Source organism: Podarcis cretensis, assembly GCF_951804945.1.
Source record: "Podarcis cretensis genome assembly, chromosome: 14".
Taxonomy (NCBI): Eukaryota; Metazoa; Chordata; class Lepidosauria; order Squamata; family Lacertidae; genus Podarcis; species Podarcis cretensis.
Genome location: NC_137183.1, coordinates 9,464,037 through 9,608,215, shown reverse-complemented (window position 1 = coordinate 9,608,215; position 144,179 = coordinate 9,464,037). Strand labels below are relative to the sequence as shown.

Here is a 144,179-nt window from a genome sequence, read left to right as displayed (position 1 = left end):
GTAAAAACCCTCAATCAGAGGCATAGATCCAGGTGTGCCAAAAGAACCAGCACTCTCTCTCTCTCTTCCTCCAGGAGTCTAAAATGACATACACAACTCTTCTGTGCCCTGTTTTAACCTTGTGAGGTGGGCTTGTCTGAGAGGTCAGGGTTGTCCAGTGAGCTACATGGTAGAGTGGGGTTTTGAACTCTGGGGGTGGCGCTGTGGGTTAAACCACAGAGCCTAGGACTTGCCAATCAGAAGGTTGGCAGTTTGAATCCCCGCGACGGGGTGAGCTCCCATTGCTTGGTCCCTGCTCCTGCCAACCTAGCAGTTCGAAAGCACGTCAAAGTGCAAGTAGATAAATAGGTACCACTCCGGTGGGAAGGTAAACGGCGTTTCCATGTGCTGCTCTGGTTCGCCAGAAGCGGCTTAGTCATGCTGGCCACATGATGCAGAAGCTATATGCTGGCTCCCTCGGCCAATAAAGCGAGATGAGCGCTGCAACCCCAGAGTCGGCCACGACTGGACCTAATGGTCAAGGGTCCCTTTACCTTTACCTCCCAGTTCCTAGTCCGATACTCTAACCACCACACCACACATGAAGCCAATGTTCAAAGCTGCAGTTAGAAGCATAGAATTGTAGAGTTGGGGTCCACAGGGTCATCTAGTCGAACCCCTTGCAATGCAGGAATCTCAGCGAAAGCATCCATGACAGGTGGCCATCCAACCTCTGATTAAAAACCTCCACGGAAGGAGAGTCCATAACCTCCCGTTTCCCTGTCGAACAGCTCTTACTGCCAGAAAGTTATTCCTGATGTTTAGTCAGAATCTCCTTTCTTGTAGCTTGTGTGTGGCTTGAGCCAGTCATCTTGTGCAAGGCTGGGGGGTAGACTGGCCATGATCTTCTGCCTGATCTCTGGGGCACTTGAAGTAGAAAAGTAAAGATTTCTAACTGCCAATTGTTTAACGAGAACAAGAGCAAAACAGCTTCTTCCCCCAGCACCCAAAATTATATTGCTGAAAGGAAGAAAGCCAGAACAAGGTAACTAGGAATGCTTTTGAGTGAGGAAGGGCTTATGAGCCTCTTTCCATTCTGGTACTCAAAACAGATTCCTGGGAGCAGAATTCTTTCATCCTGGCTGTAGCTCTTTTGCACCTGTCTCTGGCTGGTGGCTCTTAGGATTCTAGTAAAAAAGCAAAAGCAATAGGGACGTGGGTGGTGCTGTGGGTTAAACCACAGAGCCTAGGACTTGCCAATCAGGTCGGCGGTTCGAATCCCCGCAATGGTGTGAGCTCCCGTTGCTCTGTCCCTGCTCCTGCCAACCTAGCAGTTCGAAAGCATGTCAAAGTGCAAGTAGATAAATAGGTACTGCTCTGGTGGGAAGGTAAACGGCGTTTCCATGTGCTGCTCTGGTTCGCCAGAAGCGGCTTCGTCATGCTGGCCACATGACCTGGAAGCTGTATGCCGGCTCCCTCGGCCAATAAAGCAAGATGAGCACCGCAACCCCAGAGTCGGCCACGACTGGACCTAATGGTCAGGGGTCCCTTTACCTTTACCTTTACTGGCTGGTGGTTCTTAGGGTTCTAGTAAAAAAGCAACAACAACATAGACCCTACAAGCTTAAATTTTGCCCATTACTGATCTAGAGGCAGATTTAGGGGAGAGGGAGTGTGACCGGTCCTGTTGCAATGGGCACCAAGTTTTGGGTGTGCTGAGGGGGACACTTGTGTGGTGTAGTGGTTAGAGCAGGAATGGCACAAGGACCACCTTAAAGATGGCCTAACCCTCTGTGGGCCACACCCTCTCTCCCATGTGCTCCCATATTCATGCACCATACATTCAACACACACAAACTCACAGGTGCAGACCAGATCGAAACACCAGCAAACACAACACTCTCTTTCTCTCTCTCTCACACACACATCTGTGTGTGCAGGCACAAACCACACCCATCCACACTTCACCATTTCAAATGGTAGTTGCTGAGAATCACGGGTGGGGAGAGTTGGGCTCCGTTCCACCTGGTGAGTTTCCCACGCTTGGCCACCATGAGAACAGGGATGCGGTGCTAGATGGGATTTGTCTGATCCGGCAGGGCTGCCGTTCATAGCGTCCCCTCTTTGCTCTTGCCGATATCCAACAGCGCACTCCAGATTTGGGTTGGCTCCCGATGCCACGGATGACGCACGGAGACGCGAGAGGTGGCAGGTCAGGGATGTAGGCTGCGGGCAAACGCAGCGTATCTGGGAGGGATTGCATAAAACATTCCGCTTGAGGCTGAGCTGACCTCAGCGGCCTGGGAAGTGTAGCAAAATGGTCCTGAAATGCAAATCCACGGTTGTTATCTTGTGCAGAAATAGAGTTCATAGAGACTTCTGCCTCCCTGCCTCCAGCAATTACACAGGCGTCGGGAGAGAGAGGTGTCTGTTTTGCCTCTGGGATGTCGCAGGAGAGGGGGACGGTATGCGCATTGAACTTTCGAACCAAGAGCAAAACCTTGTTAATTCTCACACCGCTTTCTGGGAGAGCTTTTATAAAACCACAAGTACCCTACTAAATGGGGGATGCACCAGTGGTGGGTCATTTAACTACTTTAGCTACTTACCTACATCAATGCACTCTATGTGGAGCTGTCTTCGCAGAGGGAAAACTACAGCGATGCATGAAACTATGTCCTGTGCCAGCATATGGCTCCGCTGGGCTGCTTTCAGGGCCCCCGTGAAAACTACTTGCCTGCCCTGGGCTCCCTTTGAAAGATTTCTTTCTGCTGCTTGGATCAGCACTGGGCAGCAGGATCTGGTAGCTGCCATTTTTATTTCCCCCAATGCCCCTTGTGGCATTGGGGGGCACTGTGGAAGAAGCAAAATGGCTGATCCTAGCTGATCAGAGTGTTACTGCTTCTGCCACTACCTGGGCACCAGAGACATGAGTGGGCGTGTTGGGCAGCTGGCTAAGAGACCCCTCAAACCCATGGCTGCCCCAGTGCAGAAGGCAGAGGTCCACTCCTTGAAGTGTGTGTGTGTGTTGGGGCATGTGTGGAGGAGCAGGAGTGCAGCATCGCCGCCTGGAAATCCTGTACTTTGATTTTATACCCGTCAGGATGCTGTCAGCGGCTGGTTGCCCAGGAAAGTATAAAGACAAGGGAAAATTTCTTACCCTCCTTTCTTATTTCAGTCTTTACAGAGAGAGGTTCTAGAACCCAGCCTCTTGGATAATGGTGTTGTCCCGAGTGAATCTCCCCACCCCCGTCTCTCCCACTTCCTCATTCGTCTCCTTTACGGGTGCTGCTACGTGCCCTCTGCCTTTGAGCTCTTTGCTCTCCTACTTCTAAGGCTCGCCGGATTCTGGGAGATGGAGGATCTGGGATGCTTTCTAATGACAACGTATCAACTGGGTGTTGTTCTGGCTCTCCCATGATTTCCCAACTTTCTCCCTCTGCTTCTGAGCTGCAACCTCCTTCAAAGCCCTGTTGTAAATCTGTACTGCCTTCCTCTTCCTCCTCCCTGGACGGGTCAAGATGGATCTCCACCATCCCTCCTCTGCCCAGTCCCTGACAATATCTTGCACAAGTCCAAATGATAGTGGGATTCAGATGAGATTTCAGCACTGTATTCAGGGCACACCCAGGTGGGTTACGGCCCCACCGAGCAAGTTTTTTAAAAATTGCTTTTATTAAATGTTATCTTGGTTTACAAAAGTACATCCATCGTCTCTGTTTTCAGATCATAAAGTCCTTTCTACAGGTCAGTTATATTTGATGTGAGACATTAATGTTGTAGATAATACAAGGCTGTGGCAGTAAACTTTCATTCTTTCACATAGTGTATGTGCAAGGTTTTTGTGTCAGTGTCATGTGGGAAGGTTATTTTTTTATTCATTTGTTAGTTTTCATTGGCAATGAGAGAGGTTGTGGGGGGCGGGCTCAGGGCCTGGTTGGTTGCTGTCAGCTGTCTGCAGTGAGTTTTGTTTCATGTGTGAGGGGGGTGGTTGTTGGGTCAAGTTAGTCATATTGATTTGTATGCTGTTGGTGGGTTCTTGTTGAGGTCTTGTTGGGCTGTGTGTTTAATAAAGGGTAGCCACACTGGGCACTCAGCTAAATTAGTCAAAAAACAGTGTTTTGACTGCATTATAAACATACAACACTAGATGGTGCTAGAGAGCAAAAAAATAATAATCCTAAGTGATTTTCCATAGTCCCTCCCCCCCTTTGTTATAACAATTTAATATCTGGCTTACTTATAGCGGGTTTTTTCCTGTGTGTAGATCCATCCTGGGTGAAGATGTCTTCTTTTAATTGTCTCCATGCTAGTCCCCAATCTCCACATGTGGTGGGAGTGCCCCCAAACCCAACCCTTTTGGACATCAGTCCTACAAGAAAGATGCAAAATAACTAGACAGGTCTTAGAAGTACCCTCAGAACTGGCCCTATTGAATATTTTCCAACAATGCACGCTCACACTACAAAGAACTCACAAGCCACCCACTCTCAGCAGCCATGAGCATCATAGCTAGACAGGAGGGACCTATCAGGAGTGAACATGGATCACTGGTAGCAAACCATATAGGAAACATCCCCACTGGGCATGTTCTGAGGAATTTGGTAAAGTAGGTCCCTTGGCTTGGTCTAGGGCAGGGGTGAAGAACCTCAGGCCAGATGCCCTCCATGCCTCTCTATCTGGCCCTTGGCACCATCTTCACCCCACACTCTGTCTCCATCCTTCAGGTATGAGATCTGGCCATGGAGAAAAGGCAGGCATGCTGTTCTGGTGACGTATACATCAAATCTGCCATGTGAACTGTCTTTGGGAACAGTCAGACTTCCTTGGGGGTGGGCTTCATTCTTACGCACCATTTCGCTAGCCAAGCATCATGTCATGTTTCACTGATGCTTCCCTTGACAGACAACAGCCTATGGCGTGGTTGTTCCATACATTCTCTTTAAAAACCTGCTGGTTTTGCTTTGCTGAGCCTGATTGACTGAGAAAAGCTCGTTAAAAGGCTTGATCAAATAGCAGTGCTGGTCAACTCTACACCTGGCTGTCAAAGACAAGTCTGATTTACTGTTTGTTTGTCGGATGGGAAACTGGAGGAAAGATAACAGGACAACTCAACAAAAGAGATTCAGATGCTGGTGTTTGATCTCGGCTGGTGGAGCAGTACTCTGAAATTATTTAACTTGGAGACAGCCAAACTGGTGCCCTCAACATTGCTGAACTCCGGCTTCCATCATCCCTGACCACTGGCCATGCTGGCTGAGGTCGATGGAAGTTGTGGTCCAATAACACCTGGAGGGGCTTACCTTCATTATTCCTGATTTAACTTTCCTAGCTCACCTGCCTCACCTAAAGACTCCAAGCCATCAAATGTCAATGAGGATCGAAAATTCTGAACACTGATTCACTTACTGAGCCCTCCTATCATCTAATGTGCAGTCTAGCCAAATGTTTATTAAAGGGCATTTGCAGGATCTATTGACCAAATGGGATACGGAAAACAGTGAAGGTATCTAGATTCTCCACCACCTATCCTGTCATAAAAACTGAGTTTGGAATTGAGAAATATCTGGTTGCCTTTGCATAGAGTTTGCAGCCTTGAGGTTGCAGACAATGAAAACCTACTTCCTGGAAGGGCGATATAAAAATATCCCCAGAGAACAATTGGTTTCTTTAAGTATTTAGCCCTCAGAATTTCTTATAGCTTACAGTACAACATACAGGGTGTTGTTTTTTTAAAAAATAATATTTATTAAAATTTTAAAGGTTACAGAAAGAAAAAGTAAAAATACCGCATTAAACAAAAACAAAACAACACATCACAATATGAAAAAACAGAAAAATAAAATCCATTAAACAGAAACAAAAACGCAAAGAAAAATACAGCAAATCTTCTCATTACTTATCTTTCATTAGCTTATTTCCTTGACCTCCTCACACCTCGCTTTTTTGTATTCTAGATCAAATATCCATTTCAGCAAATCCTTTCCCTCTTTTAAAATTTTAGTCCTGTAAATTATCTTAATATGATGTAACTTTACTTTTCCTCCTTTCACCAATTAACAGTCAGTTATTCCCAAATCCTTTATATCATTCCTGCTAAAATCATATAATATTATTCCAACATCCTTCTAACAGTTATTAATTTTACAATGTTTCTGTAAATAGTCTTTAAATTTCTTCGAATCTTCCTCCTCCGACTCTTCTCCCTGGTCTCGGATTCTGCCAGTCATTTCCGCCAGTTCCATGTAGTCCATCACCTTCATCTGCCATTCTTCCCGGGTGGGTAAATCTTGTGTCTTCCAGTACTTTGCAATAAGTATTCTTGCTGCTGTTGTGGCATACATAAAGAAAGTTCTGTCCTTCTTTAGCACCAATTGGCCGACCATGCCCAGGAGAAAGGCCTCTGGTTTCTTCAGAAAGGTATATTTAAATACCTTTTTCATTTCATTATAGATCATCTCCCAGAGGTGAAAGAATGTACCTTCGGTCTCTTTACGACATACAGGGTGTTTTAAAAGAGGCCCCATGGAACATGTGTACTCAGTATCCATGGGGCCTCTTTTAAAGGACTCATCCTGTATAAGGATTGGTGTCTGCAGCTGATTGACATCCATAGATACAGAGGCGCTGTTCTGTTTTTTTTTTTACAAACATTATTTTAAACATCCTTTTCAATTCATTATATATCATTTCCCAGTAAGCTTTAAGCTTACTACAAGACCACCACTTATGATAAAAAGAACCTTCTTTCTCTTTACATTTCTAACACTTATTTGTTTTAGATTTATACATTTTTGCCAATTTACTCAGTGTTAGATACCATTGATATATCATTTTCATATAATTTTCTCTTAGACCATAAAAAGGTAAAGGGTACAGGGACCCCTGACCATTAGGTCCAGTCATGACTGACTCTGGGGTTGCGGCGCTCATCTCGCTTTATTGGCCAAGGGAGCCGGCGTACAGCTTCCGGGTCATGTGGCCAGCATGACTAAGCCACTTCTGGCGAACCAGAGTAGCGCACGGAAACGTCGTTCCCCCCAGAGCAATACCTATTTATCTACTTGCACTTCATGCTTTTGAACTGCTAGGTTGGCAGGAGCAGGGACTGAGCAATAGGAGCTCACCCCGTCATGGGGCTTTGAACCGCTGACCTTCTGATCTGCAAGTCCTAGGCTTTGTGGTTTAACCAACAGCACCACCCACGTCCCCTTCTTTTTTTATATATATATAAATTTTTATTAAGAGTTTTTTTTTTAAATACAATAGAGAGAAAAAAACAGCATATGCAAATAACAAACAGAAAAGAAGAACAAACATAATATTTGGCATCGTGTAATAACCAACTTTTCTTCATTTTTGGACTTCCTCACATCTCCCGCTCCTGCATTCCATATTAACAAAACTTTAGCCAGCAATTTGTCACCTTGTTTCCATTCTTATTATACACATTTTCAATAGTTTGTCCCTAACTTTGAATATTTTATCTAAATCTTAAATACCTAATTTTAACATAGTATTTATTCAAAATTTATTATTCTCATAGAATTCACTCATTCTCATAATCTTTTCAACTAACTTTATGGTGCCCTGTTGTTTTCGAATCTCTCATCCTTCTTAACATTCATATAGTTTACAGTGTCTTTGTAAATAGTCCTTAAATTTATTCCAATCTTCCTCCACTGCTTCTTCTCCCAGGTCTCGGATTCTGCCAGTCATTTCTGCCAGCTCCATGTAGTCCATCAGTTGCATCTGCCATTCTTCCAGCGTGGGCAAATCTTGGGTTTTCCAATATTTAGCTACAAGTATCCTTGCTGCTGTTGTTGCATACATAAAAAATGTTCGATCATTCTTTAACACCCTCTGGCCAACAATGCCCAAAAGGAAGGCCTCTGGTTTCTTAGGAAAGGTATACTTAAATACCTTTTTCAACTCATTATATATCGTTTCCCAGAAGACCTTAACCCTAGGGCAAGTCCACCAGAGGTGAAAGAACGTTCCTTCAGTTTCCTTACATTTCCAACACTTATTGTCTGACAGGTGATATATTTTTGCTAGCTTGACTGGGGTCATGTACCACCTGTATATCATTTTCATAATGTTTTCTTTCAAGGCATTACATGCCGTAAACTTCATACCAGTGGTCCATAACTTTTCCCAGTCAGCAAACATGATGTTATAGCCAATGTCCTGTGCCCACTTTATCATAGCTGATTTAACCGTTTCATCCTGTGTATTCCACCTCAGCAACAAGTTATACATTCTTGAAAGTACCTTAGTCTTAGGTTCTAACAGTTCTGTTTCCAGTTTCGATTTTTCCACCTGGAATCCTAACTTTTTATCCAATTTAAAAGCCTCTTTAATCTGAGCATAATGTAACCAATCTCGCACTTTATCTTTTAGTTTCTCCATACTCTGCAATCTCCAATTGTCTCCATCTCTTTCTAATATTTCCCAGTACTTCGGCCATTTGACCTCCATATTGGGTCTTTTCACAGCTTTAGCTTCCATAGGTGAAAGCCACCTTGGGGTCTTGTTTTCTAATAAGTCTTTATATTTTGTCCAGACATTAAACACTGCTTTCCTTACAATATGGTTCTTAAAATTCTTGTGAATCTTAACCTTGTCATACCACAAATATGCATGCCATCCAAAAGCATTATTAAATCCTTCCAAATCTAAAACATCAGTGTTTTCAAGAAGCAGCCAATTTTTCAGCCAGCAAAAAGCTGCTGATTCATAGTACAACCTTAAGTCTGGCAGGGCAAACCCCCCTCTTTCTTTAGCATCAGTTAATATTTTAAACTTAATTCTGGGCTTTTTGCCCTGCCAGACAAATTTAGAGATATCTCTTTGCCACCTCCCGAAGCACTCCATTTTATCCACAATCTGTAAAGTCTGAAATAGAAACAGCATCCTTGGCAATACATTCATTTTTATAGCAGCAATTCGGCCCAACAAGGAAAGTTTCAGTCTTGACCAACTTTCTAAATCTCTCTTAATTTCTGACCAGCACTTTTCATAATTGTCCTTAAATAGATTCAAATTTTTCGCTGTTATGTTCACCCCTAGATATTTTACTTTTTTAACCACGTTTAACTCTGTCTCTTTCTGAAACCTTTCTGACTCTGAAGCTGTCAAGTTTTTTTCCAATACCTTAGTTTTTTGTTTGTTTAGTTTAAAACCCGCCACCCGACCAAAGTCTTGAATCAATTGTAATGCCCTTTTCGTGCTAGATTCTGGCTCCTGTAGAGTCAAAACTAGGTCATCTGCAAAAAGCCTTGAGTTTGTACTGTTTTGCTCCGACCTGAATTCCTTCCACCATCATATTCAAGAGCACCTCCAGGACCGAAATAAATAACAGAGGGGAAATAGGGCAACCTTGTCGTGTTCCTTTTTCAATCTTAAACTCTTCTGTCACCACATTGTTAACTATCAATTTAGCCTTTTGTTCTGAATAGATTGCATCTATCCCATTTTCAAATCCCCGTCCCACTCCCATCCCTTCCAGATTTTTCTTCATAAATTTCCAAGAAATATTATCAAAGGCCTTCTCCGCATTCTTAGACCATAACATGCTGTAAATTTTATATCCATATTCCACAATCGTTCCCAGGCTTCCATGTTTATATTATGACCAATATCTAATGCCCAATGTTTCATTTTTTACTTGCTCATCCTTTGTCTCCCGTTCCAATGACATACATTTTAGACAGCACTTTGACATTACATTCCAACATGTCTCTCTCCAGTTGTGATATTTGTACCCCAAATCAGCCCTGCCCTGATTCTAGAATGCCAGCATGGTGTGCTCAAATCTGCCTTGTCCCAGAAGCTCACCAGGCAACCTTGGGTAATTCTCTCCCTATCAGTCTAAGCCTCCTTGCTAGGTTCTTGTGAAGATAAAATGCTGGGGAAGGACAGAAAAGTGGCTGCTTCCTTGATCATGATATACATGCTGGTGGCACTGAGCTCTAAACCACTGAGCCTCTTGGGGTTGCCGATCAGAAGGTCGGTGGTTTGAATCCCTGCGACGGGGTGAACTCCTGTTGCTCTGTCCCAGCTCCTGCCAACCTAGCAGTTTGAAAGCACACCAGTGCAAGTAGATAAATAGATAGTGCTGCGGTGGGAAGGTAAACAGCATTTTCATGCACTCTGGTTTCCATCATGGTGTTCTGTTGCACCAGAAGCCATTTAGTCCTGCTGGCCACATGACCCGGAAAGCTGTCTGTGGACAAGTGCCAGCTCCTTCGGCCTGAAGCGAGATGAGTGTCACAACCCCATAGTCGCCTTTGACTGGACTGAACCATGCAGGGGTCCTTTACCTTTTTACCTTTTACATCAATGAACAAAGAAGCTTGTGTTAAAGTTAAAGGTAGGTCCAGTCGTGGCTGACTCTGGGGTTGCGGCACTCATCTCGCTTTATTGGCCGAGAGAGGCGGCATACAGCTTCCAGGTCATGTGGCCAGCATGACTAAGCCGCGAACCAGAGCAGCGCACGGAAACACCGTTTACCTTTCTGCCAGAGCAGTACCTATTTATCTACTTGCACTTTGACGTGCTTTCGAACTGCTAGGTTGGCAGGAGCAGGGACCGAGCAATGGGAACTCACCCCATTGCGGAGATTCGAACCGCCAACCTTCTGATCAGCAAGTCCTAGGCTCTGTGGTTTAACCCACAGCGCCAACCGCATCCCAGAAGCTTGTGTTAAGCGAGAATAAATTATTGTCACCTCCCCCTCCTCCCCCTCCCCTCGGCCTGGATTCATGAAGTCGTTGCAGGGTAGTTCCCTGAGCAGGAGACTGCATCTTCCTCTTCTGTTTGTGTTACCTTTCTGGAATAGAGGAGTCTTGTTGCTATGGCGGCGGGTGCTCAGGGAAAAAAAAAAGAGAAGGAAAAAAAATCCGCCCAAATCCAGGCCGGCTCTGCTGCTTGCCTTTTGCAATATCGAAATGGGAAGAGTCCCTTTTAAATTTACACTTGATGGCAATCTGGACGATTAGGTATAAGAGCACGCATATCCGAGGGAGGGAGAAATTGCACAGTGCTGTCATGTATGCCTCGCAGTTTTCCGGGGAAAAGGCCCAAGGTAATCACTCAGATTAACATCTCCTCTCTGGCTCCTTACCTGTGGAACTGTTTACTTCACCCCCTCCAGTTCCACAGTGGGTGTGAAATCAGAAATCCCGGCTTGCTGAATTATGCATGAGCCCTCGGTGAATAATGGCACCTCGGCTCAGAGTGGGCCCGCTTCACCTCCGCTTTCACCTCCTCCCTGATTTCACACAGAATGTTTGCTGCAAAACACCAGCAAGGGCCCTTGAAAGCATTGAGTGGGCTGGGAGAGGGGCTCAGGGGCTCAGCGACATTCTCCATGCAGGACAGAGGCATATATGAAGAAGCTGACAACTACCATCTAGCACAGCAGAGCCAGTGTGGTGTAGTGGTTAAGAGCGGTGGACTCGTAATCTGGGGAACCGGGTTCGCATCTCCACTCCTCCACATGCAGCTGCTGGGTGACCTTGGGCTAGTCACACTTCTCTGATGTCTCTCAGCCCCACTCACCTCACAGAGTGTTTGTTGTGGGGGAGGAAGGGAAAGGAGAATGTTAGCCACTTTGAGACTCCTTCGGGTATTGATAAAGAGGGAGATCAAATCCAAACTCTTCTTCTTCTCCTTCTTCTCCAAGGTTTCAGACAGGGCGTCTTTTTCCAGGCTTACTAGGAGATGTTGGGGATTGAACTTGAGACCTTCTGTATGCAAAGCAGATGCTCTACCACTGAGTTATAGGCTGAGTTTAGGTCCTGGGCAAAGGGGTCCTTCATTTGCATCCCCTTCCCTCTCCAAAAGCAAATGAAGGCCGTATCAAGGTCCACAGAGGCATCTGGTCAATGTTGGAGAGGGTATTTTGGAGCAGATGGAGCCACAAATAAATCTTTATGTTCCAATATGAAAAGCAAACAAGCCACAAATTTCCAAGTTGATCAGAACTTAAGGAAAAGAGCAAGCCCTCCACAGAACAACTTGTGCAGCATCCTACATCCCATGGCGATCAAACAGATCTCTCTGGGATCTGTCATAATGGAAATGGTCAGCAGGCAACAGGTCATATAGGTAATTGTCCTCTCCTTGCTACCTGACAGTTCTTGCTATTCGGAGGGAAACTGCCTTTGAACATGGATGTTCTACTCCACTACTGTGATTAATTGGCATGGCTGCAACTATCTTCTGTGAATTTGACTAATCCTCTTCTAAAGCCATATAAGCTAGAGGAGATGCAGGGGTGTAGGAAGGGGGGCGGTGGGGCAGTCTGTCTGGGGTGTCATCCCAGAGGGGTGTGTGTGACAAAATCCCCCCTGGGTGGATCGCCCCGCCCCTGGGTGCACAGTATGTGTGCTACTCCGGGTGCTGGAGTGGCTAGCTCCACCGCTGAGGAGATGCACACAAAACAGAGCACCTCCAGTTATAGACTTGGTGGCTCCAGGCAGGCCTGGCACCAGTGGTCAACCAGGCTGGGCACTATCTGATGGTCCCAATGTCTCAGAAGTGAGGCTCTCACCAGCCCATCATGGCTGTGCTGCCTTACAACTGTACTTGTCATCAGCACCACCATCCTTGCAGTATAAACATTGGGCAATGAAATGCAGAACTACGGCCCATAGATCTATAAAACCCATGGGCCAGGGCATTTTAACCTAAATTAATTCAGTTTTATATGCATTTTTGACATATTCCCTAGAGCGGAGCACTCAGAATTTAGAGAAGTTCCAAAGGCAAGGGAACTCTGACCCACGTGGCAGCCCAGGCGACCTCTTACCATTGGCTTGTGTGAAGCAGGTGCTGGAAGGCACTCGTGGCAGCCTTCTAACTAGACCTTCTAAGTTCTCCTGAAGTAGATAGGAAGCTGCCTTACACCCCATCAGACTACAGTGGTGCCCCGCAAGACGAATGCCTCGCAAGACGGAAAACCCGCTAGACGAAAGGGTTTTCCGTTTTTCGATGCGCTTCGCAAGACGAATTTCCCTATGGGCTTGCTTCGCAAGACGAAAACGTCTTGCGAGTCTTGCAATTTTTTTTGCTCCCCCCCCCCATTTTTCTAAGCCGCTAAGCTGCTAATAGCCTTTTAGCCGCTAAGCCGCTAAGCCGCTAATAGCGCTAATCCACTAAACCGCTAATAGGGTTGCTTCGCATGACGAAAAAACCGCTAGACGAAGAGACTCGCGGAACGGATTATTTTCGTCTTGCGAGGCACCACTGTATTCATCCAGCTCTGTATTTTTTTATTCTCCTTTTCTCTCTATATAATTTTTATTACCTTTTCTGTTTTACCATTTAAAATACGCATTTCACATCCTTAAGATATCAGCGACTTCCCTTCTTCTCTTTCCATGGTTCATTTTACATATCTTATATCCCTGCATATTTTATGAAAACTATACCAATCGGTTTTCCATTATTACATCCATCAAAACTTGTTTACACTATTGAATTTATCTTAATGCTGCCGGCGTTTTCAGCTGTACACAATTATTTCCCATATATTCCATAAACATTTTCCAGTCTTCTCTAAACGTATGTTCTTCTTGTTCTCTTATTCTATATGTTAAGTCTGTGAGTTGTGCATATTCTGTTAACTTAAATTGCCATTCTTCTTTGGTTGGGACCTCGCTTGTTTTCCATTTTTGGGCTAACAAAACATGGGCCACAATAGTAGCATACATAAACAAGCTTTTCTGACACCTGGGAATTTCAGTCCTTTTTTTTTTGTGGGGGAGGGGGAAAGTACTTTTAAACATTTTTTCCCAATTCATTATGGATAATTTCCCAGTACTCTTTTACCCTTTTACAAGTCTACCACATATGAAAGAACCTGTTTGAATCTCCAGCACTTATCCAGTTCAGACTTATACATCCTTGCAAGCCTACTCAGAGTTAAATACCACCTGTGAATCATTTCCAGGTAGTTCTCCTCTGTATTGTTTACCCTGGCAGAGGCTTTCCAGGGTACCAGATAGGGGTCACTCCAAGCCTTACCTGGAGAACCCATGAAGAAGAAGAAGAGTTTGGATTTGATATCCCGCTTTATCACTATCCGAAGGAGTCCCAAAGTGGCTAACATTCTCCTTTCCCTTCCTCCCCCACAACAAACACTCTGTGAGGTGAGTGGGGCTGAGAGACATCAGAGAAGTGTGACTAGCCCAAGGTCACCCAGCAGCTGCATGTGGAGGAGTGGAGATGCGAACCCGGTTCCCCAGATTACGAGTCCACCGCTCTTAACCACTACACCACACTGGCTCTGCTGTGCTAGATGGTAGTTGTCAGCTTCTTCATATATGCCTCTGTCCTGCATGGAGAATGTCGCTGAGCCCCTGAGCCCCTCTCCCAGCCCACTCAATGCTTTCAAGGGCCCTTGCTGGTGTTTTGCAGCAAACATTCCGTGTGAAATCAGGGAGGAGGTGAACGCGGAGGTGAAGCGGGCCCACTCTGAGCCGAGGTGCCATTATTCACCGAGGGCTCATGCATAAAACACTCTGTGAGGTGAGTGAGGCTAAGAGACTTCAGAGAAGTGCGACTAGCCCAAGGTCACCCAGCAGCTGCATGTGGAGGAGCGGAGACCCAGTTCCCCAGATTACAAGACTACCGCTCTTAACCACTACACCACACTGACCCTTCTACACAACAGGGCCGAGCTGTGTGTCCTATGTTGCCTGCTCAGCTTAAGCCAACTTGCCGACCTCAGATGCTAGGTCATTGGCATACATGGAAGAAATATTCATTTGGCAGTCCAGTTGGCCAGGAGCAGATTTCAGTCTTTCAAATTTCAGTGGTGACCTGTGTGAGGACAAAACTTGGCAGCTCTTGCCTTCCGTTCCACGCGTGCACCATGTCATGTGGGAACCAGCCTCTGAATTGGCTCCTGCAAGTGGAGTGGAGGAGAACAACCATCCCATCCATTGCTTCAGGCAGCAAAATGGCTTGGGCCAGCCCCGCTTAGATTTATAGCTGTGGCGCAGGGCAACCTGCCTGCCTGAAGTCTAGCAGCTGCAGGAAAGGTTACGGTTACAGCTGCCTGAGAGAAGGAGGTGCCACTTAGCTGACATCCGGACAAAGAAGCAGCTTCCTAATAGATGGCGGACTCAAAATCCTTACGTTCATAAGGTTTCATGAAATAATAATAATGATAAATAATAATTCTTTATTTATACCCCACCCTTCCCGGTTCAGAAAACCGGGCTCAGGACGGCTAACAACAAATTGAAAACACTTAATTGATGCAACAAAAAACAGCATAAAATACAGTATAAAACGTGAATAACATAAATTCAAAAATCAAAAATCAGTTTAGGGGGGAAATCCAAGCAATAAACATAAGATGATCACCAGGGCTAGTTGGCTAAATTAGTCCTATTTGGGCCAGCGAGGACACCAGGGGAGAATTAACTGTGGGATCCCAGAGCAGGTAATCTTCATAAAAAGGGGAGGGGGAGGGAAGGAAGGGGAATAAAAGTTCAGGCTAAATTCAAATTGAAAGCCAGGCGGAATAGCTCTGTCTTACAGGCCCTGCGGAAGGAAGTTGGTTCCCATTGGTTCCCCCCCCCCTCAAAAAACACAAATGACCTGTTATAAAAGTTGAATATCTGTCTATTGGTTAAAGATGAATCAACTTCTTAGCTGCCATTTTTTTTGGACAGGGAGGAAGAGAATTCAGTTTCTCCCCCTTGATATGCCTTTGAGGATTGTAGTGGCCACTGACAAGGAGGGGACATTGCCGTGATAAGCGACACTTTGTCAAAAAGCCCATTTGCCGGTAGCAGGTTAAGAGTTAACCCTAGCGTGAAGAAAAGAGAGGAAGTGTTGATGGATTTTGGAATAAACTCTTCGCCCTGTCCCTGTCACGCAGCAGGAAAAGGGCATTCTGAGTAAGCGGCTGATCAAAAGGAATTATACTGCTGCAGAGTAATCTATATTAGCACCACTTATTCACAGGCTCCAAGATCTGACAGTGGAAAATTAAAGAGAGCGCTCTAAATGGTCTTGGACTACCTCCGATCCTTTTAACTACAGATGCTGAGGGCTAAATCTTGTATCATGTATAACACATGTTCTTCCTGTGATCTTGCAGTCCCTGGCCTTACATCATCAACAGGGAGTTGGGAGAGAGCAGGCCAACTCAACAAGATGCTGCCATCTTGCTCGGGGCTGTGAGACTAGAAGAAGAGGCCTGCTGGATCAGACCCAAAGTCCATCGAGTCTAACTTCCTGTGAGTCTAACTTCCTAGCAGAGTCTTCTGGGGAACCGGCTAAAAGGGCTTGAAGGTAGGTGAAATATGCTCGGAGTTGAGAGTGGATATCATGCTCTTTATACAGCTCATAATGGTGAGGAGGGAATGAATGTCCCCTCAAAGTATCTGCTTTATATACATTAGTTACACAATGGGCTGCACGTGATTGGCTAATTCCGGAATTCTCCTGTAGGCCAATCAGGTTGTAGATTCACTTCCATTTGGAGCTGGATTGGGTGGCTCCTACAGACCAATCATACTGCTGCATTCTGAATCCTATTGTTCTGAGACCAATCAGACTGCTGCATTTTGGATCCTATTGTTTTAGGACCAATCAGACTGCTGCATTTTGGATCCTATTCAACTCAGTACATAACAGTAGGGAGGAGGGATGAATTTGATCTTGTTTGCATTTAAAGGTGCAGCTAGAATTTTGCTGGCCGAAAATTGGAAATCACAAGAAGTACCAACAGTGGAGGAATGGCAGATGAAGATGATGGATTTTTCGGAGCTAGCCGACCTGACCGGAAGAGTCCGCGACCAGAAGGAGGAGGAGTATCAAGAGGAATGGAATAAATTCAGATTGTTTAGTTAACTATGTTAAGATAAATTAAATAGAATTACTTGCGAGTATCAGATTGGCCTAGGATTTAAATATGTGATGTTGTAGAATACAGCGGTACCTCGGGTTAAGCACTTAATTCGTTCTGGAGGTTTGTTCTTAACCTGAAACTGTTCTTAACCTGAAGACCACTTTAGCTAATGGGCCCTCCTGCTGCCGCCACACCGCCAGAGCACGATTTCTGTTCTCATCCTGAAGCAAAGTTCTTAACCCGAGGTAATATTTCTGGGTTAGCGGAGTCTGTAACCTGAAGCATATGTAACCCGAGGTACCACTGTACTATGGATAAAAGTTAAAATGATAAGAAATAAAGAGGTTGGTGGATCAAGTAAATTTTATGTGAAACTAGTTTTGGAAAACTGCTACAATGATTTATATGGAAATTCAGCCAGGGGGATTCGAGGAAGTCACCCAACAATGATAAGAAAAGTGGAATTTTTACAGTTACGATATATGTTGGTTTGTTTGCTTGTTTTTTGATTTTTTTTTGTTTATGTTTGTTATAAATTTGGAAAATTTAATAAAATGTTTTGTAAAAAAAATAAAGGTGAGCTTGCCGAATTCACGTTTTCGGAAACAACCTGGGAACTGAAACACAGCCACCCTCTGCAATTTGCCCTTCTCCAAATGATGGAATGCAGTTTTCTAGCCAAGTAGCATGTACAAGAATGCATATGCCAGGGAGAAGTGTGCACCTAGTGAAAGGGACCGACAAAAATGCCTTTTCAATGCTGACAAATTTTCACAAGGACTTGGGAAGAAAATTGCAAACGAATGTGGAGAGCTGAGCTCAAGATCGGAAAGTTGAGAAATGGAGAGAAGCCAAAATTGATAATCACCCATCCCTACTTGACGGCAGTGACCCCCAGAGTTACATTCCAGGAACTGGGATTCAATGGCACACCAGTTGAAGTCTCCAGCCCCCCCACTGCCCCCCATCCCCATTTCCCCTCTGAAGCATAGTGATGGACACACCTGTGCTCCAGCCAAGTTATGTTACCTTTTAATTTTTTTCCATTGAGGCCTGTGGGCTTCCATCCTGGGAGCATAGGGCATTTTTAAAAAGCTTTTTGGCATGAGCTAAGCAATGACCTATCCAGACAATGGGAGGGTTCTGTCTACTCTTCATCATTCCTTGTCCAGTTATTTCTTTCTGTTCCTCCTCCCACCCCATTGTCAATATTTTGTCCTCAGCCTACCAACATTCAATGCCACTGAGTTATTATAGGGATTTAGGGGGGGGTATTCCCCCCCTTGAAGCTTTTTCTTAAGCTTTTTCACATCCCTGCAAATCTCAGGGTCACCCAGAGTCTTCTGACACCTCCCTCTTGTGCATGGGTGGTACAGTTTTGGCTGTATTTGCATGAGCACAGGACAACTGGAAATCAGCAGTAGAAGGAATAACATTGCCCTTTAAACTGGGGCGAATACTGGATACAACCCAATATTTTACACCTCCTCTTTTCTGGTATTTTGTAAGACTTTTTGAATAATAAAAAAATGTTTTTCAAAATGACAATTTAACAAAGAAAAACTGAAAAAACATGGTGAAGAAAAAGAAAGATATACGTCAGCTCACATTAAGATACAATAACCATCAGTACACCCATCTTAACTGAAACATACTGATGAATATAAGCCATCCAAATTTCCAGATAGGTATCTACACAAATGAACACTATCATTTAAAAGCCATGCACCTCTCAGTAATGAGGAATAAAACGGTGACTAGTCAACCTGTGTGCTTGCTTGAGGTGCTGCTGCTGGGCAACTTCAAGGTCGCCAAAGCCCTCTCATCTTATTATTCTTTATATTTAAACCACACTTGGAGTGGGCAGCCTTTCAAATGGAGGACTACTGCAAAGAGATGACTATCCTTTGTAGAGTAAGACACACGGCCATCCTAAGTCAGGCTATTTTTCCATCTTGCTATCTACTCCAGGTGGTGGAGGCTGATCAAGAAAGACAAATGGGGCTCTACCCCACCAACCTCAGCCAGCCCACCCACCCACCTTCTTAATCACAATGAGTCCAGAGGATGACATCCTCCACGAGGAGGATGATGGGGTTAAAACTGGAATCAGTTGAATCTCCCTATCATTGGCTCTGGCTCCACCTATTATTGGGTCTCCGTATCTTCTGTCCAAGGAGTCTCAAGAGGCACCAACCGCAATTGGCTCTAGCGATGGAGAACCTAAGGTCCTCCAGATGTTGTTGGACTACAACTTCCATCATCCTTACCATTGGCCTTGGTGACTGGGGCTGATGGGAGTTGGAGTCAACAACATCTGGAGGGACACAAGTTTCCAACCCTTGATTTACTTTGGAGATCAGTCTGGAGAGGTTAAGAAATGAACTGTGGGTCTTTTGCATGTTCTAAATCTGAGCCATGATGGTCTCTCCCCAAGTAAATCTGAGATGAGAGAGTAATTGTGGGAGCACATCGTGCACATTCACCATGAAATTGCACAAAGACCCTGTGAATCGAGCAAAGCACTCAGGCACATGTCTGCGCAAGCAGAGAACATGAGCACAGGAATGGTGTTAGTCTAATACCCAGTTTTTAATTGCCAGGGTCTCCAACAGCTCACTCTAATGATACCCAAGTCACCATGTCAATTGTTCTGGCCTGGACGTTTTATAAATGAAAGATTTTTTTCAAAATAAACTGCTTCAGCTCTGTCTACTGTACAGCCACCCCGAGGCCAAGTCATTAAAATCAGCTTCAATGGAAACACAATGACCTTTCATTAAAGAAACAGCGTCGTCTGACTCACCACCCACATTTGCAAGATTAATGGAAGACTTGCGCTTCCTCTTTCTCACGTCGGAGATCTGCTGTTTTCTAATTAGAAAAGAGATGAAATCATCACTGCTATTACTAATAAACTGTACCCCCCTTCCCTGTTTTGCTGAGACAATGCTTTCCTCCAGGTATGCACGGAATCCATTAGCTCGAAATCCACATTTGGAAAATTGACCCACATTTTCCAATCTGGACAACTTTCCATTTTAGCTGTTAAGAAGCGGGAGGACGCTGATTTTGTTCTGTCTTGTTTAGTGACCCTTTGGGCTGAGAGTTATTAGGAGATCTCTCTTCCTCTCCCAGAGTGGTTTAAGAAGCAACCCCTCTTCCCAAAGAACTCTGGGAATGGCACCTCTGTGTGAGGGGACTCTGGGGGTCTCCTAACTAAGGAAGCTCTCAGGATTCTTTTGGGGAAGCCATGACTGTTTAAAGTAGTACAATCCTGCTTTAAATGCATAGTGCAGATGGGGCCAAGGATTTTTGTCCGCTTCACAGGTTGTGTAGTGGCTTCTTTTTAGCTATGGCACATCCCTTTTCTTATCTGGTCTATGTGTGAGACTGGCATAGAGGAAGTTTGGATGGTTGGTAGCCTTCTACCAGGGAAGAAAGAAAGAGAGAAACAGAAACACCAGAATGATCTGTCCTGCGTCCAGATGAAACTTGCAAGAGCAGGCCAATCTTCCGTCGTCTCCCCCCTTGCACTTTCCGCTCCTTCTCCCAGCTGTTCCCTAGTTCAGAAAATCCACTGCCCTCATTTCCAATTCTGATTTAAATCCAATGAATATTTTAATATCAAACTGTTATTTCACAAGGGAAGGCAAAGCTTCTCTTCCCAGCACTTCTTTTGCTCCTTTGTAATCTTCCGGTAACTTTCTGGGGGCTTCTCCTTCTGCTGGGTTTTCGATTTTCAAGGTGGATTCGGGAAGCAAGCTAGGTTTCATGCTGAAGCAAAGCATTTTGGCCTGAAAAAGGCATATCCCCTTTGTGTCTGGTTCAAGATGTGAGAGGGCACTCAGCAAAGGACCCTCTGTTGACCCTCTCCCAGGGACGGTCAAATATGTCAATTTCAGCTTCTCATCCCACCCCACCCCAGTATTAAGTTCAGTTCTCTGCATTTCAACATCAGGTTGGCAAATTCATCATCATCATCATCATCATCATCAATACTCCTTAAAATTAGTCAGCATTTTAGTGCAACGTTCTCCTGATATACAAATTATTGCTTGCAGTTTTGCCTAATGTATACCTTTTTGCCAGAATCGTTCAAAGAAAGAGGAAGTGGGTCTTGAAATTGCCCCCGGACCACATGGACATGAGTATGAGCAGACTCTCACCTCCGTTGGTTCATGATCTTCTCCACTGTGGCGAGTTGCTTTGCATTTCTGTTTAAATGGAAATGCATTGCAATTATGCTTCTAAATTTGAGTCTATATCAGTGGCAGCTGGTATGCGTTGGAACTGGTAGAGCAGAAGGCAGGGAGGCCCAAACACAAGGTGGAGACAGTCAAGGAAAAGGCAGGGCCAACTGAGGACTCAGCTATACGCCTGCAAATAAAATAGTGTGTTTTAAGTTCAATATACAATGTGACACTAGATGGCGATGGTGAGCCTTATGGAAAATTCAATGTATTTCTTCAATCGCTGTTTTAAAAAGCACTTTCAAAGCAGTTTTTTATATGTGTCTAGATTCCACCTAAGCCTTGTATTGTCCCTATCTTCCTTTTCCCTGCTGAGTTCTATCAGGGGAACACTGTGACTCAGGAGCACAGGAGCTGTGGGGGCTTCAGTGGGGGCCACAGTGAAATATTTGAGGGGGCCGGGCTCCCACAAAGTTGATGGGCATTCACATTCAAATGGCATGTGTGACTGCATCATGTGATTGACTGTGCAGGGCGAGGCTTACCTGGGTCCCCACAACATTTTATTCAAGTTGGCACCCCTGCTCAGGAGGAGGAGGAGGAGGAGGAGGAGGAGGAAGAGGAAGAGGAAGAGGAAGAGGAAGAGGAAGAGGAAGATGCCAGCCAGGTAGGCAGGTAGATGCAAGTTGGCTAAGAACTGACTGAGGTTGGTGAAGCAATGCTCCATTCACCCTAATGCACTGGATATAAATGGGCACAATATGCAAATCTTTATCCTTTCCTAAGTGGCCACCCACCAAATTCCCATTTCCGACAGCAATCAGGAGAAGGCCTTTCATCAGTGTCATATTAAGCAGACTTCACACACCTAATGAGTCCGAGCGTTTTGTGACTGCGCTTGTGTATTCATGCATATTATGTTAATCTTTACAATATTGCTATTTTTTTTAATGCAATCAATTACATTATGGCGGAGAAGGATTCGGTGACTGGATGATTGATTACTTGGAACATGAGCTCTGCAAGGTTGCCAGAGGGGGTGGGGAACCAGGTTACTGGTGGCAATAAACAGGACTTTTGCTTATTATCAACATTCCTCGGAACTGTCATATTTCGGGACGGTTGTGTCAATTTGCATAGAGGCACCCCCATAAGGCCAGAGATGATGTCCTTTTGTCACATGGTCCTTCCAATCCCAAAGGATTAGTCTGTAATCCTGAGCAGAGAGCAATGGAGGCTGGTCTCTTAGGATAAATGGGGCAATGACCCACCAATCCCAGTCTGCTGTCAGCTAACCCCCAGCTGCTCGCCTTCTTGTTGTTTAGTCGTTCAGTCGTGTCCGACTCTTCGTGACCCCATGGACCAGAGCACGCCAGGCACTCCTGTCTTCCACTGCCTCCTGCAGTTTGGTCAAACTCATATTAGTAACTTCAAGAACACTGTCCAACCATCTCGTCCTCTGACGTCCCCTTCTTCTTATGCCCTCAACCTTTCCCAACATCAGGGTTTTTTCCAGGGAGTCTTCTCTTCTCATGAGTTGGCCAAAGTATTGGAGCCTCAGCTTCACGATCTGTCCTTCCAGTGAACGTGCAGGGCTGATTTCCTTCAGAATGGAGAGGTTTGATCTTCTTGCAGTCCATGGAACTCCCCTTCATGGATCACTGCCCCTTCATGGATCACTGCCTTGCCGTGGCGAAGGGGCCTGAATAACTCAGAGAAGCTATGAACTATGCCGAGCAGGGCACCCAAGATAGACAGGTCATAGTAGAGAATTTTGACCAAACGTGATCCACCTGGAGGAGGAACCGGCAAGCCACTCCAGTATCCCTGCCAAGAAAACTCCATGGACAAAGACAACAGGCTTGCCTTCTTATTTACATGCAATCCCAGGGGATGTCAGTTTCCTCCTTAGTCTCATCATTGCCTTTGGAGAACTCAGCAGGGAAGAAGAAGAAGAAGAAGAAGAAGAAGAAGAAGAAGAAGAAGAAGAAGAAGAAGAAGAAAATAATAATAATAATAATAATAATAATAATAATAATAATAATTTTATTTATACCCCGCCCCCCCCAGCCAAGGCGGTCTCAGGGTGGCTAACAAGCAATAATAAAAACAAGTTGAATGAATACAACTTAAAAACAAGATTAAAATATGACATTAAAATACAACATTAAAATATTAAAATGCAGCCTCATCACAGGAGGAGAAAGGAAAAAGAAAGAGGGGGAAGGAATCAAATTGATTCCAAGCCAAAGGCCAGGCGGAACAACTCTGTCTTACAGGCCCTGCGGAAAGAAATCAGATCCTGCAGGGCCCTGGTCTCATGAGGCAGAGCGTTCCACTAAGCCGGAGCCAGAGTTGAAAAGGCCCTGGCTCTGGTTGAAGCCAATCTAACTTCCTTAGGGTCCGGGACCTCTAGGGTGTTGTTATTTATGGACCTTAAAGTCCTCTGTGGGGCAAGATGTGGACAAAACGAGGCTTAGGGATCGACACTGACCTTTTAAACATTATTAGAATGATATTACACCACGTATTATACCAATTCTGGTCCAACTGCACTGGCTACCAATTAGTTTCCAGGCCCAATTCAAAGTGCTAGTTTTGACCTATAAAACTTTAAACAGCTCAGGACCGCAATACCTCAAGGACCGCCTCTTTCCATATGAACCTACCTGGACCCTGAGATCATCTTCTGAGGCCCTTTTCATGTGCCTCCTCCATGAGAGGTCCGGAGGATGGCAACACAAGAACGGAGTCTTCTCTGCAGTGGCTCCCCGTCTGTGGAATGCTCTCCCCAAAGACGTTTGCCTGGCGCCTTCATTATACACCTTCAGGCACCAGGCAAAAACATTCCTTTTTAACCAGGCCTTTGGTTGATCTGAGTGACATCCTATGCCCTTTTAAAATTTGGCTTTTTGTGGGGGCTGTTATTGGGTTGTTGTTTTTATTTTGATTATATATATTGTGGTTTTATATGTTGATCTTGTTCTGTGAACCACCCTGAGACCTCTGGGTATAGGGCAGTATATAAATTAAATTAAATTAAATTAAATTAAATTAAATTAAATTATCCTAAAACGTCACAGCGCATACTGGTAAATTAAAAAACGTTCCTCACCTTTGACTACAGTTTTCCTATTGCTCGTTACTCTGCAGCACCCTCTGTTGTCACATATTAATAACACATCATTAATAACACATTGGAAGCGGGTGGCGCTGTGGCTTAAACCACAGAGCCCAGGACTTGCCGATCAGAAGGTTGGCAGTTCGAATCCCCGTGACGGGATGAGCTCCCGTTGCTCGGTCCCTGCTTCTGCCAACCTAGCAGTTTGAAAGCACGTCAAAGTGCAAGTAGATAAATAGGTACCGCTCCAGTGGGAAGGTAAATGGCGTTTCCGTGCACTGCTCTGGTTCGCCAGAAGCGGCTTAGTCATGCTGGCCCAATGCTGGCCACATGTACACAGCTGTACGCCGGCTCCCTTGGCCAATAAAGTGAGATGAGCGCCGCTGTCAGGGACTCAGCGGGAGCGCAGGGAGGAGAGGAGATGGAAAGCGAGGGGGAGCAATCCGAGGGCAGCGTAGGAGAATATGACAGCAGCCCAATAGATTCCATGAGCCTCTCCAGCGAATCGGAAGATTCACAGAAGGGGGTGCCGATGGGCAGGGCAAGGGGCGACCCAAGGGGGACACCCCAGAAGCAAGGGGCCAGCGGGGACTCCCAGAGCAGCAGTTGGAAATCAGGAACAGCTTCCCCACCAGAGCGTAGTGGGGGGGAGGAGTCCCAGGTGTCAGAGCCCACATATGCACCACCAGCGAGAGAAGATGAGGCAGGGTTGACCACGCCTCCATCGGAGAGCGAGTTAACGGTTAAGAGGAAAGTTGCAGGCTGGGCGCGCGCGCCAAGTTCAAAGGTACAGGAGAGTGGCACAGAAGGTAGCCCGGATAGGGAACCAGGTCCTAAAGCCCGCCGGAAGGAGGGGCAAGAATCGTCAGGGTCAGCGTCAGAGGAGTCCAGGAAGGATGAGACCCTAGCGGGCAGGAGGGCCCAGAGGAGAAAGGAACTTAGGAAGAGGTGGAGCAAAGCGAGAGTCTTAAACTGGTGTGGTGGGGGAGGAGACTCAGACGGGACTTCGCCGGTCTAAGGTCGGGACGTAGAGCTGCACGCTGCGGCTTTAAAATGGAGACTGAATCTCAATGAAGACTTTTGTACATAACTACAGCCTAGCGTTGGTCCTCTGTGAGCTGGGACCTGGAGGCAGCTCTGACAGCCGCAATCCCAGAGTCGGTCACGACTGGACCTAATGGTCAGGGGTCCCTTTACCTTTAATAGCACATTATTCACAATACATTACATTGTGAAATTCATTCCTTAACCCTTCCTTAATATTATAAACCACGAGTGTAGATCTACCCTTAGTCGGCTCCTCCTTCCATTGGCTCTGCCTCCACCTACTATTGTTCTCCCTGTTTCCACCTTGCCAACGGGCACCAACCAGAACTGGTAGTCATAATAAATAACAAGATGAAAGATGAAAATTGTTATTTATTATGACTATGACAGGTCAACCCAGCTATCCGCCTGAACTGGTAGAACGTATAAAAACTTTGGAGACACAGCCATTCGGTAGCAAAGACCACCAATATAATGGCAATTATATTCCAGCAGAACATGTGCTGATGTGTTGTGTGATAAAGAGCTTTTGAATAAATGAAATTAAACCATTTTTGAAAATTAGTACATTTGCCACAACCTCCCAGGTTCCTTTTATTACATGGGCATCCACATTCTAAGAGACTTTCCTGAAATCTCCCTAAGGAACCCATATCCCAGAAAGCTCCAGCCACGGAACTACACTTCTTTTTTTAAAAAAGGAAAAAAAATAGATGCAGAGTTTGCCGTCCCTCGGTGTGCTTTTCATGTCAAGGCACTTTCTCTTCAAATGTTCTCTTTGAAGTTGCTGGCAAAAACGCTCATTGATCTGAATGCAGCAGGACTGAACCCAAAGTCTGGTTCACTCGATCCAGAATAACCAAAAGCTTGCAAAGGCCAACTTCAGATTTTCTCTGATCATATGATTCTGAAAATAGCATAGAGGCAAAATTTGCTGTTCCGCACTTGATCCCTCCTTGAGGTGATATTCTTTCAGGTGCAATGTTTTGCAGTCGTTTTTTTAAGTGTCAGAAAGAAAAAGAAGGCATTTCTCCCTCTTGAAGAGAGAGAGAGAGATCCTCACTAGCCTTGCTTTGAAGTATAGCTATAGTATAGGTGATAGCAGCCACAGTTAAAAAACAATCTGGCAGGATTTAGACAGCAAGCTCTTCCTCTGCTCAGCCTGAAGGACTTTTCCTATGAATTTTGTCTACCCTTATCATAGAACCACAAGGGACGCGGGTGGCGCTGTGGGTTAAACCACAGAGCCTAGGGCTTGCCGATCAGAAGGTTTGCAGTTCGAATCCCTGCGACGGGGTGAGCTCCCGTTGCTCGGTCCCAGCTCCTGCCAACCTAGCAGTTCGAAAGCATGTCAAAGTGCAAGTAGATAAATAGGTACCGTTCCAGTGGGAATGTAAATGGCATTTCAGTGCGCTGCTCTGGTTCGCCAGAAGCGGCTTAGTCATGCTGGCCACATGACCCGGAAGCTGTACGCCGGCTCCCCTGTCCAGTAAAGCGAGATAAGCGCCACAACCCCAGAGTCGGCCACGACTGGACCTAATGGTCAGGGGTCCCTTTACCCCATTTACTATCATAGAATCACAGAACAGTAGAGTCGGAAGGGACCTTGAGGGTCATCTAGTCCTACCCCCTGAAATGAAGTAATCTCAGCATGTGGTCCCCCATCTAATTTGAAACCATACCAAACTAGGGCTGCCATATTTCAAAAAGTAAAAGCCAGAACACTCCGAAAGTCATTGAGCTTTTTTTAAAACCATGCTTGACTTGCCTAAGATCCAGGACAGAGAGCCACATTTCGGAAATCCCCCCCGGACATCATTTCTGCCTTAGAAATGAGGAAATCCCAACGAAAGAACAGTGGCAAGAAAAATTGATGAGCTATGCGGAATTGGCTAAGTTGACATACAAACTGCGTAATAAGGACAATTGTGACTTCAAGGAAGAATGGGACCTTTTTTACAAATGATCTAAACAGACAACAAAACGATTTGGACGCCTTGGCAGGTTTTGAATAAACATCCACAAAGTTATTAGTTGAATATATGATAGATAAGGCAACAATATATATAATTTTATAATATGCAGAGGATAATATGTGCAAAGAAACCAGAGAGGGGAGCTGAGGGAAGTCCTTGGGGGAGGGAGGGAAAAAAGGGGGGAGGAATGGTGTAAATAGTTATGCTGATTGATAATTTGCTTGCTAAAATTGTTCAAAAATATATATGAAAAAAAGAAAAGAAATCCTGGTGATGTCTGGGAAAATCTGGACACATGACAGCACTATTCTGAACCCTGCTTAGCTTTGCAAATGTGCTAGCAGTTTTATTGCTGTACCTCTTCTAGGGCAAGAGTGGCTCAGTGGCAGGCCAGCTGAATGCATGGAGATTTCACATCTCATCCACTAATTTTTCCATCTCAGTCAACTTCTATGCAAAAAAGAAAAGATTTAAATGAAAATTTGTTGACGTATTAGCGTGGATTTCTCCCAACAAACACGTATTTGTAATGGAATTCTTTGAAAACACACATTTTTTCAAGCATTTTCCCCTAATATAAATGCATTTTCAAGGTTATTTTCACTTATATGCATTTTCCCGCCCCGACCTGGCCACAGTGATCCATGCAACGGTCACCTCCAGGCTTGACTACTGTAATTCGCTCTACGCGGGGCTGCCCTTGAAACTGTCCCAAAACTCCAGTGGGTGCAGAATGCTGCAGCGAGGCTCCTCATGAGGTCTCTGCCATGGGAGCATATTCACCCAGTGCTTTTCCAGCTGCACTGGCTCCCGGTGGAATATTGGGTCAGGTTTAAGGTGCTGGTTTTGACCTTTAAAGCCCTTTGTGGCTTAGGGCCCTCATATTTATGGGACTGCCTCTCTTGGTATGCCCTGCAGAGGACCTTAAGGTCTCTGATTAATCATAGTTTAGAGCTCCCGGGCCCTAAGGAAGTCAGATTATCCTCCACCAGGGCCAGGGCCTTCTAAGTGATGGCTCCAACTTGGTGGAATGCTCTGTGCCATGAGACCAGGGCCCTGCAGGATTTAACTTCATTCCCCAGGGCCTGTAAGACAGAGCTATTCTGCCTGGCTTTCAACTTGAACTTAGCATGATCTTTTATTCCCCTTCCTTCCCTCCCCCTCCCCTTTTTATGAAGATTACCCGCTCTGGGATCCCACAGCTAATTCTCCCCTGGTCTCCTCGCTGGCTCAAATAGGACTGATTTAGCCAGCTAGCCCTGGTGACCATCTAATGTTTATTGGATGGATTTCCCCCCTAAATTGATTTTTGAATTTTGAATTTATTGTTATTCACGTTTTATACTGTATTTTATGCTTTTTTGTTGTTGCATCAATTAAGTGTTTTCAATTTGTTGTTAGCCACCCTGAGTCCGGTTTTCTGAACCAGGAAGGGTGGGGTATAAATAAAAAATTATTATTATTATTTATTATATTATTATTATTATTTTATGCACAGCTTACCCTAGTATAAACAATTTTCTGCACATGACTTGGCTGGTACCTTGTCACTGCAAGGTAGCCAAGAGTAGTGTTTTCTCTCTCTCCTTCCATTAATTTTTTCCCCCAGCACTCAGCAGCCTCCGTGATTGTCTGCACTTCCTGAGCTGAAAAGCCCCATGGAAGGAGTTATTTAATGAAAATGTCCCCTGAGCTTTAATGGAAGCATGGGAAGGCATAAGCCTGGGACTGACCCCCTGAATGCTTTTATTTTGAAGGGAAGCTTTTCCTTTTTACCTGTTTAAAAACAACATCTTTCCCCACTGCTTACTCATGGACTGTAGTACCATAATAAAAATTCAGCAGCGTTCTTATTAAATTTAAGTTTAAAGTTAGCTACGTTGATACTGCTCTTGTTTTGGATACCCAAATGCTTTGTTTATACACTTCTTAAATGCAGGGCATTGATTTTCAGTCTCTTTATATGGGACTGATCCACGGGTAGGCAAACTAAAGCCCAGGGGCCGGATCTGGCCCAATCGCCTCCTAAATCTGGCCCGCAGATGGTCTGGGAATCAGCGTGTTTTTACATGAGTAGAATATGTCCTTTTATTTAAAATGCATCTCTGGGTTATTTGTGGGGCATAGAAATTCATTCATGAGGCATCTAATCATAAGCCTGCATTTTTATTAAAGCTTATAGGTTTAATCAGGGCTTGTATTTTAAAATGAGCTTAAAGATCTTCAAATGTTTCATGCCAGGCAGAAGAGCAGCTGCCTAAGAACCTTGGCAATGTTTTTACTCCTAGACAAGGGGGCCCCCTGATTTATAGCAGAAAACAATTCTCAAAGTCATAAAAAGGGAATTACAGGCTGAGAGCCAAGGTTACACTGACCCTACAAATTAAGGGTTGATAAATAGTAAAATGAGCCATATCTTCTTCCTACGGTTAAAAAGGCCAAGAGCAAATTGAAAAGCAACTGGTCTGGCTGGCAGAAAGAGAGCATTTTTGGGAAGTCTTTTCTAAAGCTGTTTCTTTCTTAAACTAAGATCCTTTTAAGATTTCTTTTCCTTTTAAAAGGTTATTTATGTATTAAATATATTAGTTTAAATATAATTATGCAAAGGATTTAAGAAATGCTAGATTCTTATTTCATATAGTTGTAAGAGTTGTAACTATCCTGAAATTAAGTCAGCCACCAGCCCAGCCTCCTGCCAGACAGGAGACGCCATCGAGCACTCCTGATATATGGTTGTCAGGCCTTTTGTTTAGAAACCTTCAAATGAAGGAGATCTCTCAATGTTGATGTGAACTCAAAATCCTTGACATATGTTTAAGATAAAAATTCAAGATTAACCATCTGTTTTGGAAGGCAATAGGGCAAGGAGGGCAAGAGGTGAGCTGGTAATTAAGATTCCTTGTTGAGACACATGTAAGATATATTACTACTTATTTGTCATTTATAGATAGAAGAATATATAGCTTTTTGATTCCCATAAAAGGGCAAGAGGAAATGGGTGTATCTTTTGTGATTGGTTCTAGCAAACAGCCAATAGGAATTTCAACCAGGCTGATTGGACAGAGGCAGCCACAGGAGGAGCAAGGGGGCTGGATTAAGGAAATATAAGTGCTGGCCAGAATGGCAAGAGGCCAGGCCAGAGCTTGGTAACCATATACCACTGTGCCTCATATTTATTTGTCTGACAAATAAATTACTATTTTAATTTCTCTATTGCTGCGTTGAATATTTCATTCCAGCTAAGCGTTAACCACAAGCAGGGTGCTACATTCATATATATTTTTTTCCCAAAATATAGTCCACCCCCCCTCAAGCTCTGAGGGACAGTGGACCGGCCCCCTGCTGAAAAAATTTGCTGACCCCTGTTCTAGTCCTTCAACCAATATACTTCTGAGTTGAGTCACATGATCAGGCAGAGGGAGAGGGTGACTTCTACTAGAGCATAAAGTGCAGTTCTTTGATGCAAAAAGAACGTTGAATGGTGGCGGTTGTGTTCTGTAGTAAAGGTAAAGGGACCCCTGACCATTAGGTCCAGTCATGACCGACTCTGGGGTTGCAGCGCTCATCTTGCTTTATTGGCCGAGGGAGCCGGCGTACAGCTTCCAGGTCATGTGGCCAGCATGACTAGGTCGCTTCTGGCGAACCAGAACAGCGCATGGAAACGCTGTTTACCTTCCCGCCGGAGTGGTACCTATTTATCTACTTGCACTTTGACGTGCTTTCGAACTGCTAGGTTGGCAGGAGCAGGGACCGAGCAACGGGAGCTCACCCCGTCGCGGGGATTCGAACCGCTGACCTTATGATTGGCAAGTCCTGGGCTCTGTGGTTTAACTCACAGCGCCACCCGCATCCCTTGTGTTCAGTAGTAGCTGGAGATTAATTCTCACAATCACCCTTCATTAATGGAAATATATTGGAAAATGCCCCTCCCCCAAACTAGAAAATGGCAACAGTGAACAGACAAATTTATATTTGGCATGTTTTTGTAGGATGGCAGCAGTCCCAAAATGCAGGATTTGGAGTTGTGCTCCCCCCCCCCTAGAAAAAGAGGTACTGGTATTCACCATGAAGTTGGTACAGTAAGTGTCACACTTTTAAAAACACACACACAGGTGCCAGTACTGTGTACCCTTGAGTAACCCCTGAAAAAAGCACTGGGTGGGAGGGAGAATGGGGAATCCATTGCAAACGGAGGTGCCATGATGTCAGGACAGGTATATCAGGCAGAACGACAGGGTCCTATTAAGCAGAACATGTAGGAGGGCCCTCAAATGCAGCAAGGCCAGCTTATCAAAATTTGCTCTTGCGCACTTGATCCCTCCTTGTAGTGATATTCTTCCAGGTGCAGCTAGTGGCATAGCAAGGTCAGGTGGTACCCGGTGCGGAAAATTTCTTGTCACACCCAGACTTCTTGGAGCACTCCTCCAAGTCCCCAGATGTGTCTCAAACACATGGGTTAGATTAGAAACGGGGATGATGAGAGTGGAGGCTAACATCTGCCTAACATCCATCTACAAATGGCTGACATTGAATCTGCTCCCCCGAGGGATAGCCCCACTGATCCTCTGCGATCAATTCTGGCAGACTGCAGTCCTGAACACCCTTCAGAAACTGGGTTTTGCCCCTCAAGCCCTTCTAAGTCTGGGGTTGGGCCAGGCAAAAGCTATAGTCAGGCAAAGAATATTAGACACCGAGAGACAACAGGACTGTGCAAGGTGCCCCAACTATAAAATTGGAGAAATCGAGAGATATATAGCCGCACCGGCAGCATATCTCTTCTTTCTTGTATCTAGAAATGCAAGAAGGGCCTTTACACTCACCAGAAGCTCAGCTCTTCCCTCGCCAGTCCTGGATGGAGCTTTTAGAAAAGTCCCCTATGCTCAGAGACTTTGCACCTGTCCATTGGGAGAGATAGGAAGCCCAGAACACTTGTTCTTTAGATGTCCCTTTTTGCAGAGCCAAAGTTGTTGAGTTTTTTTTGCACAGCCAGAGTTTTTGAGCTTTTTTGGGGGAGCCAAAGTTGTTGAGCGCCAAAGCCTCTCTCACACTGTTGCACACCTCGAAGGTGAAACCCGAGGCGGTCTGCACTCACCACACGCACTGAGCTCAACCTCTGCATGCAATGTTTTGCAGTCGTTTTTTAAGTGTCAGAAAGAAAAAGAAGGCATTTCTCCCTCTTGAAGACACCCACCCACCCACCCTTTGCTTTGAAGTATAGCTATAGTATAGGTGATAGCAGCCACAGTTTAAAAAAATTCTGGCACGATTTAGACAGCGAGCTCTTCCTCTGCTCAGCCTGAAGGACTTTTTCTTTGAATTTTGTCTACCTTACCATAGAATCCCAGAATTGAAGAGTTGGAAGCATAACCCCCTAAAGCAGGGGTGGGGGCTTGTGGTACCCCTCAGGTTGTTCAGTTGCAGCTCCCACCATCTCTGACCCATACCCTCCAACATTTCTTCGATGAAAGTAAGGTAAAGGTAAGAGGACACCTGACCATTAGGTCTAGTCGCGGACGACTCTGGGGTTGCGGCGCTCATCTCGCTTTACTGGCCGAGGGAGCCGGCGTACAGCTTCCGGGTCATGTGGCCAGAATGACTAAGCCGCTTCTGGCGAACCAGAGCAGCGCACGGAAACGCCGTTTACCTTCCCACTGGAGTGGTACCTATTTATCTACTTACACTTTGACGTGTTTTCGAACTGCTAGGTTGGCAGGAGTCGATGAAAGTAGGGACATCCTATTCCATAACAACAACAATAATTTTATTATTTATACCCCACCCACCTGGCTGGGTTGCCCCAGCCCCTCTGGGCAGCTTCCAACATATATTAAAACCTAACAAAACATTAAACATTCAAAAACTTCCCTATACAGGGCTGCCTTCAGATGTCTTCTCAAGGCCGACAGTTACTTATGTCCTTGGCTCAGGGTTTGGATAACTCTTTACCAGGCATAGGCAAACTTGGCCCTCCAGATGTTTTGGGACTACAACTCCCACCATCCCTAGCTAACAGGACCAGTGGTCAGGGATGATGGGAGCTGTAGTCCCAAAACAGCTGGAGGGCCGAGTTTGCCTATGCCTGCTCTATACCCTCCATCATCAAATCAGAAACTGGAGTGGCTTCTGTAAATCCGGGACTGTCCCTGGAAAACAGGGACACTTGGAGGGGCTGCTGGCCTATGCTGGCGGGGGCTGATGGGAGCTGCAGTCCAATGCCCTGTGGAGGGGCACAGGTTCACCACCCCTGATCTAAAGATAAGAGTAAATAAGAGCCGAGTCTAAAATTGTACAACTGCATAAGGTATCACTGCAGAGCCAATTGCGCAGGGTGTGTCTGTGCATGCATGCCCACCTTTCACTTTTGCTCTGTTCCCCACGCCTTCGAGCCCTTGCTGCTGGCAGCCGGGAAAAGCCTTTGCAAAAGCAGCTGCCAGTCGCCTTCGACAAGGCAGGCAGGGAGGCCGTGCGCATTCCTCCTGCTGCCCACACTCCGGCAGCATTTGCGACGTGTTCTGCCGCTTAATTGCCTGCAATGGTCTTGATTTACGGTACTCTGATGGCATCCAGACGAAGGGCCTTGATGGAACGCGCCTCATTAACCATTCTGCAAAGCACTTTGTATCTTATCAGTCGGCAATGAAGCTGCCCGAACACCAGGCAGATTTGCAGCGTTATAAGGACATGAATAGCTGGGATCTTACAAGATGGTTGCGGGGAGGTGGAGAACAAAAAGGGACTCTACATAGTGCTTTTTTTTTTTTTTTAAGATTCACCTTGGCTGATCCGAAGGAAGAGAAACATCGGTGTTTTTGATGAGCTCTTCTTGCTTGAAATGGATTAGCCCCAAATAACCCATCAATTCCCTGTCAAAGTCAGGAAATAGCTTGGGTTATTTCCACAGCAACTTTCCTCCCTCCTCCAAACTGCTTTCTCCTCTCTGTCCCACAACTGGCAGTTGCTAAAGCAGGGCTTATCCAGTTCCAGATGTTTCGGACTACAACTCCCATCAGCCCCAAAGAGCACAGGCTGTGGTAGAGGAACGGCAAGCAAATTAGCAGGTGGAAAGAAAGAACCGAACTCAGGGGGGTCATTCCCAGACTGTCGGAATCAGAGTCTGGGAACAACAAACTTCAGCAACATCTTAATGGACCTGGGCCTTAAGCCATGGCTTTTCCTTTGGGTTTGGGGGCAAACCGTGCTTCATCTGATTTGCAAAGTGTGGCAAGCTATGGTTACTGTGAACCAGGGAGAGCACATCAGGAAGGGAGGAGAGGTGAAGGAGCATGTGTGCAAGCTCACTGCTTGTTCTAGTTGGCCAGATGATGATTTGGATGTAACATGTCAACTGGGCCAAAGGCTGCTTCCAGGTGACCACAGATAACAACAACAACAATAATAATAATTTATTATTTATACCCCGCCCATCTGGCTGGGCCTCCCCAGCCACTCTGGGCGGCTTCCATAAAAACCAAAAATACAGTAAAATATCACACGTTAAAAACTTCCCTAAACAGGGCTGCCTTAAGATGTCTTCTGAATGTCAGGTAGTTGTTGTTCTCTTTGACATCTGGTGGGAGGGTGTTCCACAGGGCGGGCGCCACTACCAAGAAGGCCCTCTGCCTGGTTCCCTGTAGCTTTGCTTCTCGCAATGAGGGAACCGCCAGAAGGCCCTCGGCGCTGGACCTCAGCGTCCGGGCAGAATGATGGGGGTGGAGACGCTCCTTCAGGTATACTGGACCGAGGCCGTTTAGGGCTTAGATTCAATCACACACCAGCAAAATCAGGTTGTGCAATTAAAGGTGACTTGGAGCTCTTCTACAACAAGCTAATTTCCGCTCCCCCACCCAAATTGACATTTTGCAATATGGAAAGTGGTGGGGAAATGGAAAAAAGTGGGATAACACTTCCTTGATGCAAAGGTGCCTAACTTTATAGGCACATGGGAAGCTGCTTTCTACTGAGTCAGACGGTTGGTCCATATAGCTCAATTGTCTACAACTGTCAGCAGTTCTCCAGGGTTTCGGAGAGAATAATAATAATAATAATAATAATAATAATAATAATAATTTATTATTTATACCCCGCCCATCTGGCTGAGTTTCCCCAGCCACTCTGGGCGGCTCCCAATCAAATGTTAAAAACAGTACAGCATTAAAAACTTCCCTGAACAGGGCTGCCTTCAGATGCCTTTTAAAGATAGGATAGCTGCTTATTTCCTTCACATCTGAAGGGAGGGCGTTCCACAGGGTGGGCACCACTACCGAGAAGGCCCTTTGCCTGGTTCCCTGTAACCTCACTTCTCGCAATGAGGGAACCGCCAGAAGGCCCTCGGCGCTGGATCTCAGTTTCTGGGCTGAACAATGGGGGTGGAGACGCTCCTTCAGGTTTACTGGACCAAGGCCGTTTAGGGCTTTAAAGGTCAACACCAACACTTTGAATTGTGCTCGGAAATGTACTGGGAGCCAATGTAGGTCTTTCAAGACTGGTGTTATGTGGTCCCAGGGGCCAGTCCCAGTCACCAGTCTAGCTGCCGCATTCTGGATTAATTGCAGTTTCCGGGTCACCTTCAAAGGTAGCCCAACGTAGAGTGCATTGCAGTAGAGAAGACATCCTCAGTCCTACCTGGAGATACCAGGGTTTGAACTTGCGACCTTCTGCATGCAAAGAAGAAGAGAAGAAGAAGAGTTTGGATTTGATATCCCGCCTTTCACTCCCTTTAAGGAGTCTCAAAGCGGCTAACATTCTCCTTTCCCTTCCTCCCCCACAACAAACACTCTGTGAGGTGAGTGGGGCTGAGAGACTTCAGAGAAGTATGACTGGCCCAAGGTCACCCAGCAGCTGCATGTGGAGGAGCGGAGACGCGAACCCGGTTCCCCAGATTACGTGACTACCGCTCTTAACCACTACACCACACTGGCTCTCAAAGCAGTTCCCCAGATTACGTGACTACCGCTCTTAACCACTACACCACACTGGCTCTCAAAGCAGTTGTTCCACCACTGAGCTACTGCCCTTCCCTGCAAACAAATCAGAATGAATGCTCAGTCAATAGCTGATGTCGTCTAGCCTCCCTGCAAACAAATTGGAACGAGGGCTCAATTAACAGCTCATCTGGATGGAGCCGAAGTCTTGGCACTTCCTTTTCCTACTTGCAGGTTCCTGCTGGAAGGTTTGCCGATTTCATAACAATAAAAATACAGTAACATCAACAATAGACTCAGTTCTCATTGAACTGTTTTTGGAGGTCCTGTAGAGGATTCCCCAAATATTTTTTTGGGTGTTTCTGAGTATGATAGAACCTTCCTCTTGTGAGCGGGTGGTATCATTTAGGCTACATAAGGAATGACATTCAGAGATTTGAGTTTGCTTCTTAATAAATATAAATATATGACATTTTCTCCAGGGAAGTCAAGGCAGCATCTAAGATTCTCCCTCTCCTCAGTTTTATCTTCCCAGCTGGGACTGGATTTTCGTTGTTCAGGAGATGAGATTAAAGGCTCTTTGAAGGGGAACTGCAATCAGAGTCAGTCCCAGAGGCAAGTTGGCAGGATGAGCTCATGGTTTCTGTGTCCTTTGTATCCAAGGATGTTCTGCTGCAATCCTCTGACTCCGAGGACCCTATTGCAGCGGCCCTCCGTGAAGTCAGAGTCTCCCTTGCTCAGTCAGAACAAAAGATTGCCGGAACTGACTGCTTCTTACCTATCAGGTTTAATCCTGCTGGCCACATGACCCAGAAAGCTGTCTGCGGACAAACACCAGCTCCCTTGGCCTGAAACAAGATGAGCGCCACACCCCATAGTCAAATTTGACTGGTCTTACCTTTTTATCTTTACTTATCAGTAAAGGTGGAGTTTACAGTGGAAGCAGATCTGCTGCTCCGGAGACCTTCAGCCAAAGGCCACATTTACACCATACATGTAAAGTCCTGCCATACCTTCTTAAGGAGTCTTGGCTTTGCCTAAAGAATTCTGTGAGATGTAGTTTGTTAAGGGTGTTGAGAATTGTTAGGACACTCTGCTCTCCCCCTCACGGAGCTACAATTGCCAGGGTGGTTTAACAATCAACCCCTCTTCCCAGGGAACTCTGGGAACTGTAACTCCATAAGGGCAATAGGAGTCTCCTAAGAACTATCAACACCCTTAATGAACTACAGCTCCCAGGGTTCCTTTGGGGGAAGCCACGACTCCTTGAAGTGGTATCATAGCCTTTCAAATGCATGGTGTGAATGTTGCTGAACAATAGGAGAGTGCTATTTCCTTATAGCTCTTGCATGCAACCATAGCACCAAGAACCCTGTGAGGTGAGTTAGGGAGAGAGAGAGAGAGAGAGAGAGAGCCCAAGATCACCCTGTGGGCTTCAAGGATGAGCGTGGATTTGACCTGGAGTCCACTATACCACTCTGGCCTTACTACTCACAGTTGTTGCTGCTGTAGGATGACGGAGACTGCAGTCAATTCTGGCAAAGCTTTGCAAGCAAATAGTGTACGGCCGGTGTCAGGCTTCAGGGAATCCCCCTCCGTCGCGGCAGGCTGCCAGTAATGGAAAAAAACAAGAAACTCTTACTAAGGTAAAGGTAAAGGGACCCCTGACCATTAGGTCCAGTCGTGGCCGACTCTGGGGTTGCGGCACTTATCTCACTTTATTGGCCGAGGGAGCTGACGTACAGCATGTCTAAGCCGTTTCTGGTGAACCAGAGCAGCGCACGGAAACGCTGTTTACCTTCCTGCCGGAGTGGTACCTATTTATCTACTTGCACTTTGATGTGCTTTCGAACTGCTAGGTTGCCAGGAGCAGGGACCGAGCAACAGGATCTCACCCTGTCGCGGGGATTCGAACTGCCGACCCTCTGATCGGCAAGTCCTGGGCTCTGTGGTTTAACCCACAGCGCCACCCGCGTCCCTCTTACCAAGGTATTTTATTTAATATTCACAGAGATAGACGTAGGAAACAGTCTTTCAGATAATGGCGTTGCTGCGAGCAAAGTCCCACCCCCTCCGTCTCTCCTATTGTATGTCATCCCTGTGTCAATTGATCTGTGCTTTCTGCCTCTTAGCTTTCTGTTCTCTTACTTTTAATGCCCGCCAGATACTGTGGGGGTGGGGAGTCAGGAACGCTTTCTAAAGACACAGTCTGTCAGCTGTCTCTTCCCTGGTTCTTCTTTCTGCTGCTCTCCCAATATTTCCCAGATTCTCCCTTCTGCAGCCTCTGAACTATGACCTTCTGCAAATCACTGTTGTAAATCTATACTGTCCTCTCCTTGGGAAGGTTCAGGAGAAAGGGGGGCAGTCCCTGCCTTTCCTCCTTAGGCCAGTCCCTAACATCCGGACACATTTCTAAACCTTTCTTCTGCCCCTGCATGAATTTGCAATGTTCGGATTTCAGGCGCCAACAATATATTTCCCCCCTTCGACAGTCTCACACCTGTTCATATTTCAACTTTCATGCAGTTGTTACACACTGCTCAATTCTGCTTACAAGTTAGGAGAGCTGGAGGAAAAACCATTCCTATCCATTGATTTTTTTTAAAAAAAGAAAACCTCTAACACACCAGAATTTCTCTTTTCTCTCTCCTCTCTCTCTCTCTCTCTTTTTTTTTTAAAAAAAGCAAAGCAGGGCTGCTCAGACAGAATAATCTTGTTAAAAAATCTCAGCGGGGATTGAACATAATTAATATGAGCAAATTCTTTTTGGAACAATCCCTCATTCACCTGCAAAATAAATCCACAGCTGTCACACAGTTCATTTCTCAATCACAAAGGGTGAGATTGCGCCCGCCCCTTCCCACAGACTGAAAAAAAAAAACAATAAATCAGGGCCATTTCCCTCCAATGCTGCCAGGCCAGATACAATTAACACAGACAAAAACTGCAAGTACAATAAATCCTCCCTGATCCCAACAGGTCATTGTGAGGCTGTTTGCTGGGAGGAGGTGGTGGAGGTGGGAAAAAAGGATTTTCTCCCTTGTCAGAGCTATTCGTTGTTCCAAAAGAGCAGCGATGGGCAGCCATTTAAAGCCCAACCTGTCCTTTGTGATGGTTACTTCTTCCGTTGAATGAAGTTGTGCCACAGCTGCCTGACCCTCTCTGTTGCTTCACAGATGAAAAGCAGGTTAAAAATAAAGGTAAAGGTAAAGGACCCCTGGACGGTTAAGTCCAGTCAAAGGCGACTATGGGGTTGCGACACTCGTCTTGCTTTCAGGCCGAGGGAGCCAACGTTTGTCCACAGACAGCTTTCCAGGTCATGTGGCCAGCAGGACTGCTTCTGGCACAACGGGACACTGTGACAGACGCCAGAGCGCACGGAAACGCCATTTACCTTCCCGCCACAGCTGTACCTATTTATCTACTTGCACTGGCGTGCTTTTGAACTGCTAGGTTGGCAGGAGCTGAGGCAGAGCAACGGGAGCTCACCCTGTCATGGGGATTCAAACCGCTGACCTTCCAGTCAGCAAGCCCAAGAGGTTCAGTAGTTTAAACCATAGCGCCACCTGCATCCCTTTTAAAATATAAATCTGCTCATAACATGCCTCTTTTTCTCCCACGGATCATGATGTGCATTGCCTCGTCCATAATCACACATTACGTAAGGCTTCACTCCACGTCTGTTTTGCTGCACATTGGGAAGAGAACAGTGGCGGCTGGTCCATCAGAGCCCAGCAGGTGGCGCAAGCAGTCAGCTTCCTCTTCCTTAGTCTCCATGTTGTCATTATGGAGCTCAGTAGGGAGAATGATGGAGACAACACAAGAATTAGTGGGCTCCACCTATCAGTAGCTCTGGTGCCACCTATTGTTGGCCTCCCTGGGGCCCGTTGCAGCCACAGAAGAGGCTGGCAGGGCTGGCTGTGGCTGCAGGTAGGCCTAGTGAGGTCTGTCACAAGTTCTGGAATACTGAGGGGGCCTGACCCCTCCTTGAAAATTTTGGGGTGCCTCAGCCCCTTGGCCTTCCCTTCGATGGTGTGCCTGCTGCCTGCCCTGCCACCACCACTATCAACCTTGATTTCTGGCGAGATCTTGTGCAATTTTGGTGAATTGAAGCTGTTTCTCTTCCAGTGGCGATGGCAGGTTGTGTGGGTCACCCATCGGGGAGGGATTCACCACACCTAATGGCTGGGCGCCACCCGCCACTGGGTGTGGAACCTTTTTGCAACTCCTTTCTGAGCATAACTCCATAACCGCCAACACACCTGATGAAAATAGGGACGTCCTAAGGAAAAGCAGGATATTCTGGGATCAAATCAGAAACCAGGACGGCTCCTGTAAATGTGGGACTGTCCCTGGAAAATAGGGACATTTGGAGGGTCAGAAATTGCCACACTTGTCCACGTTAATTAGGCCACCCGTACAGTTAAACTGCACCTCTTGAATATTTGCATACCACGCAAAACAGAAGCCACCGAGAAGGAAAAAGGCGATTCTCAGTGCTGCAAAAGAAGACAGAAAGAAAGAAATAGTCCTGATATTGAGTAATCGCCCCAACAGGGAAAAGTAATCAATCAACCATGTGACAGATCTATTATGTACACAACACATCTTGTTATAAGTACATCTTATAATATATTGCAGGGTGATAAAACCATGATATATAAAAGACAGAGCTATGGCAGTGTAGTTATAGAGCGCATATAATTGATCTGTCACAAGGGTTATTTTAATTTATTTTTCTCCTGTTTGGGTGATTCTTCAAAATCGGAACCAGGGCCTGCTCTCCAAGATGCAGAAGACCAGCCAGAAGAATAAGGGGATAAGTATAAAAGGGCCATAAAACACAAAGCGAAAACCATATTGGTGCCAAGCGCAGAAAGTTAAGGAACCCCTTGGGGGTTCCAGCAAGGGAGTCTGCGAAGAGATCTAGGATGGTGTGATAACTAAGAGTGCCAGATCTAGGGGTAGATGTAGCTGTCCCCATCTTTTGACCTGACCTACCTCACTGGGTTGTTGGGAAGATGGAAGGGGAGACTCATGGACCTACATGTCCGGGGAGAAGGAGAAAGAGAGATTCTGACAGCCCTCTTGCCAGCAGTTTATTATTTGCAATATTGCACTACCAAAGCAGCACACAGCTTCCCTGCTGGCATCTGGTACTGATTTGTTGGCGCTGAATGCCAGGCCTTTTTTCAGGTTTCCCCCCTGAGTTCACAGGAACTCAGTTCCGGCACCTCTCAGGTGGGTTTGGGTACCTCTCAGGTGGGCACCATTGCCATTCAAAAAGAACAAGGGAGGTGTTTATAGTGGGCCCTGGCACCTCTTTTTCTAGAAAAATAGCACTGCCGAATGCCACATACAGTGGTACCTCAGGTTACATACGCTTCAGGTTACAGACTCTGCTAACCCAGAAATATTATCTTGGGTTAAGAACTTTGCTTCAGGATGAGAACAGAAATCGCGCGGTGGTGGTTCGGTGGCAGCGGGAGGCCCCATTAGCTAGAGTGGTACCTCAGGTTAAGAACAGTTTCAGGTTAAGAACAGACCTCTGGAACGAATTAAGTTCTTAACCCGAGGTACCACTGTATATTTGTGCATGTTGATGTTTCATTGTGATAGCTTTCTTGCTTTTTTCCCCTGAGCCAAGGAGATAAGTAACTATACAACCTTTAGAAGACATCTGAAGGCAGCCCTATATAGATTCCGGCCCCAGAAAAAGTCCTTATTTGGTGGGAAATCGTGGTGTGAAATCTCATGAGATCATGGCATCAAAAATGGCTGCTGTTCTTTTGTGAGAAAAAACGGGATGTCCCTTATTTTCCAGGACACCTGCAGGATATGTGAAGCCTGAGAAACCATTGCTGCAGCTCGAGAACGCACCAGTTCTGCAGAAAACCCTCTCCTGCCTGACAGAGGTAATGGCACAAAGTAGCAGTATTAGATTCCTTGAAGTCCAAAGTGTGTGTTTGGAGTAAGCATACTTGAAATGGTTGCGTGACTGATGCCGGTTTTACTCTTACTCTGGCTGTATATCGTGAAAGCAGTTATACCTATTAATTGTTGGCTGATTTTTATCATATGTGGTGGGACTGCAGTAAGATTAGAAAATTTTGGGAAATGATATACAGTATAATGAGTTGAAGAAAACGTTCCAATTAACATTTGTTAAAAAACCGGAAGCATTCTTGTTAGGGATTGTTGGGAAAGACCTGCCAAGGAAATTTAAGATTATCTTTATGTATATGACAACTGCGGCATGAGTCTTAATAGCACAAGGATGGAATAATGAAGAAACCCCGACTAAAGAACTGTGGCAAGAGAAACTGATGGATTACGTGGAACTGGCGAAATTGACACACAAACTGCGGGATGAGGACAACTCTGACTTTAAAGAAGAATGGGAACCTTTTACAAAGTACTTAAAGAAACAACAAGATGAATTGCACTCCTTGGCAGGTTTTGAATAAACACTCACAAATTTATTATTAATAATACATAGATAAGTTAAGGATCTTTACAATTTTACAATATGCAGAGAATTATAAGTATGGAAAAATCAGAGAGAGGAGCTGAGGGAAGTCCAGGGGGGGAGGGAAGGGTGGGGGTTTTTTTTGGGGGGAGGGAAAAATTAGGGGGGAACTTTTGAGTGATATGTTTTATTGTTAAAATATGTTGTTATGCTCAATAAAATTCTTTTTTAAAAAATTGTTGGCTGATAAAGGCAGCGGAACCCATGCTAGAAAACAAGGTGGTCACCCGAGTCGTTCCCTCATTCCCAGTGGCTGTGCATGGTCTTTTGCTACAAGGGCAAGAGATGGGAGTGATGGCATTGTGATGCTCAGGGGCCAGGGGAGAATGGTTTTTGTTAGGGTGAGCCCATTACTAAAGCGGTCCTGGATGCTTTGCAACAATTAATGAGCATCTGAGGAATGCTGGGATGGAGATAGACAGGGGTGAGACTGGTGTGTGCATGCAGAAATCCAAATCTATCTCTTGGATGGACCTATAGAGAATCTCCTAGCAAAGCTGTTTTTCCTTGCCAGGATTGGACTCCTTCAAAAATTCACTTTGATATATCCCTCTTGTCTATCCCACAGTGGATTTGGTGTGTGTGTGTGTGTGTGTGTGTGTGTGTGTGTGTGTGTGTGTGTTGTGGGGAGGGCAAGGGGAGGAGAGAGACAAGGAACCCCCTGTTGAGATCTTAAAGAGTTACATTCATTAAAATCTTTCTCCCATGGATGCCAAACAGCTGGAGAAGCAGGTTTTAATTACAGAAACAAAGGGTCGGACTGCACAGAGATTTCAAGTGCTTTTTTGGTTCGGGGACAGTCTGTTTGCCTGGAATTTTCCGAACAGAAAACTGCTGTGAACAAACCACCACCACTTTAAAAATATTTACATTTACTTTCTTTAGCAATTTATACTGCTACCTTTCCTAATCATTCGAGGCAGCAAACAATCAAAGGAGAGACAGACAAGATCTTTCTCTCACACACAAAAATATTCAGGAATGTGCATACAAAGTCTTAGTGGCTAAAATAGTAAAGAAAAGTGGCAGGAAACATTCACTGTCAACAGAAGGAGTGGCAGCCACTGCTAGACCTACTTGAATTTAACCCATTGAAGTTGATGAACACGACTATCTTTGGCTCATGCATTTCTATTGGTCTACTCTGAGTAGAACTAGCATTGAAGAGCACTGATGGTGAACTGCAACTCCTGTCACCCCTGGTCATTGGCCATGCTTGCTAAAGCTGATGGGAGTTGCAGTTCAGCAAAATCTGGAGGGCCAAAGTTTCCCCATACCTGTTCTAATGAGATCAAAGACCTACCTAGTCTAGTATGTTTCCCACAATGGTAACCAGCATCCTGTGGGAAACTCTTCTGAGCCCAAGGGCTGCATTCTCTTATTGCAACAAGCCACTGGTGGGTGGAGCCAGAGGCAAAACATGCAGACTTTACCTTTGTACAGTCACCTGGTTTCTGCACAGACTCACCTGGCCCTCTCTGGCCTCCACCCAAGCAAGCAAGAGGCAATTTCAGAGTTCAAGGATACAACCAAACCAGGCTAAATCACTTGAGGAGAGTGCAAAGAATGGCTTGGAAAAAGAGGGTCTACCTGGGGTGTACCATAAAGAAGGCTGATCACCGAAGAATTGATGCTTTTGAATTATGGTGCTGGAGGAGACTCTTGAGAGTCCCATGGACTGCAAAAAGATCAAACCTATCCATTCTGAAGGAAACCAGCCCTGAGTGCTCACTGGAAGGACAGATCCTGAAGCTGAGGCTCCAATACTTTGGCCACCTCATGAGAAGAGAAGACTCCCTGGAAAAGACCCCGATGTTGGGAAAGATGGAGGGCACAAGGAGAAGGGGACGACAGAGGACGAGATGGTTGGAAAGTGTTCTCAAAGCTACCAGCATGAGTTTGACCAAACTGCAGGAGGCAGTGGAAGACAGGAGTGCCTGGCATGCTCTGGTCCATGGGGTCACGAAGAGTCAGACACGGCTAAATGACTGAACAACAACAACAAATTGCTTTTGCTTATGCTTGCCTGCTTGGACACGAAGGAGAGAAGACATGTTTTCCTCTTGTCCTGATTATGCTGAATAAACTGCTTGTAAATGTGCTCAACACAGCCTCTCCCTGCCACTTCTGTTGCGAAGCGTTTACTCTGCTGATTAGAGCGTGCTCCAGCTTCTGAAGCTGGGGTCGCTGATGCTGCACCCAGGACCAGAGATCGCCTGGCACACCGACCGGTGGGCTGGAGCCAGCTGGGGGCCTGCCAATTGCCCCTGTTTCCTTGGCTACATGCCAACATGCAGTAGGAGCAGGCCGCCGCCCCGCCATGTCACCACTGAGGGGGGTGACAAAATGCCGGGCGGCACTCACTGTGGCGCCTGCAGCACACCCGAGCAGTGGCGTAGCATGGGGGGTGCAGGGGTGCGGGCCGCACCGGGCGCAACATCTGGGGGGGGGGCGCGCTCGCACTCGCAGCTCTCTGCCCCTACCTGGCTCACTCACTCTCTCTCACTGCATTGCTGGCTGTGCGAATCCGATCCAAGCCGCTGGGTCGCCGCCCACTGTGGAGGGGGGGGGGGTGCCAGGCGTGCGGTGCAGAGAGAGAGCGAGGGACTATCTGGGGGAGGGACAGTGCAGCGGCCGCCCAGCGCAGCGCTGAGCGCGGGAGAGAACCACACCAGACCAGGCAGCAGCAAGAAGAAGCTGGCAGCTTCACGGGTTAGGGGGCTCAATCCACGGGTTAGGGGGTGCAAATTACTTGCCTTGCCCCGGGTGCTGACAACCCACGCTACGCCACTGCACCCGAGCCACACATCTCTCCTGGGAGAGACGTTGTGGCTTGTGCACGTGCAGGCTCTGCACTGCCCAAACAGTCCACCCGCTGCCTCCCCCCCCCCCAGCTGTAGGGCGGCTGAGTGGGAGGAGGGAGGCAAGCTCCAGAGGCCTCCGGACTGCCAGTATTTTGTGGGAGGATTCAAGCACATGCCAGAACTTTAAGTCTGTGTATTTAAAAGTGAATTAAATCCATCAGTTGCCCTGGTGCAACAAATCCACCATGGACTGCAAGAAGATCAAACCTCTCCATTCTTAAGGAAATCAGCCTTGAGTGCTCACTGGAAGGACAGATCCTGAAGCTGAGGCTCCAATACTTTGGCCACGTCATGAGAAGAGAAGACTCCCTGGAAAAGACCCTGATATTGGGAAAGATGGAGGGCACAAGGAGAAGGGGACAACAGAGGACGAGATGGTTGGACAGTGTTCTCGAAGCTACCAGCATGAGTTTGGCCAAACTGCAGGAGGCAGTGGAAGACAGAAGTGCCTGGCGTGCTCTGGTCTATGGGGTCACGAAGAGTTGGACATGACTAAACAACAACAAACCTGGGGTGTGTTCTTGGGGGAGCACACAGGTGGCACTGTAGTCTAAACTACTGAGCCTCTTGGACTTGCCGATCAGAAGGTCATCGGTTCATTGCTCCCATTGCTCAGTCCCAGCTCCTGCCAACCTAGCAGTTTGAAAGCATTCCAGTGCAAGTAGATAAATAGGTACTGCTGAGACGGGAAGGTAAACAGCATTTCTGTGTGCTCTGGTTTCTGTCACGGTGTTCCATTGTGCCAGAAATTGTTTAGTCCTGCTGGCCACATGACCTCGAAAGCTATCTGTGGACAAATGCCAGCTCCTTCAGCCTTAAAGCGAGATGAGTGCCACAACCCCAGAGTCGCCTTTGACTGGACTTAACCGTCCAGGAGTCCTTTACCTTTTTATCCTCTTGGGCGAGAGTCTCGAGGGTCTGATGGAGAGGCTTGGAGGACTGTATTTGGCCTCCAGGTTTGAGGTCCCCCAACCTCACCCTTAAACAGAGCATGGAGACAAAAGCTACTCCTAGTTTTGCACTGCCTAATTTAATTTAAACCCCAATTAAGCATGTGGTCAGGAGGGGGAGGAGGAGAAAACAATGTTGACGGCTGCATCTTTAATTAGGGACTTTGTAAGGTAAAGGTAAAGGTACCCCTGCCCGTACGGGCCAGTCTTGACAGACTCTGGGGTTGTGCGCCCATCTCACTCAAGAGGCCAGGGGCCAGCGCTGTCCGGAGACACTTCCGGGTCACGTGGCCAGCGTGACATCGCTGCTCTGGCGAGCCAGAGCCGCACACGGAAACGCTGTTTACCTTCCCGCTGGTAAGCGGTCCCTATTTATCTACTTGCACCTGGAGGTGCTTTCGAACTGCTAGGTTGGCAGGCGCTGGGACTGAGCAGCGGGAGCGCACCCCGCCGCAGGGATTCGAACCGCCGACCTTTCGATCAGCAAGTCCTTTGTATGGCCCCTCAATTTTGTCTGAGGCCCAGATCAGTCCACATCAGAATGGAGAGTGGAGAGACTGAACTCCTGGACTCCTTAGTGAACTGGAGGTGCTTAACCACAAACCTGCTCATAACCCCATCCAACGACATGTTTGGTAACTTGCACAGCAACCCCCTCAAAAAGCCCTGTGATGCATGAAGGGCCAAAATAATGGGAACACTAATTTGCCAAAGGTAGAAGATGAAACAGATACGCTCCCTGGTAAATAGAGACATTTGGAGTATATGGTGTGGCTATCCAAGGTCTTTTGCCCAACCCTGGAGTTGAATGTGATGGATCCTCTGTCCTGGGGGAGTTTCCTGTTCCTGCCTCTTTCCCCTCTCAACTTGTATTGTCTTCTAGATGAAATGTGTCAGGCTGTATTAGCAGAGACTCCCCTGATTCCCACCCAGGGAGCTTCCGTTGCAAAACAAATAGTCCAGCATCAGCAAAATGTCCGGAATAATAAAAGCCAGTTGCCAGAAAAAGGAAGATGTAACTCTATATTAATGTTCACTGGATACCTTCATAGCTTATTAGTGGCTCTGAATATGATATTGGCAGTTTTTCTGTTCTGCCTGCCACACTGCAAGGATTTCCCTGAGAGGATTTGCGATAGCAAGAGATGGGAAAGGCAAGAGACCCTGGGAAGCTGCTGCCTCTCTGAGTAGATGGGGGAAGCCGAGATGGTGCCCTCTGGATTTTGTTGTAGTGTTTCTCTCATCAATGGTCTGACAAATATAATTGCTGTACATTGAAATGGAAAAATAGGTCTGAATGAGTATTGCTAAAGGGAACATTGGAGAAATTCCATTGAGCTAGAGAGCTCTCTGAGCACCTAAGGGGTTGATGATTAACTGTTAGAATATATCTCTGCTCTGCTCTGTCACATGGTGTTTAACTTTAGATCACATGAGTAATGTTTTCAGTTGCAAATCGCCATTGAGAGAGTCTTTGTTCTTCAGTTTCTGTAGAAGAAAGATGTGCTAATGTCTCTCCCAAAGAGAAAACAGCTCCAGGCTGTAATGGAGCCTGTGGAGAGAGACTCACCTTTGATTTCAAGTCTGTTTGGAGTTATTGTAAGAAGCTGAGTCTGTGCTTGGACATGCATATGATTTTATGCAATGATTTGGATGTATCATTTATTGTTTTAAGTCTGTTTGAAGAAAGTTCTGTTAGCAAAGCTTTGAAACCATATTTGGTTCCAAGAGGAGTCAGTTTTTATTCATCCTATTGCTTCAAGCTGCACAATATTAATATCTGCAATAGAATTGGTAGGAATGGGTATGTCAAAAGGAAGGCCTAAGGTGGCTTTGTGTTTTATGGAGGGCAGCCTCCTTTTTGAAGGGAATATTTAGCCTGGAGAAGAGAAGACTGAGAGGTGATATGATAGCCATCTTCAAATATCTGGAGGGCTGTCCATGAAAGATGGAGCAAGCTTGTTTTCTGCTGCTCCAGTGGGCAGGAACCAAAGCAATGGATTCAAGTTGCAAAAAGGAGATTTCAGCTAAACATTAGGAAGAACTTTCTGACACTAAGAGCTGCTTTGCTTACAGGCTACTTTGGAAGGTGGTGGGGCCTCTTTCATTGGAGGTTTATAAATAGAGGTTGGATGGTCAATTGTCGGGAATTCTTTAGGTGTGATTCCTGCATCGCAGGGGGTTGAACTAGATGACCCTTGGAGTTTTTTTACAACTCTGCAATTCCATGATTCTACGAAGAGGACAGTCCTCCATGTAAAGGAGTCTTCTGTTTGAAGAGCTGGCTGATCCAAGTCTGGGTTAAAGGAAAAGAACTGAGAAGAGAGTGCAGGAGGGGCCTTGGAGTTGCTCATTGACAGGGACTCTGGACTGAGCAGAGGTCATCTGGTCATGCAGTCTTCCCTCATATGAGATGGATTGTGTTTCTATTAAAATCATTGCGATTGTTTCTCATTGTACATCCGTGCACATATATGGGCTCCTTTGGGAAGAAGGGAGGGATATAGATTTAACAAGAAGAAATTTATACATACAAATTAGTATTTGTAAATTATATGCAAATCGTACAGACTTTTGCTGATGGGTAAATGGCCACCCTAGGGAAGGCTTTGACTCCCAGGAAGGAGAACAAAAAGTAGCAACGGATGTGTTGAATGGAAGGTAAGAGCAGAGGTGAACTATCTGGTAGACTCTGCCTTCGCAAGATGCAACATGGGACTCATAACACTATTCAGAGCTGGGGATTACTCTGGGTGCAGTATTTTATTTATTTAGATAAAATCTTGGACCACTTTCCCAGCTTGCTTAAGAGTTCTTAAAGTGACATGCAAAAACTTTTCCCCCTGGAAATTTTTAAAAGCATCCATTAAAACAGAAAACTCTTAAAACTGCTGAATGGCAAATTAAAATAACAGCAGTCAGCAAAGGGGAAAGAAACCGTACACAACCCCTTTTAAAAACACAGTGTTAATCAATGGAGAGAAGTGGAAGCTTTTCCTCTATTATGTACTAAGCACTCTGAGTATATTTCATCCTCCCTCCCTCCTTTAAAGAAGGGTCTTAAGGATTGCAGGAACAGAAATAGCAGCCCAGCTGAGCTCTTTGAATGGGCTTATTTCACTTACGCACTTATTTTCAGCTTGGGTACACAATGGCTACTCATCTGCTCCCCTGCCCCCCTCTTTTGGTGCCTCCTTGGGACTACTAAGTTGCTCAATGGCATAGAGGTTGGGTCAAATGTGTGAAGGATCCTGGGACTGCCTGGAATGTACCACATAGAACAGTGGTGGGTAATATGGCGCCTCTCCAATTATTGTTGGGTTCCGAATCCCATCAGCCCCAGCAAGCACAGCCAATTGTCAAAGATGATGGGAGCTGGAGTCCAAGAACATCTGAAAGGCCACAGGCTCCCCATCCTGGGTGCACACTGAACCCAGGATCTCAACTGAGATGCTTGTATGTGTACATAAGGAGCACTGGAGCATCTGGAGAAGACATGTATGCAATAGATGTGCTGAATTCACACAAGGGTCAGAAAATATGGCTGGAGATCATGAAGAAAGATAAATTAGCTCTGCTCAGTACAGCATCTCCCTTTGAAGAGCATCCCCCAGCACATGTTCAAACATCCCTCCACAACTACGAGGAAACATTTTTCAACAAACAAATGGATAAACAAGCAGTAAAGTTAAGAATCTCACCAATTAAAATTCTGTACCAGATACTCGATTCCACATGGAATTCCATGCTTGCAGAATCACGTAAGATGAACAGCTTCACTAATAGGCAATGGCACAGCCGCCAGCTGTTTGTTCATAGAGGTGGTCTTTCATGTACGATGCACCAGGATATAGGATTCAGAACACCTGCCTACATGTCTCAAAAAGTCATTTTAATTATGAAGGGGTTCCCTCTCTGCTTTACTGGTTCCAGGACTGGCCCAAGGCAATTTTCTGTCTGAGGCTAAAGACAAGATGAAACTGTTTTCCTCACCTTCCACTTACAGAAGATGACCAGAATGTCAGTTGAATCTTACTTTTTGACGCCCGCCACAGTGCTGTGTCTTCTTGAGGGGATCTGGCTTAATGTAGGTGGGGCACACAGGTCTGTTATCCAATGCGCCATTGCTACTTGACATCTGCCACCTGAGATAGTTCCTTTGTTCTGCCTAATGATAGGGCTGGCCCTGCACTTTTATAGCCAGCTGGTCAACACTTCTAGCAAGCTCCTTGGGATTGGTGCTGCTGATTGGGTACTCCATAGCACAGCCGATGCCTGCTGAAAGTGGGATTGGTGGGAAATGCCAATGTTGATTGGCTGTTATTTCAAGCCCACAGAGTTCCTCATTGAAGCCTGCTCAAAGCGTGGCTTGGGGTAAGTTGCAATGTAAGAAAGCCTTGTTTCCTGCCCTGCCCTGTATTCGTCGCATGCAGCACCACTTCCATTCTGCTGCAGTCTGCCCTCTGCCAAAAACATTATTTGTCTCAATGTCTGTGGTGGCAAAATTACAGCAACTTACATACGTAATTGGGACGTGGGTGGCACTGTGGGTTAAACCACAGAGGCTAGGACTTGCCGATCAGAAGGTCGGCGGTTCGAATCCCCACGACGGGGTGAGCTCCCATTGCTTGGTCCCTGCTCCTGCCAACCTAGCAGTTCGAAAGCATGTCAAAGTGCAAGTAGATAAATAGGTATTGCTCTGGGGGGAAGGTAAACGCCGTTTCCGTGTGCTGCTCTGGTTCTCCAGAAGCAGCTTAGTCATGCTGGCCACATGACCCGGAAGCTGTACGCCAGCTCCCTTGGCCAATAAAGCGAGATGAGCGCCACAACCCCAGAGTCGGTCAAGACTGGATCTAATGGTCAGGGGTCCCTTTACCCTTTACCTTTACATACGTAATTAATCACATAAATTATGTAAGTTACATTGTGATCACCTCCTTCGGCCCCTGGAATTTTAGTGCAAAGGGGAAATGATGCAAATTGGGGGGGGGGGGAGCCCACCACGACTCATTAAGTATCATTTGCCAATTGAAAGCAGCAACAACAGGAAATACTGATTGGATTCGCCAGATTGAATTCTGTTCTGGAGAAGGGGCGAATAAGAGAACATTGTCACTTTTCACTCCGGTTTCTTTTTTCATCAGAATTCCCCAACGTTCCTTGCTGTAAGCTGGAATTGCTGTTGGCAATCCAAAGTATCTTCAGCTACATAAAAAATAAGCTTGGGTCACATAGTGTCATGGTGAGAGCCAGTGTGGTGTAGTGGTTAAGAGCGGTGGAGTCGTATTCTGGTGAACTGGGTTTGCTTCCCCGCTTCTCCACATGTAGCTGCTGGGTGACCTTGGGCTAGTCACACTTCTCTGAAGTCTCTCAGCCTCACTCACCTCACAGAGTGTTTGTTGTGGGGGAAGAAGGGAAAGGAGATTGTTAGCTGCTTTGAGACTCCTTAGGGTAGTGATAAAGCGGGATATCAAACCCAAAAAACTCCCCAAACTCCAAAAGATGGTGGCCCAACCCACCTGCCAAAATGGCCCCCTGGCCAGAGTCTGCTTTGTATCCCTCTCCTGTAGAGCCTTAGACCACTGGGGAAGGAACTGGGTTGAGAGTGCTTGGGAGGGCAGGGACCTTCAGTCCTCGCAACTGCTTCATTAGTAGGCAAGACCTACTGGGAAGAGTTGCTGTGCTCAGTAGGCCTGTGCTGTTTTGATTTCTTTGAATAAAGTGTTAACTTCACTGACACTGGTGTTTTTTATTGACCTACTCCTGACTCCAGCTGAGATCTGTTAACCAAATAAGCCAAGGATTAAACTGGGTGTATCCTCTACATGCAAAACATGCGCTCTGTCACTGAGTAATGTCTGCTTTGCACAAAAACAGACATCAGCAGGAGTACCTTAGCTGCTGACACATCACTAAAAAACAGGGAATGCACCACCAAAGAGGAAAGAGATTTGCATAAAATTTGCACAAGTTAATTCATATGTATAGCTACAAATTTAGAAGCAATTGTTATAATTCATTTAGGAATTCAGTGTATCTCATTGTAGTGCAGAAGACTGGGCTGTGTGCCTGCCTCCTCCATTTGCTGTCCAGGTTCTAATTGTGGACTGGCAACTTCAAGGCCTCTGATCCCACCTTTTGCAGTTGCTGATTGTCAAACCAGACTTGGATCAGATAGTCCTTCAACTAGAGAGAACCCACTGCTTGACAAATGGTGGGGAACTTCCAGTCTGAGTGTCTAACTGGGCCCAGCAGGGATCCTAATTGACCTGCAAGGCCATTTTCCCCAAGCCATGTCCCCCTGCTGCACACCTGGCATCATCTATGACATCTGGCATGCAGCAGGTAAAGGTGCAGCTACAAAGGAACAACTGGGAGTTTGGAGCCTGCTCTTGATTATTCATCAGCAAGCTGGGTTCACTGACAGGGCTAATCAGCTGATTGACGATGACAGTGAACCACACTTCAAACTAAGCCTGCTGATAGCTTTGCCAGCTTGCAGATAGAAAACTCCCACTTCTAGGCATTGTGTGAATCCCAACCATGCCTGCAAAAGGACAAAGAAGGGCTCACTGTCAGCACCAATCAGCTGATTGGTGCTGGCAGTGAGCCCCTTTGAAGTTGCCACCTGATGCCATAATCATATCAGGTAATTGATAGGTGGGCAGGGCTGATCACCTGTCAAAGTGGTCCACAGGGGTTGGAGGGTATCAGGATCCACCCTGCTGACCAAATCTAATTGCTCACCTCTGAAACAGAGGGCTGTCTCCTGAAAAGCAGGATGTGTCCTCAATGTAAGAAAAGCAACAACAACAAGCAAAGCCACAGCCCATTTCTATAACCAATAATAATAATAATAATAATAATAATAATAATAATAATAATAATTTATTTATACCCCGCCCATCTGGCTGAGTTTCCCCAGCCACTCTGGGTGGCTTCCAATCAACTGTTAAAAACAATACAGTGTTACATATTAAAAACTTCCCTGAACAGGGCTGCCTTAAGATGTCTTGTGAATGTCAGGTAGTTGTTTATCTCTTTGACATCTGATGGGAGGGCGTTCCACAGGGCGGGTGCCACTACCGAGAAGGCCCTCTGTCTGGTTCCCTGTAGCCTCACTTCTCGCAATGAGGGAACCACCAGAAGGCCCTTGGCGCTGGATCTCAGTGTCCAGGCTGAACGATGAGGGTGGAGACACTCCTTCAGGTACACAGGACCGAGGCCGTTTAGGGCTTTAAAGGTAAGCACCAATACTTCGAATTGTGCTCGGAAACGTACTGGGAGCCAATGCAGATCTTTCAGAACTGGCCTTATGTGGTCTCGGCGGCCACTCCCAGTCACCAGTCTAGCTGCCGCATTCTGGATTAATTGCAGTTTCCGGGTCACCTTCAAAGGTAGCCCCACGTAGAGCACATTGCAGTAGTCCAAGCGGGAGATAACTAGAGTATGCACCACTCTGGTCAGACAGTCCGCGGGCAGGTAGGGTCTCAGCCTGCGTACCAGATGGAGCTGGTAAACAGCTGCCCTGGACACGGATTTAACCTGCACCTCCATGGACAGCTGTGAGTCCAAAATGACTCCCAGGCTGCGCACCTGGTCCTTCAGGGGCACAGTTACCCCATTCAGGACTAGGGAATCCCCCACACCCACCCGCTCCCTGTCCCCCAAAAACAGTACTTCTGTCTTGTCAGGATTCAACCACAATCCCACCAGCATCCAGCAGGACTGTTTTGAGAGAACCAATTGGGATATTTTCGATCGTTCAGACCTGGAGGAGCACACGGCGGCAGTTCTGTGCTATATCAATCACTGCACAGACACTGTCACAGTAAATAAATCCATCCGGTTTTATCCCAATCAGAAACCCTGGATGAATAGAGAGGTCCAGTGCCTGTTGCGGGAAAGGAATAGGGCTTTCAGGTCGGGCGAGGTGCAGCTTTACAGTGTGGCAAGAGCAAACTTGAAGAGGGGTATTCGACGGGCAAAACTGGTCTATAGGCAGAGGATTGAGGATAATTTAAGGAGTAACAACACAAGACAGATGTGGCAGGGGATTCAGCATATTACCAACTACAAACCTAACCTTGGTGCTGTCGATGGTGACCCTTTGCTGGCGGAGGAGCTTAACTTTTTCTTTGCTCGCTTCGAGAAGGAGCCACCTGAGACGCCGGTATTACAGCCACCAGCCCATAGGGGCCCCTCATTCACTGTAGAGGAGCATGAGGTGAGACAGGTATTGAGGATGGTGAATCCGAGGAAGGCTGCTGGACCTGATGGCATCACGGGAAAGGTGTTGAAGGGCTGTGCGGATCAGCTGGCGAAGGTCTTTACTAAGATCTTCAACAAGTCCTTACACCAGTCTATTGTCCCACCCTGCCTGAAGTCGTCAACTATTGTTCCTCTGCCTAAAAAATCTACAACCAGTAGTTTGAACGACTACAGACCAGTTGCACTGACTCCAATCATCATGAAGTGTTTTGAGAAACTGGTGCGCCGTCATATAATTTCCTGTCTTCCATCAACTTTTGACAACTACCAGTTTGCATACAGGGCAAATAGATCCACGGAAGACGCTATCACTATCACTCTCCATGCTGCTCTGTCCCATCTGGAGCAGCCGGGGAGTTATGTGAGGCTGCTGTTTGTGGATTTTAGCTCTGCTTTTAACACTATCCTCCCTCATAGACTGGTGTCCAAGCTAGAGGCGATTGGACTCTCCAACTCCACCTGTCTCTGGGTTTTGGATTTTTTGTCAGAACGTTCTCAGAGGGTTAGAGTGGGGTCACATATGTCCACAGCCCTTAGCCTTAACACCGGCTCACCACAGGGTTGTGTGTTGAGTCCCCTGCTCTATACTCTCTATACGTATGATTGTACAGCCATCTATCCCAGCAACAAAATCATCAAGTTTGCTGATGACACTACGGTGGTGGGGCTCATTTCAGGAGGGGATGAGTCCGCCTATCGGGACGAGGTGGAGCGGCTTTGTGTTTGGTGTGGAGAGAACAATCTGGCTCTTAATACGGCTAAGACCAAGGAATTGGTGGTGGATTACAGGAAAAAAAAGGCGGACATTCAGCCCTTGTATATCAAAGGGGAACGGGTGGAGAGGGTGGCGGAATTCAGGTTTTTGGGAGTGACTATCGATCAGGGCATGACTTGGAGCGCAAATACCATTGCTCTGGTGAAGAAGGCCCAGCAGAGAATTTATTTCCTCAGACTTTTAAAGAAGAACAATCTGAGTGAGAGACTGCTGGTGTCCTTCTACCGAGGCTCCATAGAGAGCATTCTCACATACTGTATTTGTGCCTGGTTCTCCAGTTGTACAGCTAGGAAGAGGAAGGTGCTCCAGAAGGTCATAACCACAGCCCAAAGGATTATTGGTCATCCTCTCCCATCTTTGGAAGAACTGTACGGTTCCCGTTGTCTTAGGAAAGCAAACAACATCCTGCAGGATGCATCTCACCCGGGATACAGTCTGTTTGCACTACTGCCTTCTGGCAGGAGATATAGAAACATCAAGTCAAGGACAAATAGACTGAAAAATAGTTTCTATCCAAGAGCTGTGGCCTTTTTAAATGCTGTAACTCGATAGTGTGACCTGGGAGTTTGATGGGTGTGGGTGTGGGTGTGGCTGGAATGTGGTTTGTTTGGTTGTTGTTGTTGTTTTGCTTTTGTTGTTTTTAAGGGATGGCATCCAATTTCGTTGCACTTGTGCAATGTTGCACTTGTGTAATGACAATAAAGAATCTATCTATCTATCTATCTATCCTAAGACACACTGAGTTACTCTAGCTCTAGAGCTGAGCAAGTCCTGGGGGGAATGTTGAGAAGGTGCCCCTCCCTTCCCTCCCGCTGCGTCTCCCTCTGTCGCATTTGATAAGTGTCAAATCAAGGTTCTACCGAGTCTGTCAAGGTCACTTTCAACATGTCACAGTTCGGCGGGCAGTCTCGCTCCACTTCGTTTGCAATTTTCTTCCTTTCGTGTTTGTTTATTTGGCTTTTAAGTAGCCAGGCGCCCACAGAAACCGATGCCTGCGCTTCCAGCTCGAGGAGAGGCTAGCAGGGCAGGAGGAACGAGCGGGCTGGGGGTGAGGAGGCCAATGGAAACATTTACTCGGCAAGGACCTGCTCCCATCTCCCTTCAAATGAAAGTGCACGTGATGGAGTCGGTTGGCGTTTCGTGCTACTTGAGAGCCGGAAAGGCTCAAAAGAAGTGCTGAAGTTTTTGTCCAGAGGACGGAAGCAGCTTGAATTGGGAAGCCACTTTTTGCCATGCTGCACCATTTTTTGGGGACAGGGGGCGGGCTGGTGTGGAGGACTCCCTGGTCCTGAATGGGGTAACTGTGCCCCTGAAGAACCAGGTGCACAGCCTGGGAGTCATTTTGGACTCACAGCTGTCCATGGAGGTGCAGGTCAAATCTGTGTCCAGGGCAGCTGTTTACCAGCTCCATCTGGTATGCTGGTTGACCCTACCTGCCTGTGGACTGTCTTGCCAGAGTGGTGCATGCTCTAGTTATCTCCCACTTGGACTAATGCAATGCGCTCTACATGGGGCTACCTTTGAAGGTGACCCGGAAACTGCAATTAATCCAGAATGCGGCAGCTAGACTGGTGATTGGGAGTGGCCGCCGGGACCACATAACACTGGTCCTGAGAGATCTGCATTGGCTCCCAGTACGTTTCCGAGCACAATTCAAAGTGTTGGTGTTGACCTTTAAAGCCCTAAATGGCCTTGGTCCTGAATACCTGAAGGAGCATCTCCACCCCCATTGTTCAGCCCAGAAACTGAGATCCAGCGCCGAGGGCCTTCTGGCAGTTCCCTCATTGTGAGAAGTGAGGTTACAGGGAAGTGAGACAGAGGGCCTTCTCGGCAGTGGCGCCCGCCCTGTGGAACACCCTCCCTTCAGATGCGAAGGAAATAAGCAGCTATCTTCTCTTTAAAAGACATCTGAAGGCAGTCCTGTTTGGGGAAGCTTTTAATATTTAATGCTGTATTGTTTTTAACAGTTGATTGGAAGCTGCTCAGAGTGGCTGGGGAAACTCAGCCAGATGGGCGGGGTATAAATAAATTATTATTATTATTATTATTATTATTATTATTATTATTATTATTAGACCCACTGGCTCAGCATTGGAGGTGTGGAACCTGTGGCCCTCCAAGCGTTGTTGGATTCCAACTCCCATCATCTCAGATGATAAACCATGCTGGCTGAGGCTGATGGGACTTGGAGTCCAATGACATCTGGAAAACCACAGTTTCCTCATCCCTGGTCTACATTGACAGGAACAGCTCTCTGGGGACTCAGGCAGAGATGGGTCCTTGCCACCACCTGATCCCTTTCTCAAAAGGAGGGCTGTTAACGTATTTCCAGGTAATCCTGCCATGGGGAAATGTGAAACAGAATCTTAAATAAAGTGGTGCATAGGAACAGAGGAAGCTGCTCTACCAGACCCTTGGAGCAGCCACCTTAGTGTTGTCCACTGTGACTTTCAGCCATCCTACCCGGAGAAGATATGGGACGCAGGTGGCGCTGTGGGTTAAAGCCTCAGCGCCTAGGGCTTGCCGATCGAAAGGTCGGCGGTTCGAATCCCTGCGGCGGGGTGCGCTCCCACTGCTCGGTCCCAGCGCCTGCCAACCTAGCAGCTCGAAAGCACCTCCGGGTGCAAGTAGATAAATAGGGACCGCTTACCAGCGGGAAGGTAAACGGCGTTTCCGTGTGCGGCTCTGGCTCTGGCTCTGGCCAGAGCAGCGATGTCACGCTGGCCACGTGACCCGGAAGTGTCTCCGGACAGCGCTGGCCCCCGGCCTCTTAAGTGAGATGGGCGCACAACCCCAGAGTCTGTCAAGACTGGCCCGTACGGGCAGGGGTACCTTTACCTTTACCTTTACCCGGAGAAGATAGGGATTGAATCTGGGGCCTTCTGCATGTGCAGAGTTACTCTGCCTCTGAACTCTGCCCATTCCTTATGCTTGGTAATGTTCAGTAGGGGAGCCAGCCCCATCACAGCTTCAACCATCTTTATGAACATGGTATCCTCTTAAGGATGGAATCTTTCTCACCATCTGCGGATCTGGTCTGGCTTCAACTAGCCTGATGCTCCACTTGGTGCTAAGTCAACAGTGCATGCAGTTAGTCTATCTTTCTTGCTCTGACCCACGTCAACAGGAGCAGAGAGAGGACATCTGCCCCCAGTTGATTTCCATTCTGTGTCACTAACACCACTCAGGCCACGTGACTCTTTCGACTTTTATAACAAGGCACCTTTATTACAGTGACAGACCAAAGAACTCCTTGAACTCCTTTGGAACCTGAGGACAAATGGAGGACACATCAGCAATATATATAACAAAGAGAATATATCATTGTTCACCTCCCACCACCCTTTTTTAAACTAGGGAAACTGCCTGAAGTGGCAGGGAACAAATGACCTCACAAAGGTCAACAGGGGTATTTGCACCAGCTGTACCCCCAACAGTGACATTTCTCAGGCTTTTGCCTGATTAGTAACAAAGTCTAGTTGTGTTTGAGTTTGAGCTGCCTTTGTTTGTTATTATGAGGACAGGCTTTTTTTTTTTTAAAGAAAAAGCTTAAGCCTGTGTATGGAATCCTTCTCCGAACCCAGAAATATTATATTAGGAGGAGAGTTCCAGTCCCCCTGCCTTACCTTATCTTTATATTTCAGGAGAACCTCATATGTGTTACAGGATTTGGAGATCAATTCATCGGCATCCAGATCCACAATGTTATTGCACAGCTGTAACAGAGGAAAAAAGTGACAGCTTATCAGTCACGCAGGCTTGCTGTTTCACAGATTATATTGCCATTTTTGTTTGGTTGCAAATGTATTTTAGTCTCTGATATGAAAATATTAAAATAGAAGAATAATGTTGAGTGATCAGTCGGCTCTAGCACCAGTGGGAAGCATCACTGGTGATGCCCGCCATCCTGCAGGATGGCACTGCCAACCCCTGGAGCCTCCCGACTCTGCTATTACTCTTCCTTGCTTTCATTGAGTCTCATTCACACATTACACCAAACACAGGTCCATGTGTTTGCATAAAAGGGTTAGACTTGTTGATTTGTACTACTCAACTATTGTGTGTTCAGACTGTGCACTCATTGATTGTTATATCTGAATTAAACTCAGAGCTTAGAAAGCTATTATTTAGGAACTAGTTTTCAAAATGTTTAAAAAGGAATTAATATTGGTTCCTTCACAAAATGAACTAGTCCATTCACATTTAGTTCACAGTTCAATTCAAGTTCATCCAAATGATCTTTGGCACTTTTTCCAGGGTCCAGGCTGTTACAATCTGCTGGGCTGATGTATAAAGCGTATTTAAGAATATTAATAAAACATTAAAACACACACACAGTGGAATGTGATCTGTTAATTTTCCCCAATTATTACAAACTTCACAGAATAATAAAATTGTAGAGTTGAAAGGGACAATGAGTATCATCTAGTTCAACTCCCCGCAATGCAGGAATCTTTTTGCCCAACATAGGGCTTGAACCAAAGAGTCTAAAGAGTAAAAATGCACATGTAAAAGAATGAACTTGAAGTTGATCTTGAAGGTGACCTTTATCAGATCAGGAGAGTAACCAACTGGCAGCAGCAGAGATCAAGAATCTGTGGCCCTCAAGATGTAGCTGGACAACAATTCCCATCATCCCTAACCATTGACCAGGCTGGCTGGGGTTGATGGGTGTTAAAGGTCAATAATATCCAGAGGGTTACAGGTTTCCTACCCCTTGTTTATAGCATGGTTGCTGAATACGGTTAGCTCGTATTGGTGCATTATAATCTTTGTGGCAGGCAGCAGCAAAGATCTAAAAGTTCCCTAGGTATGCTCCGTTGCTTTCCTTCCAACCCTACAACTTCACCATTCATTCATTCATTCATTCATTCATTCATTCATTCATTCAGGTATGTGTATGCCACTGTATCATAAAATATTAGGGCAGCATACAATGTTCACCAAGATTTTTGTAGGTAGCTTGCCTATGTGGGAATTCCAGGGTACCCTGGATTATAGTTCTGGTGCTTAAATCGCATCTCATGTAACTTTTAGGTGTCCTGATAGTCTGACTCACCATTAAAATGTCGTCTCCATTCATGTCTTCTCTGAGGATCTGATCTCTCACTGTCTGCAACATTGTGTAGGCTACAATCACTTGAAAGTTTCTGCAAGGCAACCCAGTCAGAAACACCTTGGAGGAGACCAACACAAGCTAGAATTAGGGGTGAATGGATCAGTCTATTCCCATCCTGTGTGTGCTCATTCATACATCTGTTCAATCTCTGCATTCATCTGTGATTTTTTTTCATTAAAAAAATTCTGAACTCTAATTTTGTATAGACAGAGATTTTTTTTAAAAAAAAAGTTAAAAGAAAAGTAAAATACCATCATTATAAATATTCTGGAAGGTGTTGTAACAAATGTTGCTTACACATGATCTATTGTTCTTGTGTGAACTATACATTTTGAATATTATCTTTAACATATTTTGTTGTTATACAGTATAACATCTAAAACAGCTTGTCCTGTGTTTGTGTATTTATTATGACATTTAAAAATTAGCTTATGCCACAGTTTTAACAAATCTTTGCACTTATTTAACATTCGTTCCCATATTTTCATATAATGGGATACATTATACCATAGAATTCTGTGCCAAATTCCTGGTCCCCATTCTTTTATAGAAGATGAAGAAGAAGAAGAAGAAGAGGAGGAGGAGGAGGAGGAGGAGGAGGAGGAGGAGGAGGAGGAGGAGGAGTTTGGGTTTGATCTCCCACTTTATCACTACCTGAAGGAGTCTCAAAGCGGCTAACATTCTCCTTTCCCTTCCTCCTGCACAACAAACACTCTGTGAAGTGAATGGGGCTGAGGGACTTCAAAGAAGTGTGACTAGCCCAAGGTCACCCAGCAGCTGCATGTGGAGGAGCAGAGATGCGAACCCGGTTCACCAGATTACGAGTCCACCGCTCTTAACCACTACACTACACTGGCTTGTCCCCCCACCCCAATAAGAACATATGGAGAACCTGCAGGATCAGGTCAATAGCCCATCTAGTCCAGCATTCTTTTCTCACAGGGACCAACCAGATGCCTGTGGGAAACCCATATGCAGAACCTGAGTATAAGACCACTCTCCCTTGCTGTGGTCTCCAGCAATTGGCATTCAGAAAGGCCTTCGACCCTGGAGCCAGGGCAAAAAATAAGGAAGGAAGGAAGGAAGGAAGGAAGGAAGGAAGGAAGGAAGGAGGTAAAGGACCCCTGGACGCTTCAGTCCAGTCAAAGGCAACTACGGGGTTGCGGCTCTCATCTCTCTTTCAGGCTGAGGGAGATGCTGTTTGTCCACAGACAGCTTTCCAGGTCATGTGGCCAGCAGCACTAAACCGCTTCTGGTGCAACGGAACCCCATGATGGAAACCAGAGTGCTCGGAAACACTGTTTACCTCCCCGACGCAGCAGTACCTATTTATCTACTTGCACTGGTGTGCTTTCGAAGTGCTAGGTTGGCAGGAGCTGGGGCAGAGCAATGGGGGCTCACCCCGTCACAGGGATTCGAACCACCGACCTTCTTATCGGCAAGCCCAAGAGGCTCAGTGGTTTAGACCACAGCGACAAAGCTAAAGGAGTAAAAGGGCTTGGTGAGCTGGGAGAGTCTGTGGCAGAGAGAAGTCCGGAATCAGAATCAGAGGAGGGAGTCGAAAAGGCAGAGAGTCTGGCTGGTGAAGAGGCACAGGTGTCTCCTGCTGCTGCGACAGCCTCCTCTCCTTGCTGGTCTCCCAGAACCCACAGAGGCATGAAGCGGGAGGAGCAGAGGACAGGCATGCTGGCGCAGTCTCAAATTGCTTGCAGAAACCCTGGGAGGGGAGGGCACTTAGGCCGCTGTGTGAAGGCAGGGACCTCCAGCCTCCACAACTGCCTCATAGGGGCAAGACCTACCAGAGAGAGCTGGTGTGCTCATTAGGGCTGACCCATGTAAGGAGCCACCTCAGTGGTTTAGACCACAGCACCACCTGTATCCATTATGGCTAGTAGGCATTGATTGGCCCGATCTTCCATGAAATCGTCTAATCCTCTTTTAAAGCCATCCAAGTTAGTGGCCTCACTGCCTCCTGTGCAAGCAAGTTCTAGAGTTTAACTGTGTTGCACTATGTGAAGAAGTCCTTTCTTTTCTCTGTCCTTAATCTTCCGTCATTCAGGTTCTAGTGTTGTGAGAGAGGGAGAACACCTTGCTCTATCTACTTTCTCAGTGCCACGCATAATTCCATAAACTTAGCATGTCACCTTTTCCTCGCTTGTTCTCTAATCTCAAATGCTTTAACCTCCTCTCGTAGGGGAGTCACTGCAATCCCTGGATTATTTTGATTGTCCTTTTCCGAATATGTGGCGACTAGAATGCTTCCTGCAACCCAAATATTTGCCACTTGCTGGTTGTTGTTGTTGTTGTTTTTTAAAATAGATCTGGGCAAAAGTTTTTATTTAAGTATGTGTTCTTTATCACTATACACATTTTAACACATTTCTGCAATTTTGGGCACACTTTGCTACATTTTGAGCTGAAAATTGTACCAAAAGATTCAGAGAAGTGTAAGATCTGAAGGATTATTCCATTTCACTCAGCACATTGGTCTGGGAGCTGCTGCAGATCAGATCAATTTGCACTGGAATGCCAGAAGCTGAATTCTTCCAGTGTACTTCACTAGAATCAGTGGATGTCATGGGGGAGCGGGCGAGGGAGAGGGCTTAGCATTTATTCTACTTTCTCTTCCCCATCAGTCATTTTAGGTTGACAGCAATGTGTGCGCCCAAGTGTTGTTTTGTGTAAGACATGCACTATGTCTGAAGGAGAAAGGATGACAACAAGGTGATATGAGCCACACTGCGATGCCCGGTTATTATAGAAGATGCCTGTTTTGTAACACCAGAAGATCACACTGCAAAGAATCTTATCCCTGACTTCTCAGGATCTGTATAGAAGGAGTAGTTCAGCACACCATTCAAGGAAGTGTCTAGTCTGACACACAGCTGGGTGCCAGCAGGAACCACAAGGCACCTAGAGCCTTAGAAAGGAGTCAATTTCCTCTGTAACTTCCTTTGTTTTTCTCCTGATTTGTTTTGCTCTGCGTGCCACTCATCCCAGATTCTGGTTTAACTAGGAAAACGGCAAGCAACAATTTCAGAATTGGAGCATGCCTCATTCACAGCTTTCCGTTCCTTCAGAGAAATTGCATCTCTTAGACCCTTCCCCTGTGCACAGGTGCATTGACAAAACACTGCAAAATGGCTCTCTTGGTGTGGTTGCACATCAAGAATGTTTTTTTTTTTTTGGGGGGGGGGAGGGGGCTTTGGTCCTGTGCATTAGTAAAACACCACACCAGAAGAATCTTCATTAGTTATTGCATTGCAACACAGAATTAGGTGAAGAAGGTGCAACTCTTTACCCACACTTTTGCCATGTGGGATGTATATTTTAAGAACTCACCTTATTTCTAGGATGCAATATGTTTTAAACTGCTTTTAATTTTATGTTTTAATTGTTGTAACCTCCCCTAGGACCTTAGGATGAAGGACAGCTTATTTATTATTGTTGTTATTAATAAGGCTTTTTTGTTCCACCTTTTATCTAGGCTTGCGTGTGAATTACCGTATTTTTTTGCTCTATAAAACTCACTTTTTCCCTCCTAAAAAGTAAGAGGAAATGTATGTGCGTCTTATGGAGCGAATGCAGGCTGCGCAGCTATCACAGAAGCCAGAATAGCAAGAGGGATTGCTGCTTTCACTGCGCAGCGATCCCTCTTGCTGTTCTGGCTTCTGAGATTCAGAATTTTTTTCTTCTCGTTTTCCTCCTCCAAAAACTAAGTGCGTCTTGTGGTCTGGTGCGTCTTATAGAGCGAAAAATACGGTAACCATGAAGGTTGGGGAGGAAGATGTGAATGCAACAGAGTCGCCAAAAGTTGTAGCAGAATGTGCATGCGGTGTGTGGCATATGCAACGTTTGGAGAGTTTAAAAACCAAGAAAAATTGAGAATTCTTAATGCATTGAATCTACTTTGGAAGCAAAGCCAGGCAATTCCAGAACTCTAAAATGCAGCGACAAAATTGGAAGATGAGAATCCTAGGTGTGGCTGTGACCGTTGTGGGTTTATCCTGCCACAATGAGGCCCACCTTCAAGATTTGGAGGAGACCAGATAACTTACTATTCAGGTGCTTTCCCTCCCCCATATTTTCCTTTCCCACTCCATGACCTGCCCAAGATTAGGATACTGAGTCACTGCAGCCTTCAGGAAGTGAAGCAAAGCCCTTTATGAACAGAAAAACTCAGATTTCCTGTGGAGCACAGACTGATCTGGGCTGAAAAGTTTTTTTCCGCATGCATATTTTTAAATAGAGCTTAGCTAAATCCAATTCTGCCACGTAGCCAGTACAACAGAGAAGGTGACCTTTGGTTATTTCTTAAGCAAGACAGAGGTAAGCGAAACCAGTGCAGGGAAAACAAATGTGGCATTATTTGGTGGAGGAAAGAGGGCAGGGACAAGGTTGCTTCTAAGGTAGGCTTCCTCAAACTCAGCTCTCCAGATGTTTGTGGCCTACAACTCCTATGATCCCTAGCTGGCAGGACCAGTGGTCAGGGATGATGGGAATTGTAGTCTCAAACAATTCCTGAGGGCTGAGTTTGAGGAAGCCTGTACTAAGGTCTCCTGTGGCTCAGGGGACGGGTGGTCTCAGCTGGTGCAGAAGGGGTGGAAGCTGTTAGGGGAGGGGTGGAGCCTAATGACACTTTCAGGAACATCTGGATTGGTGTGATGAACTACTGGACTGCAGGTGGTAGCTTCTCAGTAGATTCTTCATGCTCTGGATTGGCTCTGCCCATTCAGGCTGGTCATTGGATTTTGGGCAGGAGACAGTATAAAACAGGACTCCTGTTCCAGATGAGCTTTATTTGAGCAGGAATGTCTTCTTGTGCTCTAGTGTGCCCATGTTTCTTTGGTGGTTGTTTCGTTCTGGCTTGCTCCTTAGCTCTGCTTTCCAGTGAGTCCTTCAGCCCTGATTACTGGCTGGTTCCATGGCATAGCTGTCAACTTTTCCCTTTTCTTGCGAGGAATCCTATTCGGAATAAGGGAATTCCCCTTTAAAAAAGGGAAACGTTGACAGCTATGTTCCATGGTTATTAATTCAAGGTTCCTGGCTCATCCCAGACTTCTGCCTGTAACCCAACTATGACCAGCCCTGTCTTTAGCATATGCACCGCTAGGGTGCAAAGATCCACCCAGAACCCCCAAACTAACTTTTATTATGCTTATGTCAGACACCACGCTTATGCCTTATCTCTTGTTGTGAATGACAAGCGCCGTCATTGAGTTTGACAAGCGCTGCCGTTGTGAATGACAAGTGTGGTGCGTCTTTGGTAAATGAGCGCAGAAAGTTGAAAGTCCTTTAGTGAAACAGTAGGTGTACATTTCAGTAATACCTAGGTATATATGTGTCAGGGACTCAGCGGGAGCGCAGGGAGGAGAGGAGATGGAGAGCGAGGGGGAGCAATCCGAGGGCAGCGTAGGAGAAGATGACAGCAGCCCGATAGATTCCATGAGCCTCTCCAGCGAATCGGAAGATTCACAGAAGGGGGCGCCGATGGGCAGGGCAAGGGGCGACCCAAGGGGGACATCCCAGAAGCAAGGGGCCAGCGGGGACTCCCAGAGCAGCAGTTGGAAATCAGGACCAGCTTCCCCACCAGAGCGTAGTGGGGGGGAGGAGTCCCAGGTATCAGAGCCCACATATTCACCACCAGCGAGAGAAGATGAGTCAGGGTTGACCACGCCTCCATCGGAGAGCGAGGGAACGGTCAAGAGGAAAGTTGCAGGCTGGGCGCGCGCGCCAAGTTCAAAGGTACAGGCGAGCGGCACAGAAGGTAGCCCGGATAGGGAACCAGGTCCTAAAGCCCGCCGGAAGGAGGGGCAAGAATCGTCAGGGTCAGCGTCAGAGGAGTCCAGGAAGGATGAGACCCTAGCGGGCAGGAGGGCCCAGAGGAGAAAGGAACTTAGGAAGAGGTGGAGCAAGGCGAGAGTCTTAAACTGGTGTGGAAGGGGAGGAGACTCAGACGGGACTTCGCCGGTCTAAGGTCGAGACGTAGAGCTGCGCGCTGCGGCTTTAAAATGGAAACTGAACCTCAATAAAGACTTTTGTACATAACTACAGCCTAGCGTTGGTCCTCTGTGAGCTGGGACCTGGAGGCAGCTCTGACAATATGTATTTTGTTTTTCTAGCTTGATCAGCACCAGGCTCCCAGTACGTTTCCGAGCACAATTCAAAGTGTTGGTGCTGACCTTTAAAGCCCTAAATGGCCTCGGTCCAGTATACCTGAAGGAGCGTCTCCACCCCCATCGTTCTACCCGGACACTGAGGTCCAGCACCGAGGGCCTTCTGGCGGTTCCCTCACTGCGAGAAGCCAAGTTACAGGGAACCAGGCAGAGGGCCTTCTCGGTAGTGGCGCCCGCCCTGTGGAATGCCCTCCCACCAGATGTCAAAGAGAACAACAACTACCAGACTTTTAGAAGACATCTGAAGGCAGCCCTGTTTAGGGATGCTTTTAATGTTTGATGTATCATAGTATTTTAATATTCTTTTGGAAGCTGCCCAGAGTGGCTGGGGAGGCCCAGCCAGATGGGCGGGGTATAAATAATAAATTATTATTATTATTATTATTATTATTATTATTATTATTATTGTTATCATCAAAATTATTTATTATTTTGTAACAGGTAGACAGTTAAGAGCTTAGGCAACTTCAGCGGCGGGCGCCTGGCACCCCCCAGAATTCAGCACCTGGGTGCCGTGCATCCCTTGCACCCCCCGGGTAAAGACGGCCCTGACTATGACATGGGCAAAGGATTGCACATAGCTGGAACAAGCCTGACTTAAGGCATGTAGGAAGCTCAGTATTTGTCTGCACTGATTGGCAGAGAGACCTTCTACGTGCAAAGCATGTCACGGCTAAAAATTAGCCACTGTTTCTTTAATACAAAAGGAACTGAGTCAGCATGAGCCAGTGGCCTACAATGAATCGGCAAAGCCTGCATGACGCATACAACCTTTCACCTGTGTATGCCTGTATATACAGAGTGGTCATTGATGGTGTGTGTGGTGGGGGACTTCCGGTCGGCGCCAGCGCTTAATGGCGGTCCGAGCCTCGAGCTCCGAGGCAGGACTGCTCCGTTAGTTCGGGTCTTACCCGCTACGGCAAGCGGGGGACCCCTAAAATCACAGGCGCGGAGCCTGTGAACAAAGGAGATTCGGTGGGCACCCTTTGCGCCCCCCGGTACTGTGAGGGAGCCTTTTTAAAGGCTTCTGAGCGGCATCGGGGTAAGCGCGGTGCTGAGAGTCGTCACCCAGCTAGCGGAGTGAAGCCGCGTCGCCATGAGCGGAGAGCGCCGATTCCTTCCTGCAATTGGAATTTGACCACAACACCCGTGAGTAAGATTGGAAAAGTAACGGGACTTTAAAAAAAAACATTGGCTGAAAACGGGAAAGGCAAAAATTAAGGAAGTCTGCCTCCCCGGAACTGCAGAAGGAATAAAGCAACGAAAATCAAGCTGCACTTAAAGGGAACCTTTCTAATTTTTTTAAGCTGTCAAACTGACATCGGACTTAAAACCTCCCCCCAGATTGGCAGGAGAAGGGGGGAAGGGATTGGAACGTTGTTAATCTGCTGGAAAATTAATGGAAAATTAAGACCTTCCATTGCCAAATCCCTTGGGGTCGGGCTGCCCAAACAAGACACCGGGACGTGGACTGTCAAACTTTGAGAAGTGGGGACTTGTTTGCAAAAAAGTTATCGGACCTTAGATGTACTTTGCTGCATTTTGGCCACATAGAAAAATAGAGACATTACAATTTGGACATTGGAAACTTTTGGCTACTGTTATACTTCCTTGCTTCTTTGTTTTCTTCTATCTCTGCCATTTGGATACAATTGAATGCTCCCTCTAGAGGGCTCTATCTGAAACTGTTGCACTTGAAAAAGTAACAGTGGGATTTTCCACTTGGGAATCAACTCTGTGAAAACGACCTTGAGGATATGAGTGCCCCTACAGAAGAGATAGTAACAAGGCAGAAAGCAAAACAATCTCACAAGAAAAGGGCCTCTATATCAGGAACTGCAGCTGTGCAGGAAAAAACACCAGCTTCTATGGATCCTATGACTCAGGCTCTACTTAAAATAAATCAATCCCTGGAAGCATTGACAAAACTTTCGACAGAGAATTCTAAAAAATTAACAGAGTTGACAACAAGGTTGGATGTGAATACGGCTAGTGTTGCATCGAACACAGATTCTATAAATAGATTAATTCAGGAAAGTTCAGAAACACGAAAGATTGCAGAAAGTGCAAAAATAACGGCTGAAGAGACAAGGGAAAAATTTGGGCCTATTATTAAAAAAGTGAATGAGCATGATGCAGCCCTCTCCTTACTGGAACTTCAACGTAAAGAGAAGAATTTAAAATTTAGATTGGTGCCTGAAGGGGAAGGGGACAACCTTGTGAAATTTCTCACAGAGAACATCATAACTTTTTGGCAGGAGGAATGGGAGGAAGATGAGGAACTTGAGATAATATCAGCCTTTCGATTGGGTAGAAGGCAGGATAAAAAACCAAGGGACTGCCTAATTACATTGAGATCAAAAGAAGAAAGAGATAGAATATTGAATTTGCATTATCAAAAGGCATTGGTGATCCAAAATTGTCAGATACAGATTTTTAAGGACATTCCTAAATACATTTTAGAGGTGAGAACATATTACAAGAGTTTAGTAGACCTGCTGAAGAAAAACACTATACCATTCAGATGGGAGTTTCCACAAGGATTGTCCTTTAACTTTAATGGAAGGAAGATTAAAATAAAAACAATTCAGGACAAAGAACTATTTCTAGAGAAGTATCTGGAGGACCTGCAGAAAGGAACCGTGGAGGAGAGGGAACCACCCGATATAGCAAATTTGTCATTTGGACTTTCACTACCACCATCGGAGGAAGAGCAGAAGCTTGGAGCAGTTGGAGGAACAGCTACCTAAATACAAAATGTCTCTGCAACTCCTTAGTTGGAACTGTAATGGTTTGAACCTTCCTCGAAAAAGAAGACAGGTTTTTCACATTTTGAAGAAAGAACAATTAGACATAATATGTTTGCAAGAAACCCATATTGCCAGGATACACAGGAAATTATTAATAAATAAGAGACTCGGTCAAGAATTCATCTCATCAGACAAAGTAAAGAAAAGAGGTGTGGTGATCTATGCAAAGGAAAAGTTGGCTCCAAAATTAATATTTAAAGATGAACAAGGAAGATACCTGGCAATTGAAATACAAATTCAAGGAGAAAAGATATTAATTGTGGGAGTTTATGCCCCAAATGAAGGGAAGGCTGAATTTTTTAGGAAGTTGCATGAGACATTAGTTGACTTTTTAGATTATAAAATCCTAATGATGGGAGATATGAATGGAGTTGTCTCAACAAACATGGACAAAGCACAGAGACAAGTGATCTCGAAAGAAGGGAGACTACCAAGGATCTTTTTTGAAATGACTGAAACAATGGACTTGATTGACATTTGGAGAACAAAGAATCCTTTAGAGAGAGAGGGAACTTTCTTCTCAGAAGCAAAAATGACATGGACAAGAATAGACCAAATTTGGATTTCTAGTAGTCTGGCGTCAAGAACAAAAAAAGTAGAAATCTGCCCAAAAACGTGCTCCGACCATAATGCGGTCAAGATGGAGATGAAACTAACAACAACTGGTTCCTTTAGATGGAGAATGAATGACACCCTATTCAAGGACGAAGAGATCCATAAGAAGGCCCTTAAAACATTAAAAGATTACTTTGAGATCAACAGGAAAACAGATGTGGAAAAAAGAATAATTTGGGACGCAAGCAAAGCCGTGATGCGAGGTTTCCTAATTCAACAAAATTCTATTAAGAGGAAGCAACAAAATGAAAAGAAGGAAAATTTTTTAGAAAAAATAAAAGAAGGAGAGAAGAAGTTGAGGTCCAAACCAAAGTCTCATGAGATTTTGAGAGAAATAAAGTTTCATCAGATGCAATACATGGAACTCATGAACCAACAAATAGAATGGAAGATAAAGCAAATGAGACAAAAAACTTTTGAATCAGCGGATAAATGTGGGAAACTTCTGTCATGGCAATTGAAAAAAAGGCAGAAAATGAATACGGTAATAAGTTTAGAAATGGATGGAAAGATTATCCACAAATCCAACGAGATCAACAATTGTTTTCAAAGCTTTTTTAAGAAATTGTATGTACAAGGGCCAACCAACGAGCAAGAAATAGAAGAATTCATCAGAAAATACGGTTTACCAAAAATCTCAGAACAAAGTAAAAGGATCTTAAACGAGGAAATAACAGAACAAGAAATAGAGGGTGCCATTCAAAATATGAAATTGGGAAAATCACCAGGACCAGATGGCCTGACGGCCAAATACTACAAAATGCTGAAAGAATGGCTGATACAACCATTGAAGGAAGTTTGCAATGAAATTTTGAAGGGGAAAAAGGCACCTGAATCGTGGAAAGAGGCTTTCATCTCACTTATACCGAAAACAGAGACTGAGAAGAACCAGGTTAAAAACTACCGCCCTATATCTTTACTCAATGTGGATTACAAAATTTTTGCAGACATTTTGGCAAAAAGATTGAAAAGAGTGTTGGCAGAAGAGATTCATAAGGACCAAACAGGCTTTCTCCCAGGTAGACATATGTCAGACAATGTGAGGAACATTATAGACATTTTGGAGCTGCTGGACGTTGACATTAATAGGAAAGCAGTTTTGATTTTTGTGGACGCGGAGAAAGCCTTTGACAACATTTGTTGGACTTTTATGAAAAAGAATCTCCAAGGGATGTGGGTAGGACAAGGTTTTGAAAACGGTATAGGTGCAATATACTCTCAACAAAAGGCCAAATTAATTGTAAATAACGTGGTAACAGAAGAAATACCTATAGAAAAAGGTACACGACAGGGCTGCCCAATATCCCCTTTGCTTTTTATATCGGTCCTGGAGGTTTTGTTAAACATGATTAGAAAGGACCAGTTGGTTAAAGGAGTTCAGGTCGGAGTTAGACATTATAAATTAAGAGCATTTGCAGATGACCTAGTATTGACTTTGCAACAGCCAGACACTAGTACTAAAAGAGTATTAGAACTAATTGAAACATTTGGTCGAGTAGCAGGTTTTAAATTGAATAGACAAAAAACGAAAGTGTTGGAAAAAAATTTAACAATGGAAGAAAGAGAGAGTTTTCAGAATGAAACAGGTTTGGAAATTACAAAAAGGGTAAAATACCTGGGGGTAAACTTAACATCCAAGAATGTGAACTTATTTAAGGATAATTATGAAAAATGTTGGTCAGAAGTTAAAAAGGATCTGGAAATATGGTCAAGGCTGAAACTTTCCTTGTTAGGCCGAATCGCTACTATTAAGATGAATGTATTGCCTAGAATGCTGTTTTTATTCCAGACGTTGCAGATTGTGGACAAGATGGACTGTTTCAAGAAGTGGCAGAAAGACATATCAAAATTTGTCTGGCAGGGCAAAAAGCCCAGAATTAAATTTAAGATTTTAACTGATGCAAAGGATAGAGGGGGGTTTGCCCTGCCGGACTTAAGACTTTATTATGAATCAGCAGCTTTCTGCTGGTTGAAACACTGGCTACTTCTTGAGAATACTGACATTTTGGATCTGGAAGGGTATGACAACAGTTTTGGTTGGCATGCATATTTATGGTATGACAAGGTAAAGGTGTATAAAAGTTTTAAAAACCATATTGTAAGGAAAGCATTGTACAACGTTTGGATTAGATACAAAGATTTGTTGGAAAGTAAAACCCCTAGGTGGGTGTCACCAATGGAAGCTAGGGAAGTAAAAAAGCTTAATATGGATTCTAAATGGCCAAAATATCATGAGATCATAGAATACGATGGTGAAAGGGTGAAACTTCAGAGTTATGAGAAACTAAAACCTAAGGTTCGAGATTGGTTGCATTACTATCAGATAAATGAGACGTTTAAACAGGACAGGAAAATAGGATTTCAGAAAGAGAAGTCAAAATTAGAAACAGAATTGTTGGAACCCAATACTAAGAATTTATCAAGAATGTATAACTTGCTGTTAAAATGGAATACACAGGATGAAACGGTGAAATCAGCTATGATCAAATGGGCACAAGATATAGGTCATGATATCATGTTTGCTGACTGGGAACAATTATGGACCACCGGTATTAAATTTACTGCATGTAATGCTTTAAAAGAAAATATTATGAAAATGATCTACCGGTGGTACATGACCCCAGTCAAGCTAGCAAAGATTTATCATTTGCCTAATAATAAGTGTTGGAAATGTAATGAGACTGAAGGCACTTTCTACCACCTTTGGTGGACCTGCCCAAAGGTTAAAGCTTTCTGGGAAATGATCTATAATGAAATTAAGAAGGTCCTTAAGTGGACTTTTCCTAAGAAACCAGAGGCTTTCCTTTTGGGTATGGTGGGCCAAGTGGTGTTAAGAAAGGATAGGACTTTCTTTATGTATGCCACTACAGCAGCAAGAATTCTACTGGCAAAGTATTGGAAGACGCAAGAATTACCTACTCTGGAAGAATGGCAAACAAAGGTGATTGACTTTATGGGACTGGCCGAGATGACGGGCAGAATCCGGGACCAGGGGAAAGAGACAGTGGAAGAGGACTGGAAGAATTTCAAAATATATCTTAAAAATAATTGTAAAATTGAGGAATGTTAAGATGTCAGGGGGTAAGAAGTAAAGAATTGCAGCAGTAAACAAAAAAAAAACTTAAGAAATATTTACGAAAAGGAATTAAGACAATGGACTTAAGGGTTGCTAAAGAATTATTAAACAAGGATGCAGGGATGGGGAGGTATGGGGAAGTCAAAGAAAAAAGGTTATGAACCGATGAGTATGAAGTTATATTGTGTTATATTGCTGTTTATTATCTGTGTGGAAAATTAATAAAAATTATTATAAAAAAAAAAAAAAAAAAGATGGTGTGTGTGGTGGGTTGGTCGGATGGTGGAAAGCTGGTTGTGTTTGATATGTATAAAGCTGTCGGTCGTGGTTGTAGAAGATGACTTTTAAGAATAAAAGCAGCATTATTCTGCAAAGTACTCTTTCTCAAAGACCACACAAAGGAGGCAAAGTGTTATGTACTGAGTTGAATAGGATGCAAAAGGCAGGAATCTGATTGGTCCTAGAACAATAGGATTCAGAATGCAGCAGTCTGATTGGTCGTAGAACAATAGGCTCCAGAATGCAGCAGACTGATTGGTTCACAGGAGCCACCCAATCCAGCTCCAGGTGGAAGTGAATCCGCAACCTGATTGGCCTACAGGTGAATCCCGGAATTAGCCAATCACGTGGGGCCCATTGGGTAAATAATGTATATAAAGCAGACATTTTGGGGGAACTTCCATTCCTCCTCACCACTATGAGCTGAATAAAGAGCATGAAATCCACTCTCGACTCTGAGTATATTTCACAAAGGAGGTCAGAAGCTTTTCCTTTTCAAACACTGACAAAGCAGATGCCCCACCACTGGTCCACAGTCCTTCCTTTGCTTGGTTTCTTGGTGATAGAGACTGACAGACGTACGAGAAGAGGGGGTTACAAAAGGGAAAAAAAGAAACCTCTTAAGCCATAAGGAAATGAGCTTGTCCCTTTGATTCTGACCCTTCACCTGAAATTTTACTCCTTCCACTAGAGACCCATAGAAGAACCCTGAAACATTAAAAGATCAGGTCAAATTCTGAGGTCTGGCAATCCTAGGAAGGATAGGCAGCTTTTGCAATAAACTGCTAGAAGCCCAAAGACCCCTAGAGGAAGTGGCTAGAAGGCCAACCTGCTACAACAATAACACCAACGCAAATCCTAATGGCCTGGATTAATTGAGCTTCTTTGGAGATAGCGAAGAACTTTCCTTTCCCAACCCAGATGGAGCTTTGCCCTTTCACCTCCCTTCCACATAATTACCGGCAAACGGCTGGTGTGCAGAAGCCGACTCAGCAGGAAGGACAAACACAAGGGAAAAATTCTCTGCACATATTAATTGAAATAATAAAAGGCGCCGGGGTACAGGAGGGGCGGCTGAGGCTGCAAAACAAATGGCTGCTGTTCGGCGGGGTCAGAACATCCTGCTATAGCAGCAGTCCTGGCCTCCATTTGGGATTCGACTTAAAAAGGCAAAAAAAGAAAAAAAGATCTTTAAGAGGAGCTGTGGCGCAACCACTAATGCGCACCAGCTGTGTAGCTGGCAGTAATCACTGGCCAGCATCAGGGAGGCAACTGGCGCAGCACCATGGAGAGGCTGCTTCTCGTCTGGCAAGGCTGTCAAGCCCCCTAATTTTTGCCCAGAGAGTCAACAAAACGGAGAGAACTGCCAGCCGTAGTGAAACAGATTTTGCATTTAAAATCCACTGTGGCATCCGCTGCACAGAGAAGATTTTGCTCACTGGAATCTGAATGCAGGTTTCCAGGATTGTGCTGAGAATCTCCCTCTCCCTCCCTCCCTCCCTCTCTAGATATATATTCTCATTTAATTATGCATTTGCTTTAGGAACTGCCTCTCTATCACTGTTGCTCTTAGGAACGACATGTGGAAGCAATCTAAATCCAGTTAGCCAGCATGGTAGCAAGCAAAATATGCCAATGCATTAAGATGCACAGATGAAGCTGCCTTATACCAGGCGAGACGATTTGTCCATTTAGTCACCCAAACAGGTACTGAGGGGTGTTTTATATCCAGCATCTCTTCAGGAGCATAAACTTCCAGCCATGTACATAGCAAAAACCACTCACCTCCCAAAGTCTCCAGACATCGTCAAAAGACTTGAAAACTCGCTGGAAAAACAGGCAGAACCAAGGGAACAAGGACTGTACCACTCGACCTTTCTCTTCTAGAAATATTAAGGAAATGGAAGTTTAGAACCCATGAATTGTATCTCAACCCAGAGGGACTGGCTGGTTGCCCTAACAGAACAAATAGGTACCTTTGCACTCATCTAGTTCAACTTCCTGATCCATGTAGAATCTGCAGTGCAGTGCAGGATGTGACAACAATATCCCTGATAGGATGCCCTGTCAGCCAGCATCTGCTTAAGTACTGACAGCAAAGGAGAGCCCACCACCACTGGGGATACCTTCCTATTGTTGTTTTGTGAATCAATGATGCTGATGGCATCTTGGAACAGTGAGGTACAAGACTTCCTGTCCTGCTGCCTTCTGTGTTGAGGACAGAAGGTAGAAACATAGAATCATGTAGGTCATCTACTTAAGCTTCCTGCTCTATGAAGGAAATCCAGAGCTACAGTATTCTCAACAGATGGCTGTCCACCCTTGGCTTGAAGACCTTCAACCTTTTAGGCAAATTATTCCATTATCCAATTGCTCTTACCATGAACACATCTGTCTGTAGCTTTCCTTTGGGGAATTATAGGGACAGAACTACCCAAATCGTATAGAAATTTATTCATGTATGCAACTACAGCGGCAAGAATGTTACTTGCCCCAAAATGGAAAGATGAAGAAGTCCCAGCGAAAGAAGAATGGATACAAAAACTTATGGAATATGCAGAAATGGCGAAACTTACCGGAAATATAAGAAATCAAGATAACAAACTTGTTAAAAAAGAATGGAAATGGTTTGTGGAATACAGTGGTACCTCTAGTTACGAACATAATTCGTTCCGGAGGTCCGTTCTTAACCTGAAACTGTTCTTAACTAGAGGTGTGCTTTCACTAATGAGGCCTCTTGCTGCTGCTGCGCCACCGGCACACAATTTCCATTCTCATCCTGGGGCAAAGTTCTCAACTCAAGGTAACCCTTCCAGGTTAGCAGAGTTTGTAACCTGAAACATTTGTAACCTGAGGCGTTTGTAACTTGAGGTACCACTGAATTTACAAATAAACTGTAAACAGATAAGAACGTTGGCAGGATTGTTGTAATAACCTGCAGTTTTCTAAGAGTATATATTTACTCTTATGTATTTACTGAGTAAATTAAATTAATTTGGAATATGCAGGAAATATAAAAAATAATAATTTAAGGGACTGCAGAAAGAGGGTCAAGGAAGTTGAATTTTGAAATATTAAAATGATTGTAAAATTATTGAAATGTATAAAATTGAAAATAATAAATAAAAGAAAAGCAGGAAAAGAATCTGTTTCTGTAACAGGGACTCTTTGCACACATACGGTATCTTGGCCTGTATAACTTCTGACCCTTAAAGCCAACAATACTTTTCACTACCCATATATTGTGGCCTGCTAGAGTGGTTGGCAATCCCAAAACTGTTGCAGGCATGTTGATGTGGCATGATATCTGAAGAAACTGGCCAGGTGGCAGAACTTACCCAAATGCTTTGCAAAGGTTGGATCCATAAATGCAATCAAGGCTCTAAGCATGATCAGGTTTTTCTCCACTCCAACGTTCATAATGCAGCTATTCTCCTGGAAAACAAGAATCCTGGGCTGTGAAAATATTCAAAGGAGCATGATGAGGCCAGATGGCACAGGCTGGCTGCGTCCTGATCTTTCATAGGTCAGTCCACATGATGGGAATAAGTCCTCCCCAAGACACCCAGGAAACCAAAATATATAGTTGTTCCAGGGACACATTTGTACTCTGCCCAGACCTGTACGCGAAGAGCCCCTATTGTGGATATCTAGCAAAATGTGCTAGCTTCTGTTCCCCAGCACAGAATGTAGAACAGGCACTCCTGCACCTTTGCTTCAACAGAAAGTCCTTTGCCTCATTGCTCCAAGAGATTGTAACTGGAGCTGTGCACTGCCCCGTGTCTCCAGCATTACTTTGGAGTTCAGAGACCTTCCTACATCAAGCAAATGCACTCTTTAAAAAGACTTCCACCCCAAGCTTCCCATCCATCAGGACCCACAAGATGGCTTAACAAATATATAAATGAGTTAGAGCACATGAACCTTGTTGTATCAGAATACATGTCTATCGATAGGATCCAGCTTGCTGTTTCACACAGTGGCTTGGCTTGTGGAAGTCCACAAGCAGGGTATAAGCACAATTGCCTTGCTGCTCATCAACATACTGGTATTAAGTGGGATACTGTCTTCAAATAACTGAAGGGCGGCTGTTGTTGTTATTAGAACTGATATACGGAGGCAGTTCACAAGCAATAAAAGCACACAGCCAAATAATGAGTATCAAACCAATTATAAAAATACAGCTACCTGTAATTAAAATAAATAGTAAAACAACCACATTAAAACATCTATAATTAAAATACATTAACAAAGAAGCCAATTAAAATACATAGTAAAGAAGCCTATTAAAACAGTGTAACAGCAAAAACCACAATCAAAGCCAGGAATTCCAGCCAGGAGGTCAGGAGAATGCTTGTGTAAACATGTGTATTCAAGAGCCGGTGGAATGCCAATACTGATGGGGCCTCTCATATTTCAGCATGCAGTAGAAGATGGAATGGACTTATTATCAGCTGTTCCAGGACTAGAACTGAGGAGTAGAACTGGCTAGGAAGTCGTTTTCAGAAAATCTTCCTAATGGTAAGAGCTTTCTACCAGGGGAATGGATTGCATTAAGTGGGGATGGGGGCTCCCCATTGGTGCAAGCATTTAAACAGAGGCTGGATAGTCATCTCTCAGGGATTCTGTAGAATCCTGCACTGCAGACCATGCATTGAGCAGAGGGTTGAGTACAAATTCCAAAGTCCCTACCAGCTCTAAAGTGTTTTGATTCTGGAGACTGTGTGGACCCATAATGGCTAACAGTACCTGATAGAAACCATATCTCTGAATACCAGTTGCTGGAGATCACAAGTGGAGAAACCTCTGTTGTACCTGGGCCCTGCTTGTGGGCTTTCCAGAAGGTTACAACAGAATCCTGGACTAGATCCAGCAGCACTCTTCTTGTGTTCTTACCAGCTGTTGTAGGGTTGGTGAGAAACAAGGAGAAAGGTCTTCTGCACAACAGCATACAGACTGCGGAACTCTGCCACCAAACGCACTATCACTGATGGTCTTTACAGAATGTACTTTTCAGCAAGCATTTAGCATTCTGTTTGAGTCTTTAGTCTCCCTGCTGTATTTTGATTTCTTCTGGTGAGTTCTTTTATGGGCTCCATTCTGATTTTTTGCACATTTCTCGAATAGTTAAAAATATTGCAACCTGCTTTGCACACTTCTTCTTGCAAAGGCAAGGTGCAAATCAATCAATCAATCAACCAACCAACCAACCAATCAACCAACTAACTTACTGTTTTTTGGAGGAAGAACTGGAAGAGCCAGTAGATCTCATGCTCCTTCTCCACAAGTAGGCGGAAAAGCAAAAGCATCTCATGGAAGCCTTGCTGATATTCTGCCAGAGAGCAGAAAGAGTGTGGGATGGGGAGATACAGATGAAACGTTCTGCCCATCACTCTTGTTCTATAATTATTCTAGTTCCCCTTTTTTCAGATAATTCATTGTTACAGCTTGTCCCCAGTTACAACCGACACGCAAGCGCCACTGATGTGGTGCCTCTTATTGTCCTTCCAGGCCAGAGGACACTGCTGTACCAGCCTCCTTTGATTCTGAAGACTTCCTCCCAGGAGAGCCCACATCACTCCCATGCCACAAGTGTGGGATAACCAGTCTCATATAACCAACAAGCTTAAGTCTAATTAATGCATGAAGGGGTTAAGACCATAGAGTAAGCTGTCCTGCCAGACTTAGCCCAGGTCAACCAACCAGGAAATTTTAAACTAAGGGTATGGTAGCCTTAAAAACAAAACAAAAAAATCAACAGTCTACCATGAGACAAGTTGGAAATATAATTGTATTTAAACAACAATTGCATATGCCAGAAATCTGGTCTGGGGAAAATGGGAGGAAAACCAGAAAAAACTAAAATAGCATGGGTTGGGAATGGCATCAGAATTAACCTCTACAAAGGCCAGATATGATGGGATTTTCTGTCATCTACTTACCAGCTTTCACATTGCACACATAGTTTAGCAGAAGGATCTTTTCCAGCTGGCTTTTGTCTACAAGTGTGTTGCCCTGTGCATCTTTGATGTAAAGCCTCTGAACATCAGATTCTGTGGGAAAAGAAATGGCCACATGGAGCTATTGCCACAAACCAAGCCAGAGTACAAGGAGAGAAAGGTGCTGCAACCCCTCTGAGTGATATTGCCAGCTTGCTGCAAGCAAAGACCTGGATTCAATCTCAACCATTCTAATTTATGCTGTAGTAGATGCCAGTGAGCCAGGCAGTACATTCACTTGCTGACTGGCCTAAAGCCATTTGCACATAACAAAATACGTATTTTATCAAAGTAATTGTTGAACTGAAATACAATTAAGAAGAAGTGTATTAATAGTGGAATGCAATTAAGAAGAAGTACCGTATATTAATAGTGAAATAATTATTACGCTCTAACTTAAAATGATTTTTTATTCATAACAAACTTAATAATGCAAACACATGCAACCAGTCCATGCAGAATGTAGGCACCCTATATATAGAAATGAGCAAAGCAGTGATATTTTAGGGAGCAGGCTAGCAGGCGGGGCCCATTACTTACATCACAGGCACCTACACAACACGAAACAATGTTGCTGTATGTAGGTTTTATTTTATTTGTTTTTTATCTTATATTTTGGAAATGTACATCCAGGTTTTTTCCCCGTTAATTTTTTTGGCGCCCCCAAGAGAGTGGGGCCCTAAGCTATAGCTTGTTTAGCTTATACGTAAATCCGGCACTGTTCATCCCCACAGACTGCTCTCCATGAAAGGTGTTGAGTTGAGCTCTGATAGAGACAGAGCCATGAGACAGAGATAGATTTAGGGAGAAGAAAAAGGCTGGAATGGATCTGCGGCTACTGCAACCAGAAGTCCTTCTCCCTTACTGCTACGGTTGAAGCTGATCGCCCTACTGCCACTTCCAGAGACAGACACAGGCAAAAGCTGCAGATTCATTCCAGATCCATTCCAGCTGGGTTGCAACTCTCTATTCCTTCCTCACCATGATTCCCAGTTAGTCAGTTTGCTTTAAAAAACACATTAGCACATGGCTATGTTAGGGACACAGGTGGCGCTGTGGGTTAAACCACAGAACCTAGGACTTGCCGATCAGAAGGTTGGCGGTTCGAATCCCTGCGACGGGGTGAGGTCCCGTTGCTCGGTCCCTGCTCCTGCCCACCTAGCAGTTCGAAAGCACGTCAAAGTGCAAGTAGATAAATAGGTTCTGCTCCAGCGGGAAGGTAAACGGTATTTCCGTGCGCTGCTCTGGTTCGCCAGAAGCAGCTTAGTCATGCTGGCCACATGACCCAGAAGCTGTACGCCGGCTCCCTCGGCCAATAACGCAAGATGAGCGCCGCAACCCCAGAGTCGGCCACGATTGGACCTAATGGTCAAGGGTTCCTTTACCCTTTACCTATGTTATATATGGGACGTGGGTGGCGCTATGGGTTAAACCACAGAGCCTAGGACTTGCCAATCAGAAGGTCGGCAGTTCGAATCCCCGCGATGGGGTGAGCTCCCATTGCTCGGTCCCTGCTCCTGCCCACCTAGCAGTTCAAAAACACATCAAAGTGCAAGTAGATGAATAGGTACCGCTTTGGCATAAAGGTAAACAGCGTTTCCGTGTGCTGCTCTGGTTCGCCAGAAGCAGCTTAGTCATGCTGGCCACATGACCCAGAAAAACTGTCTGCGGACAAATGTCGGCTCCCTTGGCCAATAAAGTGAGATGAGTGCCGCAACCCCAGAGTCGGCCACGACTGGACCTAATGGTCAGGGGTCCCTTTACCTTTATACGTTAGCAACCAATAGAGTTGCTGTCTTTCTCAGGAAAGCAAGAGAAGTTAAAACCGCTCATTTATGTATGCTAATTCATCCACACATTTAGAGGTTAAAGAGTTCATAGTCAAGTGAAGAAACTGATTGTAAAAAAGGGGAGATCTAAAATAAAAAGCAATGAGGCGATTTAAAACAAGACAGGAAATTTCAAAAATCTAATGGTGAAGGTGAGATGTCTTGAAACCCCAAGTGCCCTTGAAGTGCGCATCATTGAGGAACTGCTATCTAACACGTTATCTTTTTCTATAAAAGTGGGAAATGATTTCATTTTAGACCAACTCCTGGGAGAACGATGGGCAGTAATAAAGGGGAACATTTCCCTGGGTATGTGACCTGCTTAAGGAATCCTCTGCTGAGATGGAATATCTATTACTTCTGAAGGTCCCACCTGGGTCCCACCTAAGCTGTAAATCTTTCTCTAGGCTCACTTGGCCAGATTTATGACCATTACATTGATTTGTAACATTAATTCTGCGGTATCGTTTAATATTCTTTTTGTTACACAACTGGGAGACGCTTGCATGGGAATCTGAATATAATCATAATAATCACTTACACGCTGCCTTCCTGTCATTTGTGAGAAAATATACTCTTTGGTGCTTTTGTGGCCTTGGACTTTGGGAACATCATTTTCTAACTCTGACCCCATCTGCACTATGCATTTAAAGCAGTACCGTACCAATTTAAACAGTCATGGCTTACCCCAACGAATCCTGGGAGCTGAGAGTTGTTGGGAGACCCCTATTTCCATTAAAGGTAAAGGTAAAGGTACCCCTGCCCGTACGGGCCGGTCTTGACAGACTCTGGGGTTGTGCGCCCATCTCACTTAAGAGGCCAGGGGCCAGCGCTGTCCGGAGACACTTCCGGGTCACGTGGCCAGCGTGACATCGCTGCTCTGGCGAGCCAGAGCCGCACACGGAAACGCCGTTTACCTTCCCGCTGGTAAGCGGTCCCTATTTATCTACTTGCACCCGGAGGTGCTTTCGAACTGCTAGGTTGGCAGGCACTGGGACTGAGCAGCGGGAGCGCACCCCGCCGCAGGGATTCGAACCGCCGACCTTTCGATCGGCAAGTCCTAGGTGCTGAGGCTTTAACCCACAGCGCCACCTGCGTCCTATTTCCATTACAGAGATACAGTTCCCTGGGAAGAGGGGATTGACTGTCAAACGACACTGAGAAATGTAGTTTTGTGAGAAGACTATAGGGAGTCTCCTAACCACTTTCAGCACCTTGAACTGCAGTTCCCAGGGTTTTTTTGAGGCGGGGGGAGCCATTGTTTAAAGTGGTACAATGCTGCTTTAAATGCACAGTGCAGGTGGAGCCTCTCTCTTATCTCACATATGTGTGCATTAAAAAGGTAAAGGTAAAGGGACCCCTGACCATTAGGTCCAGTCGTGGATGACTCTGGGGTTGCGGCACTCATCTCGCTTTACTGGCTGAGGGAGCCGGCGTACAGCTTCCGAGTCATGTGGCCAGCATGACTAAGCCGCTTCTGGTGAACCAGAGCAGTGCATGGAAACGCCGGTTACCTTCCCGCCGGAGCGGTACCTATTTATCTACTTGCACTTTGACGTGCTTTCGAACTGCTAGGTTGGCAGGGGCAGGGACTGAGAAACGGGAGCTCACCCTGTTGCGGGGATTTGAACCGCCAACCTTCTGATCAGCAAGTCCTAGGCTCAGTGGTTTAGACCAGTGTTCCCCAACCTTGGGCCTCAAGCTGTTTTTGGACTACAACTCCCATCATCCCTCGCTAGCAAGACCAGTGGTCAAGGATGATGGGAGTTGTAGTCCAAAAACAGCTGGAGGCCCAAGGTTGGGGAACACTGGTTTAGACCACAGTGCCACCTGCGTCCTTTATGTGTGCATTACATTTGTATAATTACATTTTGTTAACCCTTTCCTGCCCCTTAACAAGCTCCGGGTGCTCTATTTCAGGTATGGGCAAGCAAAACAGTCTTATGCACACAAAACACAAAGGAGAAGTAGCCCAAGAGTGAGGGAGAAAAGAGACAAAGCCACACTGCTGATACTCATGTGCGAAATATCATGTGAGCAGCAGCCACATGTTTTGAACATCATAGGAATACAGAAAGCTGTGTTATACTGAGTCAGATCATTGCTCCATCTACAGCAACCGGCAGCAACTGTCTCTCTCTTCAAGCAGGGGTCTCTCTCAGCCCCACTGAGATTGAACCTGGGACCTTTTGCAAGGCACAATTGCTCCTTTGCAAATTTGGTAGTGCTATATTTGTATTAAAGTATTTGTAGCAGAGCTCCAATGATTTAAGATATTGTGGAAGACTGGTCTTCAACTAGTCGGTCATGTCTGATCAAAGGTGGGTCACAACAGGAGCTCAACCACCAGGCAAATACAGTGGTAGCTCGGGTTACAGATGCTTCAGGTTACAGACGCTTCAGGGTACAGACTCTGCTCACCCAGAAATAGTACCTCGGGTTAAGAACTTTGCTTCAGGATGAGAACAGAAATCATGCTCTGGCAGTGCGGCGGCAGCGGGAAGCCCCATTAGCTAGGGTGGTACCTCAGGTTAAGAACAGTTTCAGGTTAAGAACAGACCTCCAGGACGAATTAAGTACTTAACCCGAGGTACCACTGTATAGGGTAAAGGTTTCAGAAAGGGGTCCTGGGTCTGAAAAGGTTGAACATACCTGTTTTAGAAGAACCATACTGGATGAACAAGATACAATTTGGAAAAATCAAACAATTGGCTTTAGGGGGATATACAGCTGCCAATTACAAAAAATTACGTATTTTGTTTCTGATGAAGTATGAAATTGGATGCAATCCAGTAGATCTCATGTAATATTTGAAGTGTTTGAAAAAATTGAAATTGTCACGCAACAGTAGCCAGCCTTTGTGTGTGTGTGTGTGTGTGTGTGTGTGTGTGTATGTTCACGTCATATGTAGTCTTAAACTGTTCCTTGTAAATAACTTTTCGTGCTTATCAATTGCTTTTTGGGGTTCCTGTGACCTTACGTGTTGTGTTCTCAAACTTATTCACAATTTTTAAAAATCGTTCTTATCTAAACAGATTTTTATTTTAAAAATTCATTTCAATAACCCAGTCCAGAGGAGAGGCTAAGCCAAACAATGGCTAAGCCATGGCCGTTTGGACAATGTGCTAAGCCAAACTGTGGGTTAGCGCACAAAAAGACAATGGGAGGACTCAAGAAACAGCAACTTGGTTACGACTCTGGAAGACCACACATTCGCACTAAGCCATGCAAACTAAGACAAAGTGTGATCCTGTGGTGATGGAAACCACTGAATCTGCAATGAAGATGACTTCACTATGAACACATAAAGGGTTGTCTTCTTTCCATAGTTTAGCAGTGGTGTGCTGATGGTAAAAAGAATTATCATACCACTCAGAGTTAACGGTGCATTCAGTACCACAATTCTTCATTCCTAATAGGGCTGTAATCCTGTAGAAATGAGGTCTCTTTTCAAGCCAGAGACAACCAATCGTAGTGGTGAGCCTGTGGCCCTCCAGATGTTGTTAGACTCCAAACCCGTCAGTCCCAGCCAGCATGGCCAATGGTTAGGGATGTGAGTTGCACTGCAAAACATTGAGATGGTGCCATGGCAGCTGCCCCAGAATTAGGTGGTTGGAGGTGGCCAGAGATACTTTCAAATTTAACAGACCTTTCTTAGAAAGCTTTGAAAACAAAGACAAGGGTAAATAAAAGCATGCTTATGCTAGACCTACAAGAAATGTGGCTGGTGAAGGGCCATAGTTCAGTGGTAGAATCTGTACTTTGTCTAGGGGTACAGTCTCCAGCAGCTCCAGTGGCGCTGTGGGTTAAACCACAGAGCCTAGGGCTTGCTGATCAGAAGGTTGGCGTTTCGAATCCCCGTGATGGGGTGAGCTCCCATTGCTCGGTCCCTGCTCCTGCCAAACTAGCAGTTCGAAAGCACGTTGAAGTGCAAGTAGATAAATAGGTTACCGCTCCGGCGGGAAGGTAAATGGTGTTTCCGTGCGCTGCTCTGGTTTGCCAGAAGCGCTTAGTCATGCTGGCCACATGACCCGGAAGCTGTACACCAGCTCCCTAAGCCAATAAAGCGAGATGAGCGCCACAACCCCAGAGTCGGTTCACGGACTGGACCTAATGGTTCAGGAGTACCTTACCTTTACCTTTACCAGAAATGTGGCTGGGGAAGGGCCATAGTTCAGTGGTAGAATCTGTACTTTGTTTAGGGGTCAGTCTCCAGCAGCTCCAGTTAGAAAGTTCAGATAGCAGGTCATGAGAAGGACCTCTGCCAAAGATTTGCTGCCAGTCAAATAACATCACCATCGTCACCACCATCAATTTATTATCTATACCCTGCCCATCTGGCTGGGTTTCCCCAGCCACTCTGGGCAGATCCAGCAGAATATTAAAAACACGATAAAACATTCAACATTAAAAACTTTCATAAACAGGGCTGCCTTCTAGTGGCTAGATCTGGGGAAGGCAAAGGATGCCTGCCATATCTTGTTGACCACAACTCCCATCATTCCTGACTATTGGCTGAGGCTGATGGGATTTGGAGTTCAACAACATCTGGATTGGAGGGCATCATGTACATTACCCGCAGCCTTGATGGAGCGATGGTTTAACCTAGAATCAGTCGGTTTCCTAATGCCCATTGATTGCATTTAAGCCACCTAGTTAAAACCCAGATCCCCTTTATTGTGAAAGTTCCCTTCATTTTGATCGCTGCACTCCTGACTACTCACTGATGATGTTTCGCACCTCCATGAAATCCTGTGCTCCGTCTCCAGCAGAGGTTGGATCTTTTCACACATGTTGCACAAAGATTCATAACTTTTCCTGCAAGGAAGTAGGGAAATAGTCAGGCACAGAACAGAATATAAGCCAGTGCCCTCTGGTGGACCCCTCCTCTGTTTGAATTTCCTACACTGCCCAGACTGAAGTGATGTTGTGGGGGCATTGTGGGGATATTAAAAAGGCTGCCACTATCAGCCAGACCTGCAGCTGGGACTTCTGCACTGCCTTGGTGAATTAAGTGCTGCCACTGGGTTTGCTTGTTCCTTCATCTGTTTTCCCAAGACACACTTCTTTGGCCTCCTGTGGGCAAAGGCAGCAGCAGGGGCAGAACAGGAAGCTGGACGACCATCATAGGTGCATCTCTTTCCCCCAGTGCCTTAAAACTTTTAAAAGCAGACACATTCCTCCCCTGTACAAAGGTCTGTTAAAATGAATGCGGCACTTCTTAGGAAAGGAGTCGAGCTGGATGCTTTAGTCGAGATCTCTGCATTGCAGGCAGTTGTATTGCAGTGTCCCTTCACAATTCTACGATTCTGTGATTCTAACTCAGCACACTCTCCAATTTTATTGCTCATGGGATATTTTGGATTTTAGTTCATGCAAAGTTCTTTTGAGGACTGCCCCAAGCTCATATGTGCAGCAGTGGCTGGTGTCCATTGGTTGGTGGGGCAGAAGGCAGGGAGACCAATGGTAAGTGGAGCCAGATCCAAGAAGAGGCAGAGCCACACCCTGATTGGCTGTAGGTAAGAAGACAGGCTGGTGGGCGTGGCTGAGGGAAGAGTCAGACATTGCTCCATTTGCCCTAATGGACCAATCTGAGCTACGTGTGTGTGTGTGTGTGTGTGTGTGTGTGTGTTGTGTGTGTGTGGTGGGGGAGAACAGACCTGTTTCATGTTCTTACTGTCATCTAAGACAGGACTCTATACAATAACTTTATAGTCTCCTTCCAGGGAGGAGACAACAGCCACAGGAAGCTCCTGCCTCCACCCAGCTACAACTAAGTCTAGTGCCATCTAGTGACTAAACTGTATATTGACATTATCCACATACCGCCTCATGCTGTCAACTGTCAGTCTCTCGTCACAGGAACTCCTCCAGGAGTAATAGCCTGTGAGAAACTTCCATGCTTCTGATCTCACAGAGGGATCCAAACCCTGCAACAACAACAAAAGGAGGGCGTGAGGCCAAAAAAAGGTGTGTCAGGTAGCTTACTCATCCATCTCCCCCACCCCCACCAACAACAAGGGTCTATAGCAGGCATCCCCAAATTCAGCCCTCCTGGTGTTTTGGGACTACAACTCCCATCATCCCTAGCTAACAGGGCCGGTGGCCAGGGTTGATGGGAATTGTAGTCCCAAAGCATCTGGAGGGCCGAGTTTGGGGGTGCCTGGTCTATAGTCTGGGCAAGAAGTGAAAGGCTATGTAAGAGACTGAATCCTGATAAGACAGAGGTGCTGTGGCTGAGGTAGTTCCTGTGTCCAAAAATTAGGTGGATGACCTTTCCTGGGAGGGCTTGCATTCCCCCTGAAGGAAACAGCTTCATAGTCTGAGACTACAGCTGGATCCCCCCATTTCACTGGGATGAAATGTCAGAGAATTCCAATGAAAACAGAAACAGGAAATTGTCAATGTTCATTTATTTGTCCTATATTTGCAATATAAATCAACCCAGCCAATACACTGGGTATTCACTGTTGTTGCATTTAGTCTGCAAATGATTACATCCTGCCCACCCTTTGCATTGTGTTTCCTTTGCGCTGGCATGAATGAGTTGGAATAATAAAATAACAATGTAAATTACGTCGTGTAAATTGCACCATAGCAGACGGTGAAAAAATAACGTCCTTTCCAGTGAGAGGTGAACTGCAGTGGAATGGAAACAGTGCTGCATGTACGGAATAAAGGGTGGAATGGAAAATGATGCCTTCTTGCATCCATACCCTCAACAGCTTACCGTATTTTTCGCTCCATAAGACGCACTTTTTTCCTCCTAAAAAGTAAGGGGATATGTGTGTGTGCGTCTTATGGAGTGAATGCAGGCTGCGCAGCTATCGCTGAAGCCAGCCGAGCAAGAGTGAGAGCTGTGCAACACCTCTTGTTCTGCTGGCTTCCCGGCAAAGCAGGAGGAGGAACGGAAGGGAGCACTTACATGGAGCCCCTTCCGTTCCTCCCCCCCCGCTTCGTTGAAGAGGCGCTGTGCAGCTATCACTGAAGCCAGCACAGCAAGAGCAAGAGCTGGGCAGCGCCTCTTGCTCTGCTGGCTTCCCAGTGAAGCAGGATGAGGGATGGAAGGGGCTCTGTAAGGGCTCCCTTGCATCCCTCATCCTGCTTCGCTGGGAAGCCAGCACAAAAAGAGGCACTGCACAGCTCTCACTCTTGCTGTGCTGGCTTCAGCGATACCTGCGCAGCTTGCTCTGTCCCTTCACCCACCTCCCAGAAAAGCCAGCAAGAGCCGCTCTGTCTTTAAAGCTGGCTTTTCTTGTTTTTCTCCTCTAAAAACTAGGTGCGTCTTATGGTCGGGTGCATCTTATAGAGCGAAAAATATGGTAGCTGTGTTTTGATGCCGGCAGAAACTCACCAATAGAATACTTTCACCCAAAGCCAAATTAAAAGCGCTAGAGAATAATTAAACTTGAGTAAGCAATCAGTGGCAATCAAACTGCTTTTCCAGGTAGAAAAGCAACAAGTTCAGAGGTTGAGAATAAGCACTCTCCAAGTCCCAAAGACAGATGCTGTGGTTTAGATGAGAAGGGAAAAGCATGCAGATGTGGAATAACTTGGCAATTTTGATAAAATTACACGAGAGACAAATGGGATCTGCCAAGGTCATGGCACTGGCTAAATTTATCAAGGCAAAGACTAACATTTATGACAGACTGTGGAGCTCTTGAGGGGGGAGAGAGAACATTTTCACAGCTCTCTTCAGAAGTGCTAGGTTTCCCTGGGTTCATCTGGGCTTTGGTGGCTGTATCCTTCCCTTCAATGACGGTGGAAAAGCACTTCTCACCGACTGAAGAAACAACTTTAGAACATGTAGACTGCTTGAAAAACCCCTTGCATGATGAGTGAAACTAATTTGCCAAAGACGTAATAGGGAGATGCAAAATGTTTAAGCTTTTCATCGGATAATTGGCAGATGGATTGGTTGGAGATTACACTGTTGGCTCTCCCATCATTCCTGGCCATTGGCTTATGCTGGCTGGGCTTTATGGGAGCTGAAGTCCAACAACATCTAGAAGGCACTTACATGGAAGCACGTCTCACTGTCTTTAATGTGAATTATTTCAAGGCAACATGTAAAGACCTACATTGGCTCCCAGTACGTTTCCGAGCACAATTCAAAGTGTTGGTGCTGACCTTTAAAGCCCTAAACGGCCTCGGTCCAGTATACCTGAAGGAGCGTCTCCACCCCCATCGTTCTACCCGGACACTGAGGTCCAGCACCGAGGGCCTTCTGGCGGTTCCCTCACTGCGAGAAGCCAAATTACAGGGAACCAGGCAGAGGGCCTTCTCGGTAGTGGCGCCCTCCCTGTGGAATGCCCTCCCACCAGATGTCAAAGAGAACAACAACTACCAGACTTTTAGAAGACATCTGAAGGCAGCCCTGTTTAGGGATGCTTTTAATGTTTGATGTATCATAGTATTTTAATATTCTTTTGGAAGCCGCCCAGAGTGGCTGGGGAGGCCCAGCCAGATGGGCGGGGTATAAATAATAAATTATTATTATTATTATTATTATTATTATTATTATTATTATTATTATTATTATAAAGGATTGGATTGCAAAGGTTTTGATCACACCTATGGTTCTCCAGAAGGGACGCAGGTGGCGCTGTGGGTTAAAGCCTCAGCGCCTAGGAATTGCCGATCGAAAGGTTGGCGGTTCGAATCCCTGCGGCGGGGTGCGCTCCCGCTGCTCGGTCCCAGCGCCTGCCAACCTAGCAGTTCGAAAGCACCTCCGGGTGCAAGTAGATAAATAGGGACCGCTTACCAGCGGGAAGGTAAACGGCGTTTCCGTGTGCGGCTCTGGCTCGCCAGAGCAGCGATGTCAAGCTGGCCACGTGACCCGGAAGTGTCTCCGGACAGCGCTGGCCCCTGGCCTCTTAAGTGAGATGGGTGCACAACCCCAGAGTCTGTCAAGACTGGCCCGTACGGGCAGGGGTACCTTTACCTTTACCTTTATGGTTCTCCAGAAGCTGTTGGAATTCAGCCCCATGAGCTGCAACCAGGGGTCATGGGCAGAGATGGCAGGAGCTGAAGGAGTTCAACAACCATCCATGGGTCTCTCTCTCTCTCTCTCTCTCTCTCTCTCTCTCTCTCTCTCTCTCTCTCTCTCTCTCTCTCTCTCTCTCTCTCTCTCTCTCTCTCTCTCTCTCTAATTTTTATTATCTTTTCTGTTTTACAATTTAAAATACCCATTTAAACATCCTGAAAATATCAGTGGCTTCCCTTCTTCTCTTTTCATGGTTCATTTTACATATCTTAAATCCCTGCATATTTTACAAAAAATAAACCATTCAGTATTCCATTACAGTGGTGCCTCTGGTCAAGAACTTAATTCGTTCTGGAGGTCCATTCTTAACCTGAAACTGTTCTTAACCTGAGGTACCACTTTAGCTAATGGGGCCTCCCGCTGCCGCTGCACTGCCACTGCACGATTTCTGTTCTCATCCTGAAGCAAAGTTCTTAACCCGAGATACTATTTCTGGGTTAGCGGAGTCTGTAACCTGATGCATCAGTAACCTGATGCATCAGTAACCTGAAGCGTCTGTAACCTAAGGTACCACTGTATTACATTCAACAAAACTTATTTACACTTACATTAAATTATCTTAATGCTGCCAACATTTTCAGGTGTACACAATTTCCCCCCATGTATTCAATAAACATTTTCTAATCTTCTCTAAACGTATAGAATCATAGAATCATAGAGTTGGAAGAGACCACAAGGGCCATCGAGTCCAACCCCCTGCCAAGCAGGAAACACCATCAGAGCACTCCTGACATATGGTTGTCAAGCCTCTGCTTAAAGACCTCCAAAGAAGGAGACTCCACCACACTCCTTGGCAGCAAATTCCACTGTTGAACAGCTCTTACTGTCAGGAAGTTCTTCCTAATGTTTAGGTGGAATCTTGTTTCTTGTAGTTTGGAACCATTGCTCCGTGTCCGCTTCTCTGGAGCAGCAGAAAGCAACCTTTCTCCCTCCTCTATGTGACATCCTTTTATATATTTGAACATGGCTATCATATCACCCCTTAACCTCCTCTTCTCCAGGCTAAACATGCCCAGCTCCCTTAGCCGTTCTTCATAAGGCATCGTTTCCAGGCCTTTGACCATTTTGGTTGCCCTCCTCTGGACACGTTCCAGTTTGTCAGTGTCCTTCTTGAACTGTGGTGCCCAGAACTGGACACAGTACTCCAGGTGAGGTCTGACCAGAGCAGAATACAGTGGCACTATTACTTCCCTTGATCTAGATGCAATACTCCTATTGATGCAGCCCAGAATTGCATTGGCTTTTTTAGCTGCCGCGTCACACTGTTGGCTCATGTCAAGTTTGTGGTCAACCAATGTTCTTGTTCTCTTATTCTTTATGTTAAGTTTGCAAGTTGTGCATATTCTGTCAGCTTAAGTTGCTACTCTTCTTTGGTTGGGACCCCGCTCGATTTTCATTTTTGGGCTAACAAAACATGGGCCACAGTAGTGGCATACATAAATAATCTTTTTTGGCTCCTGTGAATTTCCGTTTGGATTATCCCCACAAAAAGGACTCTGTTTTCTTTTTGGGTTTTTTTTTTTTTTTGGAAATGTACTTTTAAACATTTTTTTTTCAATTCATTATGGATTATTTCCCAATACTCTTTTACCCTTTTGCAAGTCCACCACATGTGATAGAACCATCCATGGTTTACACTGTGTGCCTGTGGACAAGACTCACGCTGCTTGAAACGTTTGTGGAGCGTCTGCATGATGATTTCTCATATTTCCAAAGTTTAGACCAGGCTCTGGAGCCAAGTAAGGATTAACAAGTAAGATCCACCCTCTATTGTGTGGGCAGGTAATCCCTCCCCTTACCTGGCCTGGTTTCCCTGGCAACGCTTCCCCCAGGTGGGATTGGACAACTCACTGGGGTAGGCGGGGACCTCCAGGTATCCCACCTGAGGGAAGGCAAAGCCTATGCTGATGGGGCCACTCCAGATCCAGGGCTGCACGCGTCCACGCGGTCATTTCCAAAGTTTAGACCAGGGGTCAGCAAACTTTTTCAGCAGGGGGCTGGTCCACTGTCCCTCAGACCTTGTGGGGGGCCGGACTATATTCTGAAAAAATAATAATGAACGAATTCCTATGCCCCACAAATAACCCAGAGATGCATTTTAAATAAAAGCACACATTCTACTCATGTGAAAACACTAGGCAGGCCCCACAAATAACCCAGAGATGCATTCTAAATAAAAGGACACATACTACTCATGTAAAAACACACTGATTGGCGGACCATTCGCGGGCCGGATTTAGAAGGCGATTGGGCCGCATCCAGCCCCCGGGCCTTAGTTTGCCTACCCATGGTTTAGACTATGAGTGCCATAGTTTATGTAGGCAAAACAGTATCACCCATGAACAAGAGGGAAATCTCTACGGGCTTTAGGAAACCAAGGTCTTTTTTGAAGTAGAAAGAAACATTACTGTGCCAGGGGGAACATAAGGGGGGGGGAACTCCTCCTCCCAAAACTCAAGTCTAATTAGGAATGAGCATACTCAGTGGGCAAGGAATGTTGAGTGACTGTTGGGGTGGGGAAGAAAATGTGGTGGGGGGAAATGGGAGTGAATGGCAGGAATCCTAAAAAAGGACCACTCCACACAGCAACATTTTGTTGCCGCTCCCATATGTTATTTAGTTGGTTTAAAGCCTAGCTGTTTAATCCAAGTTTAATTGGTTGGCAGCTCTGCAACACTGATGATTATCACCCCCCAAGGTGGATTTCTCCAGTTCTCTCTAGGTTCTGCTGGAACGCCAGTGAACGGAAAATCCTTCTGACCCCAAACCCACATCTGCTGGGCAAGACCACTTCCATTGCCACGAAAAGAAACTTCCCTGGAGAAGAATCCTTTTCCGAAGCTGCCAGGGCTTCCGATTACCATGGCAACCTCACCTTGGCTCTGGAGATGTGCTAAATGAGCTAGCGGAAGGAAAGTCACAAATCTTTCACATGTATTAGATGCTCATAGACAGCTTAGTCCCACTCGGCCATTCAGGGATGTAGAAACAAGGCCATCGTGTCCTTGCCCCAGTGATGCCTCTAAAATGTTTATTTTCCCTCCTTATAGAAAAAACCTGAAGCGATGAATGATGTAAGAATACTCCCAGGAAACCACTCCACTCTCCCATGTCAGCGTCATTATATTTCTTACCTTCCTTCTGAGTATTATTCTCAATGTTTGCAAAATAAAAATAAATAAATAAATGCAGGGCTGTAGCAGGCTATGGGGGTATTTGCATGTGCTTTGGGAGTCTTGCATGTGCTTTGACATTGAAATGGGAAATGTGTTTGAATGTGTATTGCTGAAGGTTTAACACGGAAAATTCCATTGAATCTAAGAAGAGCTCTCTGGGAACCTTATCAGTTACTAATAAAATGTTAATGTATCTGCTCTGCTACCTCTCTCGTGGTGCTTAACTTTAGATCATGTGAGAGGGTTCTTCAGTTGCAAATTGTCATTTTGAAGAGTGCGTCTTTCTCTGAAAGCCACCGAAGACAAAGGTGTGCTAATGAAGTCTCTCCTGAAGACAAAACAGCTCCAGGCTAATGGAGGTTGGGTGGAGAGACAGACCTTTGATTTTAGGTCTGTTTGGAGTTATTTCAAATTTGTAAGAAAATGAACCTGCGCTATATATGCACATGATTCAATGGGGAGTGTGACTTTTTTAATCCTAGCTTTCAAGAAACTCAACACTGTGTACATGGCTCCCCCCTTTATCCTCCTAACAGCCCTGTGAGGTAGGTTTGGCTGAGAGAATGTGACGGGCCCAAGGTCACCCAGTGAGAGCTTCATTGCTGAGTGGGGATTTCAACCCAGGCCTTGCCAGCTGTAGTTCAACATGCTAACCAATGCCCCATATTGACCCAGAGTAAAAACAGCAGCTTCCAAGAGAAAGGGCACACCATCAGCATTGCAAGGGAACATTTAAAGGTTAGATCTAATATTGGATGTAAAAAATGGCAAATGATAGCAACAAGCATGAGAATGGAAACTGCCTCATCACCTCCAGTCTGTTTACATTGCGCATAAGAAACTGCCGTCTTGTATCTTTATTTATTTAGAAGATTTATAAACTACTTAGGTAAAGGGGGACCCCTGACCATTAGATCCAGTCGTGACTGACTCTGGGGTTGCGGCGCTCATCTTGCTTTATTGGCTGAGGGAGCCGGCGTACAGCTTCCGGGTCATGTGGCCAGCATGACTAAGCTGCTTCTGGCGAACCAGGGCAGCGCACGGAAATGCCATTTACCTTCCCGGCGGAGTGGTACCTATTTATCTACTTGCACTTTGAGGTGCTTTCGAACTGCTAGGTTGGCAGGAGCAGGGAGCTCACCCCGTCGCGGGGATTCAAACTGCCAGCCTTCTGATCGGCAAGTCCTAGGCTCTGTGCTTTAACCCACAGCGCCACCCGCATCCACTTACTTGATAAAAAAAAGCTCTCCTAGTAATGTGTAAATAAAATGAGAAATGAAACACAACTAAGCCCACAGTGCAAATAAAAAACACCACACACACACACACATTACAAGCAAAGGTTCCCAGCTACTACTCACCCTCTCCAGGATTTTGGCTGAAATGAACTCTTTTGACTTGAGTAACTGGCCGCTCTCATCAAAATAACTTTGCCATTCTGAACTGTCAATGGGCAACTTCTTCATACTCTGGAAACAAAGTCAAGGGATTGCCGTTCACCAGGATGCAACGCAAAAGGACTTCAGGATATCCCACCCCATGATGTGGATACCAAACAGGTAGGGATGCCAATATTGGGGGAAGGTGTGTACAGCCATATTCTTTCTTTTTAAAAAATAATATTTTATTGAGTTTTCCAATTTAATAATCCAATAAAAACCACAGTATGACATTCCAAAATACAATACAATAAAAAAAGAAAAGAAGACTTCCCATGCCCTGAATTTCGCAGAATGCTAATCATCCAATATCACACTGCATTTCTTAATTAGTCTTAATTAGTCAATAAACCATTCCGATGTCAATCCTTCACTTAGTTTTCATTTAAGTTTGCAACCACTGGTCTATTCAAACTTTCATCTTCATAGTTCTGGTGAAATATTTCCCCCTAATATTGTCCACTTCCAGCAATTCCATTTTTGGTTTCTGCCAACAGGAGCCATAATACACCAGATCCCAGACTAAAATACATCATTTGCTCCGGGCAGCTGTCCAGAATAGCCTTCCATAATCTCACACCATCTCCCAACGTAGTGGTATTTCTGCAAGGACAAAGTAACTCCAATCCAATATTTTTTCCTTCCTTCCTTTGAGGAAACAGCAGCAGTGTTCTTTTCAAACCCACTTGCGTGTTTCAAATTGTTGCTTTTCAGGGCAGGTTTACCCAGTAAAACGGCAAATACATATATATATCAAAAGAGAATAAAAAAGGCTCACCTTCCCCTGGGGTGTACAGCCACCTTCTAATCATACAATTAAAGTGCTATGATGTCGGAAGTCACAGCTTCTGACAAATAAATCTGAGAGATGCGGTTTAAGGGTGTTGAGAGTCGCTAGGAGACTCCCCATAGTCTTGTACAGAGCTACAGTTCCCAGAGTGGGTGAGCAATGCCAGAGGTAGCTCTGTGTGGGAAATAGGGGTCATTGTGGGAAATTAAAATGGCAGCTCCCCATTGTTCCTAGCATTTCAATTTCTCACAGTGCCTTGGAGCAATGCTACATTGGGGACACTGCAGAATTAAAATGGTATTTCACCACCCAGGGTTAATTCATGGTCCCAAATGTAGCCATTGCCTGAGGATGTTGCTGGGAGGTACTGCCGCTGAAGACAGCAAGTATATGTCGCGGAAAGAAGGGTTTGGACAAAAATTCTTAGTATGAGAAGGATGTTAAGAGAGTGTGAAGTATTAGAAGGTGTGCTGCATAGGTGGCCATTTCTCCTACTTAACAGAGGACAGTTATCTCTGTGAAAGAGTTCTCTATTTGTTTTGCAGCTGTTGTATTGCAATTTTTTAAATTACTGATTCAGTGCATTAAAACCCAAATATAAATAAATAAATGGTTTCTAACAGACTGAGATAAACACAATTAAAAGACATTACCTGGCATTTATATCCTTTTCAGAAGGAATCTGTTAAATTAACAAATATTCAAACACACACGGGCATTTTATGCCCATTTGTTTTTAGCGCTTGCTTTTATCAGTATTTTTTATTTTAATGAATATTTGAATTGTTCTTTGTAAACTGCTTAGAGGCTTTCTGTGGAGTATGTGGCATATGGTGTCTGTTAAATAAAAAACATATCAAATTAGGGCACGTAAAATACAGATTTAAAACCTACAGTGTAAAACCTGACAGGGGACTTAGTTTACTTATTCAGCTATAACTTGTGTAGATGCATATAAAATTCACAAATGCAAATTGTCTGCCAATTTGTGTCCACTTTTTGTGGCAATTCATATGTGGCCACACAAACCATTCTTGCCTTGAGCATTGCTTTAAATCCTTCCACAGGGTGATGATCCTCACCATTCATTGACTGATCTATTGGTATTGCAAAAGCTTTCAGCGTTCCAAATGGGCCGTGTCATTTTCTACAGTGTACTGCAAAACTGTCAAAGAAAAAGTTTGCTGTGGAGTCATATAATAGCCTCAAATATATTTTATTCCCCATGTGGTTTAATGTCTATATGAAGCCTCTGAGTGGAGTCATCCAGAGTTTGGGAGTATGTTGTCAGCAGTGTGCTGATGACACACAACTCTGCTTCTCCTTTACATCTGCAGGTGAGGCAGTAGATGTGCTGGACTGCTGTCTTGCCTCAGGTAGTGGACTGAATGAGAGCCAACAAACTGAAACTTAATTCAAATAAGACAGAGGCACTGTTAGTAGGTGGTTCCTTAGACCGGATTGTCAGGGACTGGGCAGAGGAGGAATGGTAGAGATCACCTCCCCATCCTGACCCTTCCAGGGAGGAGAAGGATGAAGACAGTATAGATTGACAACAGGGGTTTGAGGTAGCTCAGAGGCAGATGAGGGGGAAAGCTGGGAAATCATGGGAGAGCCAGAGCAACACCCAGCTCACATGTTGTCATTAGAAAGCATCCCAGACCCAGAACCTGGCGAGCCTTAAAAGTAGGAGAGCAAAGAGCTCAAAGACAGAGGGCACATAGCAGCACCTGTAGAGGAGATGAATGAGGAAGTGGAAGAGACGGGGGTGGAAATTCACTCGGGACAACACCATTATCCAAGAGGCTGGGTTCTAGAGCCTCTCCCTGTAAGATTGAAATAAAAATGGGTGGTAAGAAATTTTTCCTTTTCTTTATACTTTCCTGGGCAACTAGCTGGGAGCTGCTGACAGTATCCTGACAGGATGGATGGGTTGCCCACTCTTGAGGGGGGTTACACTCCCTCTTAAGGAGAAGGTACATATCTTGAGTGTGGCCCTGGATCCATTACTGTCACTAGAGGCCCAAGTGGCCTCAGTGGCATGGAGTGCCTTCTGTCAGCTTCAGCTGGTGGCCCAGCTACGCCCCTATCTGGACAGAGATAGCCTAACCTCTGTGGCCTACGCTCTGGTAACCTCTAGGCTGGATTACTGCAGTGTGTTATATGTGGGGCTGCCTCTGAGGATGGTTCAGAAACTGCAGCTGCTGCAAAATTTGACAGCCAGGTTGCTCAACAGAGCAACATGGTTTGAACATATCACACTGATCCTTGTCAGACTGCATTGGCTGCCAATTAGTTTCCAGGCCCAGTTCAAAGAGCTGGTGCTAACCTATAAAGGCTTACATGGCTCAGGACCTCAATACCTTAAGGACTGCCTCTTCCTATATGAACTAACTAGGACCCTGCACTTGTCATCCAAGGTTTGGAGGGTGACAGCACGAGAATGGGCCTTTTCTGTGGTGGCTGCCCATCTATGGAATCCTCTCCCCAGAGAGGCTGTTCTAGCTCTTCAGCCATTAAATAGTCTATGGCTTGTTAAATGTGGTGTGGAGGGCCTGTTATTATTATTATTATATTATGCTGTATTATGTGTATTATGCTTTTATTATGCTGTATAAATTATGAACTTAATTTTGTACACTCCGCTGGGATGTTTGGATAAAGGATGGTATATAAATCAATCAATCAATCAATCAATCAATCAATCAATCAAAAAAACAAATAAAAAACAATTAAAATGTTTATATGACTGCTCTGAGGTTTTATTACAATCAAATAGTATATAAATGTTGTGTGCATATATATCTCTTCTCACTTCCTTCTCAAATTGTACATTTTCCAATTGGGAAACCTGAGCTGGGATATTTGTACTTAGGTTTAGTTACAAGCTTCAAGACTGAATGTGTAATTAGTTACAAACAACCTGATGAGAGGGACTGAGGAAATAAAATCAATGACATCGGGCAGAGGGGGCCATTTAAGCAAATCTCATCAGAATCACAGAAGCTGTGTGGCCTATGGAATTGAAAAAGAAATTATGGGATTTTCAAGGCGCAGGAATCTCTTCGGGTCGAAAAATCATTGACGGGGAAATTGAGAGCTGGCCAAAGTCTGCTAGGAGAGAATGCTACATTTATACCTACTGATAACTTGATAGCCTTGAGTTTTTGCAAGGCTTCCCATATTGACAATGCAAATCCAACAGGTGAGCACACAAATAGAAGGAGGGGTGGGGTGTCAACATCTAACAGGAAGCCCTTGCTGGCACCATCACCATTACATATACTTGCACTGAATTGGACTGCTGGTCCATTTGGCTTATTATGGTTTACACCATGGGTAGACAACATCTTGCTGGGCATCTCTGGCCAATGGTCAGGGAAGTTTCTCTTGATGTTTACCCAAAATATGCTTCCCTGCCATTCCCAGTTCCATCTGCAGCACCACAGAACACAGCTTGATCCATCTTCTTACATGACACCCTTTGAAGACAGTTATCATGCCTTATCATGATTTTCCCTTCACCAGCTCTTCCAATTGGTCCTCATTATGCTAATGGAGGGGAACTCACCAGTAGAGTTGAGATAGAAGCCCTGAGTCCTACAATATTTTCTTCAGAGGACGTTGGGCCTTCAACCTTTTCTGTAGATACCCCTTTCCGCATTGTCCCACAAAAAATAGTCTTATATCACTCCAAACCAAACAGATCTGAATTCCCTTTACACTTCTTAGAGAAGCCAAAGGCTCCCTTGATCTTCTCCTTTGTCTTTTCATCAAACGAATGAGACTCATGGAGATGAAGTCAACTGATTTCCCCTGCAGAACTGAAAGTGGTTACCATAGTAGCATGAGGTCACAGAGGCATGAGGTCACTGGATAAAGAAAGGATTTGCAGAATGGATGTTCTCTCAAGGGGCAAGGGCATTTGGAAATACTTAGTGTGAGAGATGTTTCTATATTTCTAGAATGTGGTTGGGAAACCTGTGGCCTGATGTTGCTTGACTTCAGCTCTCACCATCCCTGACCACTGACTATGTTGGCTGGGGCTGATGGGAAATGGAGTCCAATAACACCTGGAGGGCCACAAGTTACCCATCTCTGCTCTAGAAAACGGGCAGAAGTGGCTTACTGGTGGGATGAGGTGGGGCACTGTGCTTAAGGCAAACTAGCTGGTGTAACATCAACCCTACCTCCACCAGGGGCAAAGTCTTCTGAAGGCTTGCTTTACCTGGTTGGTGGTGAGTGATGCTCTTGCACATGCAGAGTGTGTGTATCTTGGGCATGTTGAGTTATACAAGTGGGCCCTGCAACAAAATGTTAGAGGGTTCCTGTCCCAGCTTGCCATGTCATCTTCCAAGATTTGCTCCGCCCAACACACACACAGCATTGCATGGCAACCAAGAATGCTCAGTCTTCATGAATCTGCTATCTTTCTTTTCTTTCAATGGAGTGCCCTTTAGGTTTTCTCTCCTAAAATTGTTTCCATACTTCTGCAAACATTGAGGCTCCACATCCTACAAACACACAGATTTGGTTTGTAGCCTTTTGTTTTTCAGTTTCACCAACAATCCTCTTGCCACTCTTCATCTGAATATATTTTAGAATCCTGTCTTTGCTCTGAGATCAGGTTCATTGCTGCTGGATCCTTGCGAATCTCCTGGATGTAGATATCAATAGATATTCCAGCAGATATGTACGTGTGAGAGGCAGTATGCTGCTGAATATCAGTTGCCTAGAATAGCAGCCACTGCACTCAGGTCCTGATCACATGCCTCCCAGTAGCACCTGGTTGGCTACTAGATGGGCCATTGGCTTAATCCAGCAGAGTCATCTTATGTTCTTATGGATCATAGAATAGTCTATAGTGACTCACATCCTTTGGAAACTGGTAAAAATGGCAACATGGATAAGTACAAATTGTGCGTGAGTTGTGGTCCACACATCCCTATTTGTGTGCCTTTTGGTTGCCACGTCTATTGAGGATATTGACACAAAGGCAAATAAGTTAATACTTTGCAAAAGGGATTCAAGTGCAAAGCAGGAAATTTAGATTTGTGCAACTGAAGTCTTGTTGGTGCTGTGGGTTAAACCACAGAGCCTAGGGCTTGCCGATCAGAAGGTCTGAGGTTTGAATCCCTGCAACGGGGTGAGCTCCCGTTGCTCGGTCCCAGCTCCTGCCAACCTAGCAGTTCGAAAGCATGTCAAAGTGCAAGTAGATAAATAGGTACCGCTCTGGCGGGAAGGTAAACGGTGTTTCCATGCGCTGCTGTGGTTCGCCAGAAGCTGCTTAGTCATGCAGGCCACATGACCCGGAAGCTGTATGCCGGCTCCCTCGGCCAATAAAGCGAGATGAGCGCCACAACCCCAGATTCGGCTACGACTGGACCTAATAGTCAGGGGTCCCTTTACCTTTACCTCATCCAAGCACAACCTACTTTTTGTGTGTCAGGGACTGGGCAGAAGAGAAATGGTGGAGACCACCTCCCCAGCCTGACCCTTCCAGAGAAGAAGAAGACAGTTCAGAATTACAGCAGGGGTTTGAGGGAGATCACAGCTCAGAGGCAGATGACAGGGAAAGCAGGGAAATAATGGGAGAGGAGGAGGAGGAGGAGGAGGAGGAAGAGGAGGAGGAAGCACCTGGAGGGCAACAGCTGATAGACACAGTGTCTTTAGAAAGCATTCCAGACCCTCCATCTCCCAGAACCCAACAAGCACTGAAGGAGAGCAAAGAGCTCAAAGGCAGAAGGAACTTTTCAGCACCCATATCAATGACGCATGAGGAAGTGGGAGAGATGGGAGGGTGGAGACTCACTCGGGACAACGCCATTATTCCAAGAGGCTGCATTCCCAAGCCTCTCTCTGTGAATATTAAATAAAGAGCAGATGCCAAGGGCTTTTCATTGTCTTATCTGCTCCTGGCCACCTGCTGCAGGGGTTGGATCCTCTGCTGCCTGACACTGTGCTTAGGGAAGCCATGGGGAAATGTTTCGAGGAGTACAGAAGGAATGATAGGTAGATGCATAAATACCTCACAAGCAAATCAGGATGAGTGTATAATGAAGCAGAATGAATGCTCAATAAAGGAAAGATATAATACAACTTGTGCATAAACTTTGTGGAAACAAATTAGGATGATTGCTCAATAAATGCTCATAAATGAAATAAATAATAAGTGGTTCATTTGAGGGAGCCCTAAAAGGAGGCTGATAATGGTTTATTGATGCTTACAGATGCATCTGATGGGCCCCAAACCCATCACATTAGATTATGATGCCATCACCAGTGAAGCTTTTAGGGCTTCAGGAAGCTTCAGTGGTGAAGTTTTGCTGATACCCTTGCCATAGAAGCTGAAAGAAATTTGCAAATGGGTTGGAAGAGTATGAAATGAAGAGGAAATGAAGAAGAAAAGAGGAAAAACAGCAGAAGCAGAGGACCTCTTTAAACTCTGGAGACAGTTAATGGAGACAGCAGTGTTGCATGTTGGTTAATTACCTGCCCTGAAAGTGATACACTAGAAAATGAATTTTTAATGGAAAAATAATGCACTTTGCTAGTAATGTTCATTTCAAGAAAGCAAAATGGGAGAGGATACTAGACCTCCACAGGCTCCACTGGCGCTTCGATCACTGGGTTGCAAACAATATGGGGGGGGGGAGCGATGATGAAGAAACAGAAATTAGCAATATGCTTGCTGATTTAGGCAAGGGAAAACTTCAAGGAAATCATGGTGATAGCTCATTGTCCTTTAATTGAGTTGGATCATTTGCCCATCTAGCTCAGTACTCTATTCATTTGACTAACAGCAGCACTCTAGGGTTTTCAGTCCTGCCTGGATATGCCTGGGATTGAATTTGGGACCATCTTCAACCCAAACACATGCTCCACCCTTTCCAGTAGGGCTTCAGTCTTCTTTCTAAAACTAAACACCCAATTTGCTCCCAAAGCTCTCTCTTCAGTTTTCCACCAGGAACACTGATGTCATATAGTCACTGGGAATTCTCTGAATAGTCAAATATTTGACGTGAATATATCCCAAATGCTCAATATCAGATGTACAACGAGCTTTCATTTGAGGTTGATATATGACTTGAAGGGCAATTAGGACCTGCCTGTCTTTGATAGCAGACATGAAATAGCATTTAATGCTCAGGTTTGATCCACGCAATGGTATGGACACTATTTGATGGTTGGTGGCATGTCAGACTTCATAAACAGCACCTGACAAAATCAGAGTAGACAGCTGTCAGCTAAATCCAAAGCACTTCATTTAATACTTTCCAGATCATCTTTGGAGAGACCTGTTGGGACAAGGGGGCAAATCACAGAGATTAATAAACTTGTGGCGGCTTGCAATTGGCTATGACTTCCTAATGTAGGTACAGTGGTACCTCAGGTTAAGTATTTAATTCGTTCCGTAGGTCCATACTTAACCTGAAACTGTTCTTAACCTGAAGACCACTTTAGCTAATGGGGCCTCCTGCTACCGCCGCGCCACCAGAGCCCGATTTCTGTTCCCATCATGAAGCAAAGTTCTTAACCTGAAGCACTATTTCTGGGTTAGCGGAGTCTGTAACCTGAAGTGTATGTAACCTGAAGCGTATGTAACCCAAAGTACCACTGTACAGTGAAATAGATATGGGGACATGCACCACATATGATGGTGCAAATTGTGCTTCCCTGACATCAAGTAGGGTTGGGAATATCCCTTGCCTGAATTCCTGAAGAGCTGCTGTCAGTCTCAGTCAATACTGAGCAAAATGGGCCAATATAAGGCAGCTTCCAATGTTCCCAGTTCCCAGTCTTGCAGGATATTCTTGTAAAGAAGCTGGTAAAATGCGGACTTGACTATGCTACCACTCAGTGGATTTGTAACTGGCTGACTGACTGAACCCAAAGGGTGCTCATCAATGGTTCCTCTTCATCCTGGAGAAGAGTGACTAGTGGGGTGCCACAGGGTTCTGTCTTGGGCCCGGTCTTATTCAACATCTTTATCAATGATTTGGATGATGGACTCAAGGGCATCCTGATCAAATTTGCAGATGACACCAAACTGGGAGGGGTGGCTAACACCCCAGAGGACAGGATCACACTTCAAAACGACCTTGACAGATTAGAGAACTGGGCCAAAACAAACAAGATGAATTTTAATAGGGAGAAATGTAAAGTATTGCGCTTGGGCAAAAAAAATGAGAGGCACAAATACAAGATGGGTGACACCTGGCTTGAGAGCAGTACATGTGAAAAGGATCTAGGAGTCTTGGTTGACCACAAACTTGACATGAGCCAACAGTGTGACGCGGCAGCTAAAAAAGCCAATGCAATTCTGGGCTGCATCAATAGGAGTATAGCATCTAGATCAAGGGAAGTAATAGTGCCACTGTATTCTGCTCTGGTCAGACCTCACCTGGAGTACTGTGTGCAGTTCTGGGCACCACAGTTCAAGAAGGACACTGACAAACTAGAACGTGTCCAGAGGAGGGCAACCAAAATGGTCAAAGGCCTGGAAGCGATGCCTTATGAAGAACGGCTAAGGGAGCTGGGCATGTTTAGCCTGGAGAAGAGGAGGTTAAGGGGTGATATGATAGCCATGTTCAAATATATAAAAGGATGTCACATAGAGGAGGGAGAAAGGTTGTTTTCTGCTGCTCCAGAGAAGCGGACACGGAGCAATGGTTCCAAACTACAAGAAAGAAGATTCCACCTAAACATTAGGAAGAACTTCCTGACAGTAAGAGCTGTTCAACAGTGGAATTTGCTGCCAAGGAGTGTGGTGGAGTCTCCTTCTTTGGAGGTCTTTAAGCAGAGGCTTGACAACCATATGTCAGGAGTGCTCTGATGGTGATTCCAGCTTGGCAGGGGGTTGGACTCGATGGACCTTGTGGTCTCTTCCAACTCTATGATTCTATGATTCTATACGTTTAGAGAAGATTAGAAAATGTTTATTGAATACATGGGGGGAAATTGTGTACACCTGAAAATGTTGGCAGCATTAAGATAATTTAATGTAAGTGTAAATAAGTTTTGATGAATGTAATACAGTGGTACCTTAGGTTACAGACGCTTCAGGTTACTGATGCATCAGGTTACAGACTCCGCTAACCCAGAAATAGTATCTCGGGTTAAGAACTTTGCTTCAGGATGAGAACAGAAATCGTGCAGTGGCAGTGCAGCGGCAGCGGGAGGCCCCATTAGCTAAAGTGGTACCTCAGGTTAAGAACAGTTTCAGGTTAAGAATGGACCTCCAGAACGAATTAAGTTCTTGACCAGAGGCACCACTGTAATGGAATACTGAATGGTTTATTTTTTGTAAAATATGCAGGGATTTAAGATATGTAAAATGAACCATGAAAAGAGAAGAAGGGAAGCCACTGATATTTTCAGGATGTTTAAATGGGTATTTTAAATTGTAAAACAGAAAAGATAATAAAAATTAGAGAGAGAGAGAGAGAGAGAGAGAGAGAGAGAGAGAGACCCATGGATGCATCAATAGGAGTATAGCATCTAGATCAAGGGAAGTAATAGTGCCACTGTATTCTGCTCTGGTCAGACCTCACCTGGAGTACTGTGTGCAGTTCTGGGCACCACAGTTCAAGAAGGACACTGACAAACTAGAACGTGTCCAGAGGAGGGCAACCAAAATGGTCAAAGGCCTGGAAGCGATGCCTTATGAAGAACGGCTAAGGGAGCTGGGCATGTTTAGCCTGGAGAAGAGGAGGTTAAGGGGTGATATGATAGCCATGTTCAAATATATAAAAGGATGTCACATAGAGGAGGGAGAAAGGTTGTTTTCTGCTGCTCCAGAGAAGCGGACACGGAGCAATGGTTCCAAACTACAAGAAAAAAGATTCCACCTAAACATTAGGAAGAACTTCCTGACAGTAAGAGCTGTTCGACAGTGGAATTTGCTGCCAAGGAGTGTGGTGGAGTCTCCTTCTTTGGAGGTTTTTAAGCAGAGGCTTGACAACCATATGTCAGGAGTGCTCTGATGGTGTTTCCTGCTTGGCAGGAGGTTGGACTCGATGGCCCTTGTGGTCTCCTCCAACTCTATGATTCTATGATTCTATGATTCTAGGACTCAATGTCTGACCGAAGAAAACAGCTTGCAAAGGAACTAGCTGCCCAGATGTCATGAAAACAATGAAGCCATGGACCAAGCAGAATATTGCCACCAGGTAAAAGGGGAGGTGGTGCTGGTGAGTTTCTTTTTGCAAGTTCATGGATCCAGCATATTCATAATAACTCTTTTAGCTTCTCTGACAGCCTCGTCCATCTTGAATGGATGGAAGGCAGTGAGTATTCCTTTCCCTGCCTGTATTTTCAAAAACCTCTTATCCTTAAAAAACAAAACAAAAAACTGCTCTATCAAAGAGATCTATGAAAGGCTCAGTTCTCAGCTGCTGAGCCATCTATTTAAAGTTTACATACCCGGCAACACTCTGGAAGATGCATTAATGGGAAATTGCCAAAGAAGTCTCTGCCCACAGGTTTGCACAGAACGAACACGGAGCCATCAAAGTTTAATGTTCCCCAGTTAACAAAATTTAATGTTCTCTCGTAATTCTTCTCCTTCCACTTTTAAATGCTTGAGAGAATTGTTTGGTTATTTAGTGCCCGCAAGAGGCGAGTGGAATGGGGAGGGACTTGTACACTTCATCCAGGCACCGAGGGCCAAGCAGCTAACCGCTGCTATCAATGCACAGCTTTGCTGCTGCAAAACTGATAAGCAATTCATTTGCTGCCTGCCTGCAAAAAGTGTCCTAAAGAAAAGCCCGCCGAAGGATTTGGCACAAATCTGATTTCCTTCTGTTTTGACCATTTTTATCCTAATGTTCTTCCCAAGCGATGCTCTGATTTTGGTTCAGCATTGTAAATAGAGTGCCAGGTTATTCTCAATATGTATTTTGAAGCCTAATGTTGACATTCAGATTGTAGCCGGTGTTAATCCTACTCAGATTAAACCCATGGAAATTAATGGATGTGCCTGGTCGGCATTGACTCATGACAGGGTCTTTTCGGTGGTGGTCCCTTGTTTGTTGGAATGCCCTCCCTGGTGAGGCATGTGTCTCTATTATTAATGACTTTCAGAAGGAATTTGAAAACACCCCTGTTTACCTGGGAGTTTAATGTCTGAAGTACAATGTCTGAAGTACACTGGTCCGGGCAACCATGAGACCACTGGGTGAAGACATCTAAAGGCAGCCCTGTTTATGGAAGCTTTTAATGTTTAATAGGTTATTGTATTTTAGTGTTTTGTTGGAAGCCGCCCAGAGTGGCTGGGGTATAAATTATTATTATTATAACAAATTTTCATGAGGGATTTCCTTTTTCAAAAAAATGACAGCGGATGCAGAGATATGGCTAACTGAACCGAAGACTGGAAAAATGAAAAATGGAGAGAACCAAAACTTGACAAATTCACTACTCCCTAACTTTGGCCTAAATGTGACTCAGACAGATCATTGTGCATTTTTATGCCATGTTTGTCCGCTGGTCTTATTCAGTTCTAGCAAAACCGCTGAAACTCAGCACATTAATATGATTCCCATTGAAGTCACATCCACTTGAAACACATTTAATGCACATGGCTCCCTCCAAAGAATTATGGAAACTGTAGTTTGCCCCATCACAGCAACCCAATTCTCATCACCTTTAACAAGCAACAGTTCCAATGGTTCTTGAGTGGGGATGCCATGTGCTTTAAATCTACGGTGTGCATACTAAGGATGAATAAGTCAAATCAGTAATGATAAAATGGGCACAAGACATTGGGCACAATATTCAATTTTCATCTTGGGAAAAATTATGGAGGGAAGACTTAAAATTTACAACCTGCTGTGCGTTGAAGGAAAACTATATGAAAATGATGTATCAGTGCCATTTGACACCTGTAAAACTAGCAAGAATGTATAGAGCTGCTTCTAATGTTTGCTGGAAATGTAAGGAGAAAGAAGGCACCTTCTACCATATGTGGTGGATGTGCAAGATAACAAAAGCCTTCTGGGGAATGATTTACAAGGAGTTGAAAAAAATGTTTAAAATGACATTTGTGGGGAAAAACAGAGGCTTTTTTGCTAGGCATTTTAGGTTCAGAGATTCCGAGGGAGCAGAAATGACTATTCATGTAAGCGATGACAGCAGCGAGGATATTACTGGCCCAGAGATGGAAAGAAGACAAAGTTCCAACCAGACAGGAATGGCCCATGAAGATGATGGACTATGCCGAAATGGCGAAACTGACTGGGAAAATCAGAAACCAGGAAGAGAAGAATTTCAAGAAGGAATGGGAAAAAATTACAATGTACTTAAGAGAACATTGTAAGCAACTAAAAACTTTGGCAGGATTTGAGTAATGCTTGTAATGTACGAAAAACTATGGAAAAATGGATTATTACAGTAGTACCTCTGGATGTGAATGGGATCTGTCCTGGAGCCCCGTTCGCATCCTGAGTAGAACGTAACACGTGACTGCACATCTGCGCATGCGCGGGTCGTGTTTTGCCGCTTCCACGCATGCGTGTGACGTCATTTTGAGAGTCTGTGCCTGGGCAAGCGGCGAAATCCGGAAGTAATGTGTTCCGTTACTTCCGGGTTGCCGCGGAGTGTAACCTGAAAACGCTCAACCTGAAGCATATTCAACCCGAGGTATGACTGTATTTCTTTAACAAATTAGAGAAAAGAAGAAAAGCAGTTGAAAAAAAAGATTGATAACAGTAACCATGGAAGGGTGGAGGGAAGCCAAAGGATTCAGAGAATGCGAGATGAAGAGGTGAATGATGTGTTTGAATTTAAATTTGTTATGTAAAAGTTTAAAAAGCAATGTAAAAATTAAAAAGCAGAGACATCACCTTGCCAACAAAGGTCCGTATAGTAAAAGCTATGGTTTTCCCAGTAGTGATGTATGGAAGTGAGAGCTGGACCATAAAGAAGGCTGATCGCCGAAGAATGGATGCTTTTGAATTCTGGTGCTGGAGGAGACTCTTGAGAGTCCCATGGAGTGCAAGAAGATCAAATCTCTCCATTCTGAAGGAAATCAGCCCTGAGTGCTCACTGGAAGGACAGATCCTGAAGTTGAGATTCCAATATTTTGGCCACCTCATGAGAAGAGAAGACTCCCTGGAAAAGACCCTGATGTTGGGAAAGATGGAGGGCACAAGGAGAAGGGGATGACAGAGGACGAGATGGTTGGACAGTGTTCTCGAAGCTACTAGCATGAGTTTGACTAAACTGCGGGAGGCAGTGGAAGACAGGAGTGCCTGGCGTGCTCTGGTCCATGGGGTCACAAAGAGTTGGACACGACTAAACAACTAAACAACAACATGTAAAAGTTAAATTTAAAAAATAAATGTACAGTGTGGGTGTGACCAGAGGCTTTGCTGTTGGTTGGGGTTCTGTTGAGTTGCAAATGCTGGCAGCGAGTCATTGAGCTTATTTCTTCGAAGCAGACTTGAAGGACAATGAAGAGTGGGGGGGGAGAGCCCTCTTTTGCTTTGTAATAAAGCTGTCATTGTTACAAAGGCTGACATGCAGTCTCTCCAGGTGAATGTTCCCCGATGGATTCTTTGTCCCCCCCCACCTCCCATCCCCAACTCTTGCAAAACCCCCAACTGCTTGCTCATTTGCCATCCACGGCGGAGGAATCCAAAGGGAAATCCCTTCAGTCACCAGATCAGCAAATGCATCACAGGTGCCTACTGATGCTGCAGCTGTCGAGGGACAGGCATGCTCTTCAGAGGAGATGTGCCCATGCCTGTTACATCTCATTTTTGATTTAAGGTACAGAAAAGGAAAAGGAGGAGGAAGATCCATAAGAAACAACAGCTGCAACACCTGCAGCAGTAGACATCAACAGTGGTGATCGCAGCAGATGAGACAAGACAGATGGGAACGCCAAGTATCTTCTTAACATGTGTAAAGAAGAACGAGGCTGTTCTTTATTATGGGCCTGAAGGACCTCAGGTCTAGAGGCTGGATGCAACCCTCCAGGCATGGCCCTCAGGACTCTGCCTAGTTACACCCCCATCCCAGAAGATGCACCTACTCTCTCCAGGCCACACCCCTCACTGTGTCTGCTCCACTGGCCAGAATGTGATGTTTCTTGATCAACAATAGTGAAATGTGTTTGGAGGAGCTGCAGCCCTTTACATGAAATCTGATTCACATCCATTGCTCTTCCCACCAATGTTACGTGCCCCCCCCCCCCGAAGGTTGTCTATATTGGAATGTGGTCTTTGAGCTGAAAAAGTTTCCCCATCCCTGCCTATGACAAAGGAACAGGGGGCAATCCCAAATCCTGAAAACCCCCAAATCATTTGTAGTGGAGAGATGCTCTAATCGTGTCAAAGTGATTATAATGCAGTTGATGTGTCATCTACAAACAATGGCAGAATGGGCCTGCACTTCTGGTGTGGTTTACCAGAGAACAGTTCCGAAAGATCAGATGTGGGAGAATCAGAAAGCATATTTTGTCTGTAATATATGCTATGTTCTCATTGCCCGTTACCTGCGACCTCATTGGCTTGACTGCTGCTATGTCATGGAATGTTCACTAACATAACAGTTGAGGTGCAAGTGTCATTTATCTTCCCATTATCTATTTTCTAGCAGTCCCAGGACAGGGGGCGGGCTGGTGTGGAGGACTCCCTGGTCCTGAATGGGGTAACTGTGCCCCTGAAGGACCAGGTGTGCAGCCTGGGAGTCATTTTGGACTCGCAGCTGTCCATGGAGGTGCAGGTTAATTCTGTGTCCAGGGCAGCTGTCTACCAGCTCCATCTAGTACTCAGGCTGAGACCCTACCTGCCCGTGGACTGGTGCATGCTCTAGTAATCTCCCGCTTGGACTACTGCAATGTGCTCTACATGGGGCTACCTTTGAAGGTGACTCGGAAACTGCAATTAATTCAGAATGCGGCAGCTAGACTGGTGACTGGGAGTGGCCGCCGAGACCATATAACACCGGTCCTGAAAGACCTTTATTGGCTCCCAGTACATTTCTGAGCACAATTCAAAGTGTTGGTGCTGACCTTTAAAGCCCTAAACGGCCTCTGTCCTGTATACCTGAAGGTGTGTATCCACCCCCATCGTCCAGCCCGGACACTGAGGTCCAGTGCCGAGGGCCTTCTGGTGGTTTCCTCTGGTGGTGAGGTTACAGGGAACTAGGCAGAGGGCCTTCTCAGGCGTGGAACACCCTCCCATTAGATGTCAAGGAAATAAGCAACTATTTTACTTTTAAAAGTCAACTGAAGGTGGCTCTGTTTAGGGAAGTTTTTAATGTTTGATGCTGTGTTGGTTTTAATATTTCGTTGGAAGCCGTCCAGAGTGGCTGGGGAAACCCAGCCAGATGGGCGGGGTATAAATAATAAAGTATTATTATTATTATTATATCCCATGTTATCAAGGGGTTCTCTCAGGACCCCACCTTATTAATAAATGAGAAAGGATTATTTAGGGCAGAGATGATTTTTAAGGAGTGAACTATTTCACACCAAAATTAAAAAAAAATCCTTCCATTAGCACCTTAGAGACCAACTAAGTTTGTAATTGGTATGAGCTTTCGTGTGCATGAACACTTCTTATTTCACACCAGTTCACTCTTCTTCACTGTGCTTCTTGGCACCTTGCCTTCTTCCTTTTGTTGATCATATAAGCCATCTAATCACAGATCACAAAGCTACCATGATGATATCAGATTATTGTCCCAAAACCAAATCGGAGTGTGGCCAATGCTTCCTGCCTTCACTCTGAAAGGGCAAAGGGTTTCACCTCATTTTGTAAGACTGCCAAACCATCTCCATAGTGGTGAAAGAAGTTTTTATCTTGCAGCAGGTGGAGTTTTTCAAGATGCATGCTCCTCTTTTTTTCATGTCAACTTTCAGTCAAAACTAAGACAGAAAACAAAGTGGGATTGGGAAGAGAAAAAGAGGGAGGTGGTGATGCAGAGAGTTGTTCCACTCACTTTATTGACAGGAAAAGCTTTATATTTTCAACTCGACTGTGCATTAATTTTAAACAACACTCCTTGTCTTTTTTAATTATTTTTTAAGATTGTTATTGATACAGCAAGAAAAAAGAAAAAAACACAAATACCCAATTACACACAGGAATAACCATAGACACATAATTTTCTTAGCAAACAATAAAACATATATTGGTCTTAACACTAAAGACCCAACCTCCCATCTATTCTATATTTCGATTTCATATTACTTACTGCCAATACATACTTTTATCATAATTAAACTTTTTCTTAATATATCTAATTTCTTATATCTACCTTGCAACTATTACTGAAGATCTTCGAATGCTGCAACAGAATTTAAACTACTAATATTTTTATTTTTCAGATATTCTTTGAAAACCTCCCATTTTGAAAATTCCTGTTTTGATTTATTCTTTATTTTTTCTGATAGACCATCTAATTTGGCATATTCTGTCAGCTTTTGGATCCAATCTTGTATAGAGGGGATTTCATTACTCTTCCATTTTGCCTTGATCAGAACTCTTGCTGCCGCCATCACATATAAAAAGATACCCTTCCTCTTTTGCGGAATATCCAAATCTGTTATTCCCAGGAGGTAGGCCTCTGGTTTTTTATTGAGAGATCTTCTTCATGGATAGTCTCCCAGAATACCTGTATTTTCCTACATATCCACCACATATGATAGAAAGTTCCCGAGTCTCCGCATCTCCAACAACTACTTGACACATTTTTATACATTTTATACACTCCTTGTCATTGCAGAGAATAGGGAAGCCCATCCATACCAGGATTTTGACTGGCCAGCAGCATCTCCCTGAATATCTGTGGCTGGGAATCTCAGGTGGACAGAGCACTGTTGCTTGCAGGTCCTGCTTGCAGGTTTCCCATAGGTTTAGTCCCTATGAGGACAAGATGCTGGACTAGATGGACCTTGGGCCCGACTTGGCAGAGTTGTTCTTACATTCTTAACTGTGTCCTTGGCTTCTGAATCCCATTGGTCACCTTTAGCTGAAGCACAAAGCGAGCCTTCCCTGAGATATCTCTGCTCCTTTGTCGTACCCTTTTATGGGCCCATAAATTGTTTAAAAGCCTTTTTATTTAGTTATTTCTTCATCAGCACCCAAGTCAATTTCCTTACATTTATAAAAGAAGCAAAGGTAAAGCCAGAGTTTTATATCCGTGCAGTAAAAGACAAATCCAAGTGAATTCTTCACACCTTTCAGTTTGGGGGCTGTTTTGTTTTGTTTTGGCTGGGGACACACGCAAGCTTTCCAGGAACAAAAATGGAAGCTCCTTTAGAGTAATCATGGTGCTATCAATGTGATTACGCCAGAGAAAGTGCCTTACATTTTCAGGTTGCTAGGGATGAAAGTCAATAAACAGTGGGAAACATTGCTGTTGACCTTTGTTCAGTCTATAGCCCAGGAGTCTTCGTAGAATGTGGATGGCTAACCTGTGGCCCAAATAGATATGTTTCTGGTCTACAACTCCCATCTTTTGCTGGCTATTGGTTATGCTGTGAGTTAGAGTCCAGCAGCACCTACAGGGCCCCATATTACCCTGCTATTAAAATGAAGATCAACATATTATGTTAATACATTCCAATGTAGCTACTAAAATGCAGATTTCCTGGTGTCCTTTGTGTCCTTGTGGACCATCTTTTTATAGCTAATTAATAAATACGCCAAACCAGGATTGGGAAAACTGGGGTCCTTCCCATGGTGTTCCTGTTTCTATCAGCTCCAGCCAGCATGGAATGCTGGAAAAGAACATGGCTCTTTGGCTGGCTGGAACCCTGAACGGATGTTCTCCACCCTGTACTGTTTTGTTGCAGATCCTGCTTGAACTGTGCAAAGCAAGCAAGCACTTGGAAATGCCTTGCATCTGTCCCTGCAGCTTGTGGAACTGGGTTAAAGGTAGAGGTACCCCTGACCGTTAGGTCCAGTTGTGGATGACTCTGGGGTTGTGCGCTCATCTCGCTCTATAGGCCGAGGGAGCTGGTGTTTGTCCGCAGACAGCTTCCGGGTCATGTGTCCAGCATGACTAAGCCGCTTCTGGCGAACCAGAGCAGCACACGGAAACACCGTTTACCTTCCTGCCAGAGTGGTACCTATTTATCTACTTGCACTTGACGTGCTTTTGAACTGCCAGGTTGGCAGGAGCTGGGACCAAACAACAGGAGCTCACCCTGTCGCGGGGATTCGAACTGCCGACCTTCTGATCGGCAAGCCCTAGTCTCTGTGGTTTAGACCACAGCGCCACCTGCGTCCTGTGGAACTGGATTACTTGGATGCTATTTTTTCTATTCTATATTTTGATTCACTTGTGCTCATGTAGTCCACAATCTTGGCAAGCCTAGCTGAAGCTACATTCCGCATTTCCCTGTGCGCTGAAAAGATTCTGGAGCAGTGATTATGGGGATTACCATTCTTTGGACGAGGGACTGCTGGAGACTTTGCAGTATTTGCAAAGCATGGGTAGCAGCAAAGAGGCACACATTCAGCAGGGAGAAGACGTATGTGCCCTCCAAGACTGCACTCCTGGTTCTAGCTGATTCCAGCTAGAACATTTCATCTCCCTCTTCCTCTGGACCTTCCAAATTGTTTCTTTTCACACATCGGGATGTGTGGATCTTCCATTTGGCGGAAGGGCTGCAGTTCAGTGGCAGACAACTTGCTTTGCCTGCAGAAGGCCCTAAGTTCAATCCTCAGCATCTTCAAGCAAGCCTGGGAAAGACTCCAGTCTGAAACCCTGCTGGTCAGTGTAGATTATGTTTGGTATGACTCAGCATAAGGCAGAGTGCTATGTTATTTCTTGCAGGAATAGGGAAACAGTAGCTCTCCATATGTTGGATTTCACCGAATATCAGCCACAAGGGGTGCCTGTTATGGGGAAGCAGGGTTGTTGTTCCCCATCCTCATTGCCAGTGAAATATACTTGGAGTGATTTCATGCTCTTTATTGCAGCTTGTAAAACAGTGAATGAAATGCCCCCCAAGCCTCAGGCTTTTATATACATTATTTACACAATGAGTCCCGTCTGATTGGCTGATTCTGCTTCCCTCCTAGAGCCTGATTGAGCTGCTACTGCAGGCCAATCAGTTGTTGCATTCTACGATCCTACCAGCCTAATAGGCTGATTAACTTCCTCCTGGAGCCTGATTGGTCTTTTCCTGCAAGCCAATCAGTTGTTGCATTCTAGGATCCTACTTGCCTATTGTTCTAGGATCCAAGCTTGGTACATAACACCCTGCATGGTCATTGGTCAAGGATGATGGGAGTTGTAGTTTGACAACATCTGGAGTGTCTGAGGGCACCCATGCCTGGCTTCATAGCATTGCTTAGTGAGTTCTGCCTTACTGAGTTCTTTTTTAGTCCTGAGAATTTCCAAAACTAGAGCATGCACACTTAGCCACAGCTTTCTGTTCTCCTAATTCCTTTGCATCTCCTGAACCCCCTCTGTGTTACCAGTGCACACATGTGCATGGATACAACACTGCACAAAAGCAGTTTCTGCTCAGTGTGGCTTGTGCACATGCCTTCCCAGACACATTAGTAAAGCACCACACATAATGTTGATGTCATTGTATGAGTAGTCACAGTGAGACTGCTTTTCTGATGCATTTAGGAATGCACACAACACACCAGTGGCACAGGGGAAATGAGAGATGCCAATGAACTCAAGCAAAGGGCACTTGCTCAGCACTGTTTGCAAACTTCAGATGCAGAGAGTTATTAATGCATAGGTTCTGCATGGGTAGAAAGTCCAGATAAATCAGAACTCTAAAATAACACATACATCCCTCTTCCCATTTCCTTCAGCAAGAAGGGGCATCTCCCACTCTATACCCTGATGGGTATCTTATTCAAGCACATAAAGAGATTCCCAACAATCAGGAGATCAGGTTACTAACTAGCCTCCATTGATTAAAATTTGGCCTATTAACTACCAACTGGGTTATTGAACAGCAGGGTGAATGGCAAAGGAACAGCCATACATTTATGAAGTAAAGAATGCTAATATTTTCTGTTAGGTGATGTGGCAGACACAAGACCTCTCTGATAGCATCTTCTAATGTCCTTTGCACCGGCTGAAAGCAGTCGCATGACCAGGTAGGGGGCTCAATTGATAGGGGTCCCTATTTGGATCGAGACCATAGTGTTTGGGGGAGGAGGTCTAAACTTTCCCCTTTGCAATTTGGCCCTAGTCTGAATCACCTCCCTAGATGGGAAAACATACAGGCACACTGAGTTTTACCATCAGCACCTAAGATTGTCTCCAGGGGAACAGTTTGGATTGCAATGCTAGATGGAGAAGAGTGTTGGAACCCCTCTTATTTGGGATCATAGCTCTGATACCCCTTAGGGTTTCACAAAGCTTTTTTTAAGTGCAGGGGAGCCTCAGACATGGGCAGTGCCGGATTTACGTATAAGTTAAAAAAGCTATAGCTTAGGGCCCCACTCTCGTGGGGGCCCCAAGAAAGTTTAAAGGAAATTTAAACACCTGGATGTACATTTCCAAAATATAAGATGAAAAACAAATAAAATAAAACCTACATACAGCATCATTTAATAATACATTTAATTTAATATTTAATGTACTTCTTCTTAATTGTACTTCACTATTAATATACTTCTTCCTAATTGTATTTCAGTTCAACAATTACTTTGATAAAATATATGTTTTGTTATGTGCAAATGGCTTTAGATACCTATTAGGTCCATAAATTACCATATAGCATATATTCAACACAAAAAACAGCGACAATTTGTTGTTGACAAAGGACAGCTGGACATATAAAGGGCCCCATCAGCAGCTCAGGGCCTCATCAAACCTAAATCTGGTCCTGGACATGGGAGCCAAAAGTGGTCCTCTCTAAGACCATGAATAGCTCGGTTGGTTAAAGCACGGTGCTGATCTGCCCTCCCCTCTCTCTCTGGCCCTCAAAACTCACCACTCACTCCTTACCTCCTCTCCTCAAGGCACCTCGCCCCCCATCAGAGCTGCTTCAAAATCTCCTTGAGCGTTTTGGCTGACTGGAAGGTATCTTTGAACTCTGATAATACCAATTGCCTGCCTGGGTAGAGGCTAGAGAGGGGTGTGTGAATGTGTGTGCAGAAGCCAGCCTCTTGCACAAAGAGAAGTCTTGGTTTGGGGCTGGATCCTTGCCTCCCCCACACCCAGAACAGCCCAAGGCATTTTGGCCCTTAGGTCCACATTAAGGTTATTTTCATATAGTTAAAGCTATGATTTTCCCAGCATGGAAGTGAGAGCTCGACCTTAAAGAAGGCTGATCGCCGAAGAATTGATGCTTTTGAATTACGGTGCTGGAGGAGACTCTCGAGAGTCCCATGGACTGCAAGAAGATCAAACTTATCCGTTCTTAAGGAAATCAGCCCTGAGTGCTCACTGGAAGGACAGATCGTGAAGCTGAGGCTCCAATACTTTGGCCACCATATGAGAAGAGAAGACTCCCTGGAAAAGACCCTGATGTTGGGGAAGATGGAGGGCACAAGGAGAAGGGGACGGCAGAGGATGAGATAGTTGGACAGTGTTCTCAAAGCTACCAGCATGAGTTTGACCAAAGTGCAGGAGGCAGTGAAGACAGGAGTGCCTGGTGTGCTCTGGTCCATGGGGTCATGAAGAGTCGGACACGACTAAACGACTAAACAACAACAACAGTTATTTTAATTAAAAACAAAACAAAACTTTTTTGCTATCACTGTCTAAAGTGGAGCAGGTGTTGTGGGGGCAGATCGGCATTATCTACTCTTGCTAAGTTTGTTCCTCTAGTCTATACTCTCTCCCAGCCTCCCTCACCCCCATTTCTGCACATTTCCTAGTAACACCTGAACAAGCTGGTGGCAAGTTTGAGAGAGAATATGAAAGATTAATGGAGCTTTGTGTCCAAAGACTGGAAATTAGGCTGTTCCAGAATTTTAAGTTTTTCCACTTTCCCTGTTGCTGATTTGGCACATTAAGCCTTGAAGAAACTTGCTTTTCAGAGCAGTTTTGACCACAGTGAGAGATGCAGCAGCAGAGAACCTTGTGCAAGAGCCAAAAACGGGCGGGGAGTGAGTTTGCTGAAGTTTTGTCATTTCTTGAGGTTCGCTTCTGCTTGTAGGATATACACTGATAACCTCCTAGAATCGGGGCCAGACTTAATGGGATGTGGGATGCGAGAGCAGTGATTATGTATCCCCACATCTTCTTATATTGCTAAAAGTGGAGTGGGGAAACTCTTTTAATCCTAAGGGCCATATTTCCTTCTGGGCAAGCTTCTGGGGGCTGCATGCCAGTCACAGAGAGGGCTAGAGACAGAAAAGGATGGTAAGCCACTGTACATAAAATAATACAATACAAATTGGGAAGCAGAGACCAGAGGGTGGAGCAAGGCAGATGGAAGGAGGCCTTGCCTGATGGAATCTCTCCCCTCACAGTTCTTCCTCCAGGAACTTTACCAACACACCTGTGATGTCATTTAGGTGGAAGGAGAGAGGGGCTCACCAGTCCCTGCTGCGTTTCCCAATGCTGCCGAGACTGGTGTGGCCTCACAGAAAGCTGCACCAGCCTGCATGGTGCCGGGCGACACCACACATCACTCACTGTCTGTCTGATGTCACATACGTGCCCCACACACCAACCCCTCCAGTCTTGGGGGCAGCTATTTGATAATTGAATTCTACCAAATACTGGGAAAGGGCAAAAACTATATTTATTACACATTTATTACACCCCCCCCCCCGTGACCAGCACAACTACTTTCTAGGCTCGCCAGGTTCTGGGAGGGGGGTCTGGAATGCTTTCCAAAGACGCTGTGTCTGTCAGCTGTTGCCCTACTGGTGGTTCTTCTTCTTCTTCTTCTTCCTCCTCCTCCTCTCCCATTATTTCCCAGCTTTTCTCCTCATCTGCCTCTGAGCTGTGACCTCCCTCCAACCCCTGTTGTAATTCTGAACTGTCTTCTCTGGAAGGGTCAGGCTGGGGAGGTGGTCTCCACCATTCATCTTCTGCCTGCCCTGACAGCATCTGGTTGACCTCTGTGGGAACAGAATGCTGGACTAGAAGGTCCATTGGCCTGACCCAGAGGGTTCTTCTCAGGTTCTTATCCATAAGCTTTTCAGCAGAGCAAAATTCTGCACCACTGCCTCTCTGGTCTCAATCCAACACTCTGACCATACCAAGGACATGAGAAGATTCTGTAGCCTTATTAGACTTTACCGACTGGTGGGGTCTGCGTTGCTCCCGGGAGGGAGGAAGGAAGTGAAATGACACCGAGGTTGATTCAGAGAAAGAGTTGAGCAGAGTTATTCTGCTCTCCGGATAGCAGAAGGCACTTGCGTGGTCAGTCCACAGCAAGTCCAAAGAAATGAGAAATTTCATGCAGTATATATATCCTCCAGGCACCCTCTCCCCCCTTCCCCAGGAATCCACGCAGGTTGACATCACATATGTTCCTGCTCCGGTACTCTTAACCATAAAGGGTTTTCCTCTTCCTGTACTCTTGACCATAAAAGGTTGTTCCTGTTCCTATACTCTTATCTTGGGGCAGGAGGTCACCAACTCCTGGTGCCATTCCTGGGTCTCTTGTCAGACTTGACAAGGTCTGTGCGTCTTTGTGGTCAGGATGTAAGATAAGACCCAGACGCGTCATCCCTGCTCTACTGGAACTAGCAAGGCCACTCATTGCCGTCACGGACTGATAAGGGAGAGAGCTTTGAGCACTTGTTTATACAGCTGGGTTTTGGCTCAAGAGCTCAAGTTAGAGCATTTTAGAAATGCTCCCTTGGAGGAGGAAAAATGGGGATTTTGGGTCAGTTTCAAACTGACTGCACAGAAACCTATTCCTTCAAGTCCTGTTGGATCAGACCAATGGTCCATTTAGTCTAGCATCCTGTTCTTACGATGGCCAAACAGCTGCCTCTGGGAAGCCCACAAGCAGAGTTTGAGCGCTCTCTTGCTTCCATGCCATTGGGGACAACCTGGTGGTGAAAGAAACAGACTTTGTCTTGATCTACTTCTTCAGATCTTTGATTCCTAAACCCAGGGACACGTTTACCTAGAAACAGGGCAGCTTGCTTTTCATCCAAGATTAATGAGTAAATAACAATAATAATTCATGTACATTTTGACAGCACTTTTCATCTGGAGTATCTCAAAAGTATTTTCATATCTACCTTCTAAGGAAGAAACTGAAGCACAGAAGGCTGAAATGATTTGCCTAGGGATCCAAGCTGTGTTATTGACTGTGCCAAAGAATGGGAAGTTTGGGTTTGGAGTCCCTGCCTCTTTCAGGGGGAGAAATAGTTGCCCTGGAACAGGAATAATAATAATAATAATAATAATAATAATAATAATAATAATAATAATAATACTTTTATTATTTGTACCCCACCCGTCTGACCGGGTTGCCCCAGCCACTCTGGGCGGCTTCTAGCATATACAAAAACATAATAAGACATTAAGTATTAAAAAGCTTCCCTATAGAGGGCTGCCTTCAGATGTTTTCTAAAGTTTATATGGTAACTTGTGTCCTTCTGATATGTTGGCATATCGTGCCAATGTTGACCAAGAGTGCAAATTATGTGTGCAAGAATGCAAATGCTTACACTTTGCCAAAGGGTAAGGTTGTCTCTAGGGATGAAAGAAGCTGCCAGTTTTGGTTTCTCTGTTTCTCATTTTCTTTCCAGTCATAAGTTCGGCTCACCACATTCCTCCATCACTTTCACATTTATTTATTTTTAAACACAAGCCTTTCAGTGGGCAGTTCTCCTAATACACAATTTTTTGCAAGCAACTTTCTTGAATATAATGCAATTTTGTACAATACTTTCAGTAACATGAACATTTTTTTAAACATATCCTCTCCCCTCAAAGTTCTGCACACTTTTTTTTTATTGAAGAATTTTATTGCAAATTTCAGAGAAATGTGAATTTGACATGATATCTACATTTTGGTTCCTGCATTGTTTCAAAAAGTGACAACTGGGTAAATTCACATTAAAATGTGAAGTGGACCAAATGTCTACCCGGACTTCTTTTTGTATAATAAGGCATTGGTCTATTCTTTTCTTGTGTTGATTTAAGACATGATATTTTAGAAGATCATGTAAAAAATGTGAACCATCTCCAGTCCTAATAGGTTCTATCCTTATTGTGGACAAAGCTCCCTGTATGAACAGTGAATAGATACAGATGGCTGGCTTCAGGAGCTGCTCTCTGCCGTGGCGCCCGCCATTTCCCCTCACCGGAAGTCCCCATTTGATGTGTCTTGTGTGCATATGATGTGTCTTGTGCAAACTCCTTCCCCCTTCCCCCTTTGTTTTGACTGATTGGGGGAGGCTCGGGAGTCGCTGGCGGGTGGCCGTTGCCCAGTTTTTTAACAACTCTGTGCATTTATGTTTCCCAGGGTATGAAAGAAGGGCTTCGCACCTTTATACAATATGCATGTGTGCTTGGGCCCAGGGTCTTTTGCCTCATCATCACCACTACTGACTCCCTGTTGCTACTCAGCTTCAAAAAATAAAAAATAAAAATAAAATATGTCCCCGGATTAATTGAAAAAAATCTGGTAACTATAGGCTAGCTGAAGTGTGGATGAGAAAACAAAGTGTTCCTGATCACAGGGATGGGTCACCTGTGGTTCTTCTGATGCCATTGGACTTCAGATCCCATTATCCCTAAATGAAAACAAACAAACAAACAAACAGACAAACAAACTATGGTTCAAGGCCCCCTTTGTTGGAAGGGAGAGAGAGAGAGAGAGAGAGAGAGAAAGAAAGAAAGAAAGAAAGAAAGAAAGAAAGAAAGAAAGAAAGAAAGAAAGAAAGAAAGAACATTTGTAGCATGGATGCTATCAAAGCATCCTTCCTGTAGAGGCCACAGCCCATCAGACATAGTTCCATTCCTTTAACATTTTATCCCTTCTTACTCCCACCTGCACTGAAAACGGAGTCTTGTTTGTCTTTTCCTCGTAAGTTTCTTTTCTAAAGCTCGACGGTGCAGGGAAACTGATCTTGCTTTCCTTTTCAGATGTCGTACTGAGTGGCATGTTCTCAGTTCTCCCTCCTTTATCGTCATCTCAAATTGTGATCTTCCTATCAGATGCTGATCAGAGCTGTGTGCGCAGGGACGGGTGAGGGACGTCTCTCGGTGTGCGCTGTCAACATCAAGGTCCCGTAGATTGTCGTTCAGAAAGATGTGGGGCGGCTGCAGCAGCAGCAAAGTGACGCAGACAAAACTTCTCAAGGATCTTAAAGTTATTTCTCTCCCCACTCCCATCCTTCTATTCTTTTGCAGGCTAGGGCTTCTCACTCATCACTCCCTCTATAGCAGCTCCTCCTCCAGTCAAATCGGGTGAAGTGAAGGAAGTTGCTTGTTGGCATCAGTAGGAATTAAATGCTGCACTGAATCTTGCTCTCACATTTCTAGATAGTGGTTGGTAGCCAGGGATGGGGGAGAGAAATTCAATTCAGTTTGCATGTAAAGGTGAATCTAGCAAGGTTATGCTTAAAATTCTGCAAGGAAGGCTCAAGCAGTATGTGGACCGAGAACTCCCAGAGGTGCAAGCTGGATTTCAAAGGGGCAGAGGAACCAGAGACCAAATTGCAAACATGCGCTGGATTATGGAGAAAGCTAGAGAGTTCCAGAAAGACATCTACTCCTGCAGATGACACAACCTTGATGGCAGAAAGTGAGGAGGAATTAAAGAACCTTTTAATGAGGGTGAAAGAGGAGAGCGCAAAATATGGTATGAAGCTCAACATCAAAAAAACGAAGATCATGGCCACTGGTCCCATCACCTCCTGGCAAATAGAAGGGGAAGACATGGAGGCAGTGAGAGATTTTACTTTCTTGGGCTCCATGATCACTGTAGATGGTGACAGCAGCCACAAAATTAAAAGACGCCTGCTTCTTGGGAGAAAAGCAATGACAAACCTAGACAGCATCTTAAAAAGTAGAGACATCACCTTGCCAACAAAGGTCCGTATAGTAAAAGCTATGGTTTTCCCAGTAGTGATGTATGGAAGTGAAAGCTGGACCATAAAAAAGGCTGATCGCTGAAGAATTGATGCTTTTGAATTATGGTGCTGGAGGAGACTCTTGAGAGTCCCATGGACTGCAAGAAGATCAAACCTATCCATTCTGAAGGAAATCAGCCCTGAGTGCTCACTGGAAGGACAGATCGTGAAGCTGAGGCTCCAATACTTTGGCCACCTCATGAGAAGACCCTGATGTTGGGAAAGATTGAGGGTACAAGGAGAAGGGGACAACAGAGGACAAGATGGTTGGACAGTGTTCTCGAAGCTACCAGCAAGAGTTTGACCAAACTGCGGGAGGCAGTGGAAGACAGGAGTGCCTGGCATGCTCTGCTCCATGGGGTCATGAAGAGTCGGACACAACTAAATGACTAAACAACAACAACAAAGCCAATTTGAACTTTCTGAAGAAATATGAGAACTGAAACACAGCCATCCTTTGAAATTCTCGCTCCCCCAGATTTTGCAGCACAGTTGTCCAGCCAGGTAATCTGTACAAAATTGCATATGTTGAGTGAAATGGTTCGTGAAAATGCATTCTTTAGAGAAAACGGCATACAAAAATACATCACACTGGGAAAAATTGGTTTGAGAAAAGTGCATGTTAAGGAAAAGATACACTAAAATGCTGGTGAATTTTCAGGAGGAGTAAAAAAACCTACAAAAGTGATGGAGAAGATTGGAAGATTGGAAAGTTTAGAAACTCATTTTCCCAGTCTTCAATTTAGTTCTGAATATTTCTGCAGCAATCTGCATTCTTTTTTTAAAAAAATCCTTATAAAAATTATCTGCATTTGAGTGCAAATTTATAAGCTCATTTTTTCTATGTGGTTTTAACAAAAATGCCAATTTCTCAAGGCAATTTCCCTTAATATACTGTTTTGTGTTATTTTCTCTAATATATACATTTTTATTCATGTTTTCCCCAAGTATATGCACTTTTGCAAACATTACTTGGCAGCAGAACAGCACTGCAAAATTCAGAGAAGCGGGCAATTTGAAGGATGACAGCATTTTGCTTCACGTATTGTTTCAGAAAGTGCAAAGTTTGCCTTTAAATGAGAATTGAATTTCCCCCGCATCCCTCCTCCTAACATTTATCACCTGCAATGGACAGTCGAAAACAAAGGCACACCCCCCTCCCATCGTGGTTCCCTACATGAACATCTTTGTGATTATTTATGTGTGGTTTGTGCAAAGGGCTCTTCTGACATTAATTATGTGTTTAGCGTTAATGCTCAGCTTTGACTGCAGAGTGTTCCACAAAAGGAAGGGTTTGACAATGATACTATGTGATAGTGGTGACAACCATCAATACTCCCCTGCTTTCTTAGACTGTAAATAAGCTCTTGTTCATCATTAATATTCTGACAATAACTCACTGGATGCTTATGCAACACCAGTGCCAAAGAACTGACTTGAACACTGTGCCAATGCAAGGTCTATTTATCAGAAGGTGGTGGGTTCTCCTTCACTGGAGGTTTCAAACAGAGGTTGGATGGCCATCTGTCAGGAATTCTTTAGATGTGATTGTAGAGGGTTGGACTACATGATCCTTGGCATCCCCATCAATTTTACAATTTGATGAATCTATTATCATTCTATCCCATTAATACTAGGTGTTATAGATTTAGGTTAGGTTCAGTTTATTAAGTTTGTTTATAGCTTCCCACTAAAAAGTTCCAAAGTAATGTACCAGCAGGTAAATAATAATAATACAATAGCATCATTGTAAAAACAGATGATAGGTGAAAAAGGTAAAGGACTCCTGGATGGTTAAGTCCAGTCAAAGGCGACTATGGGGTGTGGCGCTCATCTTGCTACAGGCTGAGGGAGCTGGTGTTTGTCCACAGACAGCTTTCTGGGTCATGTGGCCAGCATGACTAAACCACTTCTGGCACAACGAAACACCGTGACAGAAACCAGAAACCAGGAAACACTGTTTACCTTCCTGCCACAACGGTACCTATTTATCTACTTGCACTAGTGTGCTTTCAAACTGCTAAGTTGGCAGGAGCTGGGACAGAGCAATGGGAGCTCACCCCGTTGTGGGGATTTGAACTGTCGACCTTCTGATCGGCAAGCACAAAGAGGCTCAGTGGTTTAGACTACAGCGCCACCTGCGTCCCAGAGTTGACTATATAATATGTTATTACTGGTGCTGCCTAAATGCTGAGGAAAGCCTACATGTCTGCCTGGTGCCAAAATGATTCCAAGGCTTTTTGTTCATAAACAGAGAAGATCCAATATAAAAATGCAACATGAAAATCGGTTGAAGGTTTTAGCTGATTTTGAAGCGCTGGTAAGAGGTGGAAGGACAATCAATAGATTTTTAAATGAATTAATTCTGCAGGAGGATGTGTTAAATACGTGCTCAGCCTATTGGCTAAGGTGGAACTCTTGAGAGTCTTGCACACTACTCAGGGTTGGGTTAGGGATCCTCCACATGCTTTAAGGAAACTGTAATCCCTGTTCCTGCTGGACACATAACAGCAAACTAGAAAGACCAGCAACCTTATGAAACAGCTTGACAAGGAATGCTTGATTTGGATCACGAGTGTTGCTTGCTAATAACTGCATCTCCCTGCATCAGTCTAGAGCCATTGTTTTTGGCTGTCGCTCCCATCCTCCCCAACCATCACATCTGGAGGGCACCTGATTGGCAAAGGCTTCCTGTTGGGAAGGCACCATAGTAGCTGCTGCTTTCAGAGCTATTCCTCTCCCTGCTAGCTCAGTTGATGAAACAGTTGAGCCAGAGTTGACATGATGTGATGGCAAAAGCTGTGAAGCATCTTCCAGACACTCACAGCAGCTGCTTAAGAAGCAGGAGGCGGGAACTTCAGGGAGAGGTCCCAGGAATGGATTGTCTATCCATCCATCCATCCATCCATCCATCCATCCATCCATCCATCCATCCATGATAAGTGGATATTTTAGGCATTTATCAAACAAGGACAGTGGACAGGTTACAGAGAAAGGAAAGCAAAACAGAGAAATTAGGAGAGGAGTCAGGTTATGAGATGAGTCAAGGTACAGGGAAAGCTAAGGAAACAGACCTGGGTTAGTAAGCCCAAAGGTGAGCTAGGAGAGTTAAAGTGTAAGGCTGGGGGAAGGAAAGGCCGGCCCACCCATAAGGCAACACGAGGCAACAGCCTCAGGTGGCAAGATCCACAGCAGCAGCAGATCCTTATTTCCCCTCATCTTCCTGATGTAGATATTCACTCACACCTTCTTTCCTGGCAGGAAGGAGGGAACCATTTTGTGGTTCACCTTAGGTGCCAAAATGTCTTGGGCCGGCCCTGGAGGAAGGAGATGACTGCCACGGAGAAAACCTTAGCAGCTGTATGTAGGAAGTGTTACACTATGGGAAACAATGTTGCAGGTCCTGTTATGAGAAGGGCACCCAGGTCTAACTGGTGAAGGACCCACCAGTTAGTTTCTGAAAGGAAAAAAACAACAGAGGCCTCCGCGGATCCTGCGGACTTTAAGGAGCACAATTCTGGCACTTCCCTTTATCTTATTTGCCTCCTCAAATATAGTTGCTGTAAATGTAGAAGCATCTCTTGCAGAGATCTATTGGGGCAAGGAAAAATAGGCACAAATAGAGGCCAGTTCCCCTGAATGTGAAAATTTAATTTTGAGGCAAGTACTCTTTGGTAAGAGAACCCCAGCAATCCCAAAATATGAAGCAAAGTAAAGCTGCTCCCAGTTACCAGTCTAGCTGCCACATTCTGGATTAATTGCAGTTTCTGGGTCACCTTCAAAGGTAGCCCCACGCAGAGCACATTGCAGTAGTCCAAGCAGGAGATAACTAGAGCATGCACCACTCTGGCGAGACAGTCCACAGGTAGGTAGGGTCTCAATCTGCGTAGCAGATGGAGCTAGTAAACAGCTGCCCTGGACACAGTACTGACCTGCGCCTCCATGGACAGCTGCGAGTCCAAAATGACTCCCAGGCTGCGGACCTGGTCCTTCAGGGGCACAGTTACCCCATTCAGGACCAGGGATGTCAACAATTTAAAGAATTTATTGACTCAGGATATGAACACTGAGTACATGTGATTTCCTTTGAAGGAGAAAAATAGGGTGAGCATAATGAACCCCCCCCCCAATCCTTTTCTGACTCAGATTTTAATTTGAGCCAGTGAAGAAAGAACAATAAGAAACTTGCTGGATCAGGACCAAATCCCACAGGGAATGTTCTGCAAAGCAGCACCCAGCAGGACTGAACCCTCCCTTCACCAGCTGATGAGCAGAGATGAAAGAGGTTACCCACCGCTGCAGAAGAGAGAGATCCAATGTTTCCTATGGTCTCTGGGATGCCCTCCCAAGGACCTGAGGCTTGCAGGGTAAGATTAACTGGGTGACAGACCTCATTTCATGGCCACCCACTGGGTGAAAGAATATAATTGGAAGAGAGGCAAGCTTCAAATTGAACTGGTAAAGCTTATTCTTCTGGAATAAAAGTTACGAGAAGCCCAATGCTTTCTCTTTTCTTTTCTTAAATCTTCCTTGGGATCATTTCTCTCTGGAGAGAAAAAGAGAGTTCTCTTTTCAGAAAAAAGCAGATACTTCCCTTGAGGAAGAATTTAAATCAAAGGACAGCAGGCTTCTCACAATTCTTATTCCACAAGGGCGGGGTACACAAGTGCAAGCTTGAGAGTTGCCTCACTTCTCATCTCCCCCCTTCTTTTCTTTTTCATTTTTTCTGGGGCTTCTTTGTGATGGATAAATTCCCTTTGGCGCTGCTTGGAAGAAGGTTCAGTGAGCAGAGTTATTTCCCCCCAAATACCTCCATATCTCTTGTGGATTTCTGCTTCTGCTGTGACCTAGTACTGAAATGTGGATATCTGTTGCAATCCTGACAACATCTTCAGAAAACAGGCCCCAGGCTCAGTCCTTGGCGTCTTCGCCTTAAATGGATCAGGTAGCAGGGGATGGAGAAGACTGCTGGCTGAGACTTTGGAGACCTGCTGCCAGTCAGAGTAGACCGTATTGGGTCTGACCTGGTATAAGGCAGCTTTGGAAATTCCAACCAGGACCGGTTTGTGTGGCCTGAAAAAAATCCAGCTGCCTCGTTGCAAGTTCATTAGAGATCCTTCAAAGGAAACTGTGAGGAAATGTACATCAAAAAGCAATCACACATACACACATACAGAGAGAGAGAGATCTTGAAACTCGCTTGGTAATTCATGGAGGTCGTTTGATCTTCGGCACTGACCCCACGACGTGAAGCCTTTGATGACTAATCCTGCCTCCACTTGCCAGCCTTCTGATGGGATCCTTAGTCACTTTCACAGTTCCAGTGGCTGCGGAGCCAGCTGCCCCCACCATGCTGTGCTCTTCCCAGCTTCTGTACAGCAACACTTGAAAGCTTCTTGACACTGGATAAATTGCTACAGGCATGGAATCACTTTCTAATTGTATCTTATTTCAGTGGCAGCCAGAATATTTCCGTGTTCAGATAGGAAGTCCCCAAATGACAATAAAATAAAATGCTTTATGCCTGGCCAGTAGTTGGTGTGTGAATAATCCCATCGTGCCGTATCAAAGAATTTTGTAATTTGCTTAAGCTGAACTAAACACACAGCTAGGCCACGCTAATGTCCACAGGCATGACTATCTCTCTCCCTCTGTTCCTTTGCAGAGAAGCCAAGGAAAAGCTGCCTTCAGTTTAGGCAAGGCAAAATGCCATTGCATCCAACACTCTGATTCCTTATTTGACATGTCCTACAGCTTCTCCCAAAGGATATTGGGAACTGGACAATTTAATGGAAGGCCTGTAATTCGATGATGGAGCATCTGCGTTACATGTGGAAAGTCCTAGGTTCAAGTCTCAACATCCTCTGGTAGGGCTGGGAATGTCACCCACCTGGAACCCTGGCAACGTCCCTTACCTAAGAACTGCTTCCAGCCTGGGTAGATACTACTAAACTAGATGGACCAGTAGTCTGAGTCAGGATAAGGCTGGTGTTCTTCAAAAGGTCCTTGTTGAAGAGTTCCACTGTCCTCATAGAATTCTGGTCCCCAGAATTCCTTTGCTAGCAAATGTGAGTTAAATGAGCTTGAGATTGGTTGCTAAATCTATCATGTGGGCATGAAGGTGCCTGGGAATAGGGATAAGGGAGAGATTTTTTTGGTTCACATCTTAATGCAAACCTACCTAATCTGCACTTCCCAAGAAAGGGAAAAGGCTGAGTTGTGTTTAAACTGCATAGTAAAATTAGAATATGTTGACCCCATGCTCCTTTCATATGTCCAATGCTGCTTGGAAGTGGCAACAGCCACTGAATAAACACTTTGGAAGTCACCATCATTTCCCCATAATGCCTTGGGAAGGATGCTAGAATCATTCACAAGGAAATTCACAAGGACTAATAGGAGGCCTTTTTTTGGAGATGGTGGGGGGAGGGGCAGAATATCCCAGAATTGCTTATTTATAAAATAATTTCTACCCCACTTTTTGGCCCTCAGAGGAACCCACAAGGCAGTTAATTTAATGAATTTAAACCATTATTCAATCATTTTAATAAAACGAACACAGCTAGATTAGGGAGATCCTCTCCCAAAATCACTATTTTACCTTTAAATCTAGAAGATGGGCTGGGAGCTGAAGCATTCTGGGTGCATGACATTTACCATGGCAGTTCTCGATAGTGGCACCCGCCCTGTGGAACGCCCTCCCACCAGATGTCAAAGAGAAAAACAACTACCAGACTTTTAGAAGACATCTGAAGGCAGCCCTGTTTAGGGAAGCTTTTAATGTTTAATAGACTATTGTATTTTAATATTTTGTTGGAAGCTGTCCAGAGTGGCTGGGGAAACCCAGCCAGATGGGCGGGGTATAAATAAATTATTATTATTATTATTATTATTATTATTATTATTATTATTATTAGGTAAAGGTAAAGGGACCCCTGACCATTAGGTCCAGTCGTGACCGACTCTGGGGTTGCGGCGCTCATCTCGCTTTATTGGCCAAGGGAGCCGGCGTACAGCTTCTGGGTCATGTGGCCAGCATGACTAAGCCGCTTCTGGCGAACCAGAGCAGCGCATGGAAACACCGTTTACCTTCCCGCCGGAGCGGTACCTATTTATCTACTTGCACTTTGACGTGCTTTTGAACTGCTAGGTTGGCAGGAGCAGGGACCGAGCAACAGGAGCTCACCCCATCACAGGGATTCGAACTGCGACCTTCTGATCAGCAAGTCCTAGGCTCTGTGGTTCAACCCACAGCGCCACCCGTGTCCCTTATTATTATTATGGCAGCAGCTTAAACATCAGGAACAGTTCTACTGCCACTGCAATCATATTTGCTCCCACAGAGTGGCCAAGGAATCACTCTAGCATTGCCACACTGGTACCATTTCAGAGGAGGAAACACAGTCACAATCAGAGCTCTGTGCCTGCTGCTGCCACCACTGAAACCACAGGCAGAGCTGGCAATGTCTTTAACCTTCAGGTAGGTCTGGTCCTTTTACTGAAGAGACTTTGCCATCCATAGCTCAGCCAGCTCAGGCTGTTGGGAGCTGCCCATGGTCCTGAACTGTCTGGTCTGACTTTGCGTGGGAAGATGCTCAACTAATTGCTACCACTTCCTCTCCAAGCCCCAGCAGAACAGGATATCGTACATCTTAAAACACGAAAGATCCTGGAGCTGCATTGTGCTCGGGGGCAGTCTGGTAACTCACAGGTCCCCATGGCCACCTTGCAAAATGATTCACAATAAAGTGAAAACTCAACTCTGTTGTAAGTAGCTGCCCCCTTAAAGAAGAATTTTGCAGGTCAGTCACACCTCAGAGCTAAAAGAAGTAAAACAGGCACCCCAAATTCTCCAACTCCTGAAAACAGGATGGCAAATTTGGGTGGGGTATTTCTTTTCAGCTCATAGAACACTGTCTGAAGCTTGGCAAAAGAGCTATGTCTTTGTCAGGTGCAGGAAAAAACCAGACATGGATGGGCTATACTGTGTGAGGACATAGCATCTCTTACAGGGACATTAGGAAGGGGAAATGGTTGCAGTTAACTGGTGTCTGCAGAGATAATTAATTCACAGGGAGTCTTCCCACACTGGAATTACAAAAAGCCCCTCGACTTTGCCACCTATGACTGGAATATATGTGTGGAGGGAGGGAGTGCCTTGTGGTTCATTCCTAAATGTAATCAGTTCCGCAGGTTCCAGTTAATAAAACAAAGCACAACATATGCAACTCTATATCTTAATTTACTTAATCTGCCCAATGTGTTTGCACTGCAGAATTTGGTTTTCGTTGACACAAGACCAGGGTGACTTTGGTATAGAGTGCCGTGCTTTTTCTCAGCACAGCCAATTCACAGCCCTGTCTGAGAGGCGTCTCAGGCATGGATCATATGCTTCAGGCACCTGGATTTGTGTTTGCTGGTGGAATTCCTTGCCCGACAAGCACCTGCGTCATATAACACATTTTGCTCATTTCCCCCGTCTGCTAGGGATGAAATGAATATCTGTGATTTTAATTGTTTGAGAACATCACATTATTTGCAGCTGCAGATCAGTACCTAGAATATAGGAAAAAAATTCCAAACAGCTCTGGCAGACAGATCTGTGAAAACAGAAGTGAGGGGGGCTTATTGCACTAGACATTGTATGATGAGGCTGGTCTGCTGAGCAATAGCCGACAATTTGTGCAATATGTTGGTCAAGACCTCAAACAGGGAACTAAATGAAGACCAGGAAGCTGTCTAGCACTTCAGATGCTCATTCAAGCCACTTTTCTTCCAAGTGGAGAGCAGGCTTTTAAAAAACAAATAACATATACTGTATTTTTTGCTCTATAAGACTCACTTTTTCCCTCCTAAAAAGTTAGGGGAAATGTGTGTGCGTCTTATGGAGCAAATGCAGGCTGCGCAGCTATCCTAGAAGCCAGAACAGCAAGAGGGATTGCTGCTTTCACTGCGCAGCTATCCGTCTTGCTGTTCTGGCTTCTGGGATTCAGAATATTTTTTTTCTTGTTTTCCTCCTCCAAAAACTAGGTGCGTTCTTGTGGTCTGGTGCATCTTAAAGAGCGAAAAATACGGTATATGCCTATGTGAATAGGTCTCTCTGTTTGGCTCTTGTGCTCGGTTCGTGCTTGAAGATTTCCCACAAACAACTGGTTGGCTACTGTGAGAACAGGAGGCTGGATCCAGTTTAAAGAGTTGGGGATCTTTTTTTCTGGAAAAGAGAAGATTAAGGAAAGACATGAAACCTGGCTTCAAATGTCTGAAAGACTGGCTCATGGGAAGATGTAGCAGGCAGTATTCTCTGTTACACCAGAGGGCAGGATTGGAATCGATTGATGTAAGCTGCAGGGAAGGAACTTTCAGCTAAACAATACCGAGTTTGTCCTAATGGTATGAGCTGCTCAACAAAGAAACTGCATACTTTGGTGAGCGGTGGGCTGTGTTTCTCTGGAACAATTTAAGCAGAGGTGGGATGGCCTTCTATTAGGATGTTATAACTGCAGGATTCCTGCACAGAATATGAGGTTAGGCTTGAGGACCTCTGAGGACCCATCCAAATTCTGCAGTTCTTGGATTCCTTTCTCAGGCTCATGGCTTTCCCTTCTCCACATGGTGGCGCTGCTGCCGAGCTGGTACATCCTCTTCAGGGGCCCATTATGGCTCTTTCAAGGGCATGTTACAATTATATAAAAATGAGATGATTCACCAAGGGCCAGCAAAATGAATGGTTAATCAATGCACAATTGGCTGCTGTTCAGAAACCGCTAAGACAGGAAATGGGATAACACCAATACACAAAATAAAAAGGTGTAAAAAATCATTAGCTGGCCTGTATCAGACGAAATTGGATGTGGACTCAACAGCACCAGAGCCATGACTCCTAAGCATGGCCAACAGAGGGGTGCAAGAGATGTTGTTCATTTCATACGTTCATTCATTCATTGTGCTATTACTCTTTTATTAGAATAACACTCATTATTCCATTAGGTAAGATCAACGTTGACTGGTTTGGGGCATTATTTGCATGCTTTTCAGTGATACCTGTGGCAGTGGCCACAGTGGAAGTCCTCTTGGTGGTTGCCCCCCAGTGGCCCCCATTGTCTTATTTTTCCAGCCTTAAGTTTAGTTCGCCACATTTCCATATCATATGAAAATTAATCAGCATCCATGTGAACGTCTCCTGATATACAGTCGTACCTTGGTTGATGAATGCCTTGTGACTCAAATGTTTTGGCTCCTGAATGCCGCAAATCCAGAAGTGAGTGTTCCGGTTTGCGAACGTTCTTTGGAACCCGAACGTCAGACGTGGCTTCTGCGGCTTCCAATTGGCTGCAGGAGCTTCCTGCAGCCAATCAGAAGCTGTGCCTTGGTTTCCAAATGTTTTAGAAGTCAAACGGACTTCCGAAACAGATTCCATTAGACTTCTGAGGTACCACTGTACACATTTTTGCACGCACTTTTGATTAAGAAATACCAATTTTCTGTTGCAAAGTATATTTTCCTAATATACTTTGGAATCTGTTTCAGTCCGAGATTCTGGAGTACTGCATATTTTTATGACAAATAAATTGGTTGCTTTATATACCCTTTGGACTAGTACACACATTTTCACACACCTTACTTAGCTGGTGAACTGGACTGCAAAATTCAGAAAAGTACAGATTTTGAAGGATGGGACCACTTTGATTTGTGTACTGTTTCAGAAAGTGCAAATTAGGCAAAATCATCTTTAAATGAAAAGGGGACAAATTTCCCCCTCCATCCCTACCCTGCAGCAGGGATAGGTGAATCTGTCCTTTCCTGTTTTCTCTTAAATTCCATTCTCCATCTTCACAGCAATTTGGAATTCACAGCAATCTGTGAATTCCTTTTTTAAAAAAAATATTGTCAAAATTTATCAGCCCATCAGTGCAAATTTCTCTTTAAAAATCTCTGTATGCATCTTTGACTAATATACACAATTTTACAAATGAATTTTGGCTAATATAAAGCATTTTTGTATGTTACTTTCACCAAGCGCATGCACTTTTGTACACCTTGTTTGGTTAGGAAAGCTGCATTGCAAATTTGGGAGAAGCAAAAATTTCAAAGGACAGCCGTGTATTGGCTTGATAAGTGAATTAGGGGGTTTCCCATCAAACATGCAGGTGACGCTGTGGGTTAAACCACAGAGCCTAGGACTTGCCGATCAGAAGGTCAGCGGTTCAAATCCCCATGATGGGGGTGAGCTCCCGTTGCTCGGTCCCAGCTCCTGCCAACCTAGCAGTTCAAAAGCACATCAAAGTGCAAGTAGATAAATAGGTACTGCTCCAGTGGGAAGGTAAACGGCGTTTCCGTGCGCTGCTCTGGTTCGCCAGAAGCGGTTTAGTCATGCTGGCCACATAACCCAGAAGTTGTACGCCGCCTCCCTCAGCCAGTAAAGCGAGATGAGCGCTGCAACCCCAGAGTCAGGGGTCCCTTTACCTTTACTTCACCAAGTGCATGCACTTTTGTACACCTTGTTTAGTTAGGAAAGCTGCATTGCAAAATTGGGAGAAGTGAAAATTTCAAAGGACAGCCGTGTATTGGCTCAATAAGTGAGTTAGGGGGTTTCTCATCAAACACAATCAAGCACAATCAAATTTCTCACCCATCCCAGCTTCGCAGGGTTGCTGCTGCTGTTTTTAAAGAGGGATATTTGAACTCACAAATAATATTTGCCAGCCTGGGTATAGCCAGGGCATGCGTGCCCATCTTCTAGCATCATATGCAAGCCAGCAAGGATTGCCAAGATTGAAGAGATTGGGATTGAGCGAGCAGAGAGAGGCTCTGGGGACAGATGCAGCCTGGCATTTGGAGGCTGAAGATACATTAGAAGAGGAACGGAGCCTGGCTATCATTCAAGAACATATTGAAGCAGCAGATGTGGCCAATATCACTAACAATGTGACATTTTTATAGGGGCGCATAGTTAACCACTTTAATAAGGAACTTTTGCTCCCCAGCAGGGGAGGTACTATCTCAGTGTATGCCATTGGCAGCAAGCTCGGCTTCCCTTTTTCGAGTAGCACTGCTACCCAGCCATGCTTTTCTCTCCCCCTCCGGACCTCCTCCCTGCAGGGCAGCCAAGATGCTGCAGTCATTCTTTATATTCCAAGGCCCCAGAACAAATCAAGGTCATTTTCTTCCATGGACTGGAAAGCTAAATAATGAAACAGTTCCTCACTATCCTCAACTGCTCTTGGTTTTAGCAAGAGTATAAGGTATCAAAATGCCTGCTGTTTCAGCAGGAGGCGCATTACTCACTGAGGCATATGCTTCTGGAATGGGTGCCCAAAGTCAGAGGGAGGGACAGCTTCATTGGTTTCAAGGGAAGTAATAAAGGTAAAGGTAAAGGTACCCCTGCCCGTACGGGCCAGTCTTGACAGACTCTGGGGTTGTGCGCCCATCTCACTTAAGAGGCCAGGGGCCAGCGCTGTCCGAAGACACTTCCGGGTCACGTGGCCAGCGTGACATCGCTGCTCTGGAAATGCCATTTACCTTCCCGCTGGTAAGCGGTCCCTATTTATCTACTTGCACCTGGAGGTGCTTTCGAACTGCTAGGTTGGCACGCGCTGGGACCGAGCAGCGGGAGCGCACCCCGCCGCAGGGATTTGAACCGCCGACCTTTCGATCGGCAAGTCCTAGGCGCTGAGGCTTTAACCCACAGCGCCACCTGCGTCCCTTAAGGGAAGTAATAGTACCACTCTATTCTGCCTTGGTAAGACCACAACTGGAATACTATGTCCGATTCTGGGCAGCATAATTTAGGAAGGATGTTGACAAGCTGGAATGTGTGCCAAGGAAGGCAACTTAGATGATCAAGGGTCTAGAAGCCAAACCTTATGAGGAACAGTTGAAGGAGCTGGGTATGTTTAGCCTGGAAAAGAGGAGACTGAAAGGAGATATGATAGCCATCTTCAAATATCTCAAGGGCTGTCACATAGTAGATGGAGCAAGCTTGTTTTTTCCTACTCTGGAGGGTAAGACTCAAACCAATGGTTTCAAGATACAAGAAAGGGGATTCTGACTAAACATCAGGGGAAACTTTCTGACAGTAAGAGCTCTTCGACAGTGGATTGGTCTCCCTTGGGGGGTTGTGGACTCTTCTTCCTGGGAGGCTTTTAAGCAGAGGTTGGATGGCCATATGTCATGGATGCTATAGCTGATTTTCCTGCATTGCAAGGGGTTGGACTAGATTACCCATGAGGTCCCTTCCAACTCTACAATTCTAGGATTTTGAGACAAAAATGTCGTATTTTGTCTATTTAAAAAAATTAAATTTTCATACTACATAAAAGAAAAGGCTAAGATACCCTTGCAATACAAAAGAAAAAAACCACATAAACATATTTTAACCTATACAGTGGTACCTCGGGTTAAGAATTTTTTAAAATAACTTTTTATTCAAAATTAAAACAAAACGTATTATCCAGAAATATATCATCCTTATTCCCCCCCATTTTCCTCCCCCCACAGAACCAGCCCACCCCCACCCCCCGACTTCCCTCAGTTCCAGTCTTTGATTTCTCTAAAAATGCTGTTTTCTGCATGTTACACAGTTGTATAGATCCTCAAGCTGATTATTATCAATAAAAAGTTTGTGAATGTTTATTCAAAACCAGCCAAGGAGTCCAGTTTGCTTTGTTGTGTCTTCAAATACTTTGTAAATACTTTGATGGAGTATTTGGTCTCCCTAACTCCATATGATACAATAGACCAAAGCTCTCCCAACAAACCCGGTGTTTGTTTTGGGGCTTATTATGGACTCAAAATATCTGTGAACTCCCAGAATGGGAATTACAGTGGTACCTCAGGTTAAGAAATTAATTCATTCTGAAGGTCTGTTCTTAACCTGAAACTGTTCTTAATCTGAGACACCATTTTAGCTAATGGGGCCTCCTGCTGCTGCCACGCTGCCGGAGCCCAATTTCTGTTCTCATTCTGAAGCAAAGTTCTTAACCCGAGGTACTATTTCTGGGTTAGCGGAGTCTGTAACCTGAAGCGTCTGTAACCTGAAGTGTCTGTAACCTGAGGTACCACTGTATCCTTTCCCCCCTCATGAATTCCCATCACCCCACCCTATCACTCTCCTCCACCACACCTCGATTTCCTTAACTTTTTAAATTTCACTACTCTCATTGGAGTCTTTATTTTATCTTATTTTGTCTATTTTTATCCCATTTATTTCACGAGATTTATATACAGCTTGATTGTAACCAAAACTCAAATCTGTTTACTCAAATCCCTCCTTAAATTGGGGGTGGGGAACTGTTGACCCTCCAGATATTGTTGGAATACAAATTCTATTGTAGCCTTACTGGAGTTCACCGACTGGGTCTGCGTTGCTCCGGGACAGGAGGAAGGAGGTCAAATGACACTGAGGTTGGTTCAAAGAAAGAGTTTATTCTGCTCTCTGGATAGCAGAAGGCACTTGTGTGGTCAGTCCACAGCAAGTCCAAAGAAATGAGAAGTTTCATGCAGTATATATATCCTCCAGGCACCCTCTGTTGGGATTCAGAACTTATAGAGTTAAGATGTTCTGAGTGACGCCTCACATTCTGACGTGTAATTTGGAAGGTGGGAGGAGTTTTGCCTTACTTGTCTCTGTGTTTTCGAGAGAGACAGAAGCCATTAGCCATGAGTGCTAGAAGTCCGGGAGAGTTAATCTGAGAAATGCTGAGTTGTAAATATTCTGCTGTAATAAAAGACTGATAAAATGGACACACAAGTGCCTGATGTGTTTGCCTGGATCTAAGCAAGCAACAGTTTTTCCGCTGTGTTTTTACTCTGCAAGGCGAAACCGGAGAGAAGCAGATCGGCGCAGCTTGGCTGAGGAGCGTGCCGGACCGCTATAAATTGCAGCTAATTGGGGTCGTAAACCAATTAAGCTTCATTATCTAACACCCTCTCCCTCCTTCCCCAGAAATCCAACCACGTCAGCCTATGTACACAGGTTGACATCACATATGTTCCTGCTCTGGTATTCTTGACAATAAAAGGATATTCCTTCCTGTACTTCTGACCATAAAAGGATCTTCCTCTTCCTACTCTTATCTTGGAGGAAGAGGTCACCATCTCCGAGAACACACTCTGGCGCTGTTCCCGGACTTAGGTCTGTGCGTCAGGGTTGTGGTAAGATAAGACGTAGAGTGTCATCCCTGTTCCACTTTGGAGTGGACAAGGCGATCCTTATCGTCACAGACTGATAAAGGAGAGAGCCTTTATCAGTCACAGACTGATAAAGGAGAGCGGTGTTTGAGTCAGTTTTAAACTGACTGCACAGAAACCCATTCCTTCACTATTAGCCCTGCCAAGCATGGCCAAGTATAAGGTACAATGGGAGTTGGAGTCCAAAAGCATCTAGGGGCCATAGCTTAGCCAGTGGTGCTTAGGGTTCTCAAATTTCAGCAGTGCCCTGTGCAACGCTAAAATTTGGCACGCACCCCGCCTCTCTCACTGTTCTACAGCATTATTTTGGTGGCCCCTGCAGCCTGGTGCCCAGTGTAACTGCACCGGGTGTGCCACCCTAAAACCACCTCTGTCTTAGCCACCCACTGCTCTAGAGATCACAGATTGTCATACTGAATAGTCAATGGGGTGACTTTGCACTGGGTCTCAAAAAAAGAGAGGCTTATCCTAGAGGTGCTATCAGTCTATCCAGTCATTATATCTCCTACCCCAGCAATGATGAGGACTAGACACTTAGAAAAACCAACATGGCGGTTTTGATTAGAGGAATATGAACAGGTGTTGCAAATTGCGTAAACATTCCTTGGGGGATGCTTATGGCAGGCACAGGCAGACTTGGCCCTCCAGATATTTTGAGACTATAACGCCCATCATCCCTGACCACTGGTCCTGTTAGCTAGGGATGATGGGAGTTGTAGTCCCAAAACATCTGGAGTTTGCCTATGCCTTGCTTATGACTTTCATGTTGTACCACTAATCTCTGGGTTCTATGGCTCATCCTCTTTTAGCAGGTTTCTGTCTTCGGTGGGGTACTTTTCATTGCCATCCTGGCCTCTCATATCTTCTTGAAGCCTCTGAAGAGTCCCCAGGTGTCACACCAGCCAAGAGAGAGAATGCCCATTCTTTCACAGACATCTCACTGGACAGGCCACACCTCTCCATTTCTGAAAGCAAATAGCTATCGATCTCTCAGGCAGTTGATGTAAAGAAGGGAAGAAAGCATTGATCTCAACAAAGTACAGGGACGCCGTGTATAAATAAAGAGAATTGGCTTTCAGTGCCTCATGGAGACATCACTCCTGATCCAGAGAGGGAGGAATTGATGAATTAGCTCTATAGGGAGAAACAAAGCACACACGTTGCAATCTCCATCTACTTTTCATATACCCAGAAAGGCACTGCCCATCATTTTCAGGACTATTGACATCTTTCCAGGGACTCGAAGGCTAGACATTAGTGGCATGTTGCATTTACCCATGCTGTTCAGAAGATTCAATGCTTGCCTAATTTCACATACTTTAGAATTAGATTGGGGAATAGATCCCAAGCACAGAGGCTGAGCCAAATATGCATGGTCTTCAGCTAGAAGAGACCATCTAATTTCCGCCTCCATTGAAACCACTAGAGCAGTACCGGGGAACCTGTAGCTCTCCAGTTGCTGCTGGGCTGCACCTCCCAGAAACCCTAGCCAGCATGGCTAATGGTCAGGGTTTTGGCAGATGCAGTCCAAGAACTTTAGAAGGGCCACAGGCTCCCCAAGCCTGTAGCAGAAGGAAGCTTTGTCACTTTCCCACAAACAGTAAATTACTATCACAATATGCCTCCTCCAACTTTTCACAGCAATGTCTGGTGAACACAGTTTAGACTAGAGTAAGAGGCAGCGAAGATGCTTTCATGCAAAGGGGCTAAGATACCAGTTGATGAAAAGCCATGGGCTGGGAACTCTGGGGCCAGCCACTAGTCAGGACTAAAGAATGTCAAGATCAACAGACAAACCAGAATCAGAACTGGAGAGTTGGAAAATACCCTCAAGGGCCATACAATGCAGGAATCACAGCTAAAGAATCCCTTACAGGTAGTTAGGCAACCTCTGTTTATAAATTCCTATGAAGGAGGATTCTAGACCTTCCAAGTGTCTCTATTTTCCAGGCACAGTCCTGGATTTACAAAGCTATCCCAGTTTCTGATTTGATCCCAGAATGTCCTGCTTTTCCTTAGCACGTCCCTATTTTCACTGGAGAAATGTTGGAGGGTATGGAGTTATGAGACCCCCGAGTCAAGGATATAAGTAGCTATATGTGGGATGTGAAACACAGAGCAGTCAAGTACAACATCCCTAGAGTGGACATAAAAAGGAGATGTCTGGACCAGCCAGTTGGAATTTCCTGTTTCTTCCTACACTGGGACAAACTTCTTCTACATGTGACCAGAGATGGGCATGGCCTCACCTGTGCAGGTTACAAAAGCATAGGACTGGCCGCCATCTCTCTCTCTCTGACTACATTCGTCATACATCTGCTTAGCCTAAGATGCTCTCTTGGCTTCCTGTGATGGCCTGGGAATCCGATTCAGAGGCCGAACTGGAGGAACTCCAGCCTGCACAGGAGTCCCCGCCTGAGGCACCTGCACCTGTGCTGGATCCTCAGGAGCAGGCACCAGGTGAATCTACTCTGGCTCCGGAGGTGGTTGAGGACTCAGTGCCTACAGGTGAGTCTCCCCCTGGGTCCAGTAACCCTTCAGCCTCTCCTGAACTGCAGAGGCTCAGGGCAGAGAGGCGGAGGGAACTGGTTTCTCCCAGGTTGAGTGCTCGCCTTAAGGCCAGGAGAGGCGGGTCTCCTGGGGGCCGGCACCGCCCCTGGCCTCAGAGAAGATAAAGGCCAGTCAGCCTGGTCCCAGGTTGCGGGAGCAACGTCGTTGAAGAGCTGTTTTGGCCAGCACCGGTTCCCCCAGAGTTCCTGTCCTTGCCCAGCTCCTCGCTGTGGACCCCGCCTTGGCCGTGGAGGACTGTCTGCTGACCCTTGACTCAGGTCCTGGACCTCGCCCCACGGTAACCTCCCCCTCCCCCAGACCAGCACACTTCCAGTCAAGAGAGGACAAAGGAACTATCTCCTTATGGGATAGATTCCAGGTATATTACTTTTGCAACTTAAGTCTGCCTTCTGGGATCCATCTGTGAACAGAATGAGTGAGTGAGTAAACTCTTTTTATACTTTTACAGAAGACTGTGTCATGTCTATTTCTTTTATGAGGGACTAAAGGGGAAATTACCAGGTAACTTATTTTAGAGGCTTTAGCAAGCCTGAGCTGTGCAAGTTTAAAAAGGGGGATGTTACTCTGCTAAACTGTAGAACTTGTTAACACAAGTTGGAAAGGATATAATCAAACAATATATCCTCTCCTGCATCCCTGAACATTCCCACACTATACACCCTTTAGAAGATATCTGAAGGCAGCCCTGTTTAGGGAAGTTTTCTTGTTTTGTTTAATATTTTATTATGTTTTTATATATGTTGGAAGCTGCCCAGAGTGGCTGGCGCAACCAAGTCAGATGGACGGGGTAGAAATAATAACATTTGTTATTGTTATTGAATAGGACATCCCTATTTTCATCAGAGAAATGTTGAAGGGTAAGAGTCACCACTTTCCAAAGTAGTCTGCTCTGCTGTCAAGCAGTTCTTACCATCCGGAGGCAGGATTGAAGAACGGCCACCAAGGATATAGCGATATGAGAGAGCTGAGAATGACTTTGATGCTGTGCTGGTCCAGGTGGGGAGGTTACCGTGGGGGAGGTCCAGGACCTGAGTCGAGGGTCGGCAGACAGTCCTCCACAAGCGAAGCAGGGTCCACAGCGAGGAGCCGGGCAAGGACAGGAACTCTGGGGGAACTGGACTGGGTGCTGGCCAAAACAGCTCATCACTGATGTTGCTCCCGCAACCTGGGACCGGGCTGACTGGCCTTTATCTGTTCTGAGGCCAGGGGCAGTCCCGGCCCCCAGGAGACCCACCTCTCCTGGCCTTAAGGCCAGCACTCCTCCTGGGAGAAACCAGTTCCCTCCGCCTCTCTGCCCTGAGCCTCTGCAGTTCAGGAGAGGCTGAAGGGTTACTGGACCCAGGGGGAGACTCACCTTCCTCTGGCAGGGCCGGGAGAGGCGCACCTGCAGGCACTGTGTCCTCAACCCCCTCCGGAGCCAGAGTGGAGTCACCTGGTGCCTGCTCCTGAGGATCCGGCACAGGTGCAGGCGCTTCAGAATCAAGCCCCTGCCCCAATTCAGCCGGCCCTGGAGGCGGGGACTCCTGTGCAGGCTGGGATTCCTCCGGTTCAGCCTCTGAATCAGAATCCCAGGCCATCACAGATGCTCAAGCAAGGCTCAAGTGGAACAGGAAGTATTTTTTCTATTTCTGTCTGTTCAGGAGGATCCAATGGCCAGCCTGTGTGGGTGGATTCAGTCCAGGGCCTTGAGCATCCACCACCTGTACAGTGGTGCCTCACAAGACGAAATTAATCCATTCCGTGAGTCTCTTCGTCTTGCAGTTTTTTCGTCTTGCGAAGCACGGCTATTAGCGGCTTAGCGGCTATTAGCGGCTTAGCGGCTTAGCGGCTATTAACGGCTTAGCGGCTTAGTGGCTTAAAGAAAAAGGAAACAAACTCGCAAGAACTCACAAGACGTTTCGTCTTGCGAAGCACCTCAAAAAACGGAAAACTCTTTCGTCTAGCGAGTTTTTCGTTTTGCGAGGCATTCGTCTTGCGGGGCACCACTGTAGTTCAGTAGCTCACCACTAGGAGCAGCTATCTACAGATCTCTGCAGGTCCTCAAAGGGACTATTCCATTGTTTGTGAGCTTTGTGGGATGAGAAATCAGTGATTCTGCAGATGTTGCTGGACGTCAGAGCTCATCATCCCTCCACACAGCCAATGCTGGCTGAGACTAATGGAGTCCATCAGGAGGACTTCTGGTCTCCTGCCCCGATTAACACTAAAGTGAATAGATCTTGGATCTAATACAACAGCATTATTTTCCTCATGCTTTTATTAAATCTTTAATTTTGGTGCCCAAGTTGTGAATCACTGGGCCTCTCATTTTCCCCATTTTAAGGTCTTGTGATCTTTTCTGCACACACATAAAAATTCAGACAGGATTCCATATGATATTGAGTTATACTCCAGTAAGTATTAGGGGGTGGGGAAGGGGGCATTTTTTAATGGATTTTGATAGATTTTTCCTTCAAATGCTGGGCTGATTCATATGTTATCAGAATTTTTGCTAATTCTGTTTTAAAGTTGTTTGCAAATTGTTTCTTTTCTTTTTTTAATGCTGTGACCTTAGGGTGAAGGGCAATAACTAACTAACTAACAACTAAATTTAATAATAATAATTCCCTATGGCTGGCCTGCTATGCTAAGCTACCCTAGTGGCATGGGAGTCAGCCTACAAGTTTTAAAAAGCAGGATAGGAATTTTCTCTGCGCTGTTTTTTTTTTTAAGTGTCTGGAAGATTCAACGTACAAAAAATGCATCTGTATGCCCCCACTTACTTCATAAAAATTCACCATGGCAACAATTCAAAGACATACCTCTACTCCAGAGTCGGATATAAAAGCAGACGAAAGGAACAAAAGAACCCAAATGGAAAAGGAAGTACAGATGGAAGCTGGGGTGGTGGTGAAAGAGGGATATGAAAGAGATAAACATTTAAAAAACAAAACACTCATGTCACAAATAGCAACCAGGGACTCTATGCTCCTCTCTCCCCATCACAAGAAAAAACGAGGGTGGGTTTTTGTAAAACCAACAAACCCAAAGCTATTATTTTATAGATAGAGAACGGCCGCTGAAAGGCTGGAGATATACAGCTGGAGTGCCTTATCAACTCTCTCAGCCCTCCTAGGAAGAGATGCCATAGGATTCGGTGTGATGTGTTCAATTTAGATAAGCATAATAAGCTTTGGAGAGGTGAACAGAGAGTTCGTTTAGATTTAAACTTTCCAACATGGGGGAACAAAAGCAGTTTTAACTGCTGCACTGTCTTAAACTAACAATGTGAAGAGTATTCATCACCACCCCTCTTTTTGTTTTGTTTTGTTAATACCGTAATGCTTCTGGGTTTTTTGGGTGTGTGTGTGATTATTTACTTATTTAAAACATTGAAACCCCAATTTTCTTCATGTATTTCTAGATACAGGTAGGTAGCCGTGATGGTCTGCCGTAGTTGAAACAAAATAAAAAATTCCTTCCAGTAACACCTTAGAGACCAACTAAGTTTGTTATTGGTATGAGCTTTTGTGTGCATGCAGGAATTTCTTCATGTAGTTCCAGAAGGCTTACAAAAATAGTTCTCAT

General features: G+C 45.2%; 1 protein-coding gene across 1 annotated transcript; it reads right to left on the bottom strand.

Moving 5' to 3' along the window:
* Positions 1-58,702: 58,702 nt before the first annotated feature.
* TBC1D21 (TBC1 domain family member 21) lies at positions 58,703-99,689 on the bottom strand. Its single transcript, XM_079953446.1, is given in 12 exon segments — positions 58,703-58,772; positions 59,129-59,218; positions 60,562-60,678; positions 75,363-75,460; positions 76,916-77,012; positions 78,809-78,909; positions 79,520-79,630; positions 86,130-86,159; positions 86,162-86,223; positions 87,232-87,335; positions 94,992-95,099; positions 99,431-99,689. Coding segments are annotated over 12 exon segments (1,053 nt in total). The 5' UTR covers positions 99,524-99,689; the 3' UTR covers positions 58,703-58,730.
* Positions 99,690-144,179: the final 44,490 nt, after the last annotated feature.